This window comes from Anguilla rostrata, chromosome 9, assembly GCF_018555375.3.
Source record: "Anguilla rostrata isolate EN2019 chromosome 9, ASM1855537v3, whole genome shotgun sequence".
NCBI lineage: Eukaryota > Metazoa > Chordata > Actinopteri > Anguilliformes > Anguillidae > Anguilla > Anguilla rostrata.
Window position 1 is genome coordinate 42193245 of NC_057941.1, and position 141153 is coordinate 42334397.

Consider the following 141153-nt stretch of genomic DNA (forward strand, 5'->3'; position numbering starts at 1 on the left):
TGAACAAGAACAATTCTGAATGAATTACAATTTTGGCAAAACTTTTTCTTCATTTTTGCTTAATCTCTATTTATTCAATAAGGCTCCTGAAAACTGGATTCTCTTTGCAGTAATGCCGTGGGGAATCGAAGTGGGTTTGAATGCAAGGGATTGTCTAGCCATTCTGCTGTAGTGAGCGATTAGGTGGCCAGTTATGGAGGCCAGTTTTTGAGGGAATTTGGCCAGGATGAAGGGGTTAAACCCCGACTCTTTCAAAAAAGTGTCATGGGACTTTTAACGACCTGAGTAATATCAGCATTTGGTGGTCTACTTCACTTTTGGGAAGCCTTGCATTTTCCGAATTTCCCAGATTCGCTGAGCTACGTGTGTGCAGCTGACTCTGTCTTTCCAGTAGAGGGAGCACGATATCACTTTTTTGGTTAGTGTCGCCCGTGGCTGTTCCAGCTCCACCCTCGGTGACAGGCAGTCAGCAGGTAGACGGTCAATGGGATCCCAGGGGAAGGAGGCTAAGGAAACTGGCAAGGAGACATTGCGAATGTACAGCGTTTCTTCCTCACGTATTTTACATCTGGATATTTTCAAGATTTTAAGGATTCACTCTGAAGTACTTGTAATTTCTTGTTGATTGCAAACCAGTTTTAATCTGCCTCTGAAAACCTACTGAAGTTTGGTACTTTTTCTGCAGTTTGTACGCCAGCGCGAAAGGATTTCGTTTCTGAAATTAGCTCATTTAACCTCCCGGGAGACCTGAGGAAATGATCACCGTGGAAGTGACACAAAACGGCGAACACGTTTTAGATGCAGGGGAAATATTAGTCATCAACCGCCATGTGGATACTTTGGGCACAGAAAATACACGTGATTTAATTTGGTTAAATTGAACTTGACTTGCTAGCTAGCTCATTACTTAGCTATCGATAGCCAGCTAACCATTGCAACGGATCCGTGAGTTAAACATTTCATAACGTACCTCGCCAGCTAGCAACAAATAGCTAGCGAACTTTTTGGAGATATTTCGCTCAAGACCTTTTTTCTGTCGGCGTAGTGTTACAAAGTGCAAATGAAACAGGTTGTTTTCACTAATATTTTTTCTTTGTACATTTCATCAGAGAATGCAATTTTTTAAACTACAGGTTCAAGCATGATGGTTTATTCCAGTGGTGCTTACAAGTGACGAACCCTCGACTTTCAAAGTTTTGGAAATGTTCTGTTCGTGGTGAAGTTTTCCCCATTTCTAGTTGCTTTTAGAAAGGGGGCTGCATTTGAAGGATTTTCTGGCACTTTTAAAAAATCATATTTCTGCGATACTATATATTTCAATGGTACATCTGCTTTTATTTGGAGTCGAACATGGATTACATGGAATACGTTTGATCTGATTACCAATTTCTTCAACAGTTTATCGGAAGTTTAACCGAAGGCTGCTTAGCAAGAAAAGTTTGCCTGTCCGTTTCCAGACATATACTTGCTGGATACCGCTCACGACTAAGACAGAACGCAATGTCAATCTACAGCTCAAAAATGTGGACAGAGATTGTTGTGGTTCCAGCAAACCGGAGTACGTGTCAGTGCGGAGTATAAATCAATGCACACGTTCGACAAGCTTCATAACTAACGTGCAACGCTTGTTTTGATGTTATTTAAAATATTCAATCATTGTTTTGAGTTTTACTGGGCAATGATCATCCACAGTATGATCCACAGATTTCTCCCAGTTTTTAGTTAACTACTTTTTTTTCCATCCCACGCATATATATTCGTTTTATATATGCTTATTGCCTTTTGTTGCAAAAACTTCCTTTTTCATAGCAGCAAAGATGTCTATTTTTTGTTTCTTTTTGTGCAAAAGCTGTTTGTGGAGAGAACTTTCAAACTGGCGCTGCACCAGGAGACCTTAAACCATGTATAAACGAAGATTTTAACACTGTCCACGTGCACGCAAATTTGGATATAACAATTTGCATATTATTTTGCAGGTTGCAGTACACTTAAAGGATAAATACATCGGGAGTTTTTTTCGGGTCTGACTTAACGGTGTAGGCTGACAGCTTTGCAGTGCACGATGTGCGGCTGGGGCCCGCCGCTGCAGCCGGTGCAATGACCGTTTCTCAGCGGCGATTGGCCGGGCTCTGGCCTTGGCTGCTAATGGCGGCCCTGCAGGTGGTGTTCGGGCAGACGGGCCTGGAGCTGGCAGCCGCGGTGGAGTCGGAGCGATCGGCACCCAAAGCTGTCATCAAGGTGACACTTCTGAAACAAGAAGCGGGGAAGCCTATTACTCTAGAAGGGGTGTTTGCCGGATCCAGTTTGAGAGGTTCTGCAGAGGGAAAATTGATGCAGGTGGGTGTTTAAAAAGGGTGGATGGCGGTCGCACTTACATAATAGTTTTGTACAACCCCCCTCCCCCCTCTGAAATATTGTCACAAATGAATTTATTTTTTGCTGTTGTGTTATTTCTATATAATGTTCCTAATTAACAGGACCAACTGATAAAACGTATTTATTTGTTAGACATTATCTACTGACAGTTAGGATACATTATCGCATTTTACACCTGTACAGTTTTGTACGATTCAATATGTGAATGATCAAGATGAAACAAATGGCTTGGCTGAGCGTTTATTTCAATATTTATGTTTTTGACGTCACTGTACAGTTACAAGATACATGTAAATTAATGTGTGGACGATATTTGTTTTCAAGGCGAGATATATGTTTATACCACTAAAAATCATTCCACCCATTCCATTTAAAAAGATATCATGCTGAACAAATTATTTTACTTGTTGCTTCCCTTCGGGTGAACTTGGGGAACGTAGGCTCTGTTAGTGTACTGGACAATTTGTGCATCAGAGTTTGTCACCATGTGTGGTATATGCATTACAAGCATGTGTGTTGTCAATATTGTCTGAGAGAGCATGATGCAAAACCTAAAAACTTTTTATATTTTCAGTTGCATAATCACTCTCACCAGCTATACATTTCTACCACGGATGGCTCATAGCGGATGCAAATGGGTCAATAGTCAATGAGCTGTTCAGTCGCCCTGATCATACAGGGTGGATGATTGTTGAAACTGCAGGTCTGCTTTCTTTCCACTGAGCTGATGTTCAGTCTGATACAAAATGAAATTGGGTAGTGTGTCTAGACACAGAAATGTTCTTCTCTTTATAAGGGTGTTTTGTTTAACTTCTAGCAGGTGTGTGAATTTGCCTCAGGTTGATTCCAGTTCTTGGGTTGTTGGCCTATGAACAAGTACCACAAAGAGAGGCTGACTGGTTTTCATTGAGAAATCAATAATTATCATTGTCAGATGTTGCTAATTTAAAAAAAAAAGAAAGGGTACATTGCTCAATGTGCATCTTCATTTCTGACTAGCAGCTTGTTTGGACAAGATCCCTTCCAAGTGATGATTCTGTTCTTTATCTTGGCTGAACCCATTAAAAATGATGTAAACGTTGTGCCATTTTAACCACAAATACCCCGCGATCCTCAGTCCAACCACCAAGTCTTTTCCTTTCTTGAATTCTGTCTTAAGTCGGGGGTTGGCACCGTCTACCAGTAATGTTTTACTGCCTGCGTAATGCCCTGGATTTTGCCTGATATGTGATCCGTTGATAAATTGTGTGCGACAAAAGAATTCCACTTTTTTTTTTTTTTTTTTTTTTTTTGAGTGGATGTGTTGACGTACAGATTTATTATCTTGGGCTTTTGATTATATCCCGGTGTTACTACTAGTAAGTCTCACCCAATAAAACATTGGCTATTAGCAGTGTCAGCGTTCGCGCCTCCGGTCCTTCTCAGAGGTGACGGATTTTCTGTGTTGTAAACCGTTAGGCCCGCGCTGTTCAGTTGCCAGAAACTGCTCATTTTTACAGCTGATTGGACTGTGACACTTAAGGTATCAAAACAGCGAAGGGCTCAATGTTATCTTGTCTGTGGCTTATCAATTGGAAATACGTAGTTTTCCCTCTTTGGCTTGAAATTGACCTAAGGTGGCAGAAATGGGCAGATTGTTGCCGGGCTACAGCGTCTGGTGGTTTTTGGTCAGCGTTAGCCGTTAAGTACTCAAATAAAGTCAACACTCTGAGAGGAAGTCACTTCACCTGCTGCAGGTACGGGCGTTAGCAATTCGTCACTGCATTCGAGAGGCAGCTATAAATTTAAAGGCTCAGACCCTTCAGGGGTGGGGTCGCCAAATTCTGCTCTGTGGGCTTGGATGAACTCCTCATCTGAACCCGTCAGTAATCAAATGATAAATTGATTCCTTTACAAAAGCACTTCTAGCAACTTCAGTCATGAGTTCCACAGGGTAAAATGTGCACGCATTTGCATTTCAGAGGTAGGCTATAGGTAGACTATACTGCTGTATAGTGGAGAGATTTATGTTTTATGTCCTTGAGAATGGGCGCGGTGAGTGTGTGAAGTAGCCTAGCATAAACTCTCAGGGCTCACTCCTGGCAAACGCAAGCAACCGCCCTGCGCAACAAACCAGATGCTCCAGTCTTTTGGATGGCCCACGCACCTTAGCTGATTAAGAACTCAATGGGCTTTTCTGGTAGAGAAAGCCATGATATGCGACACCGCTGCGCGTGTAGCCTGCGTTTGGACGAAGGGCTTGATGGTGATGAAGTGTTTGTTGATATATTTGCTCCCTTTAGCTTCTGATATGTATTTTTAAACATTGTTTACGAGCGCACCGGTGGTGAAAGGTGTTTCATGTCGCCGCGAGCATTTGGAGAGGCTTCTGTTAGCGTGGGCTGCCGTCCCTCTCTGAATTTCGTTCTCGTGCGAACGCAAATCTGCCTACATGTTATGAGTGCGCATTGTGTGGAGTTAAACGGCGTGGTTTCCATTGCGTGTGACAAGCGGACGTGGTATTAGAGCACAGTATTAGAAAATGAAATGAACAATTTAAAATGAATTTTTTTAATGAAAAAAAAAGCACAACCATATTTTACTATTATGGTTTCGTGCCAAGGTTGGTTGATTTTGTTTTCATTTAACTGCCTCTTGCTTTGTGTTGTTTTTGAAGTTAAACGGGATGTTTTTCCTGTCTGTGAAAAACAGGTCTTTGGCAGTCACCAGTGTATTCATTTGCATTACCAGTATTATATGTTGTCCTATTAGAATGGCAAAGGGCTGTGTTATTCGCAAATCATTTATGGCATTTTTATTTCAGAGTGCAGTTGGTCATGATATGACTTCCTAACCTTCCATCACAATAATAAGCCCACACTAATAAGCTCAGATTGTTTGGGTTTCTTTGTGTGGAAAATAAATTGCCCTCCATCAGCTCTGATTGACCAGAGTCGGATAGTCCCGAAGGCCATAATGACAGTTATTTCTGTAGCTGCGCCCTGCGTTGTACAGAGACACGGACCAGATGCGAACGTGACGCGTTTTAGCCGCGGCGACCTGCGTGTGAGGTGGTAACGTGGCGTGGAGAGGCGGCTAATGTCTGCCGGGATGCCTGTTATTGTGGCGGCGTGCTGGAGCTGTGCGGTTGGCTCTTAAGAGAGCTGGCTGTTCTGTGAAGTGTTCTCGGTAGCTGAGCCGACTTGTTCAAACAGGCCGCTGTTACCTTGTGTCTCTGCTTTGTGCTCCTGTCCTCAGGGGGAGGACAGGTAATTCAGAAGCGCCGCTGCGCTCTCTCTCTCTCTCTCTCCCTCTCCCTCCCCCCTCCCTCTCTCCCTCCCTTCACCCCCCCCACCCCCACCCGGTCTTTGAGGAACAAAGTCGTTCTGCTGGCATTTTATTTTTGAGGGGGGGGAAAAAAATGGCGATTTAGGGTGTCGCTCCATCACACCTGTTTTGAAGAATTTAAACGTGGCCTAGAGGTCTTTGTTCACTCACTGAATCATTCGCTGGGCGTGTCCTGGAGTCTTTTCGGGTGTACTGGGCTTCCAGAGCGCTGGGGAAACAAGGCGTTTAGGAAACCGAAACTTTGCCGCGGTGGTTGTTTATTTATACTCTTCAGATATCAGGTGCGCCCGACGTGTAGGTCCAGAGTCTTCTCCAAACTCGGCTCTGGGTTGTAGTGAAGTTTGAAAGCCGGTTTTCACAACCCTCAGTCGTCACAGCCATCATGACCGCATTTCAGCTTCTTTTGGACGTTGTTACTGTAGGGTACTGGTTGCTGACCCGTGTTTTGCTGTTGTTTTTAAGTTGTTTGTGAAAAATGTCAGTCTAAAACTGACAGAGGCTGCATGCCAACCATGTGCTAAATCTAATAATAACAATGATAATATTTATGTCCTTTTTATTGCTGTAGTTAGTAATACGGAGTTGGGGTCAGTCCAGTACATCAATTCATCTACAGCATACTGTATACAAAGTAAAATCGTATATACAGTCTGAAGATGATTTTCCAGTAACTCTTAAGTGTCGAGGGTATTTAAGTACACACGATTTCTAAAAAAGAGCAACTGTAAATCTCAGTGTTCATTCACCCTGTCAGTGACAAGCAATTAAAGGATTGGAGATCTGCAAAACAATGGATTATAGAACCAGTCAAGCCACAAAGATGCGAAACATAATTTTGTGATATGACAGCTCCTGGGCTTAGCCGATTATTAGCTTATTAGGCGGTGGTTTTCAAACGTGACGAGCTATTGGCTACACTTTTCAGAGGCTCGAGTCTGTGCTGCTTTTTTAAATTTGGCTATTTTACATAATTTCTAGCGGTCATTGTGCTGTCCGCATTAAACCTTTGGCTTTAGCTGGCTGTAATGCCACGTGGATTTAGGACAGTAACGCAAGCGCGCGGAATGCTTTGCGCTAACTTGCGGACAAAGAGTGACTTGTGAACGAGAGTTGTGAAAAGTTAAATTGTTTGAGCCTCGGCTGCAAAGTGGGTTGCAATCATGCTTGACTTAAAGTTTCGCTTAGAGTCCTCAGTTCAGCGTGACTCATTCGCATTCTTTGGTTTGTAGTGGAATGCCATCTCGAGGAAGGTTTAGTCTTTGAAGGATTCAGAGTGGTTAGAGAAAAACCTTCGCGCTGGAGTTAACAAGCTTGCTTGATGCCGGGCAGTGTGCGAGAGACAGAAGATATTGTTCATTTATGTGGTGCACACTAATCACAGTAGTGTGGCCAGGCATTCACAATAGTTTTGGACTTGCCCTTTTGATCTGGAATCTTCTCTGGCACAAAGCTTTCTGGCTTTTAAGCGCGTGAAGTGATTTGAGAGCGCAAGCACAGTTTAAAAATTGTACCTTGGCCTAGTTAGCCTGGATTTTGGATGTCTAGACACAGTGGATATGTCAGGCATGTTGACACTGGTGCCACAAAAGTCAAGAGTGGCCAGCGGAGGATCTCGGTGGATTCTGGGATGGCTTTGAACTTGAAGGGAAAGCCAGCTGGCCCTTGGGGAAAAAAAAAAAAAAAAAAAAGGTTATGCCTGGTGCATCTTTGAAGTTAATCCTTCGACGGGCTTTCTGCCCAATTAAATGCAGCTAAACGATTTTAAAGGGCTCGATCTCGCTAAGACCCATGTGAATGCTTTCTGCGGCCAGCTTTGTGCTGCTGAAAGGTTGGCTTGACCCTCCTGACGTCTTAAACCTTCCATATAATTGGGGTTGGTACAGTGTGAGACAATGCGCTGGTACACTTCCCTCTTCTACGTGCCATCTTCCTTTATTCCTTTCTTTCATTTAGGGCAGTCTTGTTCTTCGCCCCATGAGAAACCTCACGCTCCCCCCCCCCCCCCCCCCCACCCCCCTGTCCTCACTCCATCAGAGGGCGGGGACGAAGCCCATTATCTGGGCAGCCTCTCTGGCCATCTTGTTTAGAGAGTCGTGCTCTTTCCGATCGGTTGCCGGGGAGAGATCAAAGCGCGCCAAGTCAAAAACGTGAGCCGAAATAATTGGAGGGCTCTGTTTACATTGCACTTCCGATTTCATGCCAGCCCGGATCTTTCCTTTTTCTTGCCCGGCTTCCTGCCCGTGGCCTTTGAAATCCCAGAGATAATGGCCCCCTCCAGCCTCCTCGTCTCACCGCCGGCCTGGAACTGCTGTTTTTCCTCTCACTCGCTTTTCCATTTGCGGCCGTTTGAAATAGAATTTCTTTTTTTTTTTTTTTTTTTTTTTTTGAAAACGTTTTTGCTTTTTTTGTGACAAGAATTGAAAAGGCAACGTTTTTCAGCTCATCCAGTTATAATGTGCCCCTAATAGAATCTCCTGTTATATGCAGTGAGCTCCATAATGATTGGGACAAACACACACACATAAAAGTGTATATATATACACATTTATTTGGCTCTGTACTCCACAATTTTAGATTTTTGTGATCAGACAATTTACATGTGGTGAAAGTGCACATTCTCAGCTTTTATTTAAGAGTACATTTAAGTTGTTTGATTTTAAATTGCATTTCTCTTCACATGCTCGATAATGGCGTGCATTTAATACACCAGTGTAATTTAACTGTTACTTTTGTGTTGGTATTGTGTAGTTGTGTATTTGGTTAAATTACAGTTTCATGGATTTTACTGAGTGTGTGTGTGTATGAGTGTTTGGTGTTGGTGGGGGGGGGTGGTTGACTTTCAGTTAAGAAACTGAGAGCTGACCGCTTTGTACAGACCTTATGCTATTGTTGTACTCGTTTGTATGACCCAATTATTTTTCTGAATTTTAATTTACTCGTCTTTGATTGGGGCAATATCCGATGGTACGTGCAAACTTTGGCATCTGTCCCCTAGGAAAGGAGTACCGGCATGAAATAAAAACTGATATTTACGTTTCTAATTGTGAGTTAACACGTAAAAAAACATATGTGCCAAACGTCACTGCTTTGGAGTTATTTGAAATGTATTTCCTTAATTTAGACCACAAGCCCCCCTAACGTGCCTGTTCCATTCGTTATAAAGCAGCAGGTTGTAAGAAGCTCATGTGAACATCAAAAATCCCCTAATTGCACAAATTTTCCGTCTGGGCCAATCACAACCGTACGCCGCACCTGGAATAATGTAAAGGAAGCGTAGAAAGTGAACTTTGCATTGAAACCGAGCGTGCGGTTGCGCACGTGCGGACGCGGGTCGTCAATCGGTCGTGAGTCGCGGTCGCCTGCAGGTTACTGTCTGTCTGACTCCAGGCGTTTCCAACGGCTGATAAGTAGCCGCTGGAAACTCCGTCCGTCTCCCCATCCCCCCCCTCCCCCCCCCCCTCGCTCAGTAATGACGTAGGGCCCGGAGATAAACCCGCGTATGAACCTGAGCATCTGGCACCACACCTGTTTCGAACTCCAATAAATGGGAGGCTCTGCTGGCTGACCGGTCTGCCCTCTGCTCCCTGTGGCTGGTCTCACCTGCGCCGCGGCCTGCTGCTCCTCACATCTCCACCTGCTCCCTCCTCCTTTTACTGCTTCCCCCACCCCCCCCCACCCCCCTGCCTCCAAACGTATAATCAGCGCCGCGTTCCGCGCTCCCTCTCTCCCTGTTCCATCTCTACCCCGGGCCAGACAATGCGCCCGAAATGTCCAGGACGCCGGAAAGGGGGGCGATTGCGCTCGTCCGGTTTCGGCGTGGGCCGTGATTGAGTGTTTCTCGGGGCATTGGAGAAGGGGCACGGCGAATCCCTCCCGCGCGCCGCCTGCTTTTTAAGTCATTAGGACGGGACGGTCTGGAATTCCTGGATGTGTTTGAGTCTGTCAGTCCCTGTTATACAACACATTCCTCCGGCTTTCCTTGGCTCTCACGATACAAACAACTGATGGCTTCCGCTACATTTCCCATGCAGACACACTCGCTCTCTCCCTCTCCCTCTCTCTCTCTCTCTCTCTCTCTCTCAATCTCTCTCTCTCAATCTCTCTTTCTCTCTGACACACACACTTTCTCCTCATACATTCAGTCTTTCATGCACACACGCATACACTCACACACACGCTCTAAGCACACGCGCGCACTTACACACGCTCACACATTCACACTCAGAAACACACACAAAGTCCACACACACACAGTCACATACACACACAAAAACACACAACGTGCGCGCAGGCACACACACACACACACACAGTCACATATACACAGAAACACACACACATACGCACACACACACACGCACACGCACACACACGTTTTTAAACTTTAGGGCCCTTCCTGTCAGTGATGGCCAGGCTCCTGTTTGGCAGGTCCTGCTACACACAGACTGGTAAAGGCATTAGAGGGGACCGGCTAGGGGAAGCTCCCCGCCCCTGGGGGCTAACGCACCGAAACACAAACAGCAGCACCAAACCTGCTGGCCCTCATCAAAGCGCCTGCCCCCCCCAAACCCCCCTCCCGCCCCCCACCCTTATCAGAGGCCTTTTCATCTGATACACATTTCATGCGGTGAGCAGACAGCGGCTAGTTTTTACAGAGCCCATACTGTTCACATCCAGGTTCTTTCAGCGTCCCAGCTGCAGCGCTGTAGACCTGGGCTGGGGCCCGTACACTTGCACCCGCTGAGGCTGTGCACTGTCTGTTTTAGAAATCTCACATGAATGCACCTTTGCATCTGCGTGGATTGTTCGTTGTAATATGTTAATGAAAAACCTATATGACTTCCTCCTTTTTGTAAAGTTGAACTGAAGTGCACAGTGCAACAGTGGGCAGAGTGCTTGTAATGTTTAATCCCAGCAGGAAAGATAGTCTATTTTTTTGTGTGCCAGGTTTACAAGGGCTTTCGCGAATTGGATCAATGCTGCGCTTCCTGGACTTTCTCTGTGCCCCGCTGAGCTGTGCCGGGACCTGCGGCCGCCTGCGCGCTTCACCGGCGCTCTGTTTGCCGATCTGTTTGGTCAGGCGAGCTCGGCGTCCGCTCCGGCTGTTCAGAAAGCGTCTCTGCCGCGGCGCGGAGACACGGCCTCCCCGCCTCCTGCGGGTTTACACAGCCTCCTGCTACCATTGGCCCACCTGCCTTTTAGTGTTGTCATGGCAGCTCTGTGTGTGTGTGTGTGTGTGTGTGCGTGTTGCTTGTGTGTGTCTTTGTGTGCGCGTGCGTGCGTGTGCTCTTGTGTGCGTGTGTGCTCCTGTGTGTGTTTGTGTGTGTGTGTGTGTGTATGTGTGCGTGCGTGCATACGTGCGTGCATGCATGTGTATGTGCGTGCTTGTATGCACGTATGCGTGTGCACCAGGTGTAATGCCGGACCCTTCTGCACAGATAGTGATAGGGCCTGTTTGGCCGCCCATGACCTCATTTCTGTAGTGCGTGGCTGTGATAAGAAGAGCAGCTGGAGTGTACGTCCTGGGACCCGATACACACACACACACACTCTGTCTTACCGTCCGGGAGTGTCTCTCTCTCTCTCTCTCTCTCTCTCTCTCTCTCTCTCTCTCTCTCTCTCTATCTCTCTCTCTCTCTCTCTCTCTCTCTCTCTCTCTCTCTCTCTCTCTCTCTCCCTCCCTCCCTCTCTCCTGCAGATACTAGAGATAAAGAATCAGAATGAACTGAAAGGGTTTATGCGGCGTGCTCGGTTGTAGCGTTGCGCAAACAGCCGTGACAGGAAGCACTTCGCTTTCGAACGCTCTCCAGAGGGGACGCATTCATCATCGGACCGCAAATAATTTCCCTCCGTCAGGCCTTCCCTCTTCCACAGTCCGTGGGGCTCGCCGTCGAGTTGAAAATCGGTTAGTGGCCGTATCTGTCGGATCCAAGCGCACAACTGTTACGAGGCTGAGACGCTTTTGAGGAAATACGTTGTTAAAGGTTTCCGCCTCTGGCTCGTTTCCCACGAAACTCTTAAAATGTTACACTGAGGCAACGCTAAACCAATTTGAGATGTGTACTTTGCAGGGTGGGTGCTGTACGGAGCATGTCTTCGTACCTGTGTGCAAAGATTGAAGGAAACTTGCACTGGGAGCATTTACCCCAAACTCAATTAACTGGATCAAAGATACTAGGGGATCTGAGAAATCAAGCAAACAAAAGCTGTGTTGTAAGCCCCCCCCACTCCTGGGAGAAATTGATGCTGACAGTACGTGCCTTATGACTCATGAGGTCACATGGCTCTTGTGCATCAAGCTCGAGAGAGAGAGCGTGGCCTGTTTTTGACCTCTTTTTTGTTTGTTTGTTTTGTTTGTTTCTTCGGTTACATTTTTAACATTCTCCACCGAAAGTCCGCGTCTTCTGAAAAAACCGTCCACGGTCGAGCCGATCGGTTTCGGCGGACGGGCGTTCGTACGTGTTTACTCGGAGGCAAAGACGAGAGCCGGGGAAAAGGTGGCGTCCTTCAAAACATTCGTCCGCTCTGAAGATTAGTTGCCATGGCAGTGCCTTCTGCTTGCGATTAAACAGATGGAAACGGCGGGGCGAGGAGCGGCGGAGGCCGCGGACCCGGCGACGCTGCAAGTCCAGACACACGGGGGTTTAACGCGCCCTGTCATCCCCGAGCAGTTTCTCACGTTTCAGGCGAAGGACGCTTTCGTGTGGAAAGGACTCGGGCAGTAATACAGGCCTGACGCATTCGGACGGGAGATTTTTATTCTGTTTTGTAACAGTAGCAATGGCTTGAGGTATCTGCTCATGTCCCTGAAAAGCTGGCAGGCATTTATAATGCCAACCATCCATACAGCAAGGAGTCTGGCGCCTGGATGTGGTAAACTGACAGGCGGCCTGTCGGATTGGACCGGGGGGGCGGGGGGGTCATCGGGAAATGGTCACCTGTTCCGATCGTGCCCCCATGCCCGCCGCTCGTCGTGCCCGCTGAAGAGCCTCCAGGAATTCCTCAGCCGTCCCTTCCGTGCCCGCACCGCCGGCCACCCCCGGTGAACGCATCCTCCGGGCTTAGTGTGGGTCCGGCCGTTCACAGACGCCTTCAGAAGGAGTGCCAGGCGTTCCGGCAGCCGCCCGGGTCCAAGCGCCTGTCTCCAGCCTGGACGCAGGAATCAGCGCTGACCCTCAGAGGGGCTCCTCCTGATTAAACGCCGCCCTCCGCCTCTCCCTCTGTTTGGGGCGAGCGCTCTGGCGGCGAACCCTGGAATGCGGGAGCCGAGACCGCCGGCCCCTTCTGCACGCCGCCACCGCCGTCTCTGCCTGTCGCCCGTCTCCTGCTCTGAGACTGCGCCCGCACACTCTCATCAGTGCTGAGGATGACCTGGCTCTCCCTTACCTCTCATTGGTCAAGTTATCAGAGACAGAGAGAGAGAGAGAGGGAGAGACTAAGAGAGAGAGAGGGCCTAACAGATAGAGACTGAGAGAGAGAGAGAGAGAGAGAGACAGACTTTGTTTGGTTACACTGTTAATTGAATACTGATGTTGATTGTTGACTGTTAATTGTTGTGTGTCGCAACAGTTATTGATTTTAGTTAAAGAAATTGACTGTAGGACAGTGGTAACCGACCTGTTCCTGGAGATCTACTATGTTGGCCCTGTAGGTTTTCGCTCTAACCCTAACAAAGCACAGCTCATTTCACAGCTAGAGATCTTTGTTGAGCTGCTAATTCGTAGTCAGGTGTGCCAGATTAGGGGTTGAAATGAAAACCGGCAGGACTGTAGATCTCCAGGAACAGGGTTGGTTACCACTGGAGTAGGAAGTGTGTTTGAGCCTGCAGTTGTATTGGCTCTTTTTGATTTATTGCTTTTCATTTTGTCCCATTAAACACATTGTTAGCTTAGGTATGTCTTTCTCGATTGATAAAGGCGATTGATTTATCTGTTGTGCTCGGTGCTGGAACAGTAAACGAAGGATGTGTGTTGTGTACGCACCGTCTCTTACGTAATTGTTCACTTTGTTTTTTTTTTTTTTTTTAAATGGCTTCGGGCCTCTTGTGTCCTTGAACCTTTACGAAACTGTACACACTGCAGGAAAGCTGCCTCGCGTCCTGATTGGCCGGCGTCAATTGAAGGGGAAGTCATAAAAGTGTGCATTTTTATACAGCAGGCAGGACCTCTCACCATTGATTTACACTTTTTTTTGTCTGCCCTCCATCAGCCCCAGTTGTCTTTATTTAAGAAGTAAAATGGAAGAAGTCGTTGAAGTGTTTACAGTGCTCAACGCGGATAGCGTTTGTGCTTTTTGATGCGTTTTCAGACTCCGATCCGGTTCCGCGGCCGCTGTTTACGTACCGGCGCTTGAAGCGCCGCGGCCGCTTCGTTTTGATTGGCGGTTCAAACGCGAGGCCGCCCGGGGGAGGCGAGCCTTTGGTGTCCGCCGCGCGATATTTACCGGACGGCCAAGTCAAACAAATCTCGCCCGCGTTACACAGGCGCTTTATCTGGCCGGCTTTTCTTTCCCCTGCTTGCTCTTGGTATTATGCGCTCTTTAAACGTCGTGTGGACTCTGGGACGGCTGGGCTGCGCTTTGAGTCGAACCCTCCGCCGCGGCGCTGGGCCAGGCTCTGTTTTGATAACGGCGGCTATTTAAAGTCGCGAGCGTTAGCCGACCGGCCCCTTTGTTTTTCCGACAGGCGGGCCGTTCTGCACCACCGCAGAAAAATGTTTTTGTGTCCCAAGTGTCCCAGGTTGCCCAGGTGGGCTAGCGACGCGTCCGCGGTGTCTCCGGTCGTCTGCAGCAGACACACAGGGCCTGGTTCGCCAAGAACTTTAGCACACATTTTAGCAAAACATGCTAAATACACAATAACATGGCCAGCGATTGGTCAAGGTACAAATTTTGCACCAATCATTGGTCGTGTTATTAGTTTTGTGTGCGCTAAAAGGTTTCACAGGCACACTGAAGGCCTTGGTAAATCATACCCGCAGAGAGCTGTGCCGTCACCCCAGTCGCTTTTAACACCCTGTAATTACCAGCGAACACGCATCCGCGGCGCAGTTAATGCGAGCGCACGTCTCCTCCGGGTCACCTGCTCTGCTAACGTTTACACTCGATTGCTTTGAACTTGATTGGCGGGCCGGTCGACGAACTTGGCCCGGCGCGGTATATGAGTTTATGCGTTCCCCCTGGCAGGCGTCCAGGCGTGTCGAAAGGTCGGTTCTGTTGCCAGGGATCAATGATTTACCTGAACCCGCGTCTCGGGGACAGGCGGCGGCGGTGTTTTGGTCCCTCGCGGCGGAGGAGGAGGAGGAGGACCGCACGCGAGAACAGGGCTCGGCCCGTCGCCGCGGTCGTAACAAAACCCGGCGCCGCGACGCCGGCGTCCGCGGGAACGCGAACAACATCCCACGGAACCGCTGCGGTGACGTCGCTTTCACCGTTTTTACGATTCGCTTCGAGGAAGAGGAAATTCTGAGCGGCGTGTGACTGGCGTTGCCGCGGCGTTCCTGGTGCACGAATCCAAACGGTGGCGTTTCTTTGCAGTGAGCACATGCAGGTTTTGCGAGGCCAGGCCACTGCAGATGGGCTTTATTCGCTCTCCGCCACCGAGCTGAGTGAGACTGTCTCTTTCTTCCTGCCCGCAGTCTGAAGGACTGGCTTTCCCCGTGAAGCGCGCGGGTTGATGATGGACTCGAGCGCGTACGCATAAAGATGCTCCTTATGGAATCAGTCCCCGGCTTTAATTATTGTCCACTCCGCGCATTCCTGCCATTTTGCACACGCGCACGCGTCGGGGCAAGTGTGGAACGTGCCGGAATGCAGGGGGGTTCCCCCAGTGTTTCGAGTAGCCAGCCGGGTGAGAGAAGTAGCCGGCTAGGGGTGTTTGCAGCAGGGAGACAAATCGGTCCAACGGCATCGTTTTTACTAAATTAATCTGCCTAAAACCTAAAATTGAGTGCGTGTGCATCCGTGCGTGTGTGTCCACAAAGGGAGTAGTGGGGGTTTTGTTGTTCACAGCTACTTACCAGGTGTAATGGAAACCTTAGACTTGTGGGCAAATGATTTCTTAAATCAGTTTTTTATTATTATTTATTATTTATTTTTTTATTATTTATTATTATACATTGAAGTTGAGTGAGGGTTTGGAGTGGGGAAATGGCAGTTTTTAAGCAGTGTGGTGGTCACAGCGCCTCTCCCTTGGTTTAGCTCCTCTCAGTGGGCCTGTGGCTGCCTCGTGCAGTGTGCTACACAGCGCCCATCTCAGAATGTTTGCTCATTCACAGAGCCTGGCAGCGGCTCAGCTCCGGGACGGGGGGGGGGGAGGCGGGTGGGGGGGGGGGGGGGGGGTCAGAGGGGTTTGGCCAGATATTAAAGCGAAGGTGAAGCGGCGTTCTGAATCCAACCTGGGGAGATGAAAGGGCCGCCCCCTAATGCAGTTCCCGACCTCCCTCGCCGGCGCTGCCTCCGCTGTTTGCCGTCCCTGTTAACTATTACCAGCGCTGTGTACCTTGGCTGCGTCCCAGAACTGTTACACACACGCGGGCCATTATCAAAGGGAGGCTTGCACTACGAGGCTGGAGTCCTTTCAAAACCCCAAGCGCTCTGCCCCCGTCACTGCAGTGCCCCGCGCACACAGTGCACCAGGCCACTTCGGGCACCCCCCCCCCCCCCAACCGACCCACCTCACCCACCCACCCACCCATTCATTCACTCTTTATCACCAAAGGAACTGCCACTCTGCCAATGTTCTGCTAGTTTAAAAAAAAAGAAAAGAAAACTAGACTGGTAATTGATTAATCGATCACATTTCTTGTGACTTTTTTGTGGATCTTTGTTTGCTTTTCCATATTTACCTGGTGCCATCTGGTCTGAGATGTTCTGGTGTGCATGGGGTGGTTGTGGGTGGTCCTTGGAGCCTTTGATAGTGCGGTTTAGCGATACTGCGGTCTGTTGTTGGTTAGCGCTGGGCGCACAGTTGCTCGTTCTCACCCTGCGTGTTGCGGGCCCCTCCTGACAGGCATAACAGTGGAAGCTCATCTGTACCAGTGAGGGACTGCGTGTCGGAGAGCGAATGTGACTGTGCAGAGCACAGAGCTTCAGCCTCTGCAGCCGATAACAGAGCCCTGGGCATTGTGTTAGGCAGTACAAGGCAAAACAGTCTGTGGTGGCTCACGCATGGTGGTGGTCGTAGTTGCATCCATGCCGTGCATGCATGCGTGTGTGCGTACATTTGTGCGTGTGTGTATGTGCGTGTGTGTGTGTGTGCGTCTCTCACAACCACAGAGCACATTTGGGTTTTATTTGCTTAAAGGTTGTTCCATTTCTTTCATTTGTGGTTAGCCCGGTGTTTGTCGTGTTGAAATATTGAAAGGGAGGAACCCGCTGAATAGCAGAAAGTTTCTGATCACTTGCAGCGTCTGTGGAGTCCATATAAAGCGTGAAGTTTTAAGCTGATGTGGCTGTCGCAAATGCAAATCGAGTCTCATTAACTACAAAGGGAGTTAAAAAAATTTTTTTTTTTACACGTGTACTACACTGCAGCTGTTTGCATATTAAAAGTTTGAATATGTATCGAAGTCACATGGCTGGGATCACTGGAAAAACACTATCGCTGGATCTCCGTTGCCGTTTTAATTAAAGAAAGCTGGAGAATTCCTTCGTTGGCTCACGCTGTTCTGAAATGCGGGAACTACGTGTCGTCGTCCTTAGCTGATTATTGCTTGACGTCTGAGGACGCCGGTCTGAAAGCCGTCCCGCAGAGCGGTGCGGCGTACGCTGAGGGTACCGTTGAGAGAGCGACTGTCTGAAAACACCCTGGCGCGGCGCGTTCTTCAGCCCCTGGCGCGTGTGGGGGACAGGCCGGTCGGCCCGCGTTTCCTTCCAGCGGCGGCTTACAGCCCCCCTTCCCCCCCGGGCGCTAGGAGACCGCCATCCTCTCAGCCGCCGGAAAGGCGTCCGCCGCGGGCCTGAGCGCGATAGCGCCTTCCGAGCTCCTGCTCCGTTCTGCGCGCTAGGGGGACAAAAAAAGTTTTGCTCACGTTCAGTTCGACAGAGTCCTGGGTTCGAGCCCGGGTCCCGCCGGGTTTCCTGGAAGTGACAGCCGGCGGCGTCGACGAGGGAGCGGCGAATCGGACGGCCGCTCCGGGGGAGGGCGGGAGGGAGGGACTCGGTGGGGAGGATCGTCTTCGCGCGTAGGCGGCTCTGTCCGCGTCGGAATCGCGGTCGGCGGAGCGAGCCGTCGTGCCCCAGAGGAGGCGTGGCGAGCTCAGACCTACCGCCGGCTGACGGGGCTGTGCGGCGGCATATTCGCCGCAGTGCACGGGGAAGTGAATAACACTAGGGGACCAGTTGTCCAGTAAATTGGGAGGAAAAACGGGGGGGAAAGAATCTGAAATAAGAAATCTTCTTCAAAAAAAATAAAATAAAAGGCCTTAGAAGCCTTTTTGCTCTCCGCTCCCTCTCTCCCGTTTTCTTCTTGCCTTTCATTGAAAAAGAAGGGGGGGAGGAAAAAAAACTGCCACAGACAATGGCGGAAGCCTCTCCTTTTATCGGTGACCTGAATACACAATTCACACCAAATGTTAAATAAGTGAAAATAAAAGGTGCTGCTTACCTTTCCCATGGGGGCCCTGGGGACAATGGGCCTGTCTGGCGGGGAGATGCACTCTGGGGGCTGGAGCAAGTGGATCTGTTTTTGTGGCAAACAAAGGCTGGCTGGCTTGGGTTTACCTTTGAATTTGTTCTTAGGTGGGGGGTGGTGGGGGGGGGGTAGGTTGGGTGTAAATTGCCAAATCCTGATTGTGTTTTAACATGTGTAAGTCCGTATGGTTAAAAAGAAAAAAAAGGCTTTATTCATGGATGTGATGCTGCGCGAGGATGTGAGGTTGCAGAATTTCAGCCTGCGGTGAAAGAGTCCACAGGCTAATCGCAAAAAAAAAAAAAAACCGTTTTGCGCTCTGGTTATATAATGCGTTTATCGCGCTGGCCATTGTTTGCACAAGCACCTGGAATGGAAACCGATGGGTTTAAAGGGAAATAAAGAAGTTCCATGGAAGTCACTGTTCCCGATCCAAGCTTCGCTGGAGAACGCGACTGTTTCGATTCGATAACCCCGGCCGGCTCGCCGCGGTCGAGATGTGCTCAGAGGGTCACGCCCGGAGAGCGACCAGCTGCCGCGGGCGTCGAGCAGAAACGCGGCGGACGTGCAGCTCGCAGCCCCAGCTTAAACCTGAGATGGGTAATTGTGGGGGGGGGGGGAGGGGGAAGGGGGATTGGGGGAGGGGGGAGCATCGCCCTCTTGGATTTTTTCCACGCCTGCGAAAAGGACCAGCGCCATTGTTTTGCCCCATAATAATTTCCTTTTGAGTCACTTCCACGCGCTTTCAGGGCGGTGAAAGTGGATACGGCCGGGGCTATCCGTTACATGGAGGATCTGATAAAGAGGGCCAGATAAAGCCCCCGCTATAATAAACGCCTCATATTTGATCTTCAAAGCCGAGGTGGCTAAGATGTCCCCCGTGTGGCGGCGCGGACAGCCTGACCCGGGGAGCCTGATCCGGACCCCCCGCTTCCTGTCACCCGGCGCTGGAGGTGGAGGGAGGTTATTCAGACCCAAAAAAAACCCTTCTGGGAGGCTGTGGAGTGTGTATAAAACGACCAGTCCCTCCCCCCTCTACCCCTGCAGAACCTGCCCAGGTTCAGGGTTCACACAGGAAACCCCGACGATGATTGACAGGCCTTGGGAATTTACACCTTTTTAATGTGATCCAGGCCCTGCGCTGGAAATCAGAGCGGTGCCTAAGCAGCCGGATCAAAGGGCGGACGGAGTCGGCACCGATTATAAATCCTCGCCGGATAAATAAGTAAGCGGAGCGCCGCGTCGGCCCCGCCCCGCCGTCGCGGGTGTCGGGTTGCCGGATCGCGGGTTTTGAATGACAAGGAAGGAAACCCGATACGGCCGGTTAGCGCCGCGCGCTCCTGAGAAAGCATGTTAAAAGGGCCATTTAGGCTCCCTTCAGCGTTCGCCTGAACTTAACTGGCGGGGCTGATTGACTTGACGAGGCACTATCTTCCCGGAACCCGTCGGCTTTTGAGTTCGAAACAGCCGTGCGGTTAACGCGCAGCTAGCCGTCCGCGGCACGGTCTGACCGGCCAGGTAATGACGACAAGGCTGGTCCAATTGGCTACGTCTTTTCATCAGTAGGCTGCTTTTATTGGCTGGACCGCGGCAGCGGGGCCAGCCCTATAAACGCGAATGTCTGTGACTGAGTGACTGAGTGAGTGATGAAGTTACACCATTGGTCGGCCGGTTCGGTCCAGCCATATACTAGGTTTTGATGTGGTCTTGTTGTTGTTGTATCTTTTTCTCCCCCTCTCTTTGGGGAGTTTCGAGGTGGGACTTCGATTGTCTTTAGTTTATCTGACTCATTGAAACATCAGAAAATGCATCAGGCTACAATTATAGAAACAAAACTGTTCAACATGCTAATGTAGCATGTAGCATGCTAAAGTCTAATGGGGCATGGTCTGCACTTGACATTTCATTATGCTTCAGTGTACTGTCATAGAGCCTTACTGGCCTTTTAGATTCAAATGAATTATTTTTTAGGCGATATTCAAACGTGTTAGACATTTACATTACAGCATCACCTAGGTTGATCTACTGTAGATCTGCATATAAAGTAGCGCATCATGGAGGCTTGCCATTGCTTTGTTCATTGTTTAATTCAGATCTCCTGTCCTAATCTAATGTAAATTCAAGTCTGATGCTGGGTTCCCCTTCCAGGCCATCTTTTTCAGATGTAGCAAAGCTAAAGATGTTTTTTTTCTCCTCCAGTGGAAAGCGAGGTACGTAAAACTGTAAGACGGCATTCAAACCTGCAGTTTTTAAACATCAGTTACACATCAAGCTGAAATCATTTCCTGCTTCAGGTGGAACATTTTACAGGCGTCCTTTCAGGGTTATTTAGCCAGCAAAGCCGTTTAAAATTGCTAAATAAATTAAAATAAACATCTTCATACGGACAGTGTGCCATCACTCAAACTAACAGGCGGACTGAAATTCAAATGCAAATCAAAATGTGCTTTATTGGCATGACCACACGTTGGCACAGTATTGGCGATTCAATCATTCAGACAGAATTTAAATGAACAATAACAAAATCAACTGCATCTGAAAATTATGATTTTTAAATTACCTTTCATAAATTTAAATAAATTTAAACGAACTCCTCACACTGTAGAGATTTGTCACCAACACTAATCGCTTGTGCAGCATTACTTACGCAACCAACCATTTTTGCATGGATCCAATATTCTGTGTAATTTGTAGTTTTTCAATGAATATTCAGAATCAGCTGTTCCATGCATTTAATTACATTGTAGAAGCAGATTGGTCTTTTGAGTAGTGGACTACAATGCCAGCATGCAGTTCTGAGAAGCAGCTCTACTGTATGTGATCTGTTCTATGGTAACCCGTACTCTAGGCTTACGTGGCGTTGCATCACAGATTGACTTTACGTGGAGGTTGTATTCAGATGAGAATAACACGTACATTCTGATTTGGAATGAACGTTCAGAACGAGCTATTACACGCTTTCAAAATGTTGTATCTCGTAATGACATTACGACAGACTGATCTGAGAGAACATTAATGGAGGATTCTGCATTTTTTATGCAGAATAAAGAGCCAAAACACTGGGAAAAAAATACACTGCGTTCTGTAAACTCAGGTATTCTGTGGTCTTTTATCTGGGAAATGACCCAGACTTGAACCAGCAAAAGAATTACTCCTGTTTCATTGAGCCAGTCATCTTTCGGTGTCTGACGTGCGTTACATACCGATCATAATATTTGCACCGCCTTTGGTAACGTTGCCAGATTCAAAGAGGAAGAGCCTAATTTGAATGAAAAGTTTAAGATGAGATGTCACGCGCTCTGGCTAGCTTTTGAAAGACAATGCCTTTGATTTGTTTTCTGTGCATGTCATCGTTGTATTCGGGCCAATTAAAGGTCTGGAACATTACTGTGCTAGTGGTAATAAGGCTAGTAGTATGACTGCGGTAAGGTTGTTGTCTGCGCAACAAAGCACAATCTGAGTTGGTTTGTGATACTCTACCTCAGTGGTGATCAATGGTAAACTCGAATTATGGCTATGTTTTTCATGCCTGCCGTTGCTATGTTACTACAGTATAATGTGGTCACTAAAGGTGTTGAATATTCACTGGTTGTTAATATTTGTAAGTAAAAAAATTAAAAAATCTAGTTTGTTTATCAAAGATTGTTGGCCTTTTAAAGTTGCTTAGATTATGATCTTCCTGTGTGGGGGGGTGCTGTACAGGTGTGGTCTTTCTTTTTCCTTCAACTTTGTTGTGTATGTCTCAGCCTTCCAATTTAAATTCAGTCATTTTCTCTTAATTAGGGCTAATAAGGTGTGCCTGTCATGAGCAGAGGCACACTTTATAGGGAGAGGTGTTGCATTATTGGTTTGGGTTTATGTGACTGTGCTCTCCTTGTTGTGTACTTAGTCTTGCTGTAAAATTGAGTTTTTAAATTTTTAAATATGCAATGTATTTATGTAATTGTTTTTTTTTTTTTTTTGTACCACCATAAGGCAGTGGAGTTGGAACAGTTGGGATGAAGACTGCATTAGTGCTAGAAACACAGCAGTATCATAAGATAGCTCTGAGGGGCACTGGAACTGAGCATAGCGTGTGTGGAAAATGTATTCCAAAAAAACCTACCTGCTTTTCACAGGCCTGCTCAGAAATTTACTTCGGCCTTACACCACTGTACCTTGCGCAACATGAGTAAATTAAAACACTCCGAGGGTTTTTTATTTGTTTTGATCAGAACACCAGAACATTATTTGTAGCTTATTTCATCCCACTTCTGTTACAAGTATCATAATTAAATTATGAACGACATACATTTATCGTGCTATTATCGTAAGGTTGCCTTTTTAAGTTATTTTCATCAAAACACAAGTGTATTAGTGTAAAATGCAGATTTTGAAATGTTCTGCGTTCCAAAGACGCTGCATTCCATGGGCTAGCGCTGATATTTGGAATACGCTACAGTGTGAGTATGCGAAATCTACAGAAGCAGCTATATGAAAAGATAGCTGGACTGTGCTGCAGTTACTTTTGTTTTTGCAAAAAGTATGTTGATTTTGCTCCACATTTTGTACACCATAGAAGACAAGAGATTGGTCCCTACCGCTCATCTCCAAAGTTGCATCCCCAAACCCGCACATCTCTTATTCTGCTGTCTTCATTCTGAAATACCTGCATTCCCTTTTTTGCTCCTATCTTTCAAAAAGATTACTTGTAAATATTTCATCTTTACTGACTGCTTGCTTGTGCAAGGAATAAGGGCAAGCATTTTGTGCCGCATTCCGACAGGTATGAAGTAATACAAATGGTTTAATGTGTTGGGTGGTGAATTTGGGTCAGTTCCATTTTAGTTCAGCCGGTTCAGGAAATTAATGGGAATTCATTCAGTCAATTAAAAAAAAAAAGAAAAACCCTAGTTGAAATGCTATGCTTGTGAATGGAATTGCAATTCATGTCCTGGACTGATTGTACTGAAAAGGAATGTAGACCGGCTATAATTTAGCATACGTTTAAATACTTACTAAACAAACCGTGTCACATGTTTTCATTGCGATTCGTTTTCTGATATTCAGTGTGGGGGCCTGAGCAGTGTGATCAGGTGGCGGTGTGAGCTGGGCCAGTGGAGGGGATTAGCCCCGTGAATGAAATGGCGGTATGCGGCACTGTGGGTTCACCTGTTCCAAAAACAAGCCTCTGCCAGCTCCCCCTTTTTACCAAACGGGCTGCAGTCTTAGTACTGATTCTGAATGAGGCCCATGCCCTGCTACTAATGACACAATAACTGAAGAATGAAGAAGTAGTGTTTGTGATGGGGGGGGGGGGGGGGTTGGAACACGGGGGGGTTTGGGGGTGAGGGGGCGGGTGTTTGCTCTACCGCTGATTTACAGTTTACATTCTTTTCTATTTACAAAGGGAAGAAATACTGCAAATGAGTTCAATTGAGAAGCAACTTTTGAACTTTTTTTTTTTGTTTTTTTGTCCGTGCATGCAGCAGATAGTGATTGTGAGCCATTCCCTTTAATCTCTTTCAGTTCTCCTCCCATACAGGGTCAGAAGTGTAGCCTGAATGCTACTCTGTCAGATATGCTTATGTTTTCTATTTTTTTTGTTATTTTTTAGATCTCTTATCTGTTATTGTCATAGCAGTGCAGCGTAAACAGACACAAGCTGGCATAGGTGTACAGAGGAACTGGAACCTTGATTGAAAGCCATTTCTCCTTCACTGACTGGGATCAAAGGAGTTTTGTGCTGCCAAACAGCCAGAGTGGATCTGTAGCAGCCCCGTGTGAGTGGCAAAGCAGAAAAGCTTCAAACCAAACAAGGGAACACAGAAGGAATGCTTGATTGGAGAGGGGAAAGAAAAAAAAAAAAACACGAAGCATAATAACTTGTGCAGAGAGGCCCGGGAGATCACACCTGATAGCCAATCAGATCACTGGTAGGGGCCAGGATGGGCGTGCGCTTTCCTAATTAGGAGCCTCAGAAAATGGAGGCCGCCGGAGCGCGCGCCCGCGCGGTTGCGTAGCGCCATTGTGCCGGCGGGCGCGCGGAGCCGTATGCGGTGAGGTCATCGCCTGCGGCCCCCCCCGCCCCCAACCCCCCAACCCCCAGCACGGACACGCAGAGCCCGGGCAGGGGATGCGCATGTGGCGGGGGCGGGGGGCGGGGGGCGGGGGAAGTGTGGGAAAAAAACGGAGCCTCCGCGGGAAGGGGGGGGGGTCCTATTCTGAACCCCACAATCGCCGCGTTCGTGTCCGTGCCGGGGTGGCCTAGTTCCGCGAGGGAGGAGGAGCGGAGCTGGGCGGCGGTAGGTGCTGGGAGCCGGGGTCTTCCTCGCGTGCGTTCTGGTGAGGGGCACCTTGGGGGGGGGGGACGCGGTGTGCCCGGTCAAAATCGCGGGGCGTCCGGAGCACCGATCGATAATGAGGTTCTGCTTGTGTCAGGAAGCTTTGTGAACCGTCAGGGGCCTTCCCCCCCACCCCACCCCCACCACACCCCCCTCCACCCTTTTCTTTGTCATTATGCATTTGATAAGGAAACCATACGTAACAAACCAATTAATGGGTGAATAAAAAGATGCTTTGTTTATGTTTTTGTGATTGCAAGCTATATAATAGGCCAGCAAGTGTTTGGGGCAGTGAAGTAGGGGAGCAGAGAAAGCAGGCTGTCAGCCAAACTCCTCCCTCCCTGGTTCCCTTTCTGAGAGGTGTGTGTGTGTGTGTGTGTGTGTGTGTGTGTGTGTGTGTGTGCACGTGCTACTGAGCTATTGCAGTTGATGTATGTGGGGGCCATTTCTGAAATGCCATCAACATGCCTCACACACACGCGTGCACACACACACACACACACACACACACACACACACACTGCGCTGTTCTCCCTCTGAGCCTCTTGAGAGAGGCTCTTGCTGTGTTGCAGGCGGTCCGCTCCGCTACGACGGGAGAGAGGGCTTTTCTTTCGCCGATCCTTTTCCAGAGCGACGCTCTGACTTGGCTCCCCCCGGCTTTCAGTCACAGGTCGCTCTGCCCCCCCCTTCCTCCATGCGAATGTTTTCCCTGGGACCGAGGGTACAGTTAACCCCCCGCCCCAGGACCCCGCCCGTGCAGACCGCGGGGTGAAATGGCTGCCGGCATTCACGGCCCGTCATTGAAAAGCCAGCTGTTTTACCACCGCACCCCCCCACCCTCCCCCAATGGCCTGCCCCTCACCCGACTCCAGGATACCCCCCTCTCAACGCCCTCGCCCCCCCCCCCCCCCGATGGACGCGGAGCATCGGTCCCGGCAGGCATCGAGTTTCGCGGGCGCCGCAGGAAGTGCGTGCCGCTCTCCCATAAGGATGTGGCGAATCACAGAAATGAGAGATGCCAACCCAAGTGGCAGCGGTTCCGCAGGCCTCCCAGCCCCCCAGCCCCCCCCCCCATCCAATCTGCTGCTGCTCGCAGAGAGGGGGGGCTTTCACTATGAACGTAGGACAGAAATAGAGCGCAGTCCAGCACTGCTGCCGTCTTCCGAACCCAACAACTGCTGCCCGGCTTGCTTCAGATCGTTGGCCTGTGCGTTTAACATTTGAGGATGCTGACAGTGATTTGCGACGTTGCCTTTGAGGGGACTTTTGTTTTGTCCTGTCTTTTCCCCTTTTTGTGACCACGCTGGGCCATTTCTGTCTTATTGAAGGGGACATGTTGAACCTGTTTGTTAGCACAGAACCAACACCCTTTTGTTTTTGATAAGTTATTACCTGTGTCCTTAGGGAGATGCATAAAGTAATGTTGTATTGACTTGTCCTAGAATGCAACTCAGAGTTGAATAATGGGTGTGGAAAAAGGTTTCTCTTCCATCTCAAGGGCCTAAACTGATCCTCAATTTAACAGACTCCCAAGACGCTCGAGTAGGAGGGCGACCATTAAAAAAAGCACTGTTTAATAAGGGAGGAGGGCAGTGTGGAACCTGCATTGCGGCGGTTGGCAGGTTTGGAAATTAATTTCCACGCGTCGGAGTCCTAGCTTTCTTTGGCCGCCAGCCGCGGGGCCGCTGTTTGCGTAGCCCTCGCCGCTGATCTTGTCCGCGCCCGCTTTCCGTTTTCGCCATTAGCCCCCTCGCCTTGTGCGAACACCCGCCGACCCTCAGACCCACTCTCCCCCAAACGGTGCTCCAGTGACGGGCTTAGGCCGCAGGCGTGGCCCTACAGCAACAACTGGAAGTGCTTAAGGGCCCTTGAGCGGCCCACAGCCCCCTCCCCCACACCCCCCACACCGCCATTTCGCACGCCCTAATCCCCACCAGGCCGCTCGGTCTGAGTCGGGAAGGCAGTTCGGGGGCGGGAGAGGGCTGTTCCGGGGGGGGAGAGGGCAGTTCAGAGGGGAGAGGGCTTGTCAGTCACTCCGCAGGAAGCCGGCTTTTCTGCTTCCTGCGGCCGCCGCGTCTCGGGGCTCGCGCGCTTCCCTTGGCGGCGTGCGATTTGACTCTCGGAACCTTCACAGCACTCTCCGCCATTTGCATTGAGACCGAATCACGCGGTGCATTTCTCAGATGTTCAAATACTTTAACGAAACCAGTCAAAAACCTTTTTTTCCTTTTTTTCCTCTCTTTCCCCTTCCCCCCCCCCCCCCACTCAAAGTGTAGAGTGCACTCTACCAGTGCAGTGCATATTCTGAAGCATGGTGTGAAATCTCTACAGTTTTTGGCTGGACCGCAGCAGCGGGGCCAGCCCTACAAACGCGAATGTCTGTGACTGACTGAGTGAGTGAGTGAGTGATGAAGTTACACCATTGGTCGGCCGACTTATGACGTCACACCATTGGTCGGCCGGTCCAGCCACATGCTAGGTTTTGACCTGGTCTTGTTTTCACGTTGTCAGCCTCTCGGCTCTTGTGTAGCTGTGGCCACACTGAAGCTGGCCGCGGTAACGCCAGGCCTATGCGCTGTGGTATCGCAGCTCATAGATTTACTGTGCCCAGTGTTGTTTTCCCTGCCGCTAGACCAATACCAGAAATAATTGGCTGGAGCTTGTGTAACATAAGAGGGTATGATGGGTGGAAAAATCCCTATCACAATTAGCCAGGTCTTAAGGACATTTTATTTTATTTTTTATTTTTTTTTTAGTGGCTGAGGAGGGGCAGCCTTAATGAGAGACTTCCATTGTTTTAAGGAGCAGCCGCCTGCTCACAGCTGTGGATGAACTCCCCAGCATAGCTGGCACCGTGCCTTCAACAGTTATAGCACTTTAAACTGGAGGAGGAGAAGTCAAGCTAATACACGAAAATGCTCTTGATGCCGACTAACAGTGAATAGCTTGCGGTGTCCAGGAAGTGCCGCGTTCCGTTGTTGCATCAAAGTGAGCAGGCAGCCGACAAAATGGCGGCCGCGGCTGGAACGTCACCAGCGGAACGTGATGGCGAATCCTGCATTTGAGAGCGCCGTTTGTAATTTGAGCGGTCAAACTCCAGAATTTCTTCTCCAGTCTCCACAATTTCTCTCTCCGTTTCTGTGATCTTTCCGAAAGAGTCCTTTTCGAAGGCAGATGTTGTTTTTTTTGTTGTTTTTTTTTTAATCTTTCAGAAATGTTCAGGGATACATTTGCAGTTTGTCTTTTGGCGTGCTTGCTGTTCGCCGACCGGCTTTCAGACACAATAGCAGAGTTGTGGCCTTTGATGATTAGGGCAGCCGTGCAGCCTGTGCCTTTTAGCCGCGCGGTGTGTATACAGTCCTCAAGGTCACGCCGAGGTCGTGCCCTTCCACTGTTATGTCTGCCATTGTGCTCCAGCTGAGAAACTGGACAAGTGTGGCTGGGATTAAGGTCAGGAGTGGCCAGGTGTTGCTCTGAAATGGCTGACTATTTAAAGGCACACTACGCTTTTCAACTTCCGCCATTTTCTCTGTTTTGATGCCTTAAGATTCTGCATGCTGAGAAATAAGTACAACAAAATATTTGAGTACACACAATTTACCTAGTTGTATATATTCTGTGTAAGTGTATAATAATCAGCACTATTTCTAGGTATTTATGACCAGTTTCACCTCAACAGCTGTTCAGACTGAGGGTTTTTTCCTCTGTGTCTATCCTTTGTGCTAACAGATGGACGCTGTTCTCTGGCATCTCCACAAATGAACATAGCCATCGCAGAATTATGAATAGCTGCTCTCTGTCAACTTGTTAGTTTCTGCTTTGTGATTCATGTGATTTTTTTTATTTTTTATAGCTTTAACCACTGATTGGCTCTCATTGCACTGCATGTATTTTACCAGCTCTGGTGTCAGGAGGAGTCTGGACTGGTCTGCAGGGGTTTCTGTGTGTGGTCATTTGGGCCCTCTGTGTTTATGACAGTGTTGCTTTTGTGCTACAGAGCTCACACTCAGTTTAACGCCGACCATCGCTGCTTTTTCCAGAACAAAAAATGTCACCCTTTTTCGACGGCTAGGTTGAACTAGTGTTTTTCACGTCGGCAGATGGGTTTTTATTTTTATCTTTTTGGGTTTCCTGCCAGTGTCACCTCAGAGTATCACATCGCAGCCAATTGAGATGTTTCCCTGTCTCCAAACCACCAGGCGTAGTCCCCCCCCCCTCCACAGTGGACCCTGGGTGTTTCATCTTGTTTTGAGCAGAACAGAAATGGTGCGTTCCATAGCTAGGGGTTCATATTTGTGCTCAGTAATTAGTGTAGCACAGTCATGACTGTCTTTGTGTGTAGACTGTTTTCATCACAGTGTGTAAAAAGGAGTGTGCTGGACTAGTACAAGTAGAAGACATGTACATTTCCTGCTTCAACTAACGTTCATAGGATGTCACATATATAATGTTGCAAAAGCAGTTTTTAAAATATCACTTTTTATTGAAATATATGTGCTTCACATTATACCTACCTACTTGCTTTCATTCTCTTTTAAACAACATTGCAACATTTGAAAATGCAAACATTTTCATTACATTTGTTTACTTTCCCTTTTACTTTTTTGATTCTTTCCCTTTTCTTTTTTGTAAAAACTGATTTTTAAATGCACACACACTGCTGAATCAGTCGATGATTTCTTTCGTGAAATGCAAAATGTCATTGGGAACCGGGGTGATACGCAGTTATACGGGTGCCACCCAGAGGAATATGTTTAGCTTTAGCCTACAGGTGTCATCCTGTTCAGTCTCGCTCATTGGCTCGTATTGGTATGGCTTCTACAGCAGTGGCTGGTTTCAATACATCGGTGTGTCCCCCTCCTCCCCCCCCCCACACCATCCGTTTCTTCGCTCTTACCTTCTGTCATGTCAGCTCTAGTTGTTTACCTTCTAACATCGAGAGTCAGTTACCGAACGCCGGGCACTGTGCAGTGGGGTTTCAGGTAGCTCGGAAAAAAGCAGCGTCTGTCACTTTAAAGGTCTCGCATGTACACCCTGCCGGTCATTAAGACCATCTACTGTCTATTTTGGGAACGGGCGGGGCGCGCGTCTGCAAATACGCGGGGTTTAGTAATATTGGTTGGGTCTGTGCACCGTGGGCCGTGCTTACTGGTGGAAGCAGAGATGACCAACGCACTATTGTGAGCACTGCCTTTGTGAAGCCTGTCCTTTCTGATCGAGGCCTGCCCTAATAGCCACTCTCGGCCTATTCACTATCTCCATGTAATTGATAGTGTTTACAGTCATAACAGCAGGTCTTTTCCATCTGCCCGTCTTCCTGCGGGGGATGGGGATCCAGCTCCTGTTGTGTGTCTCCCGGCCCGGTTCGAGAAGGGCCGTAGGGCGCACGACCCCCCGGGGCCCAAGAAAGGATACGTGTCAAAGATCAGTGCGAGCCTGACCTGGGCGCCAGGGAGTCTGTGTGGCAGCTGGAGTTTGAATGGCAAAGCACCACAGAGCATTTAGCAAAAGTGGGATCGTGGGAGATGAAGTCCCCAGGCCGTGGACTACACAGCCCACAATGCTTGTTCATCGCAAAGTTGTTCATCGATGTCCTGCGTTCTTGCCTGGCAGAGCAGCGGGGGACTGTGATCACGATATGAATATAACTGTATGCCATTTTACATACTGAGGGTATATATATATATTTTTTTTAAAAAATCAATCTCATCATCCAGTTACTCGCCTATTAAGGCGCCCGTTAAAAACAATGAATCTTAGTGCATCGCCACCAGTCTGAGATTTCCCTAAAATATGGCCACAGCTGCTGTAGTGAAAGTGGAGTGTAGTGGAAGCAGAATGGATAAATGTATTCAGACCATTAGCATAAACAAGATGTCTGACTCAGCAGTGCACTGAGCAAGTGACGGCATCACCAGAAACCATCGTTCTGAGTTTTGGTGGGGGTCACAATAATGATCATTACCTCACCCCCCGCTGCTGTGGTTGCACCGGGCGGCTTCCTGCTAGACAAAGGCGCCGGCCGACCAGGGGGGGGGGGCGGTGGAGCCGGTGAAGGAGCGGGATCAATAGAGATGAATTAAAAAAGATTACGTATTCACCTGAGCCTTTGAGAGGAAGCGATGCCTGGCGTACCCTACCCCCCGCCGTCAGACGATCCGGGGACGTTGCTCGCAGGTGCGGGGAAGGTGGGGACTGATTCACTGTTCTCCCTCCCCCCCGCGACCCCCCCTCTTCAGGGCACTGGGTTTGTGACTGATGCCAGAACCCCCTCACCCCCCCCCCCCCCTTGCCATGTGCCTTATCTCAGCCCTGATCTCCTAGGCCCCGGCGCGTTTCTGCACGTACCGCCTTTGTCTCTTATCCGTAATCCCGATCTCTTATCAGCCTTTTATGTGAAAGCTTTTTTTTTTCCCCCTCTCTCCATCACCACCACCCCTCCGCCCCCACCCTCCCCCACACTCCCCGTCCGACCCATTCGCGAAGCTTTATTTTTCGAGCCCTTCACAATAAAAGCCCCACGTCGAGGCGCTGACCTGACGGGCGAGGTCTCCGAGCAGGGGGAGCCAAAGCCAGCGGGCCCGCCTTCGGAGGGCTCGCCGAGGTTAGCGGCGCGCTAAAAACGAAAAACCCGCTTCACGCGCTCCGCTCGCCGCGCTCCCGGTCTTTCCCCGGTAAACAACTAATTTTTAACTCGCCCCCGTCTCGAGAAATGCCAGGAATTTTATTTATTTTTTTTACCCCAAAGGGTCCTGGTCTTGAAATATCGTGCTGTTAATCATTATGATTAGCATATATCGAGAATCAGTCTGTTTTAGCCATGCCCCCTCCAGGGGTGATTGTGAAACCTTCGTTTCGCGCAGGGGAGGGCAACCCCGGTCCTGGAGTTCCGGAGACGTCTCTGGTTTTTTGTTCCACCTGAGCTCGGTCCCAAGAGTTTTTTGATGAAATATTCAGACTCGGGCTCTCGATAATGCGGGTCTGAAACGCTGAGCGTCTTCAGCACGTGGACACCTGTGCTCATTAAGCCCAGGAGGTCATTCCAGTTATGTAGTTATGGGTTTGAGTACAAAAACCAGCAAACGGGAACATCTCTGGCACTGCAGGACCATGATCTCCCCCCCCCCCTCCCCCACCCCAGATTTAGAAGAAGGGAGGTCACATCAGTTGGAAGCCACACTTGGAAATGTTGTATTTAAGGGACATTAAATCTAGGGGTGCAAACCTCAGGCTTCACCACAATAGGATACAATTTCGATTCTTGAGGCAACGGTTTGAGATTTGGCTATGTCACAAATTTTGCTATGATATGATCTAAAATGATCCGATACAGTGGGATTCAATCAATACATATGATCCAGCTAACACAACTGACCTACTGATGTCACGTTTAACAGAAGGAAAAATGACACTAGCGCAAATGATGATGAGGTTGAGTCAGAAACGTAAACCGTGATGTTGGCAGTGTTGCCAGAGAGCAAACCGCCAGAAGTTTATGGTTTATGGAAATATTTTATCTATGGTTTATAACGACAGGGACTGAATCAGATCAATGTACACCCCTACATCCCCTCATTTCTTTGAAGTGTGGAATGAGTAACCGCGGCAGATCAAACGATTGTAACTGTTGATGATCTAATGCAATAAAAATCCGTAAAAATAGGTTTCGCTTCGCGAATCAAAATGGAGGTTATGTGCTGTGCCGTTTATGGGCCCCGGTTCATAGGACGCCGGTAAGTGGCGTAAAGAATGGCAGACGTGCCGTAAATCACGCTAGCGTTTATTTTCCGTTTTTCACGGTCCGGGTCAGCCAGGGCAGCTCCGGTCTGTGCCCATCTGTCCGTTGTCTCTCCCTTTCGTTGCTGTGTAGAGACGGCGTGAAGTCTCTCAGAAATGATCCGCTGTAGTGGTGCTAATCTTGGGTTTGGCGGTGCAGTTTTGGCTACAGTAACTTGGACTGCCAAATGGGGTAAAAACTGTTTCTAAGAGGTTAAAAGAAGAGGAGAATTGGGCTAGATATAGTCTTCAGGGGGGTACTTCACAACATGTTATTGGAGCTGCTGGCGAGTATTTTGAAAAGGATTTGATTTCATCAAAATATTAATGAAAGTTGCTGGCTGGCTAAGTCTGTAACCCTGCTTTGCGAAAAAACCTCCCTGATGGTAGCGTGGGGCAGTTGCCGAAGTTTGGAGTTAGGGCGGGGTTGGGTTGGGATTGGGTGGGGTTCGGATGAAGGGGAGCTTGCATTGGTTGATTTTTGAGTCGAGTTGAGAGAAAACGGCAACGCGTCCGCGCGGTTGGCGCTCGCCGCAAACGCCTCGCGGTGCTCCGGCAGGAAGGCGCAGGCCCTGGCGGTGTTCCCGCCGCTGCTCCCGGTGACAGTCCTGAGCGCCGTGCGCAGCCGGACCTGTCTGTACGGCGGCGTGGCGGGTAAGGACGCGCCGATCCGATACTGGTTACCGGCATCTGCCTGATATTGGGCTAAAATCAGCCCGCATTTTTTACTGGTACGTAGAATAATGAAAATATTTCCTCTAAACATTTACATACAATCACAAATATATTTGACCTACTAGAAATACTTAACTTGTACTGCAAATAACTAGTATACATCAAGATTTAAAACTGGCAGACAGCATGTGTACGCTAGCATGTTCTCACCATTGTTCGCATGCAACTGTAACTAGCAATTTGCTATTCTGTTTGCTAAAGCAATCTAAAAATAGCCTACATTGCCCTTCTCTCGGGACTCTTATTACATCCGCCAAAGATCCCACAGCGTGTTGGTTACTTTCTCTGTTCTTATAAGATTTTATGTTTATATTCCATTATGGGCAGCTCAGACTTCATTTATGTAGCAGCTTCAAACATTGTTGTTAAAAGAATGTTGGATGGCATAATTTAGTCATGTTATATGTAGGCCTATTTGTTCTTTTTATGCAAAGTAACGGAGGGGGAGATCTTTGTTTTCCAGCTTGAATGCATTCGTTTTTACTCATTATTTTTACATGGACACGGATGGTCCCTAGAAAAACGTATCCACAAGGGATTTGCATGCAGCTAGGTTATTATACACATCAAAAAAGGGGATCAGAATTCGGTATCGGCTGATATTCAAAGTTCTATACTCAGTATTGTCTGATACTCAAAGTTCTATACTCGCTATCGGCCGATACTCAAAGTTCTATACTCGCTATTGGCCAATACTCAAAATTCTATACTCGCTATTGGCCAATACTCAAATTTCTATACTCGCTATTGGCCAATACTCAAAGTTCTATAATCGGTATTGGCCAATACTCAAAATTCTATACACGCTATCGACCGATACTCAAAATTCTATGCTCGCTATCGACCGATACTCAAAATTCTATGCTCGCTATCGACCGATACTCAAAATTCTATACTCTGTATCGGTATCAGGAGTGAAACAGTGGTGCGTCCCTAATGGCGGGGCCCGTCTCTACCGCGGCGTGGCAGGGCCTGTCTGTACGGCACTACGGCGGGGGCCGGCGCCCCGGCACCCCGGCACCCAGCGGCGGCCTGCCTTCCCCGGGCCTGCCGTGCCCTGCCGCGCCGTGCGTGTCTCCACAGCAGCCCTGCACCCGGCACCCTGGCCCCCGAGGGCCGGAGGGAGCGTCTCAGGAGCCGGTCGGCACCAGGGAGCCCAGCGCGCGCTCCGCTGAAACCCCTACAGCCAGATCCCTCTGCGTGCCATTATTTATAGCCTGTAATTAAAACCGTTTGAAGTGTGAGATGGATTTTTATTAAGAATACACTGTCATTTTCTCCCCTTTTCCCTCGGATGCTTGGATGTCAGTCAAGTGAAATTGTTTTTGAGAGAGAGGCCTGCTTCTTTTTTTTGTGCTTTTCCTGTGCATGCTTTGTCTTTGCTCTTCACCCTCTAGGAAGATGCAGACCACAATAACTAATTATTACTGTGAACTGTTTTCTTTACAAAGTGTTTTATTGCAAGTTGTGTAATGCTTGTTTCGCGGAAGTAACACGCATCGTTATTTTGCTTCTGTTTTTGTCGTTTCCATTTTAATAACACGCGATAGAAATTCAAGAATGTTTCAAGCTACCTCGGACCATTCATGGCTTCCATTTTAGGAGCATTTGCTCCTGAAAATGGATGCCTAACCGTAAAAAAAAAAAACAAATTAGGGGTGCGTCTGCTAATTGGGATGCATTAGCGTGCTCCCGCAATTTTTCGACCGGTGCGCGCGTGCACCTTGGAATAGAGTGTTAGCGTGTTGCCGTCGTCGTCGTCGTTCCGCGCGCGGCGTACGCGCGGCGTTGTGCGATGTCTGGGCCGGAGGGAGGTCCGCGCGCGGTGTACGCGCGGTGTCTGGGCTGGAGGGAGGTCCGCGCCTCCGGATGACTCCCCCAGATGACATTCTTACGCCGGCAGAAAAGCGCCGCAGCTGGAATTCCGATCTCCTTTGATATCGGGGCGCGTGTAATGTGGAAAACACCCCCCCGGTCCTCGGCACCGCTTCCCCCTTCTGAAAGGACGGGGCCTTTGCGTGCCGATTTCCATTTATCCTCCTCCCGAGATCCCCGCTCTCCAGCTCAGCTATGCGAAGCATCCCTGTTTCCTAAAGGTCTTCGGGATGCGTGCGCAAACTCCCAGAGAGGATGAGGTATTTCTATTCGTTTGTCGCTGCCTTTGTGTTTGAAATCGTCCGATTAAGCGTTTTGGAGGCCCGTGCTCCCCGGCGTCTCCTTGGAAGCCCAAAAAACGGCAGTGCGTTTATATGCTGTGTTCTTCTGTAGTATGGAGGTACCGACATCTGCGCTGAATTTATGCTCATTTTATTTCTTGCTGCTACTGGTTCAGTCATGTTACGGAAGAAGGGAGAGAGGAGGAACATGGGCTGGGTTGTATGTGTTTTTTTTTTTTTTTGCCTGCTTTGATGGGGGAGAAACAAAAAAGAATATCCGTATCAAAACTTTCATCTGGGTTTTAAAGGGAGCTCTACTCCTGAATTTCTGCTTGCATCTTAGAATGTGGGGGGTGGGTGGTAGGTGGGGGGTGGTCCCAAATTCAGTGAATAGCAGTAAAAAAAGAAGAAGAAAGAAGACTTGCAATCACGTCCTTGCCAATCCCCAGAGGGGTTGCAAGCTGAGACTCCCTCCCCCCCCCCCCCTCGCCCCCCACCATCATCTCTGTGCCGGCGGGGGACACGGCTCTTTCAGTGCACCGCCTTTCAACTCCCGCACCCCACCCCACCCCACCCCACCCCTCTCCACCCCGCCCCCCACAGTCAGGTGCCAACTTCATCAAGCCCCAGAGAGAGAGAGAGAGACCGACAGCATTTTCAATAGTTTTTTCCCTTCTATTCGAATTTCTTTTTTTTTTTTTAAAAATGCTTTGGTAACATTTACGGTATTCATTTCATGCCAATAAAGCGTATTGAACCGAGAGACGGACACCAGAGAGAGACCAAGAGACTAACCGAGAGAGAGAAAGACCGAGAAACAGAAAGAGGGGGGGGGAACTGCACACAAGGCAAACTTGGACTCACCTGGACAGGCCTGGCGGGATTAATTTAGCTTAAAATGCAGGGTGCAGAACTAGACTAGCGCACATCCGAGGAGCCGTTTTTGTGGGCGTTAGCGTTAGCAGCAGCCCAAAGGCAGCTGCAGGTTGGAACACTGACCTTAACCCATTAACTTAGAGCCTGCTTCGGCTAGCGTACCGGATCTCTCTCTCTCTCTCTGATGGCAGCACAGACGGTTGTTTGTTTTCTGTTATCTAGGGAGAAAACGGTTATGTTATCCTTACTGTCCTCTCTACATTTAATAGGGACCTGAAAAGGATGTTTCCCAGTTTTAGTATCCGGTGGGAGTTTGCAGACGGATCTATAATTACACCGCTTTGGTGTTGAAACATTCAGACCCGTATGGCCTAAACCAAGGTGAAAATTACATTGCTTGCTTCCATAAGTACAGTATTATCCCCCCACAGGCTTTCCAAATAGCTGTACAGGTGTGGCAGATGACTTGGCATAGTTCGCCTGTAAGGCAACCCCTTCAGTCTTTTATATTATATTTGCTGACATTAAAAGAAAAATATGAACGGAAGTTTGAATATGAATGCAGTTTGAATGATCAGCTTCACACACTTAAATAAGAATTTTAGCAGAATAGAGATGAGACAACAATCATGTTTTTGGTTAAACAAAAGAAAATGAATGTATTTTATGGACTACAGTGGACTACATGTAGGCTACATAAGAACAGAATAACATTATGTTAGTTTTAGGTTTGAATGATGGCAAAAATATGCTAGCAATTTATTAGATCTTGAACGTATCATCATGTAAGTGAATCAGAAATATAGTGTTTACCTCTAAGATTTTTTTTGCTAATATTTGATTAAAAAAAATAAAAATCAAGTGTAGATGGCATTTTCATGGTGAAAGCTTTGTGTTCATTGGAGCTAACAAGTTTGTCCTGACTAGCAGTAGCAAGTCATATTGAATGAACATCTCTTGCAGTTAGCCAGGTGGCTGTGAGTAAGCTAGCTTGTAGTTGTCAACAAGAATAGGCTAATAATGAACCTGTTTATGTAGTTCTTCATTGTGGTAAATCCGGTAATGGTCATCTTAATCACCTCACCAGCTAACAACCCTTTAACGCTTTTATTAAGTGCTTAGAGATGAACTCAAATGCAGTCTTTTACAAATTGTTGATGTGACAGTTACGTTCTTGTGAGTAGTTTCCCCATTACCCGAGCGGCCGAATAGCCCATGCTGATTTATAAAATTTATCTTTCGTGTGCGCCAAATTTTCTCCTCCTTTGTTGATGACATCACTTCCGTTTGTCCGTTTCTTTTGCTCACATCTAAACAACTTTATGCTTTCCTGGGTTTGGGGAGGTGAACAGCCTGGTCCTTGTAATGTGAAAGCTGCTATAGTTGGCCTTTGGCAAGCAGTCTTTAACTGCTGAGCCAGAGAAGAGAACATTTTGCGCTGATACTTTTACTGGGAGAAATCCTCTTTAATCCCGCTATTGTTTTACCTGTTCTGCTCTCGTATGACTAATGGAAGCCAGGCTCTGTTGACTAATGGGTGATTTCATCATATAATAAGGCGCTTTGATGTTTTGATGGCCACCCCTGTGTGCATTGCCGTTATGTCTGGCATAAAACTGGAGACATCCAGAGGAATTTGGTGTACTGGCTGAGTGATTCCACAACTGCATGAAGTGTAGATGAACACCAAAGCTGGCCTAATATCACAGTTCATTTTGATATAGTTTCATGGAATCTTGATGATCTCATGATCCCCATAGCAAGGGTGGAATTAAAAAGATGAATCTGTTACGGCACGCCCCCCCTTCCCCCACCCCACCCCACCCCACGGCATTATTTCTGGGTGAAAACCCACTTTTGATGCGTAAATTTACTGACCAGTCAGAGCTACTTATCTAGGTGTGACGCTGCCGCAGTCATTCTAATCCCTGTGCTCCTCCACGGCGAATCGGCCAGGTTTAACCGAAGGGCGCGGTGAATAATCCGAACCGCGACGCAGCTGGCCGCGAGCGTGCGGTTTCGAGCGAGGCGACGGAATCGCGTTTGACGCTGGCGCTAACGCCTCCGCCTCGCGTCCCAGGGCGGTCGGTTTTCGTCTGAGGGAGCTTCTGGGAGCTGTTTGCCTCGGGTTATTTTAATCGCTTCTTCTATTTCTTCTTCTTCTTCTTCTTCCTCCACGAGATATTAGCCCTTCTGAGACGCCCGATCGTAGTCCCGCATGCGCCAGGGGCGCGGTGAGAGCCGCCGCCGGTTCTTCGGCTCGGAAACGAATCGCGAGCGAAGACAGCGGGCCTGTGAAACCGTAGGGCTCGTTCGTTTTCACCGCCGTTGTTTTCTTAACCTTAAACGGCACGGGGTTTTTTGGAACGGCTCGTCAGAGCTGTCCGCTTGCCAAAAACCACAGCGCTAGGCTCCCCTTTCTCGCGCCCGTGTGCTCAACCGGGTGTGCGTCAGGGCAACCGGTGGCTGGGCTGGGTGACTCATCGACGTTTTCGGATGTCCTCAGTTGACGAGGGTGACTGACGGGTTCGATGAGGATAATTTTCCACCCCGTCTGTGTAAAAAGACGGCTCTTCTCCTTCGGGCCGACGGGCCCCTTTTTCCTGAATCCGCGACGCGCCTTCGCACAACGACGGCGCCGCTTCTTAAAACTTCCTTCGCTCTGACAAGCTGCCGTGAGCGTAAACCTGCGCAGTTTGCCGTCGTGTCAGTATCAATCTGCGTCATTCTTTTTTTCTTTTTTTTTTTTTCTTTTTTGCTCTAAACATAAATTGTGGTGTACGCGTCGTGCACATTATGCACGTATATCCGGGGCCCCCCAGTCTTATCCAGACAGGGCCCGCGCGGCTACAGGCTTTTGTTCCAGCCGAGCAGCGACACACCTGATTCCGCTGATCAAGGTCGTTGGCAACGACTCTTGGGATTGATTGGTGGAATCAGGTGTGTGACTGCCCGGTTGGAACCAAAGCCCTGCATCCACCCCAGCCCTATGTGGGTATGATGGAGGACCCCTGGCCATTATGAAGGTCTTGGGACGTCTGGTGCGTGGAAACCGCTACCTGTCAAAAAAAAAACGTAATCAGTTACGTAGTTAATTCTGCTGCGGGTGATTTTCTTTGAGTTGTACGTGAGTACGTTCTGCTTTGAGTCATTGCACATAGCATTGTGATCCTTATCTTGCAATGCATATTTTCAGCGGGTTTGTGTGGTTGACCTGATGCTTCTGTGTGGAAAGACGTTATTAACTGTCACTCTGGTAGCCTGTGGGGAAATCGTAATCATAATAACTGCGTGGGCCGCGCCCTGTTTAAATATGGTAATGGTAGCGCCATGCTCCAATCTTACCGGGCTATTTTGCTAATTGCGACTTGAAAAGTCACGCCCAGCTTAAATGCGTGTACTTAAAGGGTGACGTGGCTTCCATAGCAGTGCTGCGGCTACTGCTTAACACTGGCAACAAACAGCACTTCAAATGCTTCAAATAGCGTTAGTCTGGTGCTGCTGTTGCCACCTGCAGTTCCTGGGGGATTACAAGGGGATTTTCAACAGTCGACTTTCCTTAAAATGCACCTCATTCTCTACGCGAGCAAAATGGCGGTCTTTAATGAAAGGTCCCCCCGCCTCCCTGCCATTGTCTGCAGGTTACATCACCACTACATTAATGGCCTTAGCATGGCCTCGAATTTGATACGCAACATAAAATTTTTGCAAACGGTTTTCCACTTTTACCCCATTTTCAGCGTCTGGGAACTCTGCAGTGCGGCTGGGCTCTCGGCAGCTCTGGGCTGACGTGTGCGTTGTGCTTCTTTAGTTTTTTTGTTATGTTCTTTGCTCGCGTCTCCAGTTCTGATTGGTTCACACTTGTACCGCCATTCAGCCTGGCGTACAGTGAGCGAGTTCACATTCCACAGAGCTAATCCTTTCTGTGCTTCGTCTGTGCGCATTTACTGTACCAAATGGGTCAAAGAGGTAAATGATGAAGCTGAAAGAGAGAGAGAGAAAGATGGGGTTTCCTCCATATCCTTTTCACTTACTTATATTTTGCTTTACCTGGTTTTTCTTTCATTCTTTCATGCATATAGTAATTACAGCAACAAAATTTGCTTTGTCATGAAATATTTTCCTGAGCCCAGGGTATACCTGTGTATTTGGAATGGCCGTATTGGGTTTCCCTGCCTGACTGTGGTTTCTTCTGTTTGTGACAAGCTCCAGGCTCAAAGAAAGGTGTTTTTACGATGTGATATATTTTTTTGTGGCGGTGGTGAGCAGACGTGGAGATACTAAGGAACTCTCTCTCTCTCTTTTCAAGTGCTGCTGGTTTTCCCCATTAAGCCCTCTAGCTACTGTTCACTCCAAGCATTAAAGCATCTAGATGGTGTCTGTACTGTAATTAGCTGTGAGCGTGGTTTCCTGTGAAGCCCCAACCCAGCTGTAACCCCCCCCCACACCCCCCGCACCTCCCCCACCCACCATGCCACGGTCTGTGAGGCCAGTAGGTTCATTCACAGCCTGTGGAGAACACCTGCTGTAGAGTATCAGTAACCTGGAATTAAGCACGAAGAGAAACGGTCCATTCTCTGGCACGAGATAACTCTCCAGTCAGTTTTTTCATTTAAAAAAAAAAAAAAAGTTCTCGTTCATTTAAAATGCGACCCATAGCTATCGATGGGCAACCGACAGATCTGTTGGGTAAAAGGTCGCTGAACCGTTAGCAGGAAGTGGGGACGATTGGAGGAGGGGTACGTAGAGCCATGTGATGCCCGCCCGTTTCCCCCCCCCCAATGCTGAGACTGAACCCCTGCTGGACGAGCAGGTCTTCCCATAATCCTCACTCCGCTGCACAGGAAGTAAGCTATTTGAAAGGTCTGGGGGGGAGAGGGGGGGCTATTTTGTCTGCTGTTTGAAGATTGCTATCAGGATTAGCCAACAGTGTTCTCTTTCAGGGCAAAAGGTGGGGGGGGGGGCGCCGACTCACAGCTGGTTTTAATTTTTTTACTTGAGGACTGAACTGACATATATATTCACACCCTCCCTGCAAAGTTTTTTTAACCAGTTATTTTTTTCAGTATTACAAATGTTTCCTTAGCGAGGCCCACGTTTCACTAGGGAGGCTTCAGAACCACGTCCTGGGCCCGCTGCAGCGGCGAGGCAAAATGGCAGCGTGGTGCGGCTGGCGGTATTGGCGGTATTGGCGGTCAGGAAGGCCGGAGGCGGCGCATGCTGGTGAACTTCCCTCCTGATGCGTAGCAGACGCGCGCGCTCCACGCCGCCTGCGAGCAGAGCCTCTGCCCTGAGACGCTGCAGAACCACGCCGCTTTGCCAGGACCTGCTACCGAGTGAAATTTGATTTGCAGCCCACCCACAGGCACGGGCTGGAGAGAGAAGGGACAGAAAGTATGCTGTGCTCCCACCCCCCTACCCCTCCAACCGCCCTCCAAATAGCGGCCATTATTGCTAGGAGACTATTTTTTCTGGTTATTAGCTGGACTGATCAGTGAGAAAAAATTTTTTTCAAGCAGGTGTGTGTTCATGAGTGTGCATGCGTGCGTGCTTTTGTTGGTGTGTGTATATGTGTGTTTGTGTGTGTGTTCAAAAGTGTGTGTGTGTGCGTGTGTGTGTGTGAGAGAGTGTGTGTGTGCGTGCTTTTGTTGGTGTGTGTGTGTGTGTGTTCAAAAGTGTGTGTTTGTGTTTGTGTGTGTGTGTTCATGAATGTGTGTGTGTCTGTGTGTGTGTGTGTGTGTGCTGTACTCAGGCATGGCTCTGCTCTGGCATGCCTACAAAAGACAGGGACTAAAAATGGGTCTGGAATTTCACGCTCTGCTTTGCTGGGACTCTCCTGACAAAGTGCCTCTGAAGCGCTGCTGTTCCTCGGCTGCTGTTCTGTCTCGGACTCAGAGCGCCTCTTTCCCACCTCTGGGGTCAGATCCACGCAGGGTTTCTGCTCTGATCGCCTCCACGGAGCCTCTGGAGCCTCATTTTGATTTCTGTCCGTATGTTAAAAAAATGAACGTTTGGCAAAAAAAAATCCAACGAAATGGTAAGAACAGAAGTGGTGCGCTTTTGGGGGTGTAAAGAGTATCTCCTCCTGGTTGGGGAACGGCGGCCGGCCTTCCCCCCGTGTCCGCTTCGCCGCTCACCTGCGACGCTTTGCCGCTAAACCCGCGGTGCGCCGCGAACGCCCGCCCGCTTTTTTTGTGCCCGACGCGAGCGGAAGAGCGATCGCCATCCCTCAGCCGGCCCGCGAGGGGTGTGCTTTACAGTCATGTGAGGTCATCCCTTTTGTCTCCTGACCTCCCCCCCCCCCCCTCCACCCTCCACCATCGCCTTCCTCCTCATGGGGCCTCCCTGCCGGGCCGCTCCTCCGCCCCTAGGCCACGGAAAAAAACGGCCCGGGCTGCGCGGAAGTGGCGCAATAACACGAACCTGCTGAGTGATTCCGCGGGACGCCAGATTACATCGGCCAGCGGCAGACTGTCGCTTCATTGTCAGTTTAGCTTCATTTTCAGTTTAGCTTCGTTGACTGTGTGAAGGAAACGGGCCCCCGTTCCTCTCTTTCACCATTTCGTTTTCTGCCTCGGGTGCTGTGAGCGCCCCTCGGGGCCTTTATCGATGGGGGGGGGGGGGGGGACCGGCCGTGCGTATCCGAAAACCAGCCGAAAGCGTTTCGGTTTTATCTTCGAAGATGAACGGAGCCGATAGGCAGATGAAGTCCCCGATAAGTACACAAAGCCCCGCGTACACCAAACAAATTACGAAGTTGACCTCGTGAACCGTATACAAATGACTGCGAGCGGACCTTTAGAGGGATTACGCGGGCTAGGCTAGTCACAGGCTAAATTTAGCCGCGCGCGATCCCAGACTGTTGACATTTGCGGAGGCCCGCGGCACCAATGCCGCGGAGACAATGAGACGATGACTTAATCCCGCCGAAGATTCTCGTGGTGCGGCCCTTCCTCGCACGTTCGGCGCCGAGTCCCCACGTCGGCAGGGCTGCCAGCTCTCCCTTTCTTCCTCGCCGATGCCGAAGGGCTGGCCGGTCTTTCCCTCTCCTGAAAGACTGCCAGCGAGGAAGGGCCGGTGTTAGGAAACCAGGAACCGTCGCCGATAAATCTTGGATTTAAAGAGGCGGGGATGATCGGGGGGGCGTCATGGCAGAGGGAAGAAAGGAGCACCGCAACGGGACTCTCTTTGAAGATGAGAGATTGAAATAAATACGGCAGCAGGAAATGACTTAAGGATCTCCTGTCGGTCTCACAGGACTGTTATTCTAATCTGGAGGTGGGGGGGGGGGGGGGGGGCTGTTCGTTTGCTTCTCCCAGCAATGTATTTGCGAGAGACGCGAACACGGACGCACAATTTCCGACTGTTTATGGTAGAAGACTGCCAGCAAAGACCGAAATGTCAACACAGTTAGCGTACGTCCGTGGTCCGGACCTTTCTTCTCCTGCCAGGGAGCTTGTCCTCCAGAACAGGATTTCCTGTGACTCCCACACTGTCCAGGTTTGGAGAACGGTTTGCCCAACACCTTTCGTTGCCGAACTTAACCGTCCGTCAGCCAGCGTTGCCAAGACCGCTCACAGTACGTGACTTTGGGTTTGTTTGTTTTTTTCACCGAAGTTGCTTGAAAAAATTCTGAATTTGCTAGTTGTGGTTTTTTTGGATTCTTTTTGAAAAATCTGGCCACTTGTTCTGGAGTATTACGAGTGACCCTGTTTTTTTTGCCACGTTTATGGTTACTGTGGCATGCTAACTTGTAAAAGTAGCTAGCTCCGGTTCGGAATCCCCGTCGACCACCCTCCCGGGTTATTCGTTGCTGTGCGGCTTGTTTCTGACAACAAGGCCGCATATTTAGCCTCACTAAAATTCGGCAGCACTGCAGTAGGCCTCGCTGGGGGGGGAGAAAGTGGAGCAGAAGTCCGGTTTTGGTTTTGGTCAGCGATGTAAATGAAGGGATGTCTGCTGTAACCAGTGAGGCTGCCTGTGGCGACAGAGCCGCTCCTGCTCTTGAGCTCGAGGGTAACGGTTTAAAGAAAAAAAAAAAGTGAAACATCATCTCGAGAGATGGCCTTGTGTTGACGAGGTCGCCCTGTAATTGAACGTTTGGGCTCCGCGCTTTCTTCCCGTCGGTGGGATTCGGACTCGCCCTGCCAAGAAGGGGGAAAAAAAAAATCATGTTTCTTAAACGCGATTGAAAATATCGGTTTGCCGTGCCAGAGGGCTTTTGTTTTGCTTTCGGAAGGCCCTGGCACGCCACGCTCGCCTCGAGGAGCGCTTAAGAGGTCTCGTTCTGTAATTATGTCAAAAATACATCCAACGAGGAACGATGTATAAATAAATACAAGCTCGGCACAAAGACATGTTGTTCCCTGAGAAACGTCGGAGGGCTTGGCGGAAATCGACGGCTTGCCCTCGCGCGTCTTTTTCATCGGGCTTTTTGATTGGCACCGGGACATGGCAGACACTTGGAGCCCGCTGAGTGTATTTTGAGCGCCGGGGGTTGCGATCCTGACGGCGTCGGGGGGGGGGGGGGGTGCGCCTGTGCGTCTGTGTGTGGGGGGGGTGGTTCTGCGGCCTCTGTTCCTCCCGAGTGTCGCACTGCGCTGTGAAAACCCGAAATCCTTCCACTGCTTGGTGTCTGTCCAGCCGTGCTGCGGCCCCCGCTCGTCTCCAGCCTGCCCGCTGAGAGGCCAGTCCTGATCAAGCAGCGCTCCTTCCTCCAGCGTTTCCCTCCTTTCTTCTGTATGCTTGTACTGCCCAGGCTCAGGCAAGGATTTGAGGATTTGTGGGCCCGTAAACAGTTTACATATGACGTGTCTTTAATTTTCCCATGCGTTTTTACGTAATTACAGATAGCTTTACGTTAAGTACATAAATAATACAAACATAGTAGTATGTGAAAAAGTATTGTATACATTAAATTTAAAGTGAAATTGTGAATTTCTAACAACAGTAGAGCTTTACAATAATTTTTTGCGACCCCAGGGCACTGTTTATGCACAGTGCAATTATTTGTTTTTCAACGGCAGATTAGATTACGTTGGAAAATGACAGTGTTTCACTGCAGCATTACGGCTTGTTCTGCCCTCATCGTACGCAAGTCACGCGGCGATAGCATCTCGCCTGATCTCCCGCGGTTCGGCGAAGGGCCGAGGGAACGTTTCGCCGAAGATACCGCGTCGCGCTAGTCACGGCCGCCCTCCAGTGCCGCGGGTCTGAGGCGAGGCTCCGGGGGGGGGGGGGGCTGCTTCGTTTCTGCTTTCCTTCGTCTCCGTTGAAACGTAAAAAAAAAAAAGGCCTTTTTCGCGGGTTGAAGACGAATACCTGCCACGCGTCCAGCGCTTCTGGGCCGGCTCAGACCGCGCGCTGACGCTGGTGCCTGCATGTCTGCCGTCTTCAGAGGGAGACGTTTGCTCTGCAGCCGCGGTTCTCGGAGCACCGATGTCGAAACGCGCTGGAGGGGAGCGAGGGCCAGATTAATTGAGATTTATCTGGAGAGCGGCGGCGCGTCCTGTCGAGCGGCGGGGTTCAAAGCCGCCGCCGCCGTTGCGTAAGAGCTGGATCGAGGACGACGGGGTTGATGCGATGGTTTAAGGAGCCAGGCCCCCAAAAAACCAGAAGGTTGCGGTTTCGCTGCCAAGAATACTGCTGTTGTTCCCTGGAGCAATGTGCTTAAAAAAAAAGAAAACGGAATTGATTTCAGTAAACAACCATCTGTGAATGGATGATGTGTAAAAATATAAGCTTGTAAATCACCCTGGAAGAGCATATCTGTCTGCCAGGTAAGTAAACATTCCCATGTGTGGGTGCAGGTCCAGATAGTGTACACTAAGTCCATGGTGGCCGGGGCATCGCTTACTATTTAAAGTAACCGATCGTATTTTCAATCTGGCCAGCACCGCGCAGTTCAGAAAGTGTTTTTTTTTTTTTTCTTGTGTTCCCCCCCCCCCCCGTCTATCTTGGCGGAATCGTCTGCGATAAGGGAGATCAGTGACTTCAAAGCCGCGAGGCAGCGTTCCCGGGGCCCGGGTGTTTACTCTGCGCGGAGAAGGCCGAATTCCTCGCAGTCATTTTTCCATGACATTCCAAGAAGGCCTCGTCTGCTGGCTCAGCCTCAGCCCATTAGCCAGGCAGCGGCCGGGAGCCGGGGCGGGGGGGCGGGGGCGGGCGGCGGCAGGGAGGGAGGGAGGGAGGGAGCACGCGCGGCGGACGCCACCGAGAGCCTGGGGGTCGGCCTCCTCACATCCACGCTCCCCTCCTGCACTCTAACCGGCCCGTGGCCTCTGTCATCACAACACAGGAAGTGGAAACAGTTCTCTCAGAAGACCTATTCTCAAACCGGGTTTGAGAAGCGTGCGCTCACAGTAAAACATTCAGTGTTTGTTCTACTCAGCAGAGTACGTATGAGACTAATAGGGACCACCGTATGTACTCTGTGAGAGCTGATTTAACACTGAGCATTTACTGTGCTTATGGTTGATTTTCTGTTTTCAGGAAATCTATAAATGTAAAAGCATTGATGTCATGCGCTTAGGGGCGACATAGCTCAGGAGGTAAGAGCGGTTGTCTGGCAGTCGGAGGGTTGCCGGTTCGATCCCCCGCCCTGGGCATGTCGAAGTGTCCCTGAGCAAGACACCTAACCCCTAACTGCTCTGGCGAATGAGAGGCATCAATTGTAAAGCGCTTTGGATAAGAGCGCTATATAAATGCATTCCATTTACAATTCACCATACGCTATTCCACACATTAAGAGGCGAATGGACTTCGGGACCAAGCCGTGGAATCGCAGGCCGGTCCCTCGGCAGGGGGGTGGGGTGGGGTGGGGTGGGGTGGGGCGGGGCGGCGCGGCGGCGCGGCGCGGTTCACCGATCAGCAAAGGAGGGATTCAGAGAGCTCTGCGTGGGGCGTGGCTACCGCAGCGATGCGACAGGGCCCGCCTGTCCGGCCCAACCGCGGAGCGAAACCTCGTACACACGTCCTGCCCGGCTGCTCCTCGCCCGGGTGCCCCCCCCCCCCCCTCCGTCCGTTTGCTCGCCAAAGTCACGCGATGTGACCTTCATCCCCCATCCTTCTCCAGAACACACCGAAGGCCTGTCTAGGCTTCGCCTTGGGTGGTTTTTTGCTCTCTGCGGTCTTACAAGATGCTGTTATGAGATATTAGCTCTTTCGAAAAGCATTTCCATTTGGATCGAGATGTGAAGAGACGGTGCTTTGGGTGCACCCTGCTCACGCCGTCTTGTGCTGTAACTAACGTGAAATGAATTGGATGCGGCGTTTCATTCAAGAGCTGCCGTTTTGGGAAGCTGTGCTGTGTTGTGTTATGTTGAGGTGGTGTCCAGCGAATGAGAACCCCAGGGTGTAGGGTCTTTCATATGCTAAAATAAAAGATGGCTGCAGAAGTTTTGTTTTCGCGTGGATGTACTTCGAGATGCGCTCGTTTGCGTTCAGAGACGACAACAAGCGAGCTCTTCAGTGTGCCTCACAAGTCCATCCCTGCTCTTGATGGTCAGAGATGAAGATTATGGGTTCTGGGAACAGGAGCGCTCTCCTCTTCGCTCCGAGGAGCTCCACCTCCCAGGCGGCATATGGGGGGGACTGGATCGTGACTCACACCGGGAGTATGCTCAGTCAATGGAGCTGACCTCAAAGTTCGGTTGGGCTCGATGGGTTCTCCCATGAAAATAACTTCCTTCCATAGTTCCCATAATCGCATAGCGGTGCCCAGCAAGTGGTGGGGAATTCTTATGATTATGACTATAATGATATTTCTGTTATATTTGGAAGTAACTTGCGTCTATTCACTTAATTTGCAACCGGTATCAATGCGTTTCCATGAATGCATTGTGGTGGCCACCTGGAGGTGGGAAATTCTTTTTCTGATGATGGATATTTCGGTTACATTTCGAAATTATTTTGAACTGTAGTAGGAACATAATTAGCCTAATAGCATTAACTTTGGCCTTGTTTGGCCTGGGAATTCTGGCCTAGTTTGGCCTGGGAACTGTTGCCTAGTTCCTGTTATTTTGTTTAATGAAAAGGCAAACTTGAGGTACAGCCCTTTGTGACAGACAGACAGACAGACACGAAGTCTCCCTGTTTCTTTTAGCGGTAATTATGTGATGATAACCTGTGTTCCTGCTGTCAATCATGTTAGAGTGACTGCACCATGTGCAAGTGATGTAAAAAAGAAAAATCACTGGTGTAGTCATATTTCATCTATAATAGGCATACTGAATTTCATTCATTCATGTGTATTATTGTATATTATTAACTTTAATCCCAGTCCTTCCTGTGCAAAATATTTACATTAGCCTACATTAAGAAATATAGATTGAATTTCTCTTCCTTCATCTAGAAAATATTCTGTTGCTGCAGTTCTCACCATTCAGGCGAAACCTGATCCTCTTTGCTCTCCCAAAATTTTTTTGTTGCACACAGTAACAATTTTAAATCAGGTTTGGGTGTAGAGAAAACCGAGCTGGAAGAACTTCAACAGATTTTTTTTTGTTGAAATCTGCGAAATTCACGAGCTGAGAAGCGGCTAAGAGCGGAACTGAAACGAAACGAACGCTGAGCTATTAGCCGGTAGTTTCCCGCGGCCCGTAACAGATACGGGCTTTCAGATAAGGATCGGTCGGGGACGGACCGCAGCCCGGGCTGAGCAGCGCCGGCAGTGCATTGTGGGAGGCAGCAGGTTGGCGCCTCGCTCTCTACCTGCCCCGGGGCGGGAAAGAGGCTTCCGCTGCAGGTGCTTTGTTTCGCGGCTCCATTGTGCGTCCCCCCGGCCCTTCAGAAGAAAAGGAGCGCTCTCCAACGGGGAGGAATTCCAGAGGCCGCACAGACGCGGCGGGCCAAGCGGTTTCAGTTGCCGTGAGAGCCGCAGCCTTTTATGGTCAGGTGGGGGGTGGGGGGTTGGGGAGGTGGGGATTGGGGGGGGGGTGTGGTCTCCGAGCGAATGCGGGAGAGGGGGGGGGGGAGCACATTCGCCGGCCGCGAGAAAAGAGCCTTGAACTTTGAGCGCGCTCAGATGCGAAGGTAAATTGGAAAGATTGGAGCGGCCTGTCCTCTCTGGAGAGGGGGGTTATTAAAACACGCACGGCCGGGCCCTTTTTTTGGGCAAACATTCGTAAAACGCACCTGTTCCTCGTTAAAGGGGCATAAAGAAAGCCTGAGTGGCGCGGTGTCACCCACCCTGCATTCTTTATGTGCGTCGCCTATGAAGGTACGGTTTTATTTGGGTTTACAGTGCACAGTAGCCAGGCCTGTGGCTGCTCATGGACGTAGCGAGCCGGCCCTTTGGGATAGCGCTGAGCCAAGTAGCGTGTAGGTAGTGTGTGTGTGTGTGTGGTCAGTGGTTAAAGTTTGGGGTAAGACAAGGCGATGCAGAGAAGGAGATTAATAAGGACCCACCATCTCAGAGAAGGGACTCTGGTTAATATGCCAGTCGTTCTTCTGATCCTCCCACTGCAACACTTTCCATATGTCTTGCCTGCATGGACATTTTTTTTTTTTTTTAAAACCTCGTCATCCATTTTGTTGCGCAGCTATAAATGCTGGTTGTGCTTCTCCATGGAGACTTGTCTGCTGTGGTCTTTCTGCAATTATGAATTATGGGACAGTTCTAGCTGTGCTGTTCTCGCTTGGGGCGATCTCGGGATGGGCTCACAGAGGTTGACATCTGCAGATTTGGGTGATGGTAACTTGGACAAGGCGGGAAAACAAATGAAAATGCCTCGATGCTGCTGGAACGGAAGGTGAAACCAAAGTTGCTGCCAGTGAGGTCACAATGGGAGAATCCAGCCTCGTTTTAGCAAGAGGTGCATATGGGGTTTGGGGGAAGGGGGGGCACATCTAGATAGCCTAGAGCCAGCTATGAAGAGCACCCACCCGACACCCCCCTCCACCCTCGAATTTACATCCACTGCACTTCTCCTGTGAACATCTCAGGAGGTCCGGTCAAGGGTCTGCACCGAGGGCCAGTTTTCTCAAGGAAAGACGGCCCATCAAAGGCACCGATACAAGGCCCAGAGACAGAAGGGGAAGTCCTCTGTTTACCATAACTGCGAGCTTTGAAATCTATCACAGCCCCCCCCCCCCCCCCTTCGATGGCAGCCCCCCCACAGGAGATGCACAGCCTGCTTCCGCTCTCTGCCATCACACATAGACAGGGCTGAAGCTCAGACAACCAACCGAGATCTGCCGAGTTTGCTTACGCATTCTTTAGCTTTTTCTGTCGAGGGGCACTTGAGGACCTGTTGGCTACTCCAGACACTCTGGGTTGTGCTAGTTTCACCCCCCCCCAATAGATAGTGTACAGCTGGCTTTTATTCTGTCACATGGGCCTCATCCCTCAGCCACAATGTCTCCCAGCCTGAGTCTTCAGAATATGGCCTATAAAACACACACAGTCGCACACACACACACGCACACACAAACGCACACACACACACGCACACACACACGCACACGCAAGCACGAACGCACGCACTTCAGTCCCCTGCTTGCATGCCTCAGTCCAGATGAAAGGCCCGGTCTCCACGCCGTCTGTTTCGCGGTCGCTCAGCCCGTTAAAGAGTTTTCCGTTAGCGTGTCGTTGCGCCTCATTACAGACACTCCATCCAGCCGAACGCCGTCCTGCGCGAGGGCGCCAGCTGAAGCAGGTGGCTACCTGTTAGCCGGTGAACACTGCGTCTCGCCGAGCAGGCACAGGATACGGCGCTGCTCCTTCGTGGAGCTGCGGTTTGCAGCGTGTCACGGCAACGTGTTTTTCCCAAAAAACGCTGATGTTCCCTTCGAACGCCGGGAGGCCCAGAGCAGGAACGGTTGCCTCTCTTTTGGTTGTGGGGGGGGGGGGGGGGTCTGTTGCTTTGGAAATCTGTCGCCGGTTGGCCCGCCTCTTTTCCTCGTCCCGCTTTCTGGCTGTTCCCTTTTGGGATGGCAGCGGGTCAGTGGCGCAGTGAGCAGCGAGCTGCTCCGAGCCCTGCGTTGTGAAACCGACCCGGGCTCGCTGCGCTTTCAGTGACGCTGCGCACCCTGCTGGCCAGCAACCGGAACTGCCACACTGATGCAATCACAAGGCCGCCACTGCTTTAACCCCTCAAACCCCACTTAAAACCCAGGGCTTCATGTACGAATCCCCCTCGTCTGAAATAAGCCCCATTTTCTCCAAAACCATATACAGTACAGACATGGTTTGAAGAAATAAAGAGCACATTTGTAACTAAATTGAACCTGAAATTACTGGAGTCTTACTCAGTAAACATACAGGACCTACTTATTCTGAAAAACAAAGAAATCCAATGATTACCTTGTATTTTCTTTATTCTGTAGTGGTTGCGTGTGCTTCTAATACTGGACAAAACAATTTTTCTGTTTCCAGTCGTAACCCAGGACGTATAGAACACCAGAATAAAAGTTCAGAATGGATTGAACACAGCACTGTAATTTGACATGTGTTTTCCCAACGCTGGGCCTGACTGTCCCCTAAAACCTCTCCTAATGGCACCAAACTAAATTGGAATACCATGCGTGTCTTTTTTTTCCAAGCCATATTCCACTTCCAGAAGCTAATTGTATTGAGTGTGGTACCCTCTGGAACCCCCACAAATCAAATATTCCTTATGGACCCATTTCCTCTTTTCGACTAAGCCCTGTATTTCAGGAAAAAGGTGTCATTTCGGAGAGCTTTGTGCAAAACGTGATGGTCACTTATCACACAGACGCTAGGTTTTTTTACCTTGCTCTGTACTATGACCTGCATTCAGCTGACAGGCTGATGTTGGTCAGGCTTGTAAGCAGGAAGTAGGCCGCTGTAATTTTCACATGGAAACAGTGGCTGTTCGAGATGAGGCATACCATCCCAGAACCCCTTTTTATTAGTTATCGGTGCTTACTAAGGAAGTTCACAGGGAAAGTGAAGTGACACAACTTGTGTCTTTCACCAACAGCCTCACACACACACACACACATATGTGAGCAGGCAGTGGGACTGTAAAGTATTTGGGGTTTCCAAGCAAGGGCAAAAGTCATGATGGGGAGATCATAGAGATGATTTTTTTCAGCTAGTAGAACTTGCTTTTTTAGAAAAATAACTCTTTTCACATTTGAAGTTCTATTTACGTACATAGAAATACTAGTTTTCAGGTGCTCCATTATTTCCATTGAGCATTCAGCTCAATGGAAATAATGCATTGACTTTTCCTAGCCTATGTACAAAAAGTGGATTGATTGCTTATGACTCAGAGGGGGATTTTGGTGATGTCAATACTATCGCTGTAGTATTAGTCATTGTTTGACTTGTTGCAGACAGTTATTGGATTATTTCATAAAATTCCGTAATCATCAACCTGGGGTGTCAGTTTTAGCCCTCCTTTTTGGGAAGTGGGCAGCCTTATTTATTTTTTCATCTCTAGTGCTTTACCGATCTAGGTGGGTGTTTTTTTTTTTGCGTGAAGAGTTTAAGCTTTACAACGGTATTCAGGTTTTATAGGGCCACACCTTGACTCAATGACAGATAAAAGGAATAATTTAAGAGAATGTTAGACACTGGCGTCTAATTTCATGGGCATTGGGCTTTAAGGGTTTAAAGTGTTTTCTGATGCACACTTGGTTTCTTCAAAATAGAAATCCCACTTTGTTACTACTGAGTCATCCAACAATCACATTGCTCCTTACAGATCTCGCCTAGCGCAACATCATGTGAAATAAATAACAGAGTTTGTTTAAAACAAACGATACCCAACCGTAATATCACCGTCCCGTTGTTGAGAAAACATTTGGTTTCTCACTTCAGCACCTGACTGTGGGGAGTGAGGCCCCTTTTTGTGTTTAGACTCCGGAGACAAGAGGGGACCATTCAAAATGTAGGAAATTGTTCTCTGGGAGGTGGAAAACAAAAACCCTGGTGGTTTAGGGTAGCAGGATTGTTCTAAGGCATGAAGTAAGCATTTTGAAGGCATTGTGGTATTGGGTTTCTGTGAGTTATTCACCGCACTAAGGGTTTCCTAGATCAGGGGTTCACGCTGTCAGTAAAGACAGTAAAGAGGGGGGGTATGTCTGTTTTGACGGGATTCAAAGCGGCAAGGCCTCGCGTCCGTCAGCTTTTTGTCAGGATCGGAAACTTCCAGGACCGGACTTTTCCAGATGTTCTTTAGGGTGGGGGGAGGTGGTCTTCGAATGGTTTTTCTGGCCGCCATCACGTGGAAGCGGTTTTGGGGGTGCAGCGAGTCGTGGGCCGGGATTCGGGAGGGCAGGGGCAGGGGCAGGGGCAGGGGCAGCTGTTGGCCCAGAGCTGCGCTGACATTTGCAACAAGATCCGCCCCTCTCCTCCCCCTGCCCCCCCCCCCCCCCCCTCGCTGAGCCACAGTTGAGCTCTCCCAGACCCTGCCCGGTGTTGAGTTTCTCCCTGGGCAGGCCTGGCCGAGGCTGGCACGCGAGGCACTCCCATCCAGCGGGGGCTCCTGCCCAGGGGGGGCCTCTTGCCCAGGGGGAAAGGGCGAGGGGCTCCTGAGAAGTGTCCCCCACCAGCTCTTCTGCTACCATCCTCAGTGCGGGGGGGGGGGGGGGGGTGCAGGTCTCCAACGCAGAGGGTCCCAGAACGGGTCTCGCGTCCAACTGACCAACCGACTGCGTCTGTTCCTTCGTTCGTTTTAGAACTTCACCGTCGTTTGTACTGCGGTCTGGAGACACAAGAAAGTGAACTTTGTAAGACCTCAGTTAACCAGTGAACCTTTCTGTCTTTTACCCAGAGTGGCCCCTTAAGGATGAATGAGAAGAATGACTAAATATTTGCCTTTCTTTGAACATGGTGAAAAGGTGTGTTTTCTTATGAGCAATTCCTTTTGTTTATTGTAATCATATACATAGATCAAAGGGTTGCTCTTTCTTAAGTCGATACACGTTCTAGGAAATCAATGCATCCGTATGAAAGGCAGATGCCAGGTCCCAGTAACATGAAATGCATACTGGAGAAAATATTGCTCTTTAAATGTACTGTATTGTGTCCTCCACAAATGGAACAGTGTAACAAGGACTTATGTCTGGGCCGCCCAGCCCAGTTCCTGGAAATCTGCGGTCCTGTTGGTTTTCGCTCCAATGCTAACACTGCGGTCCTGTTGGTTTTCGCTCCAATGCTAACACAGCACACCTCATTCAATAGCTAGAGATCTCGTCGAGCTGCTGATTAGTAGAGTCCAGCGTGCCAAATTATGGTCGAAATGAAAGCCTGCGGGGCTGTAGATCTCCAGGAACTGGGTTGGGCAGCCCTGATTTATTGGGTCAGTTCATTTGTCCTGTACTTGAGTGTAAAGGCTGTAGGTCAGTATGAGGACGCCATTGTGGCTCATTCCTCCTGGGTGGAGGAAGGTGAATTTCAGGCCTCTTTGCAGTGTTGATGTACCAAGTGACCCCTTCCACCCCAGCACACCCCCAACCCTCACCCCCACCCCAACCCCACCCAACCCCCAACCCTCACCCCACCCCAAACACCCCCAACCCCAACACATCCCCCAAGCTCCACCCCAACACACCCCCACCCACCCCACACTCCCAACCCACCCAACACACCCCCAAGCTCCCACCCAACCCTGCCCAACCACACCCCAACCCACCCCAACACACCCCAACCCCAACTTGCATGACACACTGGTGGCCCTGTGGCATACCATGCCCCGTACAGTGTACGGCAGATGGGAGAATAATCAGAGAATACTCTTTCTCCTTTCCCCTTTGGAAGATGAGCGTATTCTGTCAGGATGCGAGCGGTGTAAGACTTGTCAAGGTCAATTTGTACTTTTTTTTTTTTTCCCCCTTTCAGATTTTATTTTTGTCAGTGAGGAAAATGATATACCGTAGCATATACACTATGCTATGTTTGGACACGCTGTAATTGGGAAATTTCAGGGGCGAGGAAGGAATGGGAGAAGACACGGCGTTTCTCTTTTCCGCGGTGGCGGACGGCTCTCGGACACGGTGCGCGCTCGCCAGCTGCGGCCGCTTCAGAAGAATCGCAAATCTCTCGTGTCACGCGGACGTTCAGCGCTCATCAGAGGCCAGGGACCGAGAGCCGCGCGTAATCCTTTATAAAACCTGCAATCTGACTGGCATTCAGGGTTCGCCCTGCCCGCGACTCGACTCTCGGGCACGCAGTAATGCTGTCACTCTGAGTGATGGGAATTCAGTTGATTTATTCATTTGTTTTCCTGGTTTTGTGCCACTTAACGTCACTGTAAGGTTGCTCTTGTTTAGTTTAATAAAATACTAAACCGTCCCCATGGTTAATGTGCTCCACACAGATGTAAGTGTGTGTTTGTGTGTCTGTGTTTGTGCGCAGTTCTGTTTGTGAACTCTCATACGCACGCATGCATACACACACACACACACACAGACACTCACACACACACTCTCACACGCATACACACACTTACACTCACACACACACAGTCTCACACGCATTCTCACACACACACGCACACTCACACACACACACACGCATTCTCACACACACACAGTCTCACACATTCCCACACGCACACACACACACACACACACACACACACACACACACACCCCCTGTGATCCGGGCCCAGTTTGTGTACAGCTGCCGTTCGCTGGGGTTACACTGCGCCACAGGTGGCTCTTGATGGGGAACTTGGCCGGCCGCTGCGTTTGGGCCGGGAGCCGCTGGAATCTGAGTGAGGGACCCAGCTGCAGAGCTCGGGGGGGAGTGGCATTGGCTCCGCTGGAAATTGGGTCGGAACAGGACCCGCTGAGCTGCCAAGACGTTTCTGTTTTGTTTTTTTGGCAGGAGGCGGGAAGAGAAGCTTGGGGGAGGCGGGGGGGCTGAGGGGGGCGGTTGGGTAAATGGAATTCTTCCTTGACGATCAGAAGCTTGGCTCTCTTTGGACACACTGCAAGGAAGCTTATGAAAGGCCCTTTTTCCCCTCGTTGGCTTTAAACACTGGTCCTGGCGGTGAGGGGGAATCTCTCTCGACGTTTCCCCGATCCTCGATGAAAAAAGGTGGCGTTATTGGGAGCGCGCACGAGAACATTAATAGACTTCCTTTTTTGATGTAAATTGAAGGGTTGGAGCGGGTGAGACGCGTTAGTCCCTTCGGTCCTAACGCACACTGACACAACCGCCGAGTCTCGGCCTGTTCCTGGCATCGGATGAACAAGAAAAGCCTTCCCGATATTGGCAGGCGAAAAAAGAAGGACCCACAGGGCAAAGAGGGGGGAAAAAATATTGACTTCTCACCACAGCTACTATTTATTTTTCTTTTTTTTTTTTCCTCCTCGTTTGTTTTCGGGCCGTCAGGCTCGAGCCCTGGAGTATTTTTTTGCTCGGGCTCTGATTGAACCGACGGAGGGAGGAATGCCTTTTTAATCGTGGGCGCGGAGAAACGCGAAGACGTTCTCTTTTTGCTCTCCGCAGACGTAGACCGAGGAGCGGCCGTTGTTAGCATGGACGGGGGAACAGTAAGCGGTGCGGTTTCTTTCTTTTCCTTTTTTCGTGAAACGGAGACTCGGCATCTCGCTCTCAGGCCTCGTTTACCCCCCCCCCCTCGGAAACCAGACAAAGCCGTTTCGGTGGATCGAATGGCCGTTACTGTCTCTGCGTCGCCGCTCAATTTGGGGAACGAAAATAGACGGAAGCTAAATTGCAGCTCCCTTCAGAATTAGCATTGAAGCGCGTCTAGTTTTAGTTTCGTCTTCTTATGATGCCGGGTCTCAGTTAAGCTCGCAAGTGTAATCAAGTCTTTCATTTGTTTATTTTATTTTTAGGATTCTGAGCTTTTAAGGCCCGTTTGAGCAAACAAAGGCACCGTTTCTGAAAGCACGGAAAGTATTTCGCGTTGCCCTCTGAAACGAAAAGGAGGCCGGCGGCTCTGTCGCCCTCCCGAGTTACGCAGTGTCGTTAAACGGCGTGAACTCGACGCCTGCGGCCCCGTCGCAAGCGAGCGTGTTCTCGGGCGCTTCATTGGACTTCTGTGGCCCCGCGAACTCACCGCGACGGCGCGGCCCGCGAAACCGCGAGCGGGGACCGTCTGTGGTCCCCCCCCCCACCTCGGGCATCGAGGCACAGAGCGTGCTCGGAAAGTAAACAAGACGGGGAGGCCTACAGCGACGCCCGAGCCTGAGCCGGGGTGTTTTTTTTTTTGTGATTCCTTCCCGCTTTCTTACGGCTCTGGAAACCCCAGCCCAGGCCTGTAATTTGGAGCCGGTAAACAGAGACGAGCGCAGCAGCAGCAGCTGTTGTTAGCGTCGCGCGCGCTACGCCGCGCCGCGCTGCCTGGCGGCCGGGCGGAGAGCGCCGGCCTCGAGGAGCAGGCCTTTCATTTTGCCCCCGCGTCCCAGTATAGAAAGTCCTGAGAAAACGGCTCCCGCTTTCATGTGGTTCCCCCCCCCCCCCCCGCCCCCCCAACCTCCTTCGATCTATCCACCGTTCCCTCCCCAGATCCACGGTGGGGGGGGGGAGGAAGGGGGAGGCTTGGCTCTCAGAAGCAGTCTGACTAAGAGCGTGGTCATGAGGAGCGCAGAGAGAGAACATTCCGGATGTTGTGTTCCCCGCGGCGTTAACCCCCCCCCCCCCCCCAGAGAGGGCGGCGGCGGCCCCGCGTTCGGCGGGGGTTTGGGTGGGGCGTCTCTCCGAGCCGCGCGACGCGTCTTCAAAAGGCCGGCCCTCCTCCATTCCCAGGGTTCTCTCTTTCACGCGGGAGTTCAGTAGCGCCGCCGCCGCCGTGTAATTAGCCCTCGCTCGGGGTGTAATTAGCACCGCGGCCCCGCTGGGCGCGCCCCCCACAGATGGCCTGGCGGGCGGGCGGGACCTAGACCTGGCGAGGTTCGGGCTTGGCGGCTCGTGCCCATGGGACACCCGCCTGTGCTCCCCGGTGTGACGCGTGGGAAAGAGGCTTCCCCAAGGACTTTTTTTTTTTTTTTTTGTGAACAATATCTTATTGCAAAACAAAAAAGACAATACGAAAATACAAAGGGAGCAACAGGACTGAGAATGCGGCTCAACATAAATCAATACATACATACATACATAAACGAAAGCAAGAACACTCAAAATCATAACCTGCGCGTTACACAAAACCATAAATAAATTGTTACGCTGGCAGCTCTCGAATGGGTCCAATAATTTTGGTCCGTAACTGAACTGTCTTCCCAGAAGCCCCATGTGATCTTGCGCCCGGGGTCTTTTCCTTTCGGCATTTTCACTGATGAGGGAGAGGGGAGTTCGGGGGGGGGGAGGGGGCGGGGGGTGCTCCATGTGTGAACCCCCATTTAATATTAATGATAATAATCAGAATAGTCTACCCTAGAGGGAGGCTGATGCACGTGTGGGGCAGGGGGCGGGGTGGAGGAAGAGGAGCTGGGGGGGGGGGCGAGCTGCGCCTCTCTGAGCGTTCGTCTCCTCGCCGGCGGTGCGGCTCACCGTCATCGCCGCCGTTTCTGGGTCTCCCGTACCCGGCCCCCTGTCTGTGATTTAAACATTCTGTTCGGGCCTGTCCCGCAGGGGCATAGGGAGCCCCAGTCCTTGTTCTAAATTTTGAGGTTTAATGTTTTAGGGCCCTGCGATTACTTGTACCGTCAGATTTTTGGGAAGCAGTTCTGACAGGCTGTCTTTCTGCTTGTTTTGAGTCTGTCTGCTACTCAGGAAGTGAAATTTGAGTCCACACGTAAAGAAAGCAGAGCCACTATCCTCGAATAAGATGTATTTGGCCGATTCTTATTCATATATTTTATTTTATTCATATTTAGACATGCCTCCCATCTCTGGTCGAAAGAAAGACTCTAACATGCTGGAACTCAAAGAATGAAGAGGTTTTAAAAGCAGAGTTCAGAAGGCCGCAAGAATTGTTTTCACTTTTTTTTTTGTATGTTTCTGGTGTGTGTTGCTCAATGGCTCTATGTTCTTGTACAATTATCTTTCGTATATCATTCATATGTATGCAGTATATGTTGTATCTTGATGTTTGATATTGTGTTATATCATCATATGCACTGGTGGTGGAAAGGTGATTTGCTTATTGTGGATAGTAAAGCTGTCTGTCCGTGTTAAGCTGTGTTTGTTCTGTTAAAAGGTGGTGTGAACTGGTGTTGGTGGGGTCTCTCCCGCTTGGGTTACGCGTGGCGCTCTGCTCTAACCCCGCCGTCCCGTCTGTTCCCCCCCCCCCGTGCAGTCCCACCCGCTGTCCCTGTGCAACACGAGCGAGGATGAGCGCCAGGAGAAGGTCTTCATCAGCATCGTCAAGCTGGAGAGCCCCGAGCACAACGTCCCCCAGTGCCTGCCGCTCCTGGACAAGGTAAGGGTCATGTGACCCCCGCCTCCCCGATCATGTGACCGCCTGCCGCTTACGCTCACGTGGACCGGGGGGGCAGGCAGTTCCGGTCCTGGAGGGCCGGAGTGTATGCAGTTCTTTGTTTCCTCCAGTTACCCTGGCTAAATGAGCTAATTGCTGTACACACCAACACTGGTTCACTCGTAGATTAGATCACAGTTAAAGGTTTTATATAGGGACGCAAGGACAGTCTGTGGCTGTTACTCATGCGCTTATCAAAGAAATTTAGCAAACATGTCAGATGGTGTAAATGTTAAGGGTAATTAAATAATTCAGGCCGGAAGTTGGCATGAATACCAGGAACGGATACGGCCGTTGTTGCCCAACTATGACATAGACCGCTGACTTCTCGGGACGCTACTCGCTAGTGCCCCTAGAGGCTGTTTGGTTTCAGGTAGTCTGGGACGTACAAACTTTTCCTGGGTTTGATTTTAAAATACCACCCCCCCCCCCCACCCTCCATCTGCAGGCTAATTTTATTTTCTGCTTTGAAGCGTATTATGTTGATTAAGTGAAGGCAACATGTTGGTTACATTTCAGGGTCCAGTCCTTGGTTTTATTTGAAACTAGGGGTGCATACTCATGAATTTTTATGGCCGATTCCGGTTACCTATTTTTTTAAAATTTAAATTTTTTTAAGCAACTGGTAACATAAGTGAAAACATAAGATTGTTTCTTTGCTCTATAGATCACCAATACATCCAGATACTTTCATTATTATTATTATTATTATTATTATTAACAGCAGTATTGGTATATTGTTGTCGTAGCCGTGCAGTGAAGAAGCTCTGATTCAGTGTAGCTGAATCTTTCCGCAACTGCTTCCAGAAGAGAGTGCATTTTGAGGGGTTCACACCATGATCTGCGTCAGCATTTTATCTTGGGAGATGTTTCAGTGCAACGATGGACGGAATGACGTCAGCCGCAGTCGCTGCGGAAGAGTCGATTTCTCTAGTAAGCTCCCCAACAGCTGGAAGTAGAGCCAACATGTTTTATCTTTAACGTGGATTACCTTTATAAGATAACCTTGAAAATCCAAATCCTGAACATGTCGCACTAGCTAATTATTCATCAGACTATTACGAGGATGTTGTCGAGCCTCTTCACTTTGATGGCCGACCATATTTATTTGAACCGGACTACACAGACGAAGAGCTAAATGAAATGTGCGCGCTCACAAAATAGCGTAGCTTACGGTCAGTTTCGCTAGTTCAGGTGGAACTATTTTTATTTTCGACAAATCAACTTCAACGTCCACATTCGTTTTCACTTCCCAGTGAACAGGGTTAGATAGACTGGGCTTGTCTGAAGGGCGGGGCCCGAATGCGATGCCGGGCCTGTTTGATACGGCTGCCGCGATACGGCTGGTATGCGAGGGAGGGCTTCCCGCCACGGCCGCCACGAACGCGGGGGGGGGGGGGGCCAGCTGTCGCCCCGAGTCGCTCGGCCAGGAACCCCCCCCCCCCCCCCAGTTGCTGCTCCGTGTCTCTGCTCGCGGCGGCGGCCATTTTGGATCGTTTGGTCCAAAGGTCACGAGCAGGCCTCGGTGTTGACAGTGTAAACACTGGGCCTCCCTGCGGCGCGGTGTTCAAAGCGCCGGCCGGGGCCCGGGTTCAAACCCCGGACGCTCCTGCCCTTGAGCGTGGCGTTTCACCTCCTCCTCCTCTGTAAAAAAATAAAATAAAATAAAAAAAACAAGGTCACAGTCTGAGTTAGATTTACAGTCGTTATTATCATTAGGGTCCGGAATGCAGGCTTTTGATTCGTGGTGGTATTTAGTGCGGTAACTGCAATTACAGAGTCTCGCCGTGATTTTCATTTAACCTGTATTCAGGGCAACAACAAACAAAAAAAACGCTAGAACTTCAGAACTCTCGTCTCTCCTTTTCTGTTTGATAATAATCGGACATTTTCTCAACCGTCTCCGAAATTAAAGGACGTGGGGGGGGGTTCTGGGTGCCCGTCAAAAAACATTCCAGCCCGTTGTTGTGAGAGACCTGCTAGATTCACAGGTGGTGTTATGGAGAGGATTACTGTGTCAAGTTCAGACCGTCTCCAAACACTGATTAAAGCTCTAATGGCAACACTGTGTTGTCCATAAACACGGTAGCCGGGTCCATGTCGGCCCTCCAGCGAACTGTCCTTGAACAAAGGTTTTCCGGGTTGGGATTTCCAACCGTAGCCAGGGCATTCCACGGGCTGTGCTCCATCTCCCTTTCACACACCATGTTGTAAATATATTTAGCCATAAACAGACGGCAGGCCACCTGCTCCAACTATGAAAAGTTTTTTTTTTTTTTGTTGTTGCTCGCTCTCAAGTTAAAGCTCTCTGCTCTCTGTGCTAAAGCAGTTTGAAGGCAGTTACTGTATATTTTGAACTACAAAATATAAATGAAACGTAAAAGTGTTGGTAAAGGTGTCGACCTTGAGCATGAGTACGTTCCTCAGAAAAACATCGTCAAGTTAATGGTGACATCAGCAGTGCACCTCCACTAGCTGCTAATTGAGTTGCGTCATACACGTCTCTGAGTTTTTCTAAAATCATTAGCGTGTGTAGTATTCAGAACGTTATGTACACGTTTGATGTGCTTAGCGCATGCCAGTGCCTCTGGAGCAGCTGCGTTTAACCTGTGCCGAGCTGGTTTGGGCTGAACCCAGTGCGAGGGGATGAGTGACTGTGTGTGTGTTATTGGTGCTGTTTGATTTGTCGGGCCGCCGCCCTTCTCCTGGCACCCCTCATTGGCCCACTTTTGCCTTTCGGTGGCAGATACCGTTGGTTGAACCCAATTGTGCCTAAAAGCACTTCCTGGCTTGCAAGTGACGGTGTCGAGATTTGCGGACCGACCGTTTGGTTGCACCGCTTCAGGTGACTGGGCGGGGCTTAAGAGCACCGCTGTGCTTCCCTCCTTCTCAGTGGCCGTAGCTCATGACTGCCACGGGCCCTGATTCGCCCCCGGACTCTCTAAAATGTGGATTCTCAGACTTGCACTCCTTGCCCTGACCGCCTGCATCACACACGGAGTAGGCCTTTCCTCTGCCCAGGGCAAACACGTGAGCTCCACACAGAGGGTCTCTCTCTCTCTCTCTCTCTCTCTATCTCTCTGTCTCTCTCTGTCTGTCTCTCTCTCTTTCTATCTCTCCCCCTCCCATTCTCTGTCTCTCTCTCTCTCTCTCGCTCTCTCTCTCTTTCTATCTCTCCCCCTCCCATTCTCTCTCTCTCTCTCTCTCTCTTTCTTCTCTCTCTCTTTCTATCTCTCCTCCTCCCATTCTCTCTCTCTCTCTCTCTCTCTCCCCACCGCTTCTCCAGACTCCACCGCCTGGCCCTACGTTTTTCCAAGTCTGGACATGTCGCTACTCACAGAAAACCTCCCTCTTTGATTTCCTCCGCTTTTTTTTTTTGTTCTGGCAAGTGGCTTCGCCGCCGCGTCGATACTTCCTTCTAGCTCTCTCTCTCTCTCTCTCTCTCTCCCTCTCCCTCTCTCCCTCTCTCTCTCTTTCTCTCTCTCTCTCCCTCTCCCTCTCCCTCTCCCTCTCTCCCTCTCTCTCTCTCTCTCTCGTAGGCGGGCAGCGCGTAGCGGGGACGCTGGGCCGTGCGCACGTGCGCGGCTAGCGAGGCTAGCGCTCGAGCCCTGCTCCCCTCTTCCTGTCCGCGGGCTCTGAAGGGCTGCCAAGTAGATTCTCGCCCAGTTCCCCCTTGTGAAAATGCGTTAGGCCTGGAAACTACCGCCGAACAGAGACGGAATAAAACCGTGTGTTAAAGTGTTTGCCTTTACTAGAAGGATCTCTCTCTCTTTTTTTTCTTTTCTTTGCATAAGTATGTTCGCACGGCTGTGCGGATCGTTTCTCAGAATTACTTTTTTATGGCTTTGTTTTCAGTTCCCCCCCCCCCCCCTCAGTATCAGTGTGTTGTGTAATGTCCACCGGCTGACGAGCCCCACGCGACAGGACGCTCTGAGTTCTGTGCGAGCGCGAGTCGCTTGACCGGCGACGGCGGAGGAGGCCGCGGTCGGAGGTGAGACGAGGTAGCGGTGAGCGGTTGGGGGAGGGGCCGGGACGACCCCACGCGTGGCGCTGAAAGCCCGTCACGCGCTCCAGCGGCGCAAGGCTGCCCTCCGGTTCCCCTGGGACGGGCGCTTGTTGAGGGGGGTCGGGGGGGCCATCCTGCGAAGATGAAACGGGTCGCTCAAAGCACCGCGGCGAGGCGGCTACAGAGAGGCCCGGAGGCGACCGCCCGCGCAGGTTAGCGGCACGCCGCGCGCGGCGGCACAGGAAGAGTAGCCCGGGTCACAGGAAATGTTCGAAAACGGGGGAAGTCCGTTGAAAGGCGAATAAATCAAGTGCCCCCTGCTAGACTGGGTTTTTTTTCTCTCTCTCTCGCTCTCTTTTCTTTTTGTTCTTTTTTTCTTCTGACGGCTGGAGGTGGCTTGGCGGGAAGTCCTGCTCCTGCCTCCCGCTCCCCTGTTTGTGCCGGGCCGGGCCGGGCCAGGAAGCTGGTCTCGGGATGTTTTTGTTCGGTAGCGAAAAAGCCCGGCGTCTGTTATAACTCACGGGAGACGTACCGAGAATGGACTGCCGGGAGGAACATCTGGAAAATATCTGAATCAGCACCGAGGGCGAATGGAGAAAGCAGGAGCAGAGCGGGCATGTAAATGAATGTATTACTGCTGAAGAGACTGTGCGCTCCGTGTGTGTGCGTGTGTGTGTGTGTGTGTGTGTGTGTGTGTGTGTGTGTGTGTGTGTGTGTGTGTGTGTGTGTGTGTGTGCGTGGATGCATGCATGTGTGTGTGCGCGTGTGGATGCGTGCGTGTGTGTGCATGTGGATGCATGCGTGTGTGTGTGTGTGTATGTGTGTGTGTGTGCGCGTAGATGCATGCGTGTATGTGTGTAGATGTGGGTTACAACACCATAATTGTTGATGCGTATGCTTGGTTAGGTGGTGTGCGTGGTATGATGACATTGGTCAGTTAACTGTGGATCGTGTGTGCTCAGTCATTTGTAAGTGCAGCGTGTGTTTGGGGTTGTCAGAATGGAGCGCTCTTACCTCAGCCGACAGTGCATGCGGCCTCTGCGGTGTGGCAGAGAGCCCCCTCCCTCCCCCTCCCCTGGCTTTCAGCCTTGGTACGTTCCTAATGCAGTATCCAGCCTGGGGTTTGCACCATAGCGGAGGAGAACGAGGGCGGGGTTTAGGAAAACGCAGTTTTTGGGTTGCAGAGCAGGGGGCGGGGTTTGGGAAGCCAGGCAGGAGTGCAAGCGGGCGGTTTGGCAAGCCAGGCCGCAGTTGCAGAACAGGCTCGCGGTTTGGAGAGGCCGGCACGATTTCAGAACAGGCGGTTTGGGAAGCCAGCACGGGTTGCAGACGGGCGGTTTTGGGGACGAGCCAAAGTTGTAGAAGGGCGGGGTTTGGGAAGCCAGGCGGAGGCAGATGGGGGCGGGTTTGGGAAAACCAGGCCAGGTTGCAGAGCAGGGGGCGGGGTTTGGGAAAGCCAGGCACGGAGTTGCAGAACGAGGGGCGGGGTTTGGGAAAGCCAGGCACGCAGTTGCAGAGCAGGGGGCGGGGTTTGGGAAAGCCAGGCACGGAGTTGCAGAACGAGGGGCGGGGTTTGGGAAAGCCAGGCACGCAGTTGCAGAACAGGGGGGCGGGGTTTGAGAAAGCCAGGCACGGGAGTTGCAGAACAGGGGGGCGGGGTTTGGGAAAGCCAGGCACGGAGTCGCAGAATGGGGGGCGGGGTTTGAGAAAGCCAGGCACGGAGTTGCAGAACAGGGGGGCGGGGTTTGAGAAAGCCAGGCACGGAGTCGCAGAACCGGGGGCGGGGTTCGGGTTTGGGCGCTGACCTTGGTCTCGTTGGAAGCTCGGCGGCGGTCGGGGACATCGTGTGGCTCTGGCACCGCTTCAGTCAGCCCCCGGTCCCTCTGTCTGTTTGCCCTCTTAATCCGCTTAATGCCAGCGCCATTGTGCCAGTCTTCTGCTGCCCGTCTGCAGGCTTTAGGGATGAGCTGGCGGCCCAGAGGGCGTAAAGCCGCCCAGCGGGCGCGGAGGGGCCCCGGGCCCCGCCCTCGCGCGGGTTCAGACAGGCCCGCGTCGAGTCCTTCCCCTTGGCCGAATCCCGCTCGCGGTAAAGCTGAGCGCACCGCCGCGGTAAGCGCTTCGCACGGTTCCCACGTCCCCGTCGCCAGGGGAACGATCCGCCCCCCGTCGGCCCTGCTCTGACGTGAAGTCAGCGGCGAGCTTCACTCAGGACCCCCGCGAGAGCTTTACCCGGACGCCCCCGGCTTCGCCGCACGCGCTCAGTAGAGTCCCGCGGCTCTTCCCTCCTCCCGCTCGGCGAGCCGTGACTCCGTCTGGCACGCCCGCGCCGCACGCCAGCGCCAGGAATCCTCCGCCGTGCCGCGGCGGCACCGCCACCCCCGGGGCTCACCCGAGGAAACCCGAGACGGTTAAAGTTTGACGTTTCAAACGCGGCCCCAGGCGACGCATTTCTCTTCCGCGTGCCAGCGGGAGGAGGCCGGCATTACCGCACGGACGCCTTTTTATTTACTTTTTTTGCGTCTACATATCCTTTTAACGTCTCTTTCTTTCTCCCTTTTTGTTTTTGGGGAGGGGGGGGGGTGGGTGGGGGGGGATTGCTTGTCCCCGCCCCGCCCCCCGCCTGGACACTCTCGGTTCAATGGGAGTCAGTTTTGTGCCCCGTCTTCCCGTCGCTGAATGTGTCCTTGCCGCCGGCCGTCGGAAGGACCCTGTTTAGTAAACTGGATTGTCGCTCGGGGCGCTCCTTCACTGCGTTTCTTGTGCCCCCCCCCCCCCCCCGACTGAAAAGGGGTCGCACGTCAAAGCCGCGCGGGTCGCGCACTCGACCCTGCGAAAACCCGGAGTGGGGTCTGCCTCCCAAAACCCCCCCTCGAGCCCCCCTACAGTCCTTTTCGTCACCCGGCGGGAATTCTCCTGTTTGCCAGGCGCTTTGAAAGAGAAGAAACTGATTTCACGGCCGGTTAGAGAGGGAGCCGGACGGCGTGTTCGAAATGTTCCGGGGACTACTCCCCCCACCCCCCTTTTCTCTTTTCCGTAAAAAAAGCGCTGCGTGCGTGCATCTCTCTGGTTTTTGGTGAGCATGCGCGCATTCGTCGCATTGCTGGTTTGGCGGTGGCTCCGGTGCAGTCCCCTGCGCTTCGCGCATGTGGCGCAGTGCGCGGGCGTCGTGGGGGAAGCGCGCTGCAGCGCTGCGGCTTTCCTCTGATAGGCCGGGACAATGGGGCCCTTTGTGGAGGGCGTCCCCGGGCCCTGCAGCGGAGTCAGGCCGCGGCCGGCAGATGAAACAGCGCCGGCACAATGCAGGGGGGGGTGGGGATGGGGGGGGCGGCGCGGTCCAGCCCCCCGAAACGCGAGGACCCGGACGTGCTGCGGGGCACTTAACTAGCGTGACCCGCCCCCCCCCCCTGCTCCGCCTACTCAGCCGGTGACCGGTCGGAATGGGAGGGGTGGAGGTGGGGGGGGGGAACTCAAACTCCGCTCATGCAGCCCGTGCCCGGTCAGAAGGAGGGGAAACGGGGCGCACGGCGCGGCGGTTTTTTGGGGTTCTTCTCCTCTCAGAAAGCCGCGGCTTCTTTTGAAAACGGCTTTCTTTTGAAAGGGCTCCCGAATATGTGGAATGCCAAATTGGCTCAGCGAGAACTGGGGAGGTGGGGAGGTGGGGTGAGGGGGGTGAGGGGGGGGGGTTGTTTTAACAGATTAAGCACAGTTTGTTGTAATGTGATGTATTCGATTCGCACCCGGAACCGGTCTGGCTCCTTTGTGATCCCCAGTTTCTCTGGGCACCGAGTCCCAAGTCCTGTAACAGAACACCTCGTTCCCCTCTCTCGCTTTTTAAAAACTTTTTTCTTTCTTTCTTTCTTTTTTCTTTTTTTTTTTGCACAAAGCCCTTATGCCCCGTCCCTCCTGCAGGACAGGCCTGATAAAGCCTGCAGTCTCCAGGGCTGTGTGTTCCCCACGCCGTGTTTGGAGATGGCAGCGGTGCGGCTGAGGGGCACAGCGATGCCCGGGGGGGGGGGGGTGGGCGATGGAGCCGATAGCGGGGCCGATGACTGCGATTGGAACCGTTTCCGTGGCAACCGTGTTTGGGAGTGTGTGTCGCTGACGGTCACCGTACAGCCCCCCCCCCCCCCACCTCACATCTGTCTTGTGTTTGAAATGCAGGCCAGACCAGACCTCATGGTGATAAGTCTTTAGCTGCGGTCGCAAAGACAACAGGGATCTGTGCCCGTCTGAGGGAGAAGCACCCACATCCACTGACAGGGCACAAAGGGGGCAAGCCATCTGCCAACTCCCCCCGTTTCTTCCCCACACTGTGTGTGTGTGTGTGTGTGTGTGTGTGTGTGTGTGTGTGTGATGTGTGTGTGTGTGTGTGCATGTGTGTGTGTGTGTGTGCGTGCATGTGTACGTGCGTGTGCGCATGCACGTGTGTGTGTGTGTGTTTCTTTTTCTCTCGCTTTCTCTCTCTCTCTCTCTCTTTCCCGCTCTCTCTCCTGCTCTCTCTCCCCCTCTCTCTCCCTCCCTCTCTGGCTGAGTGTGATAACACCGTTCAGAATCGAGCCACCTGTGATAAACGGCGTGTGAAGCGTGTAATCTGGCGAAAACACGCCGGCGGAGTCCGCGACGCTCCGGCATGTCCCGGGCGTCCGTACCCACCCCCCCCCCACCCCACCCCGTCTGAAATGTCCCAGAAAGTCGTCTGTCAACAGGGCCGCGCTGGGGGGTGGGGGGGTTCCAACCAGAGGAGCTTTGTGAAAGGAGCGGGTAAATCTCTCTAATCTCCGCGTCCAAACAGGCCAGTAAGCCTCCGTTCGCTCTGCGCTGCGTGCGTGGGCGGGCGTGCGGCTCCTCACGGCCTTGCGACAACAACACAAAACGCCCTAAAGCGAAAGTCCCGTGGCCCGGTGCGGCTGTGGCTCCACACGGCCTTGCGAAAACAAAAAAAAACCTTGTGGTTACGGTCCGGCTATTTACCGACGTTTACTAATTTTATTCGTATTTTGCTTTTCTGTTGTTGTATCGAGAGAGAGAGATAAAAAGATCAAAATTTTGTGTGTGTGTGTGTCTGGTGGGCATGGAGATACCTTCCTGTTGCTCGGGAGCAAATTCCCATTCAAGGCCTCTGGGAAAGTATGTAACTTAGATCCAGGGGAAGTTCCCTTATGAGTTCATTCACTGGCCATCTGGGGGGGTAAACAGCAATAAAGCTTCTGCTGAAGAGCGTTACTTAGCTTACTGTGGGCTTCGTACCTGAAGGATTAGCGAATGGAAGCCGCCGTCCTCTGGAAAGCACCTTGCGGCGCGGCTCAGCGCTGTAGCGGATCAGGTTTTACCGCTGAAGGCTCCTTCACCCGCTCACGAGAACGGGCTGTTTTTCGACAGACGTGCGCTCGCCGCGCCGAACGCTTCCTTCGCTAGCTGACCGTTACGGATCTTCTAGCAGGTGGCGGCTGGGCGGTGAGGGTCTGGGGCTGGATTTGTTTGTCGGGAGCAGTGGTTCCCGACCTCGGTCCCGGAGTACCCGTGTGTAAAAAAAGCAGCGAATTAAGAAAAGTTTACAACTTGTTAAAATTGTGGGATTGCGGTTGTGGTTGGAACGAAAACCAGCGTCCACGAGGGTTGCACTCCAGGACCGAGGCTGGGAACACCACAGGTCTGGAGGTTGCAGGTGTGATACCTGGAACTCTGCGTTTAGACCAATGACTGTCAAGGAAGCGCTGAATTATCCATAATCTCTTCATTAAGATGGTCTTTGTTATAAGTGTTAAGCAGCCATTGGCGAAGGTAATTTGAGCTGCTGTAATATGCGCTCAGAGGCAGACCCTATTGGTGGGCACTGATTGACGGTCTCGGTAGGGTTCAGGTGGGGGGGGGGGGTTAGTGTGCAGGTGACCCCTGAGAACGTGGCGGAAGGTACAGTCAGCGCATTTCTGTGCGCGCATGGGGGGGTCTGCTGAGATTTTCGGCTCTGAGGATCACGCTCTGGTTAGCTTTTAACCCCTGTGTGCTGAAGGCCACACCGAGGGTCACCGAAGGGTCGGTATGGGTCTCCTTGAAGGCGGGGCTAAACGTTCAAAATGGCGTAACCGTCTCTAACTTGACAACGCGTTTTACGTTATCTGAGCCCATTTGTGTTTTATCGAACAGCTATGCAATTTGCCAGAAGATAATTAGCTAAATATTTTTTTGAATTATTATTTGTGTTATTTACTTCTGTTCAAGTTACTACCTCTATAGCCATATAGCCTAGATGCTTATGGAAACCAAGGGTTTGGGGGTTTTCCCCATATCTGGTATTTAATCTAAAACATTGCTTCTGATTTACATTTGTTTTCATTTAAGGTTGATAATCTGTTTTAAAATGAATAATAACTTCCCCCAGACTGTTGTCCAGATAATTTGTAGGTTATATTCTGTTTATGCATGGCACTGCCTGCATCGGAATTATTCACTGAATATGGAATAGCCTTTTACGTACGTGTCTGTTTAATGCATTTCTAACATTTTTATGTGTGATTTAGTCAAATAAAAAAGTACCTGAATAGCTGTGTGACTGAATCCAGCCTTGTTTCCACAGTGGGCAAGAAATCAAAAGGGAAAAAAAAACCGAATGTGTTTCACTCAATTTTCTGCAACCAAAGACCTGTAGTCAGCCAAAGATTTTATCACCCTTGTGGAAGCGCAGTGAAGTGCCTTGTTTTTGCGGCCTTGCCATCAGCGAAACGCAACGCTTTTCCAGTTCTGCACGCTCGGCATTTCGATGTTGACTGTAGCAAGACAAACAATGCCCAGTTACGGTTCTCACCCCCTCTACCCCCCCCTCCCCTTTAGTCTGTTCCGATTGGCCGGGCAAACTGTTTGGGGCCTTGGGAAACGCAGGATCCCTCTAAAGAACATTTAGGAGTCAGACAGCGCAACTGCTTCTTCACAGACGCCAGCGGAGTCTCACACAAACACTCCTCAGGTCTTCACAGGGTAGTGTGCGTGTGCGTGTGTGTGTGTGTGTGTGTGGAGGGGGGGAGCAGTGGAACTGAAACTCGGTCTACATCTTGTTCCTGACTGAAAAATCTTGCGTCTCCGCTTTTGCGGGCCCTAGTGGAATTCTCTTTGGAGTTTCCGTGGCCGCAGAGCGACTGACAGCAGGACTGCCACCTCTGGAATTTGGGCGTGAGAAGAACTCCTTGCTGTTCGGTTGTTGTTGAATGAACGTCTCCATAAATTACACTTAAGACCTTAGCGGCACCGAAGTGCTAATGAAAGAACATCGGCATAGCGATAGCCTGGATGCCATGATGCACGCTTAATTCAGTGCAAAGGGATTGTTGTTCAGTCATGATTCAGTCTTATAGAAATAATACATCAAATGGGGAAGTTTCAATTTAGTCAAACTGTTAGCTGAATTTCATCTGGGAAAAGGAGTTTTTGGAAAAGCCTGCCGCTGACTCTCTTATTGGCATGACTTTCGATCCGGTACAGCCAAAGGGCGGTTTTGGGTGAGAAGACGCAATGGAAATTTCCGGATCGGATCAAACGGTCGCCCCTCCCTCCCGCCTCGCCCCCCGTGCAGGAGGCAGTGCCGTCTCCTGCCTCTCTCACAGTGCAGCGTCACAGGAGGACCGAGTGACCCCGCGACTCATTCACAGACATACGGTCATTCACAGACATACGGTCATTCACAGATATACGGTCATTCACAGATATACGGTCATTCACAGATGTACGGTCATTCACAGATATACGGCCACTCACAGATATACGCACGCTCGCTCTAAAGCGTGAAGAGGAGAGAGGGAACGCGTGAAAAAAGCTGACTTGATTACAAGCCGCGCATTTGCTTTTTTTTTTTTTTTTCGGGGTGTGGGGGCGGGGGGGGCGGGTGTGGGGGTGGGGTGGGGAAGAAAGATCACTCTTTTTACACTGATCTTTCACGGCCTGTCAGAGCGCTTTATTTACGTCCTCCGACGCCGCCGGCTGCGTTTTAATTGTCGCGCATTAATAACCTGGCTCCCCGCCAGCGGGACTCCGCGGGCCTCTGGAGCGGCGAGTGAAATATCACCGCCGGTGAGGATCAGACGTGAGAGCCGCTCCGAACCCGCCTCGCGCGGTCTCGGGCGCGCGTCTTTCAGATCACCCCCCCCCCCCCGGGCGTCGCCGCGCTCCATCAAGGCCCACGGCGGTGCTCTCTGTTACGAAACGACAAAAAAAAAACCTGGGGCGTTCTTTGCGTTTCTGGCGTGACGCATCTCAAATTTTTTCGCAAAAATTTTCTCCGTAACTGCGTAGCCGCGTTGCTTAGCGAGTCCAAATAAACACTCTCCCTAGGGGGTTTGTTTTCAAACGGGGCTGCTTGTTGACTTTTCCCATAAAGCGTCTAATTATGGTCATTTTCAGGCAGTAATTAGAGCTTCATTTAAAATGATAATTGCACAGTGCTCTGGTGCGGTTTGAGAAAAGCCAAGGTGTCCCCTAAGTATAGGTATTTAAGTGGAAAATGAGTCCAATCATAGCGCTCAGAACTGAAGCCAGCATCCACCCCTGAGCTCTTTTGCTGGGGAGGAAGGTTTAAGGGGTTAAATTGCCAGAAGTTTTACTTGACAGATCCCCCCCCCCCCCCTCTGTTTCTGTTTTTGAAAAGCACGGCCTACAAATGGCACATGGCATCTCCAGTGGCTGGGCCTGCATGTGGGAGACACCACAAAAGAGGACGGGTTGAATCTGGAACATTCTTGGAGCGCGAGCTTTCCCCCTCCGAACATTATTGTGGTCGCAATCAGGGAGCCAGATTTTCCCGAGGCCCTGCCGGCCAGAAAGCTGATTCAGGTCTGTTGACGGCACAGCCGCGAAAACTTTCACGAGCAAACGGCGAGAAGTCAAAAAAATCCTCTCTCTCTCTCCCTTTTTTTTTTTTTTTAATAGGAGGCTCTTTGGAAAAGCGGCTCCTGTTGGAATACTGGCTCGAGTCTGTTTTTTTTTTCCCCCTTTCTGCGAGCGGGCACGCGAACTTGAAGGGGCTTGCCGGTGGTGTTCGGGAACGCGCCGCGCCCGTCTCATGTCGCTCGCGTCGGCGGGACGCGCCCCTCGCATCAAAGCGAGCGACGGGGGGGTGGTGGGGGCGGGGGGGGGCGCTGGCGGTTTCGTCGGCCTGTCGTCACCGTTCGGCAACGGCGAGCCGAGAGAATGCCGCGCTAAATATAGCAGCTAGCGCTAGCGCCTCGGGGGGGACGTGGCCATTAAGTAACTGTTAAATCACAGCTATTAAAATACCTTCCCAGCACGCCTGACCCATTTCCAAAAGAGCTTTCTCACACATTCTACAGGGGGGTGGGGGTGGTGGGGGGGGGAGGGCTAATCCACTTGGGGTCCTGCGGTTCTGCGGTAGCACAGGGTGCAGGGACAGGGCAGGAACGTTCTGGAAGGTGATGTCGGAGGTCGCGACCTTGTCCCGGTTTTTTGTTCTCGGGCTAACGGGGCGGCGGGCGTGAGGTTTCGTCCCTCCCGACCGCGGCGTCCCACACGCAGACGGGCCCAGATCCCTTTTCCAGTAAAAGCGCCCGGTCGGTCTCTCTCTCTCTCTCTCTCTCGCACGCATCTTCCCGCTCCTCGCGCGCGGCTGCCAGGAGCTGGCCGTCTGCACGGCAACGGCTCACTCAGGCGTCACTGTGAGGGTCTTTCAAACGAGCGGCGTTTGCCCGTCTGTGTGTGTCAGAATTTGAATGTGTGGTCAGTGCATGTCTGGCGGTGTGCTTGTGTGTACTGTACCGCTCGTTTCTATTGGGGGCTTCAACGCAGATCCGCTTCTCTGTCTTTGAAGACCCTGGAAAAGGCAGTTTTCAATCCACGTCAGTGCCATAAAGATGCCATACAGGACTGTGTGAAAGAATGGGGACAGAGGTAATGAGCAGAATTTGGTGTGGGGGGGGCGGGGTGTACTGTGTTTATTAACACAGTCAGACCAGAATAAAACCTGCCTGGAAAAAACTGTCATGCGAACAGGGTCCACACCTTGCGGAAGGGGAGGCGAACCGCCGTTGTCATGCCTACAGGAGCCTTTGGGGGAAAAACAAAATGGCAGTTTTTTTTTTAAAGTTTTTTTTTTAATTTTTTAAAGTGGGTTGTAGTAAGATGAAAATGTCTGAGGGCTCAGTCTTTGGGGTCTGAGACACTTATTAGCTCTTTGTTCCCCCGCGCTGCCTGAAGCCCTAGATTTTTTAATTGCTCGTGAAACGCCTCTCAGGCTCAAGCCCGGTCTTGTCTGCTAACGACTAGGCCGCCGCCGCCGCCGGCTCTCCAGGTGATGGAGGTACCTGGGAAGAGGTATGAGGTGGAGCGTGATGGGGGGGGGGGATACGCATGCGCTGAAGGGTTTGCAGTTCATTGGATGTTGAGCAGTAGCCTGGGTTCCCACAAATTTGGAAAAATAAGACGTTGGACGTTGTGTGTCGCAGTTTTCCAGCAGATCACGTGAAACAAGCTCTCTCTCGCCTTTCTTGACAGTTTGTTTTCCCTTGTACACATGAAGGAGGCTGGCCAGAAATGCACTGTTTCAGTAGTTCATCTACGTGAACTGCATTCGAAACGTTAAGCTATATCAGGGTTGTGGGTTAGGGTTAGGGTTAGGGTTAGGAACTGGAGGTGTTAAGTCACTCCATGGGTCCATGTGTAGGCCTTTGTGTGCACATATGCCTGTGCAAAGTCATATGCATATGCCCAGTGCTGCCACCTGATCATTCTAAAATTCACAACTGCGTACAAAAAGCAGAATTTTGTTTCTTTTACACGCGCGCTACAAATCATTACATTACATTACAGGCATTTAGAAGACGCTCTTATCCAGAGCGACTTGCACAACTTTCTACATAGCATTTTACATTGTATCCATTAATACAGCTGGATATATATACTGCAGCAATGCAGGTTAAGTACCTTGCTCAAGGGTACAACGTGGCGGTGTCCTACCCAGGAATCGAACCTATGACCTTTCGGTTACAAGCCCAGTTCCTTACCCGCTGTGCTACACTGCCGCATGTTTGCAAACGAGAGCAGGCCCTTGCAGGGGGAGAATCCTTCCCAGGGCCTGGGTTGTGTTACCCCACTGTCCCAAGTCGCGTTCTGCCAGAAGCAGCTTTTCGTTTCCCACGGCAGGTTGCGGGGTGCAGCGAGGCGGGATGGCCGCACCCCTGAGCCGCGTGACCGCGTGAGTCGCCGTGAGGCTCGGAAGCCGGGCCGACGCGGCGCCGACAGGAAACCTATTCTGATCGCCTGCTTTCGTTTCACTTTGCCCTCTCTTTCTCTCGTTCTCTTTGTCTCTCTTTCACTCTCTCTTTATCCATCTCTATCTCTCTTTCTCTCTCTCTCTCTTTCTTTCTCTCTCTCTCTCTCGCATTTTCTTACTCCCTCATTCTTGTCCCCCCCCCTACCGAAGACTGCCCTCAGTGCTTGTTACAGTGAGGGGGCTCGATTGGCTCTAAACAGAGTGTGTGTTAGAACGTTGTTTTTCTGTGTCAGCAAGCAGAGGCACGCAGGAGCGCCTTTTGAACTTCGCTGCACAAGCGGAGGTGGATTTATGCCGTCTTAAACGAGATTAGCCAAAATATTCTTATTAAAAAAAAAAGACATTCCTCCCGTCTCTTCTTCTTTCCACCTGGAACTGAGGCAGCTACGCCGCCAAAAACAAAACAAAAAAAGCAGACTGCGATGCCATTTCCTCGCTTTTTTGCATTGCTGAGATTAACGCGAGCGAGCGATCCACGGAAACCTTTCGCGTGAAGTAACGTGAGTTACGTACTTTTTTTTTTTTTTACTTGAGACTTTCTCGTGCCGGGTTAGTCCTGAGCTGTCTTTCGGCTTGGCTTTCGTTCATACTGTGCGACACCCACTCTTAACTTGGATTAATACAGTTACTGCCCCCCCCCATTCTTAGACTAGGTTAGCATTCAGTGCCTCCATTGTTCTGGGCGTTAACATTAAAGAACACCAAAGGAAAGTGATCTTGACGAAGTCAGTTCGCTAAATCATTGAAACTGTCAGCACGTGTTTGCTCTGGAGGCCGACGTGGCCCAGAGGACTTTGGGTCCCAGGGGAAAATTCCACTTGGCTTGGAGGGCCGAGGGCAGCTAAATGAATTGGGCAGCAGGTTGGGGTGGGGGGGGGGGGTTCTTTTCTTTTTTGGGGGGGGGGTGGGGGGTGGCTGTCAATAACACGCTTTGATGAAACAACAGGACAGACTATCAAAACAGTAACATTACATGGAGCTTGTAATGGCAGGAAAAGAAGACTAATTGGCCTCCAGTTTTTTTTTTGTGTGTGTCAGATTAATGAACGTACTGGAAGGTGTCGCAGAATTTCAGGTTCTGAAACCCTTGAGACTCCCCTCGTTGAAAGGCATTTTTGTTTTTATTGCGACGCACGTCGTTAAAAAATGCGACGCCGCATGCCTCTCAGCGCATTACGGCGGCGAGCGGGAGGAGCTTGCCTTTCAGTCCAAATATTTGAAAGCAGGAATTCCTGACATGAGAAGGCGCCGCCGCCGCCGTGCCTGCTGCAGGAGTCGTGACTGCCCGCAATGCAAACAATTAAATCGGCTACGGCTCCTTTTGTGAGATTTTAATGGTGGCATGCGCTCCTTTTTTTTTTTTTACGACCGGGCTTCTGAAGCACTTCAGTCTCCCGCCCTCCTGCCCTCTCTCCGAAACAGTTTTTTTTTTTTTTTTAACAGAGCAAACATGGCGGGATCCAGCTGCGGACGCCGTTTGCACTTCAGACCTGGGAGGCCGAGGTTTTAACACGAGGGAGGGGGGGGGGGGGGCAAACACGAACGCTCGTCTACCAGCCACAGCCGTTTAACTCCCTCCTGTACCCCCTCCCACCTCCCCCCTCCCACAGAAACATTGGAGTAGGGGGGCTGGGTTTGCGGTGGGGGGGGCGGGGGGGGGGGGGGTGTACTGCCGAGGCGCAGCCTGTGATTCAGGCTCGCCTACCCGGCCGGCGTTTCTGAGAAGCTGGCGTCTACCTGCGCTGACAGGCGTGCCCGCGGCGACAGATCAAAGCGCCGCGTGAGTAATGTACACGCTCGCCCGCCCCGCTCCACCCCGCCCTTCCCCTCCCGCTGCCGGCGGGCCGCGGCCCAGCCAGCCGGCGCTCGCATCAGCGCTCTCGCTCTCGCTCTCCCGCTCCGGTCTGGCGCTCGCTGAAAGGAGCCCAACCCTGCTGCCGCGCTCAAATCCGCTTTGTCTCTTTCGCACACAGAGCAGTCTATCGCTCACTCTCTCACGCGCACAAGCGCACACGCACACACACGCGCGCGTGTACTCTCACACATCCGCACACACATGCGCACACGCACCCACACACACACGTACCCACACACACACACACTCTCACACGCACACACACACACGCACACACACAAACGCACACACCCACACACCCGCACATTCACACGCACCCGCACACACACACTCAAAGAAACACACACACACAGACATATGCACTACAGACAAATACACAAATACAAAAACACACACATATGTAACCATGTCAGTCTACAGTGTGGCTGAAGTTATTTTAGCTTGAGATGCCGCACCACAAACTATGAATTGTGTATTTCCCAAAAGTATGTGCATTCATCCATTATTATATCATCTGCTAGTCAGAGAGCGAATTTGAGTTTTCTGGGTAACTTTGTTCTGTTAACATGAATATTTTTACACTTCTCTGCGGTCAAAACAATCCCCTGAGAACAAACGCCTGTCAGCTTTGGATTTAAAACAGATTCAAAGAAACTTGTGTTATGATTTCTTTTCTTGTCCCCCCCCCCTCCCCCCCCTCTGCCAGTAATGTGTGTTTGTGTAAGCGCGGCGTTGGGCGTTGACACTCCAGCGCTAATTCGTTCCCGGGGGGGGGGTGGGGGGGGGGGGGGGGGGGGGGCGGTGCACATGCGTGTCGCCTGTGCGGCACCCGAAACCTGGCATCAGCTCGGCCCCGCTGCGCTGAAATCGAGCGTGAGCGGCGCTTGGCACACAGGCTTCTCCCGCTACCTGCAGCTACGCTCCCACCCGCTCGCATTTCAGCACGGTCCAGTTACATCTGCCCTGCTTTTTAATCCTGTATGTACGCACACAGAATTTGTCGTCCGTACGCTGGGCGAGTCTTCGAGACTCGTGTGGAGCGGTGCCTGGTTCGAGTGGCACGGTTGTCTTTCGTTTTGTTTTTTGTTTTTTTCTTACACGGGAAAAGGATCTTGTCTTGTTGAATTTTATTTGCGTGCCGCAAAAGAAATTTGCTTACTTCTTCGTGCTTTTTTTTAATTTTATTTTTTTAATTTTTTTTAAATATCCAAATGTTTGAGCGTTTAATGTTCCGGCGTTCTCGTAGCGGGGTTAGCGACGCGCCTCGACCGCGCAGTGGAGGCTTTTGGAGCTTTTGGAAGGAAACAGCTGTGTGTCTGGGAGCGTGACGCGGTCGGGACTCCCCCCCCATGTATGGCCGCTTTGTCTCTCCAGCTTAAGGAAAACTTGTGTCTCTGTCTGTCCTTCCGTAGGGATGGGAGAGGGGGTGGGGTGGGGGTGGGGTGATGTTGAGGGGTGCGCTGGCTTTGGTCCACCTCTCTGCCCCAGCCGTTGCATTGTGACTGAGGTGTGTGGAGAGGGGGGGGGGGGGGAAGGGGAGGGGAGGGAGGGGGGAAGGGGGGGGCCGTGGCAGGAGGCGGGGTTAGGGGGCCGGCCGTGGCTCCTGGCAGGCCTCCATTCTCAGAACGGGAGAAGGGTTCCGAGGTGCCGCCGGGGGCGGGGGATGGGCATTGGGGTGGGGCGGGGCCTTGGCTGCCGTACAGAGCCAGTGAATTAGGGAGGCGGTGCGCATGGGCGGGGCTATAGGCTCGCCGGCCCCACTCCCCCGTGTCACCAGACTGTCCCTCTCAGACGTGTTCTCTGGTCCTTTAACCCTTCATAACCCGGTTAAACGCTCACCCACAGAAAGATCCGGAAGCTAGCAACCTTGTCCTACTTTCCCAGCATGCCCTGTTGTGTGGTTTATTTTTCCTTGGTGAACTTTAATGAGAAAAGTGCGCAGGTGCAACATATATAAACTAAGCGGCAGAGTGAGTTTCGAAGGTGTGGGATGGTGTGGATGTCCAGTTGTCGTGGTAACTGCTCCTCACACAGTGGGATGGGGAATTGCGGGGTCACTAGCAGGGTAAACGGGCAGCCGGCAGTTTTAACAGAACGCGCGTGAGCTCGCTCTCTGAGCCATCGGGGGGGCGTTTGAAGCCGTTCTGAGGAGGCAGGAGGGTGCGGGCGAGCCGGACCAGGCCCGCTTTCCCAGAACCCTTCGCTCCGGGTACACGCCGTCTCCTGGCCGAACGGAGGGCTGTTTGCTCAGCCTTGGGCGGGATTCTCCACCCCCCCCCCCCCACCCCCTAACCCCGCTGGCCTTGACCTGCCGTGGACTGGCTGTTCAGGCCGCCTGCCAGCCCCCTCGTCCTTCGGGGCCGCCATTTGGATGCCATTTCAAACAGAGCCGGCCTTTTGATGGGTCCGAGAGAGAAGGCTGCCAGAGGGGCCGGGGGGGGGGGGGGGGAACGCGACTGCTTACAGAAGCAATTTGGAAGATTTTTTTTTTTACGTATTTATTTTTCAAAATTGTCCGTTTTTTTTTTTTTTTTAAACGGCGCACCTGCGGGACGTGCGGCCGGGCGGCCCCCCGGGGTTTCGATTCGCCGCTCGGGCGACCCCCGAAAACCTCGCACCTGTTTTTTTTTTTTTTAACGGGCGGCCCTGTTTGTCACCGCGACGTCCTCTATTTTAACCGGCGGTCTGTCGCGGTGATTCGGTAATGGCTTCGGCGCGGCCTCGCCGACTGCCGAAATGACAGGCTTTCCGGGACGTTCCGTCCCTCCTCGGCCCCGCGGGGCCCGGCGCGGCGGGCCCTGTCATTACGCGCTCTTTAGTGCTTTCTGCGGAAGCGGCCGCCGCGTCGTCCTCAGGAGCGCCGCGTGTATTTAAACCCCGTTTTGGGGTGATCTCGCCTGGGAGTTCCAGGGTAACCAGCTCCCTTTCCCCAGCCAGCACTTATATTACATCTCCAGGGTTTTTATTTTTTTTGTGTGTGGGTTTCTTGTGCTTGTTTTTTTAAGCTTTAACTTACCTATCGCAGTTGTACTATCCAATGGGTACATGTATACATGGGGATATACTATATATGAATATATAAATGGGTCAATGTATAGTTGGGTATATGAATAAATAGCCTATATAAATGGGTGTGTGTGTGTGGGTATATGGGTATATGCGTAAATGGTATATGCATGCAGTGTAAATGCTGTATATGTATGTAGGTTGCTGCTGCTGCTTTGTTGACAGGCGGGTAGATGCGCTGGTGAAAAAGGTGCAGTTTTTAGGAGGAATGTGTCATACGGCCCCAGGTTACTCTCAGTTAGTGGCATGCCGGAGGTCAGCGTGCACAGGTGAAGGGCCAAGGTGCCGTGGGGCATGAGTGGTGTGTATTCATTTATGTGTGTGCATGCATTTATGCGTGTGGGTGTGCGTGCATGTGTTTGTGTGTGTGTGTGTGTGTGTGTGCGCGTTGTCTGTGTGTGTGTGTGTTTGTGTGCGAGTGTGTGTGTGTGTGTTTGTGCGAGTGTGTGTGTGTATGTGTGTGTTTGTGTTTGTGTGTGTCTGTGTGCGTTTGTCTGTGTGTGTGTGTGTGTTTATGTGCGTGTGTGTGTGTGTGTGTGTTTATGTGGGTGCGTGTGTGTGTGTTTGTCTGTGCGAGTGTGTGTGTGTGTGTGTGTGTGTTTGTCTGTGCGTGTGTGTTGTGTGTGTGTGTGCGTTTGTCTGTGCGTGTGTGTGTTTGTGTGTGTCTGTGTGTGTATTCATTTGTGTGTATATGTGTGTGTGTCTGTGTGTCTGTGTGTGTGTGTGTTCGTCTGTGTGTGTGTGTGTTTGTGTGTCTGTGTGTGTATTCATTTGTGTGTATGTGTGTGTGTGTGTGTGTGCGTTTGTCTGTGCGTGTGTGTGTTTGTGATTGGATGTCGTGACAGGCAGCCCAGGGCAGCTAAGTGAGCGATGGCTTAGGTAGCACAGGGCCGGGTTTTGGGGGGGTGGAGGGGGGGGGGGGGGGTGAGAGGCTGAGAGCTGGCCTCGGGACACCCTGCAGATCACAGCCCTCCTTCATTACACTCTCCCAGTTTCCAAAACAACTGGGCCCTGTGTTTGAAGATGAGTGCAGCTGCAGCAGCGCTCTCTGACCGGGGGGGGGCTGGGGGCATGTCCCGTCAGCTCCCCTCCCTCGCCTCCCCCTCTGTCTGCAGGGAGGTAGCATTCCCAAACCCTTTCTGTCTCTCCCCCCTCCTCTCTCCCCACCGCCCCCCCCGCGGCGGCAGAGCGCGGGAAACTGGAGGCAGCGTCCTGCTGCGGTCGGGCTACCCTCGTTTCGCGGGCCGTGGGACCCCTCGCTCGCTCGCCCGCCCGCCCGCTCGCTCGCTCGCTCGCTCACGTAGGCTTCAAAGCGGCGCTGTGAAAATTCCTCCCCTGGAGCAGCTGCCACAGGCCCGACACTGTTCCCTGGGCTCCTCTGAACACCTGATTCCCGCTTGAGTCCTCTGAAATCCCAACGTACACTCCATTCTTCGCATTTACCTTACAACACTGCCACTTCCTTCTTCTGCAGCTTACTTGTTTACACCACTCCACTCCCCTCTAATTCCCACTTACACACACTGCCACTTCCCCTTCTGCAGTTTTACACACACTGCCACTTCCCCTTCCTTCTGCAGTTTTACACTTTTACACACACTGCCACTTCCCCTTCTGCAGTTTTACACTTTTACACACACTGCCACTTCCCCTCCTTCTGCAGTTTTACACTTTTACACACACTGGCACTTCCCCTTCTACAGTTTTACACTTTTGCACACACTGCCGCTTTCCCTTGTACAGTTTTACACTTTTACATACTGCCACTTCTGAAAAGCTTTAGGAAAACTAATGTGCACTGCATCGAGATATTAGTTCAGAATTTTTTTCTGGCTTCGAAGATGGAACAATGGCCACAAATGAATGGAATATAGGATGAAATTGTGTTAGTCACAGCCTAAGTTGCATATGAAATCAATCACACACTGAGACAAGTTAAAAAGCAGAATGATCAGTAGAAAATTTGTCTTAGCAAAACAAAGACATCAAAGTTAGCTCTCAGGCCATGCTAAAACAGAGCGTGTCGCACAATGCGAGTCCCAGAGAGTGAGTCCCAGAGAGCGAGTCCCAGGGAGTGAGTCCCAGAGAGTGAGTCCCAGGGAGTGAGTCCCAGAGAGCGAGTCGCAGAGAACGAGCGAGTCCCAAAGATCGAGTCCCAGAGATCGAGTCCCAGAGAGCGAGTCCCAGAGAGCGACTCCCAGGGAGTGAGTCCCAGAGAACAAGCGAGTCCCAGAGATCGAGTCCCACTGAGCGAGTCTCAGAGAGCAAATCCCAGAGAGCGAGTCCCAGAGAGCGAGTCCCAGGAGCAGTCCAAGATGAGTCCCAGGACGAGTCCGAGACGATCCCAGGGAGTGAGTCCCAGAGATCGAGTCCCAGAGATCGAGTCCCAGAGAGCGAGTCCCAGAGTGTAAATCCCAGAGAGCGAGTCCCAGGGAGTGAGTCCCAGAGAACGAGCGAGTCCCAGAGAGCGACTCCCAGGGAGTGAGTCCCAGAGAGTGAGTCCCAACGAACGAGCGAGTCCCAGGGAGTGAGTCGCACTGAGCGAGTCTCAGAGAGCAAATCCCAGAGAGCAAGACTCACAGAGACGAGTCCGACTGATCGAGTCTCAGAGTGTAAATCCCATATCGCTGCATCATGGTCGCTTAAAGGAGCGCTTCCATCTCACATCAGTTGCTTCCCAAACCCAGAGAGAAGATGGAACACATTGTGTCAGCAAATGCTCCCTGTCTGGGGCTGGCTCAATGGCACATTGTGCCTTTCTGGTTTTAACCAGCGTCACGCTCATCTTGCTGTGTAAGTGCCCTGCTTCTCATGTGGGGCCAGTGTAAATTGCAGTGACAGGCTGCCCTTAAATAACTGATTGATCACATTTCATTGTTCAGCTGAAAAACAGGCCCCCTTTGCAGTGTTACACATTTTGCCATATGGATGGGGGGGGCGCTAAGGAAATCAGTGGTAATGCATGCACACATTACACAGTACGTAGTACAGTACAGTATGTACCAGCTCAACTCAAACCTGTTTGCTAGTAAGCAGTTGCTGAATCCCCCAAAATATATAACAGTAGCCGAAAACACAGACGGCACTCTGTGTTAACTAAGTTACGGTCCCTGCGGGCTTGTGGGTTCTGACACCCTCTGATGCCACCGGTTAACTGGGTACCACGCTGTCCGTCCCTGTGTCTAATTCTGCATCTATAAGACTATTGCTCTGTCATGGGACATGATGAAAGGTCACGTTTAATTGCCACAAAGCCCCTAGGGGTGGTTTTTTCTGTTTGGTGTTGAAGTCTTAGTACTGTAAGTGTGTATGTGTGGATACACAGCGCACTGTGCTGATCAACTGAGCGTTTTTGCGCTGTTTCCCTCTCCTGCCTGAAACTGTGTGTTGAAGTGTCGGAGACCATTTGAAGTCCAAAGCGCGTGTAATACGTGCAGGATTGCCTGTTTCCTCTGGTTTCGTAACTAATCCGCGCGGCCCGGAGTCTCGCGCGCGCTGAACCCAAATCCGATTCCCCCCCGATTCAGATCAAATCCGGTTTTGTTATGAACTGAAATTCTTTTGTGTTGGGTATTGTGGGTGGGACTGTGAAGTCTCTGAGTGTGGTGTAGAGAGTGGTGTGGTGTAGAGAGTCGTCCATTGTCTCGGTCGCCTTTCAGTCAGCGCAACTTTGATCTGAGAAAATGTTTTTTGTTCAGCCAGGTAGGAAGCGTATGCGTGTTTGTGCTTATGTTTGTGTGGCACTGCTGCCCCCCCCCTCCTCCTACTCCCCATACACATAAATATTCAGCCGCAGTTTCCATAAATCAAATGTCATCCTGGGAAACTGACACCCGTGACTACTTTGGGACCACACAGCGCTGTGATGTCGGCTACGTTAAAAGGGAGCCTCTGATTGGCCGCTGAAGAGCCGGACCCGTCCGATGTCGGCCAGGGCGGCGGCCAATGTGCAGACGGCAGTTCAAAGAGAGCGACGGGGGAGGGGGGGGGGGCGTGCGAGCCTTTACAGCACCGACAGGGCAACCGTCGTTCCATCTGACCTCGGTCTGACCTCACGCGCATTTGCCCTTTGAACCCCGCTGCCGGTGCGAGGCGCGGGGCGGGGTAGTGGGGGGGGGTCAGCGGTGCAGGACCCGGTTGAAGGAAGGTGACCAATCACCACTCACCTGTAGGACTGTAGGAAGACCCCACCCCCCTCCCCCGTAGCCAGGTAGTCAGGACGGTGGCCATTTTCACGTGCCGCCACAGGCGAAGGTTCCGTCCCTAGTCACGCATTAACAAATTCCTCCCTGCTTTTGAACTGTTAAAAAGTGCTCAGAGGCCACGGCGCTGAGCACGGAGGGGGGGTTTTCCATTAACCCGTGATTAACGGATTGAGGTTTCAATACAGCGCCTGAACAGAATCTTCTCTCTGGCTTATTCCAGCTCACGGTGCTCTGTGTGACTCAGATTCAGCATGTAGAGCTTCAGATTCAGAGTTAGAGCAGGGCGCCGTGTTGATTTTGATCATTTTGATTAAAGACGGGGCATGGTGAGATATAATTTGCTTTTGCTTTGAGTGGCAGGGTGTGGATTTGTGCACGATCGCTTTAGGTTTTGCGTTTGAAACAAGCTTGAGGCCCACATGGGTGTAGACAGTGAGGTTAAAGTAGCCAGGGTGTAGACTGTCATTTCAGAGGGCCACCCCCCCCCCCCCCCCCCCCCCCCCGGCCCCCCTCTGCCATCAGCGTGGGGTCAAAGTGCAGGAAGGGCCTGGCTCTGATTCGATTGGCCGCCAGGTTGCCGTGGATGCCTGGCATTCAGCGGGCAGCGCGCCCGCTCATCTCCCACCGCGCAGTGTTTACTCGCCGCCCCGCGTATCGATATCACTTTTTCGGTTTTGAAATCGGAGACGGGGTGCAGCGCCCCCCTTCGGAACCCCCCGCCCCCCCTGCCGCCCCTCTCCTCCAATCTGCGGCCCGCCGTAACTGGGGCAGGCACCTGCCCCCTGCTCATGTGTCCCCCCCCCCCCCTTTCCACAACCGCTCGTCCTGCCCTCCCCCCCCCCCCCCCCCCCGGCTCGTGTTCGCGCCGAACGGTCAGTCCCGAACGCCGCAAACATGGCCGTGTGTCTGCGCTCTCCTCAAGTCCGGGAGAGACGCTCATTTATTTTATTTTTATTTTATTATCGCACTGTGATTGCTGTTTTCTGCTGAGGGGCTGTTTCGGCCAGTGGAATCGCATAATGGGCATGCTGCCGGTTTCTATAGCTTGGGTGTGATCGCCACCTAGTGGCACGTCCTGCGCAGGATGGAACTGCGCTTGTCACGTTGGTTTTTATCTCCTTAACTCCTGTCTCTTGTATATTCTTGAAAAAAGGAGAGTTTACTTCATCCATTTTTTTCTGCTTGTCCATTTTCTTTGTCTTTACCAACCTTTATTTACGTGGGACCCCTCTCTTTCTCTCTCACTTCCTCCCCCCTTCCTTCCCTCAGTTTTTGGGCAGTAGCCTTTTTCTGTGTTATGGGCAGTCGTCTTTTTACGTTGCATTTATTTAGCGGATGCTTTTATCCAACGCGATGTACAGTGAGTGCATACCAAGGGTCATTCGAACACCTATAAATTTCTCTCACTGTTATGGGCAGTAGTCTTTCTGTTTTGTGTTATGGGCAGTGTTTTCTCTTTCACTCTCGCTCTCTCTCTGTCTCTCTCTCTGTGGAACAGGCAGTTGTCTCTCTCTGTTGTGGGCAGTAGTCTCTCTCTCTCTGTTGTGGGCAGTAGTCTCTCTCTCTGTCTCTGTTACAGGCAGTAGTCTCTCTCTGTCTCTGTCACAGGCAGTAGTCTCTCTCTGTCTCTGTCACAGGCAGTAGTCTCTCTCTGTCTCTGTCACAGGCAGTAGTCTGCCCTCTGTCTGTTGGTGTTACAGGCAGTTGTCTCTCTCTGTTGTGGGCAGTAGTCTCTCTCTCTCTGTGTTACAGGCAGTAGTCTCTCTCCCTCTCTCTGTGTTACAGGCAGTAGTCTCTCTCTCTCTGTCTGTGTTACAGGCGGTAGTCTCTCTCTCTCTGTGTTACAGGCAGTAGTCTCTCTCCCTCTCTCTGTCTCTGTTACAGGCAGTAATCTCTCTCTCTTTCTCTCTGTCTGTGTTACAGGCAGTAGTCTCTCTCTCTCTGTGTTACAGGCAGTAGTCTCTCTCTCTCTCTGTTACAGGCAGTATTCTCTCTCCCTCTCTCTGTGTTACAGGCAGTAGTCTCTCTCCCTCTCTCTGTCTGTGTTACAGGCAGTAGTCTCTCTCTCTTTCTCTCTGTCTGTGTTACAGGCAGTAGTCTCTCTCTCTCTGTGTTACAGGCAGTAGTCTCTCTCCCTCTCTCTCTGTTACAGGCAGTAGTCTCTCTCCCTCTCTCTGTGTTACAGGCAGTAGTCTCTCTCCCTCTCTCTGTCTGTGTTACAGGCGGTACTCTTATACTGTGCTTTGTGTCTCTTCCTCAGGCTCGCCTGGCGCTGAAGAGAGGGGCTCGGGCTGTCATCTTCGATGTGTCCGACAACGCTGCCGCTGCACAGGAGGTGAGGCGGCCATTTTCCTGACCGAACCCCCGCACACCCCCCCCCCCCCCCCCCGCTTAAACACCTGCCATACCAGCGCCTCCCTCTCGCCGCCCCCCCCCCCCCAAACACCTGTGATACCAGCACCTCCCTCTCGCCCCTCCCAGCTGCTGCTGTCCATTGACGGTGACAGTCTGCTCAAGCCCGTGGTCCTGGTCCAGGCCGAAGCCGCCATGAGGCTCATGGACCTGGTCAACAGGAACGAGGGGGCCCTGGTCAACATCGACGTCATGGACGAGAAGCCCGAATGGGTAGGTACCGGGTGCTGGTCCGTCCACGTGCCTCGCCGACCAGTCCTTGAACAAAGCCCCCAAAAAACGCAAAGGGGCTGGTGTACTTACATAAAACTGCGCAGCGCAAGTTGCAGCCTGACGAAGGCGTGCTGGTGCGTACACGTCCTGCGTGAAATTAACGTCCTGCTTACTGTGGCTGCTGCTAATTACACAGTCAGCGAATGGGACTTCCTGCTAATCGCGCTTTGCGTGTTAAGCTGACCTTAAAGGCGCAGTTTAAAAAAAATCCTGCTTAGTGTGTTGAATATCTTAATTGAATGTGGGGAAACTGGTATCTGCTCATGTGCCTTAGGAGTGTGTCCAACACTATGGACGGTGTACGACAAAATGCCGACTGTGATTCTCCAGCTGTGGCAGAGTAATTATTTCTACGGCTGGGTGTTTGTCACGGAGGTTGCGGGTGTCACGTATTCCATGATTTTTTTCCTTTTCCGTGACTTCCCCCATTTTCAGTGTTTTCGTGATTTGTTTTCGGCCATATTTGATGGTAACTGTCAGCCTTAACACAGCCGACAGTCAGTTGTTGCAGTGAAATGTTTGACAGCCCCTGTTAAGAACGTTGATGCTGAGCATTCCTTCTGTTAGCTACTGTAACGTTGCCCATGACAATAGGCGTTTTATCAAAGCTTCTGACCTCTAAATGTAGTCTACAACATTGACCAAAACTTTAAATTAATGAAAACAAACACTTAGAAACCATATTTTTGTTTTTTTTACTGTTTTAGTGATGCAGTTTGAGCATGCTGTTTGTAATGATATTCTGTTAAAGGCAAAAAGCCTTTCGGTCGGTGGTGGACTAAAACTATTAAATACACAAGCTTATCAATGCATTTACTTACATTTTTTACTAGTGGAAACTGTGCACTGATTTTTTCCAAGCACTTGTTACTGTCGCTACAGTTGCAAATGCTAATTCAGTCATTTCCCACTGCTGCGCATGAGATCTTTTGGTTAATTTAATTTATTAATTGTTTTAAATGCAGTAATTTCTGCCTCTTTTTTGCATTTTTCCATGATTTTTTTTTTTTACTTTTCTTTGACTGCACCGTGACTTTAGCCAATATTTTCACCCAACCTTATTTATTGCGAGACTGCTTAATCTGTAATGATTTCTTGCTCAGATAGTTGAAATAGTGTGCTTCTTGTTACAAAGGTTCAGTGTGTCTTTGAGGCCTATACCTGTGTCTTCGTCTTGCTTGCGTCTTGATTTACACCTGCTCTTTAGAGACGGAGAAATTTCAGGCAAGAATCGACCTTGTTAATTGCGCAAACTTTAGCAGATTCAGAGGAATGCACCATTATTCGCGTGATCTTCTCTTTAATGCATATGCATGAAGGAGAGAAGCGCTCCTCCTGATTCTCATAGATGACTGCGCTTCCAGCTCTATGCGCCTCTGTGATTGGTTACACACACGTTTCTGGGGAAGAATGCATCATATCCGCATCTGAAAGTAGTCGCAAAAGACTTGGTACAGAAATACAATGCGCAACCATCTGTTGCAAATAAATGCCTGTTGACAGATGTAATTCAAAAACAAAAAAGTAATTTAAGGGATGCGTTACTTCAACTGAATTAGTATCAATTACACGTGCACTATATAGGAAAATTAAAAGATTTTTTCATTTAAAAAAAAGCCCTTTACAAGGCTGTGCGTTAGCCTAAGCTATAATTGTTAGCGTGGCTCCATGCTGGATTGCTATGCTGCCTCTTCCCCTCTTTGAGGCTTGAGAACAGTGTCATGTCCCAAGAGCTGGCCCTCTCCGCCCCCCTATTGATTCCTCTAATCTAAGGAGACAGGAGCTGTTGACTTTGGGAAGTGTTGGTTTTAGACATGAGCGCACTGTAAACACTTCCCCCATTGTTCGCACGCCTATTATTTCCTGTGAGAGTTTTCACCTCTTATCAGCAAGGGGGGCCCCCGCAACGGCAGGAGGTGCAGATCCACACCGTGTGTGTGTGTGCGGGTGTGTGTGTGTGCGTGTGTGTCTGTGTGTGTGTCTGTGTGTGTATGCATGTGTGTTCATGTGTGTGTGTGTATATGTGTATACGTGTGCTTGTGCAAACGTGTGTGTGTGAGAGAGAGGAAGCGTGTGTGAGCATGCGTGTGTGCGTGTTTATTCTCTGCTGAAGGTTCACCTCTCTCCCCAGGCCCACTATGACGTCAGCATCCTGCTCACTGTGGTCCTGGCTGTGGTGGCCATCGTCATGATCTTCGCTCTCCGTTACCGCTGCAAGTCCAACAGGAACTGGGTGAGCTCACCGCCTCCACGCGCACCCCCGCTCTCACCTGCCACAGGCCGGGAGCCTCCCGTCACTCACAGCCCCTGGCTCCTCCCCTTCACTCCCAGACCCTGGCTCCTCCCCTTCACTCCCAGACCCTGGCTCCTGCCCCTCACTCACAGCCCCTGGTTCCTCCCCCTCACTCACAGCCCCTGGCTCCTCCCTGTCACTCACAGCCCCTGGCTCCTCCCCCTCACTCACAGCCCCTGGCTCCTCCCCCTCACTCCCAGCCCCTGGCTCCTCCCTGTCACTCACAGCCCCTGGCTCCTCCCCCTCACTCACAGCCCCTGGCTCCTCCCTGTCACTCACAGACCCTGGCTCCTCCCCTCACTCACAGCCCCTGCCTCCTCCCCCTCACTCCCAGTCCCTGGCTCCTCCCCTCACTCACAGACCCTGGCTCCTCCCCTCACTCACAGCCCCTGGCTCCTCCCCCTCACTCCCAGCCCCTGGTTCCTCCCTGTCACGCACAGCCCCTGGCTCCTCCCCTTCACTCCCAGCCCCTCGTTCCTCCATGTCACTCACAGCCCCTGGCTCCTCCCCCTCACTCACAGCCCCTGGCTCCTGCCTGTCACTCACAGCCCCTGGCTCCTCCCCCTCACTCACAGCCCCTGGCTCCTCCCTGTCACTCACAGCCCCTGGCTCCTCCCCTTCACTCACAGCCCCTGGCTGCTCCCCCTCACTCCCAGCCCCTGGCTCCTCCCTGTCACTCACAGCCCCTGGCTCCTCCCCCTCTCCCCGCAGGACTCCGTGCACCAGCAGACCATGCGGGCCATCGGACGCCTGGAGACGCGCACCTACGCCTCCCCGGGCTGCTCGGGCAGCCAGCGGCTGAGGGGGGGCCGGGATTCGGGGAGCAGCTCCACCTCCGGGCCCATCTGCGCCATCTGCCTGGAGGAGTTCCTGGACGGACAGGTGGGCGGAGCTGCGGTCGCTCGGCGGGGCGTGGCCCGGGCAGTGTGAAGCCGCTGCATGGCAACAGCTCTGTGATGTTTCTCACAAGGCTTCAAAAATCGCAAAAATCTAATCTAATTGCGCAAGCCTTTTGCTGCAGTGAGGAGTGTTCTGATTGGTCCGTACGGTCCGTAAGCCCCGCCCCTGTTACCGTGGGAGTGGTGAAGCTCTGCCGCTCCCTTGTGTGCGGTGCCGTGCGGCCGCTCGGCGGACGCTTGGGCAGGGGGGAGGCGGCTCCGCCCTCCGGGGAGGCGGGGCTTTCTCGGGCGCCGCCCTCCCCTGACGGCGGGATCTCTCTGTTCCAGGACCTGCGGATCATTTCGTGCGCTCACGAGTTCCACAAGGAGTGCGTGGACCCCTGGCTTCTGCAGCACCGCACCTGCCCCCTCTGCATGTACAACATCATGGGTAACGTGCTCCGCCCGGCCCCGCCCCGCCCCGCCCCGCCCCGCCGCCTGCTGGGAAATGCTCCACCCACGAGGCTGTCGTGCGCAGCTTGCATGTGCTTGAGAGGCCGTGGGAAACGGACTGGTGGAGAGATAACGCACGGAGAGAGTGTGCATGTCTGCCAGTCCAAACAGCCAGACCAGCGATGTCTCCCGACCTGTCTGTGTACAGGCTTTTTGGCTGGACCGCAACAGCGGGGCCAGCCCTACGAACGCGAATGTCTGTGCCTGACTGACTGACTGAGTGAGTGAGTGAGCGAGTGATGAAGTTACACCATTGGTCGGCCGAGTTATGAAGTCACACCACTGGTCGGCCGGATCACATGCATTAGGTCCAGCCATATACTAGGTTTTAATCTCGTCTTGTTTCCATATATCTGATATTTTTGTATTTTAGATTTTCTTCTCCCCAAGTTTTAGAATGGTACCAGTTTGTGTTGTTTGCAGGCTTGAATAAGCACAGCTGTGTCTCCCGGGCGCTTAGCGGTCTGTTCTGTGTCTGACCGGCTTCCGTTTGCCGTCTCCCCTCAGGCAACGAGCTGGCCGCCCGCCAGCCGCAGCGGACCCGAGTGCCGGCGAACGCGGAGCACGGCCACCCCCTGCGAGGCCACGCCTACCCCGGGCACCACGTGTTCCAGCAGCCCCCCGTCCCGTTCCCCCTGCGCCACCACTACCCGCGGGGCCCCTCCGGCCAGTTCCCCGCCCTCGCCCATTTCGGCGGGCCGGCGCCCGTGGACCCCCGGGCCCTCCACTGCCTGCCCGGCAGGCCCCTGGGCTCGGGGCCCGCCCGCTGCGGCTACCACCTGACCGACGGGCACCTGGGCCGGCCCCACAGGACTACGGCCGGCGGCTGCCGGTCGGGCGGCCACCCGGGCCCCCACTACCCCCGCCGGGCCTGCCACGGGTACCGGCCCGGCTGCCCCGTCCCGCGCGCCGCCTCCAACTCGCGGCTGAACGCGGGCGCGGCGGCGGCGGTGGCGCCGACGCCGGGCCGCCCGGGGGCCCACAGCCGGCAGGACGACGGCAGCGGCTCCGGGGGCAGCTACCGCACGGAGCGCAGCGGCTACTTCCCCGACGGCCCCGCCAGCGACTCCAGCTCGGGCCCCTGCCACGGCTCGTCCAGCGACTCCGTCCTCAACTTCACCGACGTCAGCCTGAAGGCGGTGTACGGCAGCTGCTCCACCTTCCGCAGCTCGCTGAGCAGCGACTACGACCCCTTCGTGTACTACGGGCCGGGGCCGGGCCGGCGGGACAGCCTGGACCCCGGGTCCCGCCCCCGCTCCCTGGACTCGGTGGTGAACCGCGGCTGCGCGGAGGAGCAGGTGTTCAACCACGTGCACTACCACCGGCACCGGCACCACCACTACGACGACGGCGACCACAGCCAGGGCCCCGACAGGGGCTCGGACGAGGAGCAGGGGGCCGCCCCGTGCCCCGGCGCGGACGGGGGGGGCGGGGCCGCGCCCTGCCAGTGCCCCAGACCCGACCCGCCGGACAGGCAGCCCCGCCCCCGGGGGGAGGAGCCCGAGCGCGAACAGACGGACCCTGCCCCGGGCCCTCCCGCCCCCGCCCCGGCCCCGGCCCCTCCCCTCGCGCAGGCCCCGCCCCTGGCCCCGCCCCCGCACCCCTGCTGCCACCAGGGCCCCGGGCGGCACCACCGGCGGAAGCAGGGCGGCCGCGGGCCGGAGGGCCCGGCCGTGCGCTTCCACCAGAGCCTGGACCTGCAGGAGGACTGCAGCATCCACATCCACTACGGCCAGGGCGGGGCCGCCTACTGCTGCTCGCCCGACATCCCCCCGCTGCTGCCCGTGCCCCTCATCCTGGACTCGGGGGGCATGGGCGACTGGCCCTGCTGCGGGGGGCACGTGGTCTGGCAGAAGAGGGTCCAGCAGGCCCACTCTGAGCCCCAGCTCCAGGGCCCCCGGGCCCCACCGGACAGGCCGCAGTGCAGGGGCCACCAGCCCGGGGCCGAGCTCACCGCGGACATTTGCTTGTACTGCCAAACTTTACACAACAATCAGGGTAGGCGCTCTGCTTCTTACGCGCGCGGGTCGAGCGATAAACTCCCTCCAGGTTGTTGGCAGTTTGAAAAAAAAACCATTTTCCCCGAATATTCACAGCAAAATTTCTCTTTTTCCTGAGTGTTTTCTTATGCCTGTAATGTTTTCTTTGAAGACCAGGGACCAGCATCTTAAGAGTTAATGTATTCAAAGTATCTATTTGCCCCTAGTCCAGGGGCGGGCAGTTCCAGTCCAGGAGGGCCGGTGTGTGTGTGCAGTTCTTTGTTTCCTCCAGTTACCCTGGCTAAATGAGCTAACTGGCTGTACACACCAGCACTGGTTCACTCATAGATTAGATCACAGTTAAATGTCTTGTATTACAGACACAGCAGCAGTCTTCGGCTGTCATTCACGTGCTAATCAACAAATGTGGCTAAAATGCCAGCTGGCGTAAATGTTAGGGGTAATTAAGTGATTAAGGGCAGAAGTTGGCATGGAAACCCCTAGAAACAGTTACAGCCCTTGTTGCCCACCCCTGCCCTAGTCTGATGTGAACGCCACCGCCGTGCCTATTGGCTGAATCTCGGGTAGCCGGTGTTCTCTGTCGCGTTTGTTTGCATTGAGGTCACCTCCACGGGACGCGGGCGCGGTTCGGACGGCGGGCGGCTAACCGATGTTCCCCCTCTCTCTCTCCCCACAGGATCAGAAGAGGAGTCTGGCGTGTGAGCACGCGCACGGTCGCGTCCCCGTCCCCGTCCCACGCTGCTAACAGGAGCCACAATGGACAAGCCTCTCTCTCTCTCTCTCTCTCTCTCTCTCTCTCTCTCTCCACCGTCTTTCACAAGCCTTCCGGAAAATTCCGTGCCGCAAGCCGCGTACCAGCGCGCACGCTCTCTCTCTCTCAAGCCACTCCCGGTTCCCCGTGCGCTTCGGTTTCCGTGGTGATCAAGCAGACGCGTCGCCAGCTGTGCTCGTCACTTCTGCAGCAATTAGTGATTATGAATGAACTTGGTGTCCAGTAGGTTTAAACAATGTGAATAGCAGTGCACTTAAATTGAGAAGTGGCTGGGGAATGGGGGGGGGGGGGGGGGATTGAACTTGACATCATATAATCACATTCATTTACAATTTATGGACCAGAGGTAACATTCAAAAAAATATTATCGCAGAGTTTTATTGTACTAATTGCTTTATAATCATGTTGAATTGCCATAGAAAACGTTTTGAGAATTCATTTCAGGAAATGTTACATTTGAATTTGACATATTCCATATTGGTAGGCCTTACGATTTCTAGCGGGTTGCTCGGATGTGTACTTGATTTAAAAAATGGAAGATAAACGAGCGGAATTCAATAATGGGAGAAACATGACAGCATGGATTCAGCTTATGCGTTAAGGTGCTCTTCAGTGACTACCTGATTGACCTCATTGCATTGGCAAAAAGATTACTCTTCATTTTTCTGCACCATTTTCTCTCATTCTCTGGGGGGGGAAAGCCAACACCAGTATAACTCACAGCCATGTAACCAAGAATATTGTGTCATCTGGGATCAGCTGCTAATGTCTGTTTCAGTAGCTCTCTCTCTCTCTCTCTCGCTCTCTCTCTATATATATATATGTATATATATATATATATGTCACTGTCTCTCTCTCTCTCTCTCACTGTCTCTCTCTCTGTTTTGCCTCACTGTTGATGAAGGTCTGTGTTCTTAATTCTGTGCTCTAATTGTGTAAATGGTAGCAATTGATATTTTAACTATGTTAAAGGTAATGTTAAACTGCCACCTCCCACCCACCGCCCCACACACACCTGTTTTGGTGGAAATTGTTCTACATTCTAATCCCATGATCAATTAGAACTCTAGAAATGAAACATTTCTGTAGGGAATCGCAATAAAGCATAAATAATCAGAGAAGCAGGCAGGGGAAAAGAGTGAGTCTCCTGTGAAGAAGACAGGCAGATTTAAGTGCAAATATTTTTCAAGGGTATCATGTTCAGTGCCTTATGTGTAGGGTCTGTAGGCCTGAAAAACTGGCCTCTCTCACTTTGTCTCAGTCTGTGTGACGAGTGGTGAATCGACTCAGTTTGGCTGATAGCAGTTTTTTATACTGATGACAGTATTGCCCGGGCCCAGGAGCAGGACCGTAGTGTTTTGGTCTGTAGCTGAGGGTATGGTGAGGTCTGCGCCTGCTCTCTCCCTCCTACCTCACATTACAGTCAGAATCGAAGGGGTGGAGACAGCGAAGGGCTTGGAACTGCCGAAAAAGGACACGGGTGCGGCTTCCTTTGCTCTCTGCTGGAGCGAGGTCACCACGGCACACCCCCAAGCTAGCAGCCCTGCAAAAACCGTTGTTAACTTTCAATAAGCTTCCCTTCAGGTTAGCCCCGCCCTTTAAAAGTGACCCCCCTCCCTCACTGCCTGCAACCTCGCCTTCAGGTCACCACTGGCAGTTAGAGCTAGTTCATTCAAAAGAAAAGGCAGCTGTTTTTATTTTTGTTCAATTTTTATTTTGTTTAATGTTTATTTCAATTTGTAACGTGTTTTCATTTTTAAAGAAACAATTTGACTGAAACTGTCTATGCTTTTTTGTATAATTTTACAAGATAGGTTTTTTCTTTTTTTTTTGTTCTGTTGTCAGTTGTGTTGTCGGTGGGTTTTTTTTTTTTAATGTTGCGGAGAAGGGAAGTGGGAGATGATGTCGTGGAGATGAGCGCGCAGTCTGCGGTCCTTCCTAGCCTGTGTTTGGGCCTCTGTTTATGTGGCCCGGTCCCAAGGAGTTGCAGTTATACGTTTAAATAATGCAGGTACTTCAGCCTAAGTTACATTGTCCAGCCTCTTTTCCCGCAGGTGAGAAATTGTCCTCGGAGAAGTAAAGATAGTGTCTTCAGATTAAGTTTAGAGAAGTCCCCGTCTAAGACAGCAGCAGAAAACTCAAAACTCGTTGAGCCTTAGATTATCACCCCCGTTGCATGCATCCAAGGAAGTCGGGTTGCAATCAGTTTTTTTTTTTTTTTTGCATAAAAGTCTAATAATGAAAACACTGGAAGTGTTAAAAAAAATATTGTTATTAATATTAATTCTGGAATTAGGAACCTCAGGCCTTTGACGCTTTTTTTCAGTTTCAGTGTGAGACTGTTTGAAACAGTGCTTCAGCGTTGACAGTGCGTTTGTTTTTGGGTAAAGCTTGAGAACACTGCCATACGGTGAGAATGTGAAAATGGAAGTCTTGTTTTTGGTATTTTGGCTGGGCGGACTTCTGTGTTGCCCCTAGACACAAATGTAGAGCTCCAGGCTTGTGGGGGGGAAAAAGAAAGAACTGACAGCACTTAACCATTTCACTTTTTACAATCTGGCTTAATCAAGTAGCAGGAATATTAGTTTCAGTTCGGTTGATAAAAAAAATTGGAGTATAGCAAAAAGAAATTGATTTAATATTATTCTATTTATTTTTATCTGAATTTACTTAATTTACAAACGTTGGCTTGCCTGCTGATTTAAAAGTCACATCTTAACTGATGGATATATTTTAAGCCTGTTTTGAATGAACAGCCCCTGGGGAGTACACATGTAAAATGGTATTGGTATCATGTATTTATTGACAAGCAGGTAAATCAAAGTTTTGATTAAATTTCAGCCTTGGCCTGATGCAGTTTAAAAAAAAATCATATTTATATATCATTTATTGCACACTTTTCCATCTGTTGTTATACCACAAAAATCCAGTGCCATTGTGCTTTTTTTTAGGGAATTTAAGCATTTTTCATATCATTACAGAAACAGAAAAGGTTGTTTCATAATTTCTCAGAGAGCATAACTGCAACTGAATTTCTCCATCTCCTTATCTGAGATTTGTCTCAAATTCACTGAAACGTAAAATGCACTTTGGCATTAAGATTAAGAACAAACAATCAGAGCACTATGCAGCTATCATTGTAAGGTAATTGGTTTAAAATTTGTTAAATGTCAGTGAACATTTGGAGTTTTTTTTTTTTATATTGTTTTTTTTTTTTTTTTTTGCGTTTTAAACTGCCTTTTTCTAATTGAGCACAATCCCTGTAGAAATCCAAGGGGGTCTCAGTATATTTTCGATACTTTGTGTAAAAAAGAGAAAGAAAAAATAAAAATAAAGTGTTGTATTATATATAATAGAACATTTCAATATGGTAATATGTCACTAATATATTTATTTACTAATATATTTATCCATTTTGCCAGGCCTGATAAAAAGTATTTTGTTCCATACAGAACAATATCTTTATGAAACAAGTGCCATCACAGATGTAACTGCCTGGCTTCATTCCAATTATATACAAATAAATTATTTTGAAATAAAATGAAGATCTGTGTGCTTTGTTTCTGACAGGTGTGGTGATTGGTGCTTTAAAAATACCTTGGTATGCATATTTTTGAGTGGACCAAGTCTTGTATTTGTCTTGTACTGAGAAGATAAATCCCAGTCAAATATGACTTTTACAAGCTTTAGAACTACTTGTTCAAAGTGTGCTTTAACCAACACTTTTTCTGTAGTCACATCAATGTTTATTGATATTTTCCAGAAAATGTGATTATTTTCTATTTACAGTGGGACACTGTAGGGGCACAATTCATTTGACAGTGCATTTGATGTAAAAAATGATTCCACTGGGTATAGTTATGAAACATTTTCCACTGGTAGTGTATTTAACAGAACAGGAAAGACACTTGAAGACAAATACATCACGCCAAGCCTAATGTGCATTTTTATGCCAAAAGGTGTGTTACTTCAGATCTTTTTAATGTGACCCAACCTAGCACATTTAAATATCCCATGTGTGTTGGGTATGTGAAGTCATTACTATGCGACACACCCTACGCTGTCAGCATGTGGAACGACGCTAGGAATCTCAGCATCAAATAACCATACAGTATATTCATTTGAAAGATGTTTCACTTATTCATGGCCAAATACGTGGTTAACATTGCTGTTCAGATTGTTGATTGTTGAAGGAGTTCTGTTGAAGGAACTTTCAGGGCGGGGCAGTGATGTCCGAATCAAAACTTTGCTGTAGCTCATGCAATCTGGCATCTTGGATTTATAAAGTTATTTGAATATAAAAATATTTTTAAAAACAATTTCACTTGTTTTTCCCCATTATCCAAAAAATAATAAAATGATGCCGTATTCACAATGAGTACTATTCTACTATTCTGAACTTAATGTCTCCTAGAATTTATGTCAACCAGTGATGCAAAGAAAAGATTGAATTGTTTGGTAAAACTTTAATGAAATGTATCTTTCAGTTGTTGTTTTTTTTTTTTTGCAGTAATATATGATTTCACTGATTTCAGTTGTTTGTCTTAAAATCTTGGATGGATGTTCTGTGACAGGGCATTAGGTTGAATGATCAAAGAAAAGTGTACTGCCTCAATACAATGGAATAGTTCAAGAATCTTTCAGAATCCTTACCCCACTGAAGTTTGCTGTATACACATCTTTTCCCAGTTTAAAAAACTAATACAAATGAAAATATGTACTGCATAGCAAGTGTTTGAAGTTTCTAACAGTTTGCTTAAATAGAGATAATTGTGCATATTAGAGAAGTACACCAGCTCTCAAATAATGCTTTTTTTCTGGAACTTCATAGCCAAAACAGGAATACCACAACTGGGGGTTTGACTAAGTTGAGAGCCAACTCAAAAAGCTGGGAAGAAGAACTAAGGATACCAAAGCGCACCATTTGCATTGGATTTATTGGCGTGCGATCTGGTCGGGGTCCTGAGTTAGCCGGGCGCGCTAGTGAAAAGTCTTGGGTTGGGCGTCTGGAGTCAACACTGTGAGATTGCCCCTGGCTTCCTGGTCCTTCTCTATGGCTTCAAAAAGAGACTGGAAGTTTCCTGCCCCGAAGCCCTGGAAGGGGGGGGGGGAAGAAAAAGACAATTAAGTATGAATTATTAGGGGGTTTCGCTCAAGCCATTTCACTTACCGCTGAAAGTGTGGAATGTCTCGTGTTTTACCTGTGCTTGCCCCGACAGGAATTCTTTTCACGAAACCTCGCCGGTATGAGGAAAAGAAATTGCCCGTAGCAACTTGTGTCTTCAACCAAAGTCCTCAACGAACTATGGTGATATTTTACAACTTTTGTTTTCTGGCGATTTCGTATTAGAGGGCAGAATGATGTACTGAGAAGGATGACAGAAATGTCAACAAGCAGATTGTATAGCGTGCTTGTGCAGAGGTTGGAAGGTCCAGTCATGGTTGATAAATGAGGCATTTTGTTTTCCCTCACAAATTTGGGATCACCTCTGTCCCAACCTCATCTTGCAGAAGGAGCACTGAAGCCCATGCACCCCTTCCATAGACTCATTCAAAGGCCTATAATGGGACTGTGGGGGAGCTAGCACCAAAGAGAGAGGACCACCTCTCACAGATTATGTTTTTGACACCATAGGCAGTAGGCCTATGGCCATAGGCATAGACACCATGGATAGGTGGCTAGGCCTATGCTGTCATAAGTGTGTTTAGATCATATGTTCAGTGGATATTCCACTAGCAGCCTAATGAATGAGATCAGATTGTTTATTTTCTGAATTTCCAGTCTGGTAGTTGACGTGCTTCTCTCTTAAGTCAAGCATGATTGATTGATGGCATATCCTTTGACTAGCATAACTTTTAGTTTTTTTAGATTAATTTGTTATTAGAAACTGACCATGACAAATGTGTAGGGAACCATGACTGTTGACCCTCAGAGCCATCATGGAGTTACGGTTGACCGGAGTACGTACAAAGTGGTTGTGTCGTTGAATAACTTCCAGAAAGAGAGTAGGCCGGTCTTGTACAGGTTTGCTGAAGATCTGGAGAAGGTAGCCCTTGTCATCGAAATCCACCAAGATTTTCAGTTCCTGGATGTGGATGGAAGCAGTTTAGACCCTGAAGGTGCACTGTTCTCATTGCGATCATTCCCATTAACTTTGGGGGCGTATGCCCAAATACAGGAAGCAGACTGAAGTCAGCAGAAAATATCTTCACTATAAACTACTTGAACTGAAACTGATGAGACAAATGTTTGTTGATTCTAAATTCTAATTAAAGGGAAGTGCCATTTATCAGGAGGTGGGTTAGCTAGCTATTAAGTAAGCCACACCAAAAAATACATTATATGCCAGCCTGAAATGGGGGGTATGTTTTTCAACTAAACAAACAGTCGTGTCATGATAATGGCATAATTGAAAATCAAATGGAAGTAGCCAAATTAAGTAATTTAAAACATTGTAAGCTTTTTGGAATGGCTAACAGTTTATCATGTTTATTTGACAGGAAATTTTTCCTTTAACTAAAAAAGCTGACAGGTGAAAGCATTTATTTGTAAGAAATATTTCCTTTGGCAAGAACAATCTAAATGGATCCCATCAGTGTGAATAAATCAAAGTGACACTTGAAATTTGGCTCACCTGCAGTTTGTTGAGGTCCTCCTTCACTTTGATCTTTGCCGTCTTAAGTTTCTCACGTAGGGCTTTGTAGTAACTGTCAGGAGCCGACAGGAAGTCCATCCCACGGGCTTTGAGGTTGATAATCTGAAAGGGAAGAAGACTGAGTCAGACATTTTCAGGGAGTTATGTCGCTATGAAAAGCATTAAGCTATTGAGATGGTTGCCTGCACTCCCTGCTGAAAATTCCAGCTTAAACCAGCCTATGCCGGTCAATCTGGTTTAAGCTGTTTTTTTCGACACTTTCAGCTGGTCGACCAGCTTTTCACCAGCTGACCAGCCTATATAGTCAGCCAGTCCACCAGTTTGACCACCAGTTTATTCTACCAGCTTAACCAGCTTTGACTAGCTTTGTCCTGCTAGAGACCAGCTTTGGCCAGCTGCTGACCAGCTATGACCAGTTATAAGTGTCAAAAACAGCTTAAATCATCTTAAACCGTTTTAGAATGTGAGCTGGTCTTAGCTGGAATTTTCAGAAAGGCTGTTGAAGATGGATCTGCTGGTCAGAGACCAAGAAAGCCATAACTTATATATAAAAGAGCAAAAATCTTGTTTCCCAGAAAGAAAAATAAACTAGTTGTCACTTGGTGTGTCCAACTAAAACACTGGTTCTTAGCTGTTGGGTCATTGAAGCACCCTGGAACCATTCAGACTTCTTTGGTTGGATGTAAGATGAAACGCTCTAAGGAACAGAGCTTAGCCAGACTGACTTGGGAATGCTTTGTATGTCCAAAAATAACTTCCCCTGGGTTCTATGGTTTTTCAGGGAATGACCTCAGCTCCCTGACGGCTGACTCACTGCTTGGATGATGTTTGAGGTGTTGAGAGCGATGTGCTGCACTCCAGCTCCACCATTGTAATCCACATACTCCTGCAGACAGGACATGAAGTGCCATCAGCACACACACACACACACACACACACACACACACACAAATTGTTCTCCACTCCAGGTAAACAACTCTGTTCTCAGTAACTGGATTGGTATGCAAAGTATATCCTACTGCATTCGGGTGTTTCAAATCAAGGCCAGATTCTTACTGACAGGGCATTGGGCACACAAGAGCTGATTCCACAGCAGTGCGTTCGAATGGTTCTGGTCTGAATGAAAGGTTTCTGATTGGGCCAGAGCCGCACCTGGATCTGGGACTTCCTCTTCCCCTGGGCCGGCTCGTTAATGGGCATCTTGATGGTCTCCTCGTAGTTGGTGACCACGATGGATCTCAGGGAGCTGTACTGCGTGTGAAGCTGGGTGTCGTCTATCGACCAGAAGCGGTGAAACAGCAGGCACTTCTGGTACCTGGAGGAATGCAGAGACCAATGAGTCGCACCTCCACCTTCACAGGTGAGCCCTCCCTTTCTGTCTGTCACCTGCCCCATTGAGTGGTGTGTGTGCCCTGCGAACGACTGGCACTCTGTCCAGGTTGTATTCCTGCCGCTCGCCCAATGCGCGCTGGGATAGGCTCCAGCACCCTCCGCGACCCTGCCCAAGATAAGCAGGCATAGATAACGGATGGATGGATGGATGGACAGGGCCTATTGGCTGTAGCGCTAAAGGCTACCAGCTTGCTGGAACCAGTTGTCCATATTCAGCACAGAATAAGCTGGGACACACAGGTCTTGCTTTATGGTTACAGTATGTGGGCACATGCTGTGTGTCACCCTTGGGACACAGCTTGGAGGATGCTCCAAATATCCCAGATTAGTGCGCTTCCTGAATGAATCTGTGTGCTGGGAGTGGCAGAGTGTATGAAGCCAGGATTGTTTGATGGGAAAATTAAATCACATATTTGATTGCACGTACAAATAGTTTTTATACTGACTTGCTTGGTCCATCAGTTTCTCGGGACTTCATTTTCAAATATTCGAAAATACTGACTATTACTCATAATTTCAAGATACAAATAGATACACGTTAAATTTTAAAGACCAGTGCCCATTAAAAATGCTGGCCTTTCTAAAAAATCTATGGGTAAAATACCAAAGCTGTTTTACAAGGGAGGTTTAGGACAAAAGGTGATTTTTCAATTTTGACCTTTTTGTCACCTGCCAATGAAAAATGTGTGTTTTGCTTCCTTTGCCTGGAAGACTTGGAAGACTTGGAATTCCTTTGCCTGGAAGACTCAGTGATCCTTGTATGTGAGACACGATTGGCCTGAATGACCCTTACCAGTCTGATACCGGCTCCATTTTGTTGTCTGGCTGGTTTCCCACGATGTGATCAATGAAATTCAGATTGCCCGGCGGCCTGGGGAGAAAACATCATGTGAACAAGTGTGTGTGTGTGTGAGAGAGAGAGCTGTGTGTGTGTGTGTGTGTGTGTGAGAGAGAGAGCTGTGTGTGTGTGTGTGTGTGTGAGAGAGAGAGCTGTGTGTGTGTGTGTGTGTGAGAGAGAGAGCTGTGTGTGTGTGTGTGTGTGTGTGTGTGTGAGAGAGAGAGCTGTGTGTGTGTGTGTGTGTGTGTGTGAGAGAGAGAGAGCTGTGTGTGTGTGTGAGAGAGAGAGAGAGAGCTGTGTGTGTGTGTGTGTGTGTGTGTGAGAGAGAGAGAGAGAGCTGGTGTGGTGTGGTGTGTGTGTGTGTAGAGAGAGAGAGAGCTGTGTGTTGTGTGTGTGTGTGAGAAGAGAGAGAGAGGTGTGTGTGTGTGTGTGTGTGAGAGAGAGAGGAGCTGTGTGTGTGTGTGAGAGAGAGAGGGAGAGAGAGAAAGAGTGTGTGTGTGTGAATGTGTGTGTTTGTGTGTGTGAGAGAGAGAGTGTGTGTGTGTCTGTGTATGAGAGAGAGCTGTGTGTGTGTATGTGTGCGTGTGCCTCTGAGAGAGAAAGAGAGATAGAGAGAACCTGTGTGTGTGTGTGTGGGTGGGTGTGCAGGTGTGTGTCTGTGTTTGAGAAGGAGAGAGCGAATGTGTGCATGTGTGTGTTTGGGTGTGACATCTTTGTTAAAAACTATGCGTTCTATGCGTTTGTTTTTTAAAGATTCTCTGCCACACGTATGCATCATTTTACCATTCATAGTTTCACAATCAAATGGCCGTGTACCGGAAACTGAGCTCCAGGTTTGGAAGAAGGAAGAGGAAGTGCACATGTACTCACAGCTTAGGTAGCGAAGGATCCTTGAAGAGGGGTTCTTTGTATCCAGGCAGAAAGAGCCCTTTGTAGGGTCCCAGGTACTCAATCAATGTGTGTGTCGTGTCACCGTACTGCGAAGTGGGAATATCATTTTGTTAGAATAGAAGTTTGCACTGATTTCAGCAATGTTCGTTTCCAGAAGCACAGGGTTTTTAAATGAGGACTGTTATGATGCTGATGTCCATAGTGGAGTCTCTGACTGAGAAAGATTCATTTAGGTTTCCCATGTCTCTGCTAATGTGTGGTTGCTCTGTGTGTGCAAGAGTGAGCGGCATGCAGGCCAGAAACGCATCCTTCAGCTGGAGTTGTGTTGGTGCAGTAGGAGTTAATGTCCCACGATCCTGGGAACACAGTATATATAATTTGATTTGACTTATTTTTCTAACATGCAGTGAAATTGTCCTTTATCTATTTTTTGTTGTGGAGGGTAAGCTAACATTGCTTGGTGGATGGAAAAAAAACACTGATCTGGCATGATATCTTGGGGAGTGTGAGTATGTGCGCACATGCGTGTGTGCGTTCCTGCATGCGTGTGAGTGTGTGTGCGCGTGTGTGTTTGTGTGTGTGTGTGTGTGTGTGTGTGTGTGTGTGTGTGTGTGTGTGTGTGTGTGTGTGTGTGTGTGTGTGTGTGTGTGTGTGTGTGTGTGTGTGTGTGTGTTTGTGTGTGCTTGCGTTTCCAGACTCACAGTTTGCACGATGGCATATTTCACTTTCCCGAATGCATCTTGCTCCACCCAGGGCTCTTTGACGATCACAGCGGCTCGTTCTTTAGCTTTCTGCCAACAGTGTCAGGCAAACACGCTCAGTAACATGCAGCGCATGTGTAAGCACTCGCATACAAAATTTACAGCATGACAACTACATGAAGTCTGTTAGGAAACGTGCGCCCTCTGGTGGTACAGGGAAAGAAATACAATGCACTGGAGGCTTTGTAGTGCAGCCAGGGGAGAGAGGAGGTGTAGGGGGGGGTGGAGCACATCAAAGGGCCACTTATCGGACCACTTTCCTGAGTTCACAGGGCACCGTATTCCGCTGGCAGCCACCTGCGCTCTGCGTGTTGAATTTGGACGGGAAGCTCGCCTGAGTCAGCAGCAAGCCATGGGCAAACAGAGCGCTGCAACTCGTGTTCGTGCCACCTCTCGATTTGGAGGAGGGCTCGTATCTAGCGGCTAGTTAAAGGATAACTCGCCCCACTGATGCAGAACCGGAGCCCGAGTTTGTTAAATTGGCCGGCTGGCCTCGCATAAACGCCTACTCCGGACTGAAGAATAATCAGGACTTCTGGAACCTGACCAGAGCTGCCGGACAAACACACGCATTCGTCCAACATAGTTCCATGGAGTGGACTCTGAACCAGTGAGGCCAGGACGGGGCTCTCTCCTAAATCCCTCCTGTTTAAATCCACCCCACGATATGTCTAAAATGTAAAACTTTATACCCAATATGTTTCGGTCTAGAAAGGTTTGAGATATTGGACATAATAATTCAAGACAGTGCTTTGCTTTTTTCTGTGGCTCCACCTTGTGGTCACGGTCTGCAATCATTTATTATTATAATATACCATAATGATTTCCTAACTGAACATTCTAATGTTTATGTAACAATCATTACTGGTAATTGAAAGCAATCCAGTCCTATATTCTTTCCAAAAATCTACTTTTCAAAGGGTTAACCTGATTTGCTCAAGTAAATTGTTCAGTTTCTGCCAACTGTATAGCTGTACAAAATGAGTATTGTACCTTATCAGACCTGTGCTTTGTAGTTGTACCAATGACCTTGATATGCACTTTTACACTTTCCTTTGACAAAAGTGTCTGCTAAATGAATGTAATGTAAATGATCAGCTCTGTAACTGGATAATATCTATGCAATGCAAGTTATCCAGAATAAGACATACAGTATACTAAATTTATTCAACAGATAATATGGCCATAGAGGTCATAGAGGTCATAGAAAGCCCAAAGTTACCTGCACTAAAAAGTCACAGTCTTCCACTTGAAATGCTATGTCCTTGACAGCATCTCCATGCTTGATCAGGTGCTCCCCGATTTCTGTGGAAGAAACATGAAAGATGGCATGAGGAAGACATGTCACTTTGATAAATCACTGGTGGTTCTGGTGACTCGACATGTTAGGCATAGTGTCTCTGGCTGGCTGAGTTTTTGTAACAGCAAAAAAAACAATGCCGGACCTTCATTTCCGGGGTTCAGTGCTGACTGAAAAACGAACAATATCTAGAGAAAAGAAAAAGAAATATGATTAATGAGAGCATTGTCTTTGAGATCTCATTCAAAGAAACAAAACTTTTTTTTTTTTTGCACAATAGAAGCCTTTAAAAACAATGGCCTCAGGACAGAAATCATAAAGTCAACATCACTCAAAGCAGGCAAAAATGAGAACATTGTGGAACATTAATGATCTGACAAGTGACTGGGCACACCAAGCATACAAGTGTCCTCCTTTTAAATGCTTTCATTTAAGTGTGTGTGTGTGTGTGTGTGAGAGAGTGAGTGTGTGTGTGTGTGTGTGTGTGAGAGAGAGTGAGTGTGTGTGTGTGTGTGTGTGTGTGTGAGAGAGTGAGTGTGTGTGTGTGTGTGAGCACCAGGAATAGTCCCGCACTCATTCGCTCTCTAAGGTCCTGAGGCTTACTACAGTGTATCAGCAAGGGAACAATCACAAAATTCTACATCCCAAAGTTCTTTCATGCAGTTCACGAACATTTGCATTTTATGTGCTGGTACAGAAGACTGCTGTTGTCCCAGAGCTGCCGGGAGCCGTCTAAGGAAGACATTCCCAACCTTATCCTGCCGGATGACGTGGGACACCACCTCCCTGCTGCCCGTCTCCAGGCCCTTGTAGGCGAAGGGCTCAAAACCCATCTTATCGCAGTAGAATGCAGCTGCCTGAAACAGAAAAAGAAGAAGCGTGCTGCCCTCATTGGGTACAATTACCAAAGTAGCTTTATGTAGTGATGAAATAATTTCCGGAAGATATGTTTCTTATGTTCTGGAGCCTGGACACAAGAACAGTCTCTCTATTCAAGGGGACTAATGGCTTTTTAAATGGCCCTCACACTGCCAGTCTGGCAGCTGGAAGTGCAGTGTGTTTTGCGACGTCCCTCGAGGCTCTGCAAGTGCAAAGGTGGAGGGCGTATTTCACACCTGCTGCGCGGATTCTTCATTAATATGCATAACTCCCATTTGTTATACATCTTACTCAAACACCCATACAAATGTGTTGGGCTTTCTTGTAGAAAGCACTGAAAATGTATTCAACATTTGAACTGCCTCGATAGTCTGGCTCTTTTGCAACTGGGAGATTTTCACATATACTAACAAAGGGAGGTTTTGAATATTTTAAGCCCCATAAAGAAAGACAAAAAGATGTCTTGTCAAGGTATTTTCAGATTGTCATATTCAATGGAATGATTCCTATTAAATTGTTATGCTTTCATGTACAAACGATTATCGAAGGTATTCTGAGTTTGATTTGGTATTTGCCCATACCTCAAAATGCCATACATTGTTGATGTACCTTGCTGAAATAACCACTTAATTAGCACTGATTAAATGCATATTATGTTTACAATTAGGATATACAGCTTATGTGCTAAGCTAAAGTTTATCCAATTGAAGGACTTTAGTTTAATCTTCAGCAATAATAACAATAATAATAATAATAATAATAATAATAATAATTATTATTATTATTATTATTATGTCAATAAAATACTGGTACATTTTTTGTTGTTGGTGTCTCCCAGTCTGTTGAGAACTGTTTGTTCAATCAATACTTTCATCTGGGTGCAGGCAAGAGTTAATTCAAATTTCACGATACTAATGTCAACAACAAAAGGTGAATGACCTGCTCTGCTCACAGAATTACCTGGAATGATTATGCAGAAATGTTACTCCACTGAAGTGTTTCACCACTGAAAATGGAGATATCTTGACATTCTAATTATGCTAATCAGTGGATGAGCCCATTCTCATACATGCATACGGCTTTGTGATATGGAATGAATGACAGAGTTCACAATCTCACCTGCTTAGCATTTCCAACCCAGAAGGTGAGATGATGGAATTTAACAAATCGCCCCCTCTCTGGCTAAAAGGAAATGTTAAGAAAATTCTTTAATCTTGCACCAATAATTAAGATGTTAACATTTACAGGTTTCTTTAGGCATAAAAAGTATTTTTCCCCTGTATACAGGGGTACTGACAATACATTAGCTATGAACTAATTTACATAAATGACAAATGGTAATTCTCCTGGTAAAGGCCAGTGATATTAAAACAAGTATTCTTTTCCCAGGAAAAGATTCAGCCAATGTTACATTAGCCAAATATTTTTTACCCCTTATACTTCTCCAAGCTACACATTTCAGAAGTTGTAGTCAAGCCAGTACAGTAAGCATTGGGGGCGGGGGGGGTGGTTACATGATCACATGTTTTCGATTGATTAAGCTTCATATTTTATACAACATATGATTATATTATACAATCATATATGATTCTACCTTTTCTCCTTTGTCAGTGTAGGAAGTCTGGAGGGGGAGAAAATGTAGTTATTTTTAAAGTTCATGTATACTGAGGTTCACAGACACAGTATAAACATGCTGTTGCAAAACTGATAGCAACAAAACATTGAAAGAACATTCTAGAAAATGGTTGAAACAGCTGAGGCCAATGTAAGCTCTATATTAACTGCAGGTAAACACACCAAATAGATGATGTGCCTGTGCTGTAAGTACTGTACCATCAGCAGCACAATTTAGGGTAAGTTTAGGGTTCATTAATGAGAACATCACACACAGATACTTCACTTTCACCTTCAGTGCAAACAGCTACATTACAACCAAAGAGCTTTCACATTCGCATGAAACTTAAAGTCATTGCTGCTTACATATACCTGCTTGCCCTCTTCTAAATTGAAGCTGTAACTATAAGAGATGTATGATGCACTAGCCCCAATATCACATGAAATGCTCTATATTCATCATGAAAAGTGTATAGAGAATCTACAGTTTTATGAGTATCAACCACACTTCATATTTCTTTAATTTTAGCACAAATTTTATTCCAATTCACATTTATTAAACCAACTTCACTGTAGCATTTCGTTTTTTATATCGGTTACTATCATAAATGCTGTATCAGCGTGGTGAGGGTAAGGATGTTTCGGCATTATTACACTTACCATTTTGCGCTTCTCAGTGGAGGATGGTGGCAAGAGACACAGCCAAAAACATCAACTGACCTCCTGGACCCGCAGATAAGTACGACCAGGAGGGCCCTGGTGATTGGTCTCTGAGATGACACGCCCTTTCCACCTCTTCGTCCAGGCATCTAGGGTCAACTGGCTATGTATTCTCTGTTCAGCAAGACATGTTTGCTCAGTGTAGTATGTTTCCATTCGGATATCGATCTTCACTTTGCTTTCCTGTTATGGCATTGTGACTGAGCCAGTTGCATGCCATCTAGGCCGTTGATCAGTAGAGCTGAAGGAAGTGTATGACTAGTTGTCTTTTATCACAGTTATATTGCAATTATACAATCCAAAGAAAAACTATTCATTATGTAGTGGTTTTTGGTTCTGTTAGAGCTGCTAGTTTGAAGCAGAGTCCCTGTGGGGGGGGGAAAAACAGCACAGCAAGATCTATGAAAACAAGTGTAGTTCATATTTAACTCAGGACTTGGACTTAATTCATTCTTCTGGCCAAGAGCCATTGGAGAATGTGGTAAATGCACAATGCACTTGTGCAAATTTGTACAGTTGTACAGAACATTGGCCAATGATAGACATGTTCTTAGTGTGATTTATCCAACCATCCATACAGAGGAGCAAATCAGATTCTATTGGGTAGGCGAGGTGATTCTAGACTAATTTGGAATCATTGGCAAATGTAGTTAATCCATGACTTCAGGTTTGGTCTCTGGTAAAGAGCAACACTGCTTCACTTCATGGGGGGGGGGGGGGGGGGGGGGGGGGGGGGGGGGTGTACAATCTAACTTCCAAATCTAACAACATAAAGCGGTTGCATCTACAGGTGAGTTGAGCACAAATTTACTCTTTTTTAAAAATGTGTTATTTCTCTGTGTTTTTATGCTCAGCAAGCACCTCTGCACGAGGCAGACCATAAACTTGTCTGATGAGGATTACTGCTATATGATAAACTAATGGACTCCCATAGTCACATGAGTGTTTAGTAGCAGGTACTCTTGGGGTGCACAAAAGCTAACATTTTTCTCTATTGTAAGGTCAGTGCTGTTTGCTGTCAATTGTTTGAAATCCTGAGCAATTTACCTTCTCATGTAAAATAAAATATCCCCAAAATGTAATATTTATACTAGTATAAACACTGAAAGTGGTGGCATTATTGAATTGTTTATGGGCAGTTTATACACAGAAAAATGCCTTATGTAAAGCATAAAAACTGTTCCTGTTTGTCATTGACCAACTGCTGAAGAAATAAGTCAACCAGTTACATGTCTTCAACTGTGCTGCTGCTTTTTCAAAGACTAATGTACTGTAGGCCAAAAAGGAATTCAATAGCCAAGCTTTCTCTGTGTATTCCTTTGTTCTGAAGACCGCCTCTTTAAGTCACACTAGATACTGTAGACCGTTCCCCACGCCAACTTTCCAGCCCATGCCTTGGCCCAATCTAACACATCTAGCCTGCTCTAGCTTGCAGTTTGTGTCATGTGTTTCACAAAACAAAAAACCCTCCCAGGCAATAGGCAGCAGGTATTTGGTGCTTAGGACTGGTGCGAATGTGTCGCTCCCTCCTCTGGCACGTTCTTCAGCAACTGAATGACAGACGCTTTGATACAAATTTTTCAACCGCTATCAAAAAAACAAATTTTGCACATATAATCAATCGAAATTCGTCTATTGCAATCTTGTGATAAGGCTGAACAAGGCTTCAGGGTGGGGATACATAATTGTGGGCATTGTAGATATAGAAATGATGAACTGTTAAAGTCTCTCTCAAACAACTGACTGGACCTAGGAAGTGGTTTGAAACAACTGAATCTCTTGTAGATTAAACTTTTAAAGATCATGAACAAACAACTGCACAACCTCTTTCTCCAAAAGATGCATTTTGCATATCAGATAGTTGAAAAAAAATAATAATACATTTGATGATGGTGGTGCAGAGCGCTGTCTAACACATTGGCCCAAAATCTCCCAAAAATGTTCAACTGAGTTAAGAGCTGGTGACTGTGAAGGCCATAGCATATGATTCACATAATTTCCATACTCATCAAACCATTCAGTGACCTCTCAGTGGCCTGTGGATGGGGGCATTGTCATCCTGGAAGAGACCACTCCCATCAGGATAGAAATGTTTCATCATGGGATAAAGGTGGTCACTCAGAATAACTTTGTATTGATTTGCAGTGACCCTTCCCTTTAAGGGTACCCAAACCATGCCAGGAAAATCCCCCCCACAGCATAACAGAGCCACCGGACCCCATCACTGTAGTGGTCAAGCATTCAAGCCTGTACCATTCTATTGGTGTACGCCACACATGCACCCACCCACTTGTCGAGAATATGGTGAAGGATGACTCATCTGACCATTTTACATGACTTTTTTCCACATTCCTGTAGACCAGTGTCTATGGTTTTTGCACCACTGAACTCACACATGTGCATTCATCTTTGTAGTGAGGGGTTTATCCTTCTCTCTGTAGTTGGCTATGCACTGTTCTTGCTGACACAGCCTTCTCACATCCTGCATTGATATTTTCAGTCACATAAGGAAGAGTTGCTCTTCTGTTTTTTCCGTACATATCGCAGTAATGTACGAGCATCACGGTCATCAAAGGTGCAATTTCGCCTGCAATTTCCAACTGTATTTACTAACGACTTTCCCAAAGATCTAAATGCAGATGTCACTTTTCGTCACGGTTGCAACTGAAACACTGGCCAGTTGAGTTGTCTTTGACTGAAGTTCCTGCCATCTGTGCCCCAGCAATGAACTCTCTTTCAAAGTCACTTAGATCTTGATGTATTTTTATTTATTTTATCCTCAAATTCATGATGTTGTTTACAGACATTTATGTCATTTAGCTCTCGTCAGCCAACAACGAAAAATCATGCAGAGAGCTCGCTGGCTGTCAGGCTCGGCAATAACAGGAAGTTTAAAATTAAAAAAAAAAAAAATACTGCCTATCTAGTGTTAAACTGCACATATGTAAATTAATGTAGTCAGGTTTAGTATATTGTGGCATGTTTAGTAATTTGTGGCATATCCTTTGCATTCAACGACTGCTTGAAGTCTGTGCCCCATGGACATCACCAGGTGCTGAGTATCTTCTGTGGTGATGCTGCCTGTTTAGGGGGCTAGTTGCCTTAAAGTAATAATCTCGAAGATTTTCATTAAAATAAATGTCTGTTAAGTCACTATCTATCGCTGAATTAGGTAACACAATGGTGATCTTCAGCATAAGAAATGCAGGTTCAATTGAATTCATTTCATGTGAATGACATAGCCAGTCACACATTTTCCAGTTTTTGGCTTGAAAAACTCCTTTGTTATTTTATCAGTATGTTCAATATTATTGTCTTGCTGTAGGATGAAGCACTGTCAATGAGTTTGGAGGCTTTTGGTTGAACTTCAGGAGATAAGATGCTTCTGTACACTATCAGCAGTTACATCATCAGTAACGACAAATGAGGCAGTACCCGTGGTAGCCATACACACCCCCACCGCCATGTTTCACAGATGAGAGGTGGTGCTCTTAATCTTAGGCAGTTCCTTTTGGCCTCCACACTTTGCTCTTGCCATCATTATGATAAAAGTGAATCTTTTCTACATTTGTCCACAAGACCATTTTCCTGAACTCTGCTGGGTATTTTAGGTACTTCTTAGCAAAACGTGACCTAGCCATCCTGTTTTTTCAGCTAACTAGTGGTAGGCATCTTGCAGTGTAGCCTCTACGGTTCTGTTTGTGAAGTCTTCTGCAGACAGTAGTTACTGACACATCCACTTCTGCCTTCTGAAGAGTGTGACAACTCCCTACTCTACTACCGGTGCTGATCGTTGTTGTATTGTTCACAGGTGCCTGAAGGGCAAAGCAGAGGGTCATTGGTGCAAATGGGAGCACCTGTGTCCAGGGCTCCCAGAGTTAAGATGTGCCTGTCTCCAGTTTTAAGGAGAGCTCTCTCCCCACCTTTTGGCTTCTGTTTAGGTATTGGCTGTGTTTCTGGTTTTACACCATACAACATTGCTTCACCACACCTTTCACACATCCACCCACCTACGCTACTGATAATGCTGACTTTCACACCCCATGTTTGTGCTGTTCTTTGTATAATTAGGTTATTTAAAATAAATGTGAACTTGCTTTTTAAAAGTGTCAGTATGCAGCTCCCTTTTTGTCATGGCCCTTGAGCCAAGCGGGGGCTTGTCTGAGCTGGTAATGTTGACAAAGTGGGGTCTTGTCTAATCTAAAGTCTTTAGTATGTGCACTTCTGACTATGTTTGTGTACACTTTGTTGGTCCTGCATGTGGGCCTGTGCTAATTGATACCTGGTGGCAGCTGTTTCTGATTAGATTTTGTGGTTGGTAACTACCTTGGTTTGGGGATTTTCTTCATTATGGTGAGAAGTCTTCTGTCAAAATCTGTAGAGGACTTCCTTAGCCTCCTTTGCAATTGCTAAGCTCACCAGGGACCTCTTTCTTCTTAATGATGTTCCAAATAGTTTATTTTGGTGAGCCTAAGTTTTGGCTAATGTCAATGAGTTTTCTTTTATATATATACAATATATACAGCCTCATAATGGCTTCCTTGACTTTCATTGGAAGCATCTGCACTTCTGAATCTGCTCAGGTCTAGTCCTCACAAATGCCAATAACAGACTCCAAAGCAATCAGAAGTGTAGAATCAAGACTAGATACTTAACACTCTCTTATACCTGCACTAAGGGAGCAATTGAACACACCTGACAAATGAGAAACACCTGTGAAGCCATTTGTCCCGAAGATCGTGGTGCTCTGAAATTAGGGACTGTGCAGTAATTTCCACTAAACCAAAATGTATAATTGTGAAACCAAAGTATATAAATATAGACTTTAATAAAAGATGAGAAGCAGCACTTTAATCATGTGATTTGTTTGATTGCAAATCAAAAATTGTATAGTATTGGGCCAAGTCAAGAAAAAAATTTGTCCCAAACATTATGGAGCTCATTGCACATGCCCCTTGCCCAGGGGGTTTAGTTTTAGCCAAGCATGTAACTAAAAATGTAAGAGTTTAAAAGCAAGATTTGTCACACACCCCGTTTCTCACCTTCCTGTGGTCTCACCGAAGGTAAGAGACCTTACTCACAGAGAAGCCTGGAGTTGTTAAAAATATTTTGTCCCCAAAATTCTATGAGTTCTTTGTATCGCATCTGGTCTTGTTCTTTTTTTTTTTTTTTTTTTTTTTGGGGGGGGGGTACATTCACTCTAATACTCAATACTCATACTTTCTGACCCCTTCCTCAAAGCCACTCACACATTTCCTTTATTACATCAGGCTCAACTTCTGCATGTACACAGAACCTATTGTAAGGAAAAAAGGACGTCTCTCGAACGTGATGAAAATGTACAAAGTTTGACGAATGACACCTTGAATTCAGCAGAGTCAGACTGAACCACGAACCTTTCCAGAGGCTGCTTCTTATTTGTTTTCAAAGCTTTGATCAGGAGTGTTGAATACACATACTAAGAAGGATATAGTCAGTTCTGTAACACCTATCAATTAGGCCGGACTGTATTGGCCGTCCTGTTGTGATTGAATTAGCACGTCTGTTGACTTGGATGGTTCCCAATCTCTCACTCCCGGTCGCTATTCTACCATTGTACCAACTGTATTGTGATAATGATAAGATCAAGGGAATGTGTGGCCAGCAGACATATTGGCATCAGAGACAGATTTCTTACACTATTAAATTAATTCCCCTCACATTCTTCATACACTCCCCCATTTATTTTCAATGGACACATTTGTTGATTCATCTGCCGCTCTCATTTTCTGACTTTTTGACCTGTTCTTTCTTAAATGGTGTTCTTTTAAAATACTTCCCTTTCCTGAGACTACATCCAGCATCTGCTGTGCCTCTTGCTCCACCAGCCTCTCTCTCCCCTCCCTGCTCTTGCCAGCAGCCTTCCGTTGACTCTTTTATTTTTACACTTCCTCATCTTTGTTCATCCCCGCTGTTGCAACCCTTTTTGCAGGACACGCTGCCCCATCTGTGCCCTTGGGCCCCTAAATGGCTCCATCCAGTGGCAGCTCCTTGTCCTCCTCCTCTGGTTCCCCTGGTTCCAGTCATTTCTGCACACGATCACCAGGGCTGTCTGCTGACATAAACACTCTATGCGATCGCTTAGGGCCAGAAACATCTATGGGCCACACAAATCAGGTTCTTAATGTGTCCTTTTTGGAAAGACATTTTTGAAGTATTCACATGGTGCGAACAGCTGTTTTGATGCTATTGTTCTTAAGCCAGTTAACAATACCCCCCGCCCCAACCCCAATTTCCGCCCCCGGTTCATTCTTGTTTAGGGCCAGCTATATCCCAAAGCCAGCCCCGATGGTCACTACTAAAAGACCGTGGTCCAAACTCATTTGCAACCTTTACGTTTTTTTAAGGATGTTCATTGATCAGACATTGCAGCTGCTACCACGAGTAAAATATCCAATCCAAATCTCCACCGTGGTTTTACTTCAGCTCCTCCTTGTGACTGCAGGACGCTTCACCGCCAGTCACTACGTGAGCCAGAAAGATGGGTTTCTGGAGTGGGACAGCAGGTGGTGTTCTTCCAGGTCTGCAGTGAAAGGTCACGGTCTTGTCACACAGTTAAAGGAGAGGTGAAGGGGTTGCGTGCCTAATAGCGGAAGCAAAAGAGCATCTGAAGTCATCACAAAACATTAAAGTGAAGGCCAGCAACAGAAATAGCTTGAGCGTTTGACTACAAAACACTAGGAATACGGAAAATGAAATCTGGGCCACATGCATGCACAAATATTAAAGGCGCCTGTGATTATTTTCCAATGCCATTATGAAAATATTGATTATGTTTTTTAATCTTACTTTGATTTACTTTCAATTTTACTTACTGCAAAACAAAGCAAAACAAAAAAAGATGTTTTGTGCCAGGATATCATAGGAGAAGCTCCAGGTAAAAGCACTTGTTCCTATAAAACCATTCTTTTTTCATGTACATATTTCATTCACGCTTCATTTAGAGGAGGTCATTTTTCCTGTCAGTGGTCTGTGGACTGATTGGCAACCTCTGGAATGCAGAATATAATAGGTATGTACAATCATCAAGCATTTAAAAAATAATAATTTAAATTCTTAGAAGATTCTTGGTCTAATTTAAAACTGCACAACTGTTAGCCACTGGGACACACAGGATTTTCTTATCATTTTTTAAAATTAATTAATTAATTAATTAATTTTTTGCATAATTGCTTTTGAATGAAGGTTGAATTAAATATGTAAGCTATTATCAACAGGCCACGGCACAAAGCCCTTAGATTGAGGGCTTCTTAAAATGAATAATCTGGGGAGCAAGGGGAAATCTCTTGCTGATTTCCCACTGAAAGCATTTAACTGTGGGGCTCGTGTACGACCGCCCATGACCGGAGTAACGATCAATGATGGCTATAAATGCATAGATCATTTGAAATCCTAGGTGGGTAGGAAGAGTTTCATCCCAAATGGGCAGGACCGAAGATGCTGCAGTGTTCTGTTGCAGTCAGGAAAATTAGTGAACATCCCAGCCAGGATGGGACTGAATAGATTCATCTAATAGCTTTCTAAGATACAATTTACTGCATGACTGTGAATGCATGCCATATCAAAATATGGCAACAATATATAATCATGGTGAAAATAGATGAATTCAAATAATAACCATAATCATAATAAACAGTGTAAGTAATAATATCATTGCAAATACAACAACAGTATCACAAATCAGCTTTTTGTACAAAACATATAACATTGTACTGTTCATTATTATGACAACAATTAGATAGAAGCTACCACGTCTATTACTTTTAAAAAGGTCTCCTTTAGTAACATGTCGTAGCTTCTGGTGTTCCGTGTTAATTATGTGGAGATTTTTGTGTGAATATTATAGAAATTCTAGAAGAGCCTTTCACTTTAAAATAGCACCCATGCGCCCGTGCATGTGACTCTTCTGTGCCGCGCTGTGATTTTCTACTGGCTTTCAGGTTTTCCACTTGTCCAATAGCATCGCTGCAAGTTGATCGCGTTCCTTTTTCTAGTGTGGTGTTTGATTGGCTTACACGTGGGTGTGTACGCGCCATTCAAAAACCTTAACGTCGGTGTGACTTTCTACCTGTTGTGATTTCTCATTGGCTGGGCTCATCTAGCCTATGACGTTATCGTTCTGAATACCGCGAATTTATTGGTGAAACTTATTTGGTTGTCTAATCTGGATTGGCTGTTACATAGGTCATCGCTCTTGAATGCGGAAGTGGTGTAGTATACTGAGTCACCGTTGTATCAGCTGATTGTTTCTGAGTGAGTAACTCGATTGTATTTTCTTAAAAATGTATGTGATTATTCGTGATCGTTTTGAATGCATTTTGCGGTGTTGCGCCAAGAGCACTGTGAATTCAATTTCTGTTTTCCTTGTTTTCGCTTGTAATCTATAAGAAATGGTTAACATGCATGTGTTTCACCCATTGCAACTGTGGCCATTCAGTAGCCAATGAGATCTGACGGTTGTTTCTGTACTTGCAAGCTAGCTAGCTAGCTACACGTCCAAAAGGTAACACCCGTATGTTAATCATTTATTCGCTTGCAACTACACCGTTATACAGTCAGTCTGGTTGTTTTGCGCTTCTCTAGATTGCCAATTATGTAGCTAACACAATTCCTGTGTAGATTGTTGGCTAAGGAGGCTATATGACGGCGCAGGCATTGGCGTCCATAATGTGTAAAGGCGGTTGACATCATCTTGCAATTAGCTACTAATGTTATACCAGCAAGACCGATACCGACATCTACGCCGCCTGCCTGGATAATACACCGCTTGCGAACCAGTTTGGGTATTAAACTGGGTTAAATAACCAAAACATCCGACCGTATGCAGGTAGCTAATCTTTACTGCACGAATGAGCCTAGGCAAGCCAAATCAGGATTTTTTTCAACATTGCAAGCACATCTCTAATTATCAAATTATTCGATTTAAATACATCGTAGATGTATAGCTAACGGAGCTATCTAGCGACCTCGGAACGATACATTTTGTAGCCCCAATGTCTCGCAGACGCAGTTGACTCCGGTGTAAGTGGGCGTGATATTGACTATGAAGTCACCAAGTTCTTTGACAAATGCTATTGTGTCGGGCCAGTCGTGTAAGATAAATTTGGATACCAAGCCAACTGTATACTTTTGGAATCCCTTTAAAATTCGGTTTTAGGTGGTGCTAGCCAATCCTTGGGTTTTCACCTGTCGTCAATATGTGCTTTTGAATGATTCGGTGTTTTATTATCGAGCTGGAAGTGCCCTGAATAGGTAGATCGTCATCTAGAGGTAACGTTACTGTTTTACTAGTCACATATAACATCAATTATAGTGAAATTGTGTGTATAACGTTGCTAGTATTAAAGTCAGTGGGCCAACAGGCAAGCCAAAAGTCAGGGTAACTACACCGACCTGTCAGAGTAAATCACTAACGCGACGGAGGTATTATGATAATGTGTTATTCTTCATATTTTATGTTGAAGAAATTACTAAATATGTGTTGGGGTCGGGCAGTGCCTCACATTGTAATGGTCATGTAATGGTGGAATTGCAGATTCTGCAAGCCCAAGGCCATTTCCCGACATCTTGGTTACAGCATGCATGCGCCAATACGTCTAAAGGCCGAAACTGCCAGTGTGTCCCAATTGCTGAAGCAGTTGATGGTTCCATGTCAATTAGCCATGCCAAATCCACAGCCAGCCCATTGCTGGTTGAAATGTCTGATTAATGCTCCTGATCAAATAACAGGTCAAGCCTCTCTTTAAATAACTCCCACCGTGACACCATTTATTCGCCAGTGGATCCTGTACAGTTTGTTTGTGCGCGCATGACACAGTGAAACCCATTGCAACATGCAACTACGTGAGTGCGACTGCACGGCCGGCTTTGTGAAGTGTTCCACTGCCCAGGCACTCCCTGACCTCTTCCAGCAGCTAACAGTTTCAAACGTGTTTACATACAGAAGAACAGGGAAATTCATTGAGACATTCTATTAAGACTAGAACCTATTCTCTTCAGACTACTGAGTGTCTAGAATCTTCCAATATCGTAACAACATTCTGTAATCAGCATCTTGATTATAAGGGGGTGGAGATGGGACATGGGAGACAAGAATGTGGCCTTATATCCTACTCATTTTCGTCCTTTAAAAAAATATCCAAATTTTAATAAAAGGATGCATTTCGACTCACATCTCACTGTACAGCTTTCACTACTCCTTTTATATTTTAAATGAATTTATTAATTGCGCCTATTTATGATACCCCAGTACAAAGTACATAAAGTGAGATTATATATGTGGGATATTTTACACTAAAATATGTTATACTGTGCCTGGGTGAATTTCATATTGGATTGATTTGATTTACCTAGTAAAGGGCTTGTAGGCTAATGTTTTTCAAGAACCATTCAATGGGTGGAGCTTTTTGTTTCATATTATGATAAGCTTTAGTTCAGATTCAAAGTATGTGGTAACCTCAACTATTGAGAGGTTCTGGAAGCAGAACACGCATGTAGCCTACCTTTAGCACGGCTGTGTTTCAGTGTTCGCAACAAAAATGGCTGTGCTGGCAAATTGCAGGTTGGATTTTTGTGCTGCGGTCAGCAGTCAGAAATGCAAGATGTTATCCGAACAACATATAATTCTGTGTCCTTATTACTGTGTGATAAAACACAGGGTTGCACTGCATTGCTCCCATCGTGTCTTAGGAGTTGAAATTCAGCAGGTGCATTGACGAAAAGACATCCTCATGGCTTTAGTTAGCCTACACTTTTAGCGACAAAACTTTGCATTGCGTTGCTGTTACATGGCAGACGCTCTTATCCAGACCAACATAGAGTAGTGGAGAATGCCAATGTTACTCTCAATAATACAAAAATATGGTATCATCAAGAGGGCACCGGGGGCCAAAAAAACAAGGCTAGGCAATCGTGCGACTAGCATTAGTGTCATCAAGAAACCCCCTCAGGAAATACAAATCAGATGTAAGGTAAAGGCATTGAAAATACTGTCATTGCTTAGCTGCAGAATCCATTTTCGCAATGATCATATGGTACAGGTTTGCCTATTGTGCCCACCATATCATATTTTTCCATTTACTGTGACTAGGTAAATTGCATTAGGCCTTAATCAAGGTCCCTAGAAATTAGTGTTATAATAAGTTTTACAGTTTTAGCTTTGATGCAGAAGCTGGGGGAGGTGTTCTGCGGTATTTAGCAGCTTGTTTATTAGAAGCTAGCTGCATGGATGTGGCCATTTCATGAGTGAAATGAACCTATATGGAAAATGGAGTTCCAGTAGACTGCCTGTGCACTGTCCTCCTGACTCATCAGTCTACCTGAATGTGCTAGCATGCATGGTATCCATGTTATTGACCAGTTTAAAAAAAATAAAAAAATAAGAAAACGTTCTATGGCCAGTACATAGAATTGTGGCTGCATGGGAATGAATAGTCAGTTGTAACCTGTTCACACCAAAAGGTTGCAACTTTCCCCCAAAACAGCTTTCCCCCACTTGTCCAAATATTAATACATTGCATTTTTTTTTCTTTACTATCGATATCTGTACTCAGAATAATGACTAGTGTCATGCTAGGTGGAAAAGAATACTGTTTGGTGTTTTCAGTGACACTGTTGGACGCTACCATGATTGTCTATTGGCTTGTGACCTGTAAATTGCGTCCTGAACATGGCACATCTCTATTAGCATATTCATCTTCTGGGGACAGATTTAGCATCATCTGTCACAGGTGCACCCTCTGTAGCACGGCTAAAAAGCTCCGGTGTCTTCTATTGCTGTATTTCCCAGGCAGAGGATTACATAACTTGTTCTTCCTCTGTGAATTCAGCCTGTGAATCGAGGTTGGGGAGGAATGTGGAAGTGTGCAGTGGCTGTGGGGATTTGATTGGCAGGTCTGTCTGCCGTGTACCTTTTTCCCGTCTGGAAAATATTCCACCTCTTGAGTGATGCAAGACATTTTTTTTTTTCATCTGCAAGACAGATGTAACACTTTTTTTGTGTGTGTGTGTCCCTCTTCTCCCACGGTAGCCACTTGGTACAAGACAGGCAGTTAAACAGGCAGCCTTGGCGTTATCTCCTAGTATGAAAAACCACAAATTGTTCCTGAAGCTGCTTCTCTTCGTTTGCAGTTGGTGCAATCAAAACATTTGTTTCTGAAATGTTTCTCTTGCATTGTTTTTATCGATAAAGAATATGTTAACTTACATTTTATAGTGAAAAAAGTAAAACTATAAAAATACTGTCTTGTCATTTTATAAGAGTTTTGTTTCCTTTAAAATTATAATTCAGCTAGGCCTAACTGAAACAAACAAATGTGCTCAAAGCACAGCAAGCCAATATTAGCTTTCCTCGATTTAAAAAAGCAAGATTTCTAGAGCATTGAGTACATAATTTTTGAAAAGCTATCGATCAGATGCAGGAAGACTTGCAGGTAGTTTCACTGATCCTGCTGAGCACTTATCTAAGCTATGGTTAATTTAGATAATCCAGTCTGGTCCATTTGCTAATTTTAGTCTGAAGGTTGGCCTCGGAAGTCACAAATTGCATAAGAAGTAATGTTGCTATGCTGGCAGACATAAATTGAAACATAACACCCGGTGTGTAAATGAATGAGACGCTAAAATATTGCATTTCATATGCGATCATAATCATAGAGTTGCAAGAAGTTATCTTTATCGGTTCATTTGACTTGCACCGTTAAGAATTGTTAGCATTTAACATTTCATATCTGATGACAAAAACTTTTCAAATGGGGGAAAAAATTTGTCAGGCTGTACATTAGATTTTACAGGGAATTTCTCTTACATTTTTTCTCAGTACAGTATATTGTTAAGACTCACAAATTTAAGGGCGAGTTGACCATTTACATTAAACACTCCTCTGTCTCTCTGCTTTGAAGTGCGTGCAGAGGACACATGGCATGGGTCTTGCTAACCGTGCCAGATCCGTAATGAAATGCCGGCTGTATATATGGACTAATCCGTATCAAGGGTCATGCTGAAGGAGAGATCACGAGGAGGCAGCGCTGGGCTGAACCGCTTTATGACCGCCATCGCTGGGCCTCTAATGTCGCCGCCATCTCTGCCCTTTACCCCCGTGTTTTGACTGCGATGGGAAGCTATTCCGACCCCGTATCTGGTGCAGGATAAGGGTGCACTGCATTACCCTTCGAAAAATACTATGTTTTGCTATCACCTGGTGAACTTCGAGCCTTTCTTGTTTGGTTGTGCGAATGGCAAGTAAGGCGGTCGACAGATAGGTTGATATCTGTTTTCTTTGAAGGTTCCGCAGTGATGGCAGAATAGACTGCATCGACTCCCATTTTCTTTTTCTTGTTTTTATTTATTTACATATTTATTAGTACTTTTTAATTTGATTAATTTTACTGTGATCACCTTGCCCAAACTTGCTTTGTTATTGTTTTTGTTTTCCTTCTCTTTTCTTGTGAAATTCTAAGAGGGCATGGTCGTCAGGGTATCTGTTGCCGTAGAAGTGCCTATCAGATGTGCAGAGGCACAGTAAGTGAAACTCCTTTTTAAGAGGAAAAAAGAAGTGAAATTTTCAGCCTGGGCTCCCTTTCCCCAGCTGTGTTTTCCCCTGCTCTGCTGCCCCACATGGAAAGTATGACTTGTATGTATGTAAATTGAAGTTTCCAAATCTAACACATCATTCACCCAATCAGGGCTCATGTTTTCAGAATGCCAAGTGCCTCACAGGCAGGTCGTTAGTTGGAAGTCACAGTTATTAGAACAAAGCCAGTCCATACACAGTGTAGTGTGGTTTTGCAGTTTAGTGGCAGATCATATTTCTGCCAAACACTTTTTTTGTTGCTTTTGTTGGCTTTAGAAGATAGAAATGTAATCCTTTTGGGTGAATGTTTCTGTTCTTTTTTATTTTTTTCCATTCTTGGCCTTGAGCTGAGAGTGACTCGCTCTCTCTTAAATAGTTAACGGTAATAAAATTCTCAAATTGATGATGTATTTCCTTCATTGGAAGTTTTCAAATGCTCTTTGAAACCCTGAAGCCCACTCTTATTTGTAATGACTGAAGAGAATGGGAGAAGCTAGTGGGAGCTAAAGACCTTTCTCGCTAGTCGCTAGTGGATTAACCTGCTTGCTATATTTGGTTGAAGCTCAGACTGTCAAGGGTCAGTTTAGCTCGGTTACGGTACTGTGTCAGTTTTTACCCCCTGTTATCCTCAAGGAATTGACATTTTCCTCCATTTCTTTTGCTGTTTTAAGGGAAAGCTTTTGAAAGATCACTAAATACATTTTGATAACTGCCATTATACTTGCCACTACTGATGAAATGGTCATAAACCAATCAGGAGCTCTTGTATGACCTTTTTGTCTGTGGAGAAAATGCACTTGAGTTTGACTGAACGGAAGTCTTTCTCTCCCTCTTTCTGTTCGTGTTTGGGTTCTGATTGCTTTGTCAGTGGTGCCCTTTTTTCCCTTTCTGTAGCCATAAACACATATTAGTTTCCTATAATCTAGAGCTGAGGTCCAACCATGTGCAACAGGGATAATTACATTTAAAAAGTTCCTTAACCCTGGCTATAAGGTTTTTGTACATTCATTATTTGTATTAAAATCAAATGAACTTTTCCTCTCTAAGTATTGGCTAGATCTAGAAAAACATGTTATGCAGATCAGTTGAATGAGCAGGTTGCAAATTTATAATGTCAGTAATCAGTGATAAAATGGCCTCTTCTTGATCTGCTATTTGTTGGGGTGACGTGTGCACAATGTATGTGTCTCCACCCTAGTTATCCGCTTCTCCGATTGGACGCTAACACTCTTGCAGCTTGTTATGGGGCAAAATGGAGTATTATTGGAGGCTAATCGCAGTGTTTCAGTTGATGCCACATGAGTGACAACCCAACTAGTCCTTCCTGCCTCCTGCTTCTTGGGTGGGATCGGGCTCCACCCAGTATCAAATTACCCAGGCTGGCTTAGCCCAGACTACCCTGGGTCACCTCGGCCAAGCACTTCAAGGCTCATTGCTCTACAGTTAAAGAGTTAAAGTGTCAATCCATCGCCAGTACTTAATGACCTAAAACAGGATGTGTGTGAAGTGGCCCTGAGCTTATACCAGAAAATGTGTCCTCTTGGCAACAGGTGACCGCAAACGTCTTGAAGTCTACATTTCTTACATAATGTAAAAAATGAAAATGAAAATTTTTAAAAAAAATTTTGTCAACTGTTTGGTTCCTCAAAACAAAGCTGTGAAAGGAGGGTTTTGTTTTGAAGCCTGATGTGGAATTGAAACCAGCTCAAACTCCCCGACCCAGAGTTCCCATTTCTGGTGACTCATGTCATGAGGTATATTTGAAGGTAGTTTACAGCGGGTAGTTTATTTGTTTTTCCTGTGTTTGGAGCCTGACTGACATGCTCTTAATCTTGACTGTTTACAGCCCTTTTAAAGGCCGGATATGATGAGTTTTGAGCATTAAAAAAATAACTATATTGAGTCTGCAGAAATTTACAGACTAAAAATGAGCAGACAAGGACTTTGTATGCTCTGAGTATTGAAAGGCACAATCCCTAGCAAATTACATTTTTACATTATTCTGACAGAATATGTGAGATGTCTTTATCAATGTTGCATATTTGAAATGGGTATTCAGAGGTTGGTCTAAGAATATCTGCTATTTTGAAATTTACAGACAAATTTCCTTAGTGTTTTTTATTTTATTTTTTAGTTCTTTTCATGGTCTACTGTTGAAGTGCTTTCAGGTTCTTTACAAATGTTCCATCACAAAAGGGTTTTTTTAGTGTTTTCAGTGTGTAGTGTGGCAAATTGTGCATGGATTCTTTAAAAAACCTTAAATATTTAATATTTAACTTAATTAAAAAAAATAAATAACAAAAACCTATTTTCCTCACCACTTCCCCTAAATTGTATTATTTTTTCCAAGGCAGAATGGCAGAGGTCAAGATCATTGACTTTCTTTTTTTAAAATTTCAATTCAGTTAGGCTACTTGTCCATGGACTTTTATACAAATGTTCTGCTTGCTATTTTGCAGAACACTATTGATTTCAAAATGAAAGTCAGACACGGAGGTTATAGTCGCTTCTGATGTTTTTAATTTGTTTATAACTGTACATGCTTATTACATGTACAGTTCTGTCAGATGTGTCATTACACATCACAACTTTTGTACACAATCCATGACTCCTAGTCATGCGTCACCACAATGCTGAAATGTGAAGCAGACAGTTGACCTATAACATTTTTTCTCTTGCTTTCCATCGGAGGGGGATGCAGTATATTTTAATGTCACATTCTTAGTTATTCTGGATAGTCGATGTCGAATTTCCATTATCCTGGGGCTTTGGGAGTTATGCCATTATTTCTGTGTTTGGCAAATTTCATTTGCAAGATTATTGTAAGTAATTTTGCACTGAAGTTGTTTTGATTGATGCTGTTTTGATGGTAACGTAGGAGACCAATTCGACACCTGGGGGATTGATGCTAAACATTAATTCATATTTGAGATATCACATGGTCAGGTATACCGTCGGGCATGTGATATCGGCAGTACTTTCTGAATGCCGAGCGACTTTATATATAGACTTGTAATTGAGGAGACCAATCGGACGCTCTCTGGTTGACATTAGCTGTGCTATACAGATCTGAGGAGAAGGCACTCTCTGGCTCCTGAAGTTAAAAAATGAATTCCCTTTTGAAGATGAAGGGACATTCAGCTACAAATGCGATTTGAATATTTAAATCACCCAGTCTTTAATAATCATGCTTTATGGAAATGTAATATAGAGCCTACTGAAAATAAGTTAATATAATATTTCCTCAAGGTATTGCAACGTGCCACTGCTTCACAATATAAATGTCGGGAAAGTAGCCTAAACATTATTGCTGCTGTCAGATATTGCAAGGTTTTGATGTGTTTCTGTGAAATATTATATTCTCCAAAACGTCCACCCATTTACAATTTATTACAGTATATTCAGTTTCTCTAAGAGAAGTCTGATGAGTCATTTAAAAAATTTTTTTATCATGACACCACTGGACATCGACTGAAGATCGCTGTGAACTTGTAGTGGTTGTGCTCTTTGATGGCCTGATTAATGCTGACGTTTGCTATTAATTGATGCATTCCGTACGTACAGTAGAACACAGACTGCGGGGATCACCCGAGGCATCTCTAATCCGACGCGTCTAGTTTGCGGTGCCTGTGTACGCTTTGCATCGTTTCGGAATGTTTCGAAATTCAGTGGGCGTGTGCGTGTTTTCCTGCTAGTCCAGTCACGTATCTTCACCGACTCTGAAGTGCAGGGTGGATAGAATAAACATCAGCTCAAATAGATGGCTGGCGGGATAATTGTAGAACACAGCTATGCTACACACACACACACACGCTGCTGTTGGCCCGTACATTACTAGTAGGCGAAGCCCGGATAAGATCTGACTTGCGGGAACCTGCTCGCATCTGCTGAAGGTGTGTCTGAGGAATGCTTGTGGAAGGCTGTGGGAGGATTGATTTGTCTGCACGCGGTCCCTCAAAGTTACGAACGCCGACTTGAGCGCAAACACCGTTCTCGCTCTCTGTTTGTCCTGCACTTGGCCGCCTCCCTGTGCTGTGAAATACGAGACCCTCGGAGGTTTCTGTGTAGCACCGATCCAAAATGGCTGGGTGAAACATAATGGGAATGCGCTGCCGCCCATGCTCTTGTGGGTAGCGAGCTTTGCACATTCCGCGCGCGTGACTGGAGAATTGCTCGTTGTCGGAATTTAAGAAGGGTGCCATGATGGATCTGGGTTTAAGGGGGTGACGGTGGATTCTTTGCTCATGTAACACCTTCCGTTCCAGCTAGAGGGATCTGCAAGGTGTTCTGTCCCAATAGCAATGAAAGCAGTGTTCAAGTGGGAACCTGTGACTTCATTTTAAATAAGTGACTGAGAGCTCACTGGGGTATATTATACATAAGCTGTAGTTGTGCACTAGCAAAGATTCCCTCAGCTAAAAGGAACCTGGCACGTAGTCAAATCAACATCATGGCCTGGATTTTAACAAGAGCTGGCTCGGGGAGGGAGGAAACTCGCACTCTGAAGGGGGCGGGGGGGGAGATAGCACTTCATTTCAGCGCAACACAAAACCTTTAACGCTCTACAACCAGATTAACCGCTTAAGATTTCTGCAGAAGGTAAGTGAGCCCAATATATGCTAGCTAAATAATGCTATAAGGAGATTGAATTGCTGAAATGTTTTCTTTTGTGGTTTCTGATGTGTTCTTTACCAAGTTTTCTGTGCATTGGCTAAGGCGGGGGGGCGGGGGAGGGGGGGTGTGTCAAGGGGCAGGGGAATAACTATGGGGAACTGAAAGCGACTGGAAAAGGCCCCAATGCATTCGCCAGAGGATTCGGTCCCTGCGACACTTTGGCACTGCGAACAGCCATACCCTGCTGGACACTGGAAAGTTGGTGTGCTGCTCGGTTTTTTAAAATTGCTTCGCCATGTTTTCTGTTCACACTCTGGACAAGTTCCACGGTCCTCCATCTTAACCCTTCGATTGGCACTACATGGGGAGGGGGGCGGAAGAAAAGCCCGCTCCAAAACTTTTACCTCTCGTCTGAGCGGAATGTAAAAGGGTTAAAACGGGTGGGGCGGCCTCCGAGCAAACAGACCGGGCCAAACATGCAAATGGGAATTGCAGAAAATATAAGCGGCGCGGTGCTCTGCTCCGCTGCTGAATCTGGACGAATGTTCACCGGGGGAGAGAGAAGAGCTCGGAAGAGCCAAGAGCAGGGGGGAAAGTGTGCACATGCACGTCTCAATTGCAGGGGCTGGGATATCCCATAACTCAACCGAGCACCTTTGATGTGCAGTGTCTCTCAAAGCCTCTGCATGCAAGCGCATCAGGTTTTATTTACATGCAGCATGTGTTTACGTGCGTGCAGTGCACTTTCAAATTAAAGGTCTGTCGACTTTTTTTTTTTTTTTTAAATATCACCCGGCTAAAATGCGGCATCAAAAACTCGGCCCCCTGTACTCGATGTGTCTATGAATAACGCGAGAGGTGTGGCGCTGACTTACCGACAGACAGCTGCGGGCGGTGCCAATGTGCGCTCACTGCCAGCTCATTTACAGCTCTCGCACTGCCGAGCTGGGCGACGCCGCATGCCTGTTTTATTGTGTACGCTGTATCTTATTGGCCCCGAAGAATGCTATTCGCAGTGCATTGTCTATTGAATGGGGAAATAAGCATTTTTTGCATACAGGTAAAAGGTGTGCTTCCTCTGGTTTCATTTTGACTGGTCTACTGCTTCATTAGGTCTATGAATGTTCACGTGTATGGCATACAGTGAAATGCATGTGCCCCAATGTGCTGGAATGCAAAGAAGTGTCACTGTCTATGTATATTTGCATTTAAATGTAACAGTGCTTCTCATTATCTGTATTCTGTCAAATTACAGTTTCTTTAACCTATCGTAACTGGTAAGTTTGAGCTTATAGAACGTTGGGTTCCTTGCACCATTTCAGAATAGATTTTAAGCATATACTCTGCATAGTAAGGTTAATTTCATTTTAAAAACAAACAAACAAATGGTTTAAATCTGAATTTGTTTGAATGGCAATGTGCACAGTCGTTTAACAAGCCAGTAAGTTTATGACTGCAATGGTGATATCAGTATTTTAATGGCAGAGAATTGAATGTGCATTGCTATCAAAAAATAGAGCCCATTTTTCCGGAGTTGAAATGAGCTACTGTAATGGTTCTCTCAGTTCACAAACACGCTTCCATCTTTTGTATGAACAGGAAGCTCTGGAGATGCCATAATTTTTTTTTAATGGAAAGTTCAGTCATTTCCTATTCACTGCTGGTCAGACTACTGCTGCTATTGAGATTTTTATGCATTGTTTTGAGGGAGGAGAGAACCTGCTGGTTCTTCATTTACCTGTTATGTGAACTTTGAACAGATTAGAGGTGTGTAGTATTGGCTCAGTGGCAAAAGATTATGACAGTCTTTAGATACTGTAATGTCAAATATGTTATGTCTGGTATATTGGACTGTATCATCTTGTGTAAAGTTGTTTTATATAGCGTGTTGAAACAAGTGGGGCCGTTATTTATTTATTTTTAGGATAAAATTGTTCAGGGTGAGCTGATGAGCCTACTTAATCTGAGAATTAGAATTATCTGTAGGTACATTTTTTCAAGCCCCTTTGGCGAAATTCACTTCGTGTTTGCGTCTCTTTTGTGTGTGCGTGTGTGTGTGGTGTATTTATACATATCCTGCAAGTGACACTGCATAGTAAATTTGCCTGAAATAAGACATCTGTCAACGGCATCTATAAAATAAAAATAAAAAATGTCTTGGACAGCATTAAGTGGAGGTCTACTTTCCTTCACTTTGAGTTGATAAATATGTGGCTGAGACAGAGTGGTAAACTCTAATCTTGGTCATGAATGAGAGCGACCACAAAGAAAAGCGGTCCATTGTTAGTTGAGGATCATCGTGTGCGACAGTTTGGTTGAGGAAAGCACAGAGCGTTGTGATTGACGGGTGCAGGGCGGTCACGTAGAGCACGCCTTTGCGCACAAACACACGGCGCTGCTTCTCTGAGTACAGCGGGCGTGTCCGCTTTTGAATGACTTCGGACAAACTTTTTCGCCCTTTTAAACTTCCATAGAAGTGTGCTGTGCGCTCCTCGGCGAAGCAGACGAGCGTTCGTATGTTCACGCAAGGAACACCTTTTAAATTCCGTATATTGACAGGAGCCAATTGCAGGAACGAGTCGGGGACCAGCAACAAGTAGTCTTCAGATTGTTTTGCACGGAGGATGATTTAACTGTACGAACAAGGTACTGCTAAAGCACAACGTTTAATTTAAGATCGAAGTTATTTACGAACGATTGCTGTTTGAATTACGTAGGCTATTTTGCGGTTTCCTGCCGTTTCAATTTTCAATATTATCAAAAAATGTACAACTCTTGTAGTAGCCTAATGTGAAAGTGTCCGTAAGCGCATGTGCCTACGGGCTACCTGTGGTTAGTTTACTTTGCAGTTGTGGTTTTCATGTAAACAAATGAATAACTATTTGAATGTATTATCGTCCCCAGTATGGCAAACTGTTAACCATGAGACGCGTGGGAGAGGATTAGGCTGAGTCGTATATAAAAATAAATGTAGGCTATTGTACATAGTTTTAAGGCATTACGTTTTCAGCCATCTTATTACGAATAGCCTATTCGGCCGTAATGAAATTATTACAAAAATCATTCTGTGTGATGGGGAAACCCGTGAATCGAATGAATTGCACCAGGAATGTTATTGACGCCTGCCTATATCACCTGACTCCGAGTCTAAAATATTTTCAGTTTCCCTTTCCTTTAAATCTCCCCATATCCTATTAGCAGGGGTTGGGATGTGTGTGTGTGTGTGGCTGTCTGACAGCACACGTGGTTTGTCTGTAGCCAGGACAGAGGACAGCTTCTAAGTTTTCTGCAGACACCTTAAGAAGTCTGATAAGGAGTGACTTGCCATAGACCTAGGTCATCTCCTCCTGCTGAATGAAAGTAGTCCTGTCTGCATACCAACTCCCCCCCGCCCGCCCCCCAATAAGTGCAGTGATTTATTTATTTATTTATTTATTTATTTATTTATTTATTTATTGTCATGGTTTATTTATTTTCCATTTGTGTGAGTCTTTGGGGTTACACAAATATACACTGGCATTCAGAAATCTAGTTTTTTTTTTTTTAAATAGGCTCGCTGCTTTTAATGTTTGATTGGCTAATCCAGACCTTTTCAGGTTGTGTACAGTTAGGCGGTTTCAAACTATCATCACCTGGATTTTTTAGAAAACATCCACTGTATAAAGCAAATATGTGATTCGGTGCACTTCAAAATTCTCCATCAATAAGAGCAAAGAAAACACTGTGGTTTAGACAGTACAGTTAACACGTCACTCATATAAACATACCTACGGGCTAATGAGATACGAAATGGCTGTAGTCTGATTTACTTGAACTGAACTGAAGCTCATTTGTGTGTTTGTCTCTGAGACGGCATCCTCCTTTTCTAAAGAGATGCACAAACAAGTTCTCCTTGCGAGCACACATGGGAATTCTCTTGCATCACGAAACCCGAGATTCACCCTTGAGAATTACCTTGTGCCCTGTCAGCATACACCCTTCACCGGCCAAATTACGAGGTTGCCCGCGGGAAAAGTGCATAGTCACAGCTGGCGCTTGGCTCTGTTATGAACGGAAACCTCCGAGTTGTCTCGGTTTTGGCGTCGTTCGCCAGTCGGACCTGCGTGTGAGCGTTTTGATGCGGTTTCTTAGGTATGCGAGAAAAATCGATCACGTGACCAGGTTGTTGTTGTTTTTTTTTGTGTGCAGCGCTGCCAGTGCACTTGTTTGGTATGCTAAGTCCTTGTGGATTACTCCTGTGTATTGTAACCGGATACTTTAGGTCAGAATCAGGCTGCAACATGTGAGGAGGCTGCAGGATTCTGTAGCACCTGTGTGGATGACACGGCTATTCTGCAGTTTTGAAGAGGTCTCGTCCTGAGAGGACGAAGAGAAATGCTGGGGGATGGACTCTGGTCTTTTCGTGATTTTTGTCTTGTCCTCGCTGATAACGATTTCTCTCTGCGCTCATGGACTTTCTTGGTTCTCCATGGCCTCTGTGACCGTAAACTAAAAGGTGTGCCTGTCCGAATCTTAACGCATACCTGTGGTTATGCCAAGTTTTTACAGGAATGTGGTTTAAAGTGGTCTTGGTGTCAGGTTTAGTTAGAAACTCACGGTCCTGAGTTTCCATATTTACCACAGGAAGAGTAAATTCACTTAAAAAAGCATTCATCCCAACTTAAATAGAAATTCCCCTTATAATCGGCTGCATAATGGATATTGCGCTTGTATCTTCCTATACTTTGTAAATTGTACTGTTGTACGTTTCTGCGGGTTGTGATGTCTCGGGCACATTTACCACTGATGGGACAGCAGTGTATATTATGCTTAGCCTAATATGTTCATGGGCAGTAGTAATGCATGCCATTATTTGCTAGTTATGCGACAAACTCCTGATTACTCATTAACTGGGGTAAAAAAATTGCCAGGACCAATTATAATATGTATATATTATAATATATCCCTTTCTCGTTTAAAGCCGCGGGCCTGTGTTCATCTGTGGATCTGACACTTACCACAGAAGTAAAAAAGTACAGTATTCTGATGATTCATCCCTTCATGAATTCCCTTTGTAAGTGCATTGCATTTTCTGTGCCAGCTGTGCCCTGGAGTTCTGGAAGCATTCGAGGGAACATGACGCATTCTGCTTCTGCCCTGTTCCAAACCTCATGACTCAACAGCGACCCCTCTGGTCAGTCGGGTACCTGCGGTCTCCTGGCTAGCAGTTCCACCTGTCGCGCTAGTCGCGCAGCTCTTCGACAGAGTATAATGGCACAGCTCGCTCTTAGTGGACTGTAGACTGAAGAAACGCAGCAGCAGGGCACAGTCACTCCTGTACTAGTATTGTGCCCTCCCACATTAACAGTCGAATGCCACCAATGGGATGGGCCTGAAGTTCTGATCATAATATTACAGTACAGGTTTGGAGAATAAAGAAGTATGCGATATAAAAGGTTGTTCAGACAAGACGAGTTTGAAAGAGGAAACCTCTTCAGAGTCACTCATCAGTCTGTGTGCTGCTTGGGAAATATTATTTTTGCTTATGTAACCCAGAGTTCAGCGTGTACTTTTCATTATAGTTCTTTCAAGCTGAATTCATGAAATAAACAATGACCAGTGATTAAACTTGTCCCTCAGTGTGTTCAATGACATGCCTCTTGGAAATATACCAAAATGGTAACAAACAGCTAAAACCACAGCATTGTGCAACTTTCTCTGTCCTTCTGCAGACCTTCTGTGAAGCCCAACAGGGCTAGCCCAGCTAGCAGGGTTGCATGCTAAATGTGCTAACGAGCGTGTGTGTGTGGAGGCGCGGGGGGGGGGGGGGAGAGGGCTTGGGTGTCCGGCCCAGAGGAGCAGCCTCTGCAGGTGTTGCTTTTCCCCTGAACGCTGTTTTTTTCCCCCTCCTTTGGCAGGAGTCCGTGCTGAAAGCGGAGAGGGGTAGAGGGGAGGAGAGCAGGAGCTGAGAGCGCAAGTACCGAACACCAACTGGAAACATGGTGAGTCCTGAGTTTCTTAAGGAGATAACCTGAAGTCTCCACACTGCCCTTCTGAGTGAATGCATGCGGTTCTGCCAGAGGAACATGGCACATCCACTGTTTCAATTATTCTGATTTCCCACCAAAAGTGTTTAAACATTTAAAATGTTTTTTTTACTCTTATGTAGACCTGCAAAAGTACACAAGGTCGACCGTTCGATGAAATGTCGATGCTGTAGTCTGAAGCCTTTGATGTGGAGGTAGCATGGTCATTAAACCCATGCCCACCAGCTATTGACAAGTTCTTACTTTACACTATTTATCTAACTGTGTTTATCCGGTGCAAGGTTTGCGGCCTTTTCTGGCTACTCCTACCCAGGCGGTGCGCGTGTGTGTGTGGGCGTGCACACGCGTGTCTTTGTGTGCATGTATGTGCATCGTGCACTGTTGCGTACAGACGCAGAACTGAAGCCCCATGAACCATATAAAAGGTGGAACTACAAACGGCTCGCTGAGCTGCACTCGAAAGCAATTTTTGAAACGGCTAAAGCGAAAAACTTTTCTCAGTTCCAGTGGGAATCGGGCTATGAATTCCAGCCCGTTAAGTGGTTCCCCGACCCCACATTGCTGGGCTCCCTCTTGTGATGAGAAGGCAGCAGCTCACTGCAGATGCTGGGACGCGTCTGACTGCGGAATGCGTCAGACATCGTCCCGTCTGCACGTGCTCTGCAGCCCTCAGAGTCAGAGGAAGTGTCGGAGCTGCTGACTGTCACGTGATCACTCGTGTCAATTTCTGTTGCGTTTGTACGTTGCAGGATGATACCCAGCGTGCTCTTTTCGCATGAACAATTTTGTACAGCTCTCTGTGCTGCTGTCCCTCAGATTTGCGTTTGTGAAGTGCTTAGCTTTGTCTGATTGTCAACTAGCATAGCGCTGTTGTCACTAATGAATGTATTTTAAAATCATTTTTTTTTAAATGAGGACTATTTCCAGTTTGGTTTTCACTTTCATTATAGGTGATTGAAAGGTCTCCCTGGGGTAGGGATTCGGTGCAGCTCCTTCTGTATAACCTTAGCTGCTCAACTTTGCGTTGTATTCCTTAGAAGACATGTTCGATTAACACTCTGTCTAATGAAATGGTTTAATGTAACTTGTGGAATTTTTTTTCTTTTTTTGAAGCAACTGAATCATTTGCGTTATCCTAAAAGGAATTCGCTATCAGTGCTGTGTTGTCAGAATTCCAAAGTGCAGCGTTCTTTCCGTATCGACGGCGCACGGTCGGAAATGAGCCGTTCGTCACGGTCTGAATGAGCAAAAGTCAGGACGAACATGTGAGGTTCGACGTCGTGAAATTGACTTTGAGTCCTGCGAGCCTCCTGGCTGCTTAACGTTGGTGCTATGAGTCGTTCAAACCACATGCTAACCAGCTTCAGCTATGACGAACGTTTTATTTAAGGCACAACCTGATTTCTAAGCTTTTTGTTTGTCCAGTGAACGGTCATCTCGCGCCCCTTTTTCTTCGTGCTCCTACCCAGGTCGTGGCGGTTGTCGGACAGTGTGATGTTCTGCACACAACGCTTTGTGTCGCATGCGTGGTCAAGTGACATTCGGTCGCTTGCAGTACACGTGCAACGAATCAATGCCCCATGAACCTATATTTTTAGGGTGCGCTATACGCGGATCTGGTGCTCGTAGCCTTGTTTAAACGCGTGACTCTCAGTGCCACAGGGGATCGCTGTCAGGCCGCTTTTGAGTGGTAGCCAACCGGCTACATCATACTGCCATTGAGCCAGAGGCGTCCCCTTTAAGCTGTGAAATGGAGCAGGTTCGTGAGCACTTAACGGGAAAAGCGTCTGAGGCGTGAATGCGAAGACTGTCCCCCTTGCACGTGCTCGCGCCCATCAAGTCAGAAGGAATTCGTGAGCTTCCATGACTGTCACAGATGCACTCTGTCAATTTCTGTTGCGTTTGTATGTTGCTGGATGATACCCAGCGTGCTCTTTTCGCATGAACAATTTTGTACAGCTCTCTGTGCTGCTGTCCCTCAAATTTGCGTTTGGGAAGTGCTTAGCTTTGTCTGATTGTCAACTAGCATCGCGCTATTGTCACTAATGAATGTATTTTAAAATAATTTTTTTTTTAAATGAGGACTATTTCCAGTTTGGTTTTCACTTTCATTATAGGTAATTGAAAGGTCTCCCTGGGGTAGGGATTCGGTATAGCTCCTTCTGTATAAAACCTCAGCTGCTCAACTTTGCGCTGTATTCCTTTGAAGACATGTTTTATTAATACTCTGGAAAATAAAATGGTTTAACATGACTTACAGAAATTTTTTTTGAAGCAATTGAATCATTTTCGTTATCCTGAAAGGAATTCGCTATCAGTGCTGTGCTGTCAGAATTCCAAAGTACAGCGTTCTTTCCGTATCGACGGCGCACAGTCGGAAATGAGCCGTTCGTCACGGTCTGAATGAGCAAAAGTCAGGACGGAAACACTTGTTGGAGGTTTGCGGATCGCGGTTGAAACATGACTATTGAGTTGGCCTAGCTGTTACGCCCTCCCCCGGCTGCTTTAACTGCTCTGTGTGCTTTACGTAAGGCCCGGTTCAAATACAGGCTGAAACGCAGACTTCAGCCACAGCCGAACGGTGTTTGTTTTTTAAGGCACGAAGAGCCAAGCGCCTGAGAATTTCGGCTTTTTGTTTGTGCGTTGTCAGGATTACGGTACGATCCTCGTTCCCCATTTTTTACTTCATAGCTCCGTGCTCGAAGTCTCTGTTTGGGGGTTTGTCGGACGGCTGTGAATGTTCTGACACGGCAGTAGCTTTCTGCTCCGCAGTGCATGGCGTCAAAGTATTTGACGTTCGCGTCGCCTGCAGTACCTCGTGCGCGGAACCGTAAATCAAAAGGCGCGGACTTGCTGGCGCTGCGCGGGATTTGGTGCTCGTTTCGCTTCAATTTCGATCGCGTGACCTGCGTCGCACCAGCAGGGGTCGCTGTCAGGGGCGGCGGCTCTTATGAAAGGCGGAGACCAAACCGGCTACGTCGTAAACTGCCATTGGAGCCACAGGGCCTGATCCCTTTAAGCCGTGAAATGGACGAGGGTTCGGTGAGCACTTTAACGGAGGGTAGAAAGAGTCCGAGGGTATGAGAGCGAGACCAGGTCCCCCAAATTGACTGTCCGCGCCATCGAAAGGTCATGGAAAGTTCCGGAATTCGTGACTCGCTCTTCCAGTGAGGTCTGTCAAAAAATGGCATTCTTCGGGGCGAGAGCGGCCATTGTGCTGCGCGCCAGCCTGATTGTCGATGCACCCGCAGATGGATAACGAATCTTAACACGCCTTCCCGAATGTGAGAACTGGCTCTCCTCCTGTCAGCTGTCATACTAATGAACCTTTTTTTTTTTTTTACTGTGCTGTAGGTCTGCTTACGAAACCTGCGCAGAGACACAATAGCTGGTGGCTCTTTAGGGAACGGCGTATTTTTAGCAAACTGCAAGGGTGGCTGATTATAGGCCCTGAGAGGTGAGCAGAAAAGTGATCTGTTAATTTGCGGCTTGGGTTGTAATTTAAAATAAAAAAAAGAAGGTATTTGCAAGTATTTGTGGCAAAACTTGCCTGGATGTTGAACTGTGTTAGACTAGGACATCTGTCCATGGCAGGTAGTCTATAAGTCTTGACAAATTCACAGGCAGGTTATTCAGACTGTGAAAAGCATTCAGTTAGTCAGACATCCAGTGAGACGTGTCTCTGGATATTTAACTTTCTAGTTAAATTGTCCTTAAACCCCCACCCCAGAGGGATGTGAACATGGCGGTTTGCCGAGGACAGGAGAGCAGTCACTAATTCCCCGCGGCCCCGCGGGACAGGCAGACGTGCGCCGCCGCGGTTTCTGCGGTTCGGGAGGCGGAGCGTTGGCGTCGCGGCGCTGCGTGTGCCTGCCAGCGTGCGGTCGCTGCTCCCAAACCCCCCACCCCCCCCCCCCCAGGAGCCGCCAGGCACTCGAACCCGGCGCTCTCTCGCTCGTTGCCTCTTCCCCAGCTTCGCGAAGCCGCGTATCCCGGATGCCAGATGTACACAAATAGCAGTGGGGCGTGGGGGGGGGGGGGGAAATGAAAGCGTGTGGGGCGACGCGCTGATCTCTCTGCGTCGCCGGGGGTGCGGCCCCACAGAAAGCCGAGGCGGGAGCCCGTGGCCTTCGCTCCGTTTTTGGACGCTTGGAGCTCCTCGTTGGATAACGTCGGGTTATGAGCCTTCTAAAAAAAATTCCACGCTGGTCTTCCTTTCAGTTCCTTACAAAATATATGCTGTCAAAAATACAGCACAAAATGTGGTCTGGACATAGAATTAAACTGGATATAATATACATAATGGATGACTGAGGCTGACCAGTACTGTTTATTTTATCAGTGCTTATTTGCTATGCTGAAATCTTTAGGAAGTTAGTGCTCGCTCATGCATATCTGGTAATTATATAGAAGTATATTTCTTTGGTGCTGGAAATCCCTCTGGTTACTTTCTAGATGCTTCTTGGTAATGGCGGGGATTGACCTGCAGACCGATGCATATCTAATCCGATTAGGCGCATTCGGGTGCTTTTTTTTTGGGTTTTGGACGGAATCCTTTCCTGCGCCCGTCCCTCTGGTCTTGTTCGCTAGCTGCCCGCCGCGCGTCAGAACCCCGTTCTGCCGGAGCCGTCTGTCGCAGCCGCGATTGGCCGACGGTTCCCTTCCGCAGGGCTCCTCCACGCGACGCTCCTCGCGCGGGGTATTTGCTTTCCCCCCGTAACCCAATCGCAAGCTTTCCTGACCGATCCGGTCTCCCTCGCAGCAAGTCGACCCGTTTATCGAGGCCACGTGATTGGTTGATCAGGAACTGATGGGTGCACGCGAAGCCCAAAAAACCCGATATAGTCAAGATGGCGGGTAACGAATCTCCTTCCTTTTTAAAATTTTTATTTTTTAACAAGTCCCTTTAAGGTAGGATGTCAACAGAAGCGTCGCACACCAGCAGCCATTCCCCGGTAATATGATCGCGTTAATCCGGTCATGTGACCAGGCGTTAAAATCGCAGCCTGCGCGTCCTTCCTCGGCCGGTGGCGTTTAAATCGAAGCGACAGCTTAAGACTCAGGTGGAGTTCAGGCGGCGCGCCGTCGTTTGCCGGTGGAGGGGAAACGGTGCGGAACGACGCAGAGTTCCTACCTGCCGCCGTGACCCTGGCCCCGTGCCAGGGCGGGGGGATGGGCACCGCGCAGGTGAACTCTTCCCTTGGCGCGGCCGGCTACCCGCCGCGATGTCACGCCCTCGTGCGAACCGCTCCGGTTCCTTCGACCGCGGCGTCAAACCCCACGGGCTTCCTCGCCCCGCGCTGCGGACCGCGACCGTGACCCGAGCGAGGGGGTGGGCGGTGGGGGGGGTCGTCCCGTTCTTACCGTCACCCTCGGCAACGGCGGACATTTTCCTCACGTCTTCGTTCGGCCCCTTTAAGAGAAACGGTCGAGCCGTAGCTCTGTGCTTCCCCCCCACGAATTCCCCTTTTTATCGTAAGTGTGTGGGCGGGCGGGCCTCGGCCTGGGCAGGTGCGGCTGGCTCGGTGCAGCAGGGTCAGGCCCTGTCAAAGCCTGCCTGGTGTAGGCTGTAAAAAAAGGGGGAGGGGGGGCTGTGCTTGAGTCCATATTACACAAGCGAGGACCGTCTTTATTTATTTTTTCGAAGAGGGGAGCGTATTTTTCTTTTTTCTTTTTACAAGCCTTTTGGGAAAGGTCGGCGATAAAACTGAATTTCGACCTTCAGTAGCATCTGTTTTCGTTTCGGTCTGCCCTAGCTACTGTTGTTAATAGGTGGCACCGTTTTCTCGAAGAAGTATCCGTTCGTTTCTTGCACAGACGAAGAGGCATTCCTGTTCATTATTCTTAATGAATCGGCGTGTTTTGCTGTCGTTATTGCCCTGCGTTAATTACATTTGATAATGAGACTTCGACAATGACGTAGAGGCAGCACAAGGGACCATTACCCACCGAAGACCACAACATTTCTTAAACGTTTTGGGGTTTTTTTTCCGATTCAGGTCATTTAAAAAAAAATTTTTTATTCACAATTGCTGATCTTTCCTGTTTTGCTGAAACAAGCAAAGGTTCTCTCTCCAGGGGGTGGAGAGTAATAGTCTGCTTGCTGTAAAGAGAGGTGATTTACAGGAAGGGCTGGGCTTCCGGATGTTTCCGTGTTGCATAACGGCACTATGCGCGCATGGGGCAGTGCATTCCTCTGCTGCGGAAGAGATCAGGCAGTGATGCAGTCAATGGGGGGGGGTGGGGGGGGGGGGAGGGCAAGATTACACTGCCACAGAATGATAATCATATGCTGCCTTCAATTTCACAAAATGGCTTTTTTTTTTTTTTTTTGACGCTATAGCGAAGGCCTGCGGTGTCAGATGGCTGTGAAGTCCCGCTCTCGGCACGTGAGCGGACCGCAGGCGCTCTGAGAGGCTGAGCGGACTCCGCGTGTCCGCGCTACGGTAGCATCGATCGGAGGGCGTCTTCCTCCTCCTCTATCGCCGGTCCTGGGGTGGGCTTCCCCCTCGCGAGAGGAGGCGGGGCCAGAGGAGGGGGGGGCGGTGGGGGGGCGAGGGGGCGTTTGTGGGCGGGGTTTGGGGAGGGTCGTGTTGCCGCGGCCACGTGAGCGATGCGCTATTTGCAACGCACTGCTGCATTGGGTTTTCCCCACCCCCCTCACCCCACCTTCTTCCCTCCATCTCTCCCTCTCTCCCTCTATCTCTCCCTCCCTTCCCTTCCAAAGACGCTAAACGAGGGTTCATATTACAGCCAGGGGGAATCCGTGGGGACGGCACAGAAAGGAGGAGGGCTGTGATTCATAGGAGCCGGACACGTTTATCTCCAGCTCTCTCTCTCCCTCTCAGCCCCCGGCTCTCTCTCCCAGAGTGCAGATGCGCCCGTGTGTGCCAGGCATCGCTCCCACTGATACCTGGCCCAGGCTCCAACTCCATTATCTCAGAGCCTCCTCCTTTCGTACTGAAGCCCCCATCGGCTCCCACTGTATTTTCTGCCTTAAGCTGGGTTGCACCTGTAGGCCACAGCATTCCTGAGGCTGCAGTCTGTGAGGAATTCATCAACAAGGAGCCATTATGGTAATGAATTTAATGGCCAGGCCAGGCCAGGCACAGGCGCCCCACCCCATTAATGAGTGCACACTAAAAGCTGCTCAAATGAAACCGGTGACCTCTAACTGAATGCACACAGGCCACAGACACGCCCACGCAAACACACCCTCCCTCCGTTCTTCCCCACACACACACACATGTGCACGCACACAGACACACGCCATCTACCTACTATAATCAGTGACCTCTGCACAGACACGCCCTCTCAAACATATCCTCCCCCAACACAAGACTCGCATGCTCACCCGCTCACGCACACGCACACACACACCCACCCATGTGCTCACGCACACGCACATACACACTCACACCATCATACACACACACCCACACACACACATGTGCACGCACACAGACACACACCATCTACCTACTATAATCAGTGACCTCTGCACAGACACACCCTCTCAAACATATCCTCCCCCAACACAAGACACACATGCTCACCCGCTCACGCACACACACACGCACACACACACACCCACCCATGTGGTCACGCACACGCACATACACACTCACACCATCACACACACACACCCACACACACACATACACACCCACATGCTCACACACAACCACACTCACACACACACACAACCACCCACCCACCAATCCTCACACACACACCCACGCGCTCACACATGCACACACACACACACACACCCCCATGTGCTCACACACACACACACACACACACACTCACCCATGTGCTCACACACACACACACACACACACACACACACACACACACACACACACACACACACACTCACCCCCATGTGCTCACACACACCCACACACTCACACACACACACCCTAACCCATTTAAATGCAGTGACCTCTGACTGACCTAGACGCCGCGGATCAGAGGCACATGGGCCTGAGGGAACAAAGGTGACTCAGACTGCGGCAGCATCCCGCGCTCAGACTGCCCGGCTTCCAATGCGCTGCTTTTAATACGGGCCGGCTTATTGGCTAATTCAGCAGCGTGGAGGGGGGGTGGGGGGAGGGGAGGGGAGGGGTATTCTGTTCAGTAATTCTCCATGTTGTCTGGAAGAGGGAAATTCTTTCCGGGCTTTTCTATAACACCCCTCCCCCCCCTCCCCCCCCTGCCCCTGCCCCGGCCCCGAACGGGTTCACTTTCACCGCGAGTGCGGCGGTTAGTCACGCCTCCACGCTCCGCACCGCGCGTGCCGTCGGCCGTCTGAGCGCCGCTCTGCATCACTGTCACATTACGTCACCGACGCCGCGGCGCGCGGGGGGGGGGGGCTGGTGGGGAGAGATCGTGGCCGTGGTGCGTCGTGTGCCGCCGAGCTTTAAAATAATCCAGAGGCAGATCGAGGAGCAGCATCTGGGGAAGGATGTGTTTCGATGTGGTTTATTGTGTGTGTGTGTGTGTGTGTGTGTGTGAAATGTATTCATGATATTTATACATGGAATATTTCTGTGCATAAATGCTTGATGTGTGTGTTTGTGTATGTACACACACACACACACACTTGCATATTTCCTCAGATTTATTTTGTGGTTGTAGAGGGACACGTGCTCTGCTGTGCGGGTGAAGGCGGTGCTTGTCCTTTCCCTCCCGGCTGCCGTAGCACGAGCTAGCAGATGTAGCGCATGCTAGCAGATGTAGCGCACGCTA

General features: G+C 48.8%; 3 protein-coding genes across 6 annotated transcripts in view; 2 read left to right on the forward strand and 1 right to left on the reverse strand.

Annotated features, from left to right (window-relative positions):
- Nucleotides 1-467: 467 nt before the first annotated feature.
- On the forward strand, nucleotides 468-96640 carry LOC135263813 (E3 ubiquitin-protein ligase RNF43). Its single transcript, XM_064352224.1, has 9 exons — nucleotides 468-2337; nucleotides 59378-59500; nucleotides 86219-86293; nucleotides 86440-86583; nucleotides 88775-88876; nucleotides 89648-89818; nucleotides 90163-90265; nucleotides 90835-92325; nucleotides 93004-96640. The coding sequence occupies exons 1-9, from the start codon at nucleotides 2098-2100 to the stop codon at nucleotides 93027-93029; spliced, it is 2475 nt and encodes an 824-aa protein (XP_064208294.1). The 5' UTR covers nucleotides 468-2097; the 3' UTR covers nucleotides 93030-96640.
- A 912-nt stretch (nucleotides 96641-97552) lies between these two features.
- hpda (4-hydroxyphenylpyruvate dioxygenase a) lies at nucleotides 97553-108189 on the reverse strand. Its single transcript, XM_064352225.1, has 14 exons — nucleotides 108091-108189; nucleotides 107411-107437; nucleotides 106936-106998; nucleotides 105690-105794; nucleotides 105083-105125; nucleotides 104860-104942; nucleotides 103578-103667; nucleotides 102856-102962; nucleotides 101941-102018; nucleotides 100908-101070; nucleotides 100570-100641; nucleotides 99735-99857; nucleotides 99069-99185; nucleotides 97553-98193 (listed from the first exon to the last, which is right to left on the reverse strand). Exons 1-14 carry the CDS (start codon nucleotides 108091-108093, stop codon nucleotides 98080-98082), a joined length of 1188 nt encoding a protein of 395 aa, XP_064208295.1. The 5' UTR covers nucleotides 108094-108189; the 3' UTR covers nucleotides 97553-98079.
- Nucleotides 108190-116318: 8129 nt separating this feature from the next.
- mtmr4 (myotubularin related protein 4) overlaps nucleotides 116319-141153 on the forward strand; it is a 78626-nt gene continuing 53791 nt past the window's right edge. Inside the window, exons 1-2 of one of the 4 annotated variants that reach the window (XM_064352231.1) lie at nucleotides 116319-116442; nucleotides 132271-132354. In XM_064352231.1, the coding sequence (XP_064208301.1) occupies nucleotides 132352-132354 (3 nt within the window). In that variant the 5' untranslated portion in view covers nucleotides 116319-116442; nucleotides 132271-132351. Of the gene's footprint in view, nucleotides 116443-116580; nucleotides 116693-126282; nucleotides 126359-128743; nucleotides 129020-132270; nucleotides 132355-141153 lie in introns of those variants that run through there. The other 3 variants (XM_064352233.1, XM_064352232.1, XM_064352229.1) reach the window with 3 other exon arrangements.

Excerpts from the sequence above, each read along its gene's own strand:
- hpda (XM_064352225.1), bottom strand. Across the intron at positions 103,668-104,859 it reads ACTGTGACTTTTTAGTGCAG|AAAGCTAAAGAACGAGCCGC; the intron begins GTAACTTTGGGC and ends CACTGTTGGCAG. Across the intron at positions 99,858-100,569 it reads CCTCAAACATCATCCAAGCA|ATTATCAACCTCAAAGCCCG; the intron begins GTGAGTCAGCCG and ends CTTCCCTTTCAG.
- LOC135263813 (XM_064352224.1), top strand. The coding sequence starts at position 2,098 with ATGACCGTTTCTCAGCGGCGATTGGCCGGGCTCTGGCCTTGGCTGCTA. Across the intron at positions 88,877-89,647 it reads GCAAGTCCAACAGGAACTGG|GACTCCGTGCACCAGCAGAC; the intron begins GTGAGCTCACCG and ends CTCTCCCCGCAG. Across the intron at positions 89,819-90,162 it reads AGGAGTTCCTGGACGGACAG|GACCTGCGGATCATTTCGTG; the intron begins GTGGGCGGAGCT and ends TCTCTGTTCCAG.